Here is a 140,953-nt window from a genome sequence, read left to right as displayed (position 1 = left end):
GCCCTCTATCCCCCCTCACACTTTTCTTCTTTCTTTATTATGTTTCTGTCCTCTTTCAACCGTTTCCCCTCTTTCTTCCTCACGTTTCCTCCACCTCTCTCAGACCTGCGCGCACACACAAGCGTGACACACATTCGAGCAGTCTATTCTTCTTTTGAATAACACGTCTCTTATTAGATCGGGTCTTCTCTCCCTTGCCCGCTTTAAACCGAGAGGGGAGATGGGATTCTAAAGAGCTGCCAGGGGCTCAGTTTGCACAGCGCTTTGATGTCACTGAGATGCTGTGAGAGCAAACACACACACACACACACGCGCGCGCACACACACACTCGACACCTCTACATAAGCAGACAGCAAGCACACTCCCCGCTCACACTCACACACATACAAACATGCACACGGCGGAGATGCGCTCGTGGCTGCTGCACCACAGATGGAGGCTCGCACTTTTCCCTCCTTCTCTCTGCTGTTGTCTCCTTGTTTTTCCTCTTTCTGACCCACGACAACATCTCTTTTTGTTTTCCATAAAGAAGGTGTGCTGCTTGAAATAAGCGAAGGCCTCTGTTCCCCGGCGACTCCTGATAATGTTCTTTAAAAAAGACTCTGTCACAATTCTGGACGGTCTGGAGCGGAGTAAATTGGCATAACTTAGCTCAGATTCTCATCTGTTATCCTGATTGGTTGAGGAGCTTCTATTTATCTTTCCGCTGAGAGGTCAAGAGCCTTGGGAAATGGAGGGAATGATCAGAAGTAGGGCCACGTCTTCATTATGTCCAAATGAGGTTGGGAGAGATTGGACAAATACGACACGTGCGCATTCAGCGCTTCATATTCATGACCCTATTAAAGCAATCTGGAGTCATTTTAGGTGCAAATTTGATCAGATCTTCCCAAGGCAGTGATGCTGATAAGTACTATTTGAGCTCGGGACAAAATGGAAGGGACGGCGGGGATAAACAGGTGGAGTAGCGCTCTCAAAAGTGGCACGCACAGTGATTTTCATGTAAAGCGCAGTCGGTTCGGATGTGCTTGTTTTGCATGGCTCTGCCTCGTTCCTCTCCGAGTACCAGTGTGGGAAGCCAATTTGTGTGTGTGTGTGTGTGTGTGTGTGTGTGTGTGTGTGTGTGTGTGTGTGTGTGTGTGTGTGTGTGTGTGGCTTGCAGAGCCTCCAACCAACCAACCAACCAACCTTGACTAACAAGCATATGTTAATTATGGAGGAGATCACAGGCAGGTCATCCAGCACTCTGTCACTAAAAAAAAAGGGAGTAAGATGCATCACTGGAGGGCATATCCGGGGCTGGGGACGGGTGTAACACCAGCCTCCACCACCACCACCACCTCTCTCTCCTCCCAGCCTCCTCCTTCCCGCAACAGCCCCCTCATCAACCTCCTTTTTCATTAGTTGTTCCTCGAAGAACATCTTCCCCCGCCTCAGAAGTTTTTATTCCATTAATGATGTCCACTGCCCTCATCTTATATAAAACGTGCTCCAAATGTCCGCCCGGTAGGGAGCTTTATATTCATGTATGTTGGTGATTATTTTGTCTGCAAACGGTAATCATGTGAGTTTGACTGACCCGTTGGATGGTTTGCAGCATGTAACCGTGAAGGATCATATTTCGTTCTCCTTTGGACTGAGTTTAAGCCCGTTTACCTCACACCTTATAACCCTGTGAGTACAATGTTATAATTACTCTTAGAATGACGACCAAAACTTTGAAAGTAACACCCAAGTTTGGATAAACCAGAGTTGTACTTTGAACACGCCTCCAGCGAGCAGTAATCCTTAGTCACCCCAACGCCAACATTCCCCCCTTTTTTGATTGTAAACCCCCACCCCACGTTTCCCTACACCCCCCTCCTCCCTAGGCTTCTTCCTGACTCCCCCGCTGCTCTTCCCCCTTTCCCTCCCTCTCTCCCTCTTTCGCACACACACACACACTCCCCCATACCCCCTACCTCCTACCCCCACCCCCAGGCCTTGCCCCAGAGCACATTGATTCTGCTGTATACCTAATTACTGCTCATAATCTATTCATTTCACCGCCGCCAAAGAGGGCAGCAGCTGTCACACAACACACCACCAGGGGAGTGGAGGAGGGACACTGGGGCTGGAAACCGGGAGGAGGATTAAAACTTGAAGGAAAGACTGACAGCTTGGAGGGTGTCAGTCATAACAATCGCTCCTCAGAGGGCTTCACGCAAGTTTTTCTCAAATAAAAATGGTACATGAATATATATCTATATATAGATATATATATATATATATATATATATATATCTATATCTATATATCTATATATATATATGTATAATATAGGTTTTGAGATGTGGTGAAAAGGTTTTTTTGGTCACTCGGGTTGATCTTCAGTCCGCAGGCTGCCTGTAAAATCAGGCTGTTGTTTTTGCAGTTGGAAGCAAAGAGTTTTGTCTTGTTGAATGTGTTTGTCACCCTGAGAGTGTTGATAACTAATAACGCAGGGATGGCAGGGAGGCCCTGCGATAGGCTCCCCAATACTATTCAGCCCCCCACAACTGCACTACATGCTCAGTTTCATTGAGTCAGCACATATTACATTGATGAAGTGAAGAAAAAAAAAGTTGTCTAAATTCTTTTTCTAGGGGGGGGGGTTAGGTTTTGCTGTATGTGTCCAATAAAGGACCTTAATTTTATTTTGCTGTCCAATAATACTGTCAACAAGAAGGCAGACGACTTCACCCACATTTCAAACCCTTTTCTCTCTCTTTCTCTCTAACATTTTAAATGAATTCCCCCTCAGAAGGACTCTTAGTAGATTCGGTTATTATTTCTCCGCGTCGACGACGGCTGGGGACGGCAAAATTATACAGCCATCCCTACACACGTCCATATAATTCATTTGAAGACAGCCTAGAGGAAATTTCCTCATGTTTGGCACAAATGTCCACTTGGACTTTTTGGGGGGCGGGGGTCAAAGGTCAAGGTCACTGTGAACCCGCATCCGGACAATTCTTATGAATGCAATATCTCACGAGCGCCTTCATAAGGACAATAATTGTAGTTATTATATGAATTTGTGCAGCTTGCCCGCACCTAAACCGCATAGATCATACGTGTCCTAAAAGACCAGTACGTGGCGATCACACCATGAAAAGTGCCCCTCTCAGCCCGCCATGGGGTAATCAGCATCTGTTTGTTTAATCTGCTTAATCTTCTGGTGAGCTCCACTGGGCGTGCCTAATTAGCAAAATTAATTTGTTAAGACATTAGCGTGGTAAGAGATGGCCAAATGAAGCTGCACTGTTTCATGCAAATAGGGCTGTGCATTTGGCTGCCCGTGTTACCTCAATTAGACCCTTCTTTGATAGTTGCCTCTTTTTCTCACATTCTGTGTCCCTTCTCTTTCCTCCCCTTTCATCTTTCCTCTCTCCTCATTATCACTGTCAGATTCCGCTAATCATGAAATACCGCTATTGTGTGGCAGCCAGGAAGGGAGCATGGAAGCAAGAGGGGAGGCGGGATGCTCTGAAACTGCTCATCATAACACACACACACACACACACAAAAAACCCCAGCAGAACTGGGTTTTCAATTAGGGCGTGCACCGCGGAGCGACCGGACCACTAGCACGGTAGTGGTCCCCAGTACCCGCACTGTGTGTGTGTGTGTTTGTGTGTCTTCCAGTGTGTTGGTGGGGTAATTAGTCTCCCGTACGCAGCACCCCTCACAAGCCTGTTTAAGGGTTAATGAGGCCCCAGCAGCTTCTCAGCATGGGCTGGTGGGGGGGCCGGTGGGGGTAGGAGGGGGGGTTATAGGTCGGTACAGGCCTAGCTTCAATAAGAAACCACCCATAGGACCACCCTTTGAAGTGTCAGAGGGTCCCCCCCCCCCTCCACCCCCCTTGTTCCGGGTGGCTCTTGTTTCATTTGTCTGAGTGGCAGCATTAAATATAGATGAGCTGCCAGGCGACACAATCTATGCACCCCCCCCAAAATAAAAACCTCCCTCCCATTTCGCTGCAGCCTCACGCCCGACATTATTCGCAGATTAACCAACGCCTCCCTGTCACTTGATAATGACCATTCTCTCTCCTCTAATCCACCTTTAGATGGGCACAGTAAAATTAGACACACTGCGCTTTATTTGTATTTTTTTTCCTTTTTTAGCCTCTCCACAGCATTAACAAACCTATTACCACCAAGCACATAGACCAAGTGCATTCAAACATTAACAAAGATGACCGCAGACAAAAGTTTTTAGTGTGCATTTGCTAGTTTGCCCTGAGGTGGAGGTTTGTAATGGCTGGTAATGCAATAGAGGTTTGAGTGATACTGCAGCCTTGGGGATTTGTAGTTGTGGGCTCCATTGTGGCCTCACTGTATTTCATCTTTGCTGGTCCCAGCGGGGGGTCCAGTGGTCCATTTGAACACCATCTCTATTGAAGAGGGAGTGTTCGTCAGCTGCGTCCACGAGAGATGAGGGCCAAGTTGGTAAGTTGTAACTATGATAAACTGACAAAAGAATAGTTGAATTTACTAGCAAGTGTTTTGTGTACGTGGTCTGTATTCAAGACATGATGAATATTGATTTTGTATATTTCAGCATAAGTCACTCATCGATAAAAACACCAAACTTCTTATCAGACTGAAATATATCTCATAGGGGCCGATGACATCGCATACTCATAGTTATTTCCTAATACTTAACCTTCTATAGTCTATAGTACAGTGAAATATTCAAGATGATCACCGGATGTTCACCTTTACATAACAGACAATGGAACAGTTAAAATATCATAATTTACACATGGTGACAAAAAGCATGAATGCGCACATTAACCTTAAACAAAGCAATTAAAACGTGTATATTATTAAAAATCTCCATTAATTTACCTAAACGAAAGGTGCTTTTGTTCATTTATATGTCAGGCTTGTCATCCATCAACATATTTTATTTCATTTAAAAAACAGATGTATCTTTTGGGAGTCTTAATACTCTTTGTCCCTTTCACATTTATAACAAATAACAGATAAAGAAACTGTCATTTTCTGACAAGCTGATGACAACCCTGACCCTAAATCATGAATCCTTCCGTTCAAAAATGTAGTCAACAAGTCAACTAGTCTAAAGTTCAAAATAATGCAATTCAATATGTACCAGAGGCCATAAGAAAACATCTATAAATGTAATTGTAACTGTTCATATCATATTTCATGTCTTAAAAAAAAACTGAATTGTGCCTCAGTGTCCAGACGGAGCCCCTCGATGTTAATGTTTTAGCTTGTCTTTATTTCTGATGCCTGCATCAATCAAAAGAAAGTTGGAGAAGAGCATTAATACGTCCTCATGATGACAAAATGCATTAGGGAGGCACCGCATTTCATTACAGACTACAGGGACCTCTAATTTCATTCCATTCCACTTTGTGGAAACGACAAAATGTTATTACGTTCAGCGGGTGTATCCAACATGACATAGCCGCTATTTATTTTCACTTTATTCGCTTAAGTAACACGGGGGCATCTGCAGGTAATTGGTTTAAGCCTAAGAGAGTCTCTGTACATAAAAAAACAACATCTTCTTCTGGTCTGATCTCCCGGGAACCTTGACACTGGAAATGCTTTCCACCGGACCAACTTTCTCCAGTCACTTTGTAAACTTTTCCCATGCAAATGATTATTTAGTGTGTGTGTTGGGGCTGTTAGACGAGCGGGGAGATTGCTTTGCCCTCGCTCTTACTTCACAGGTTGCCTTCAGAAGTGGAAATAGATAACAGAATGGCCTGCCTGTCGACAAGGTCTGTTCTAATTACTGGATGCATTCTTCATGTGGGAAAGAAAAAAAGCTCACCACGTAAGATTAAAGACCGCGTATGAATATTAGAAATGTAAATACAGGCATCACTGAGAAACAGTGTTTTCTTTTTTCGATGTCATTTATTTATTTCAAGGCGTCAGGTACAACTTGTGAAGTCTGGCTCATATAATGTGATGCGGTGAAATTGAATAAAGAATAATTGGAAACCTTGTTGTTTGAGTGGTGTCTCTTCAGCAGATTGAAGAATAGAAATTGGTTTTGATTGTTCAGGAAATAGAGACCGCGGCTGCTCAGAAGCCAATTGAGCAGCAATTTTAAACAAGATAACAATTTTGCTTCCTTCCTTGAACTTGTCGGAGGCTGTCGCAGCTGACAGAACGGCTGGGGAGGAGAACGATAAGCAGGCGGAGGAAGGGTTGGGGGGGCATTTTTAATCTGGAAATTATTATATCTGGACTAGTGACTCTTCAAGCTTTATCCGATTGCTTTTCCTAATCATTGCACCCTGAGTGTGTTTGATCTCCATGATGAACAGATGATTAGTTTTTCATGAAACCATTCAAGCAAAACGCCCCGACATGAGCTGTGGCGAGACGCTGTTGATTTAGCTGTTTGAGCGGCAGCGGGCCCCCCCGTCCACCGGGCGTGAGCCCGAGCAGGAGCCCACATGGGAGCAGGGAGGGGTCGGGCGGGGTCAAGTCTATGGGTAATGATATATCACCTGCCATATATTTAAGGTTTTGCTAATTCTCTTCTCAATCATGACCATTCCCTTGACCTGCCGGCCTCTGAAGCGACGAGGCGACACAATTTGGGTAAGGGTATGTATGCAATTTTGGCAGGGAGATGACACCCTCCCGATGCTGCTCATCACAGGGGGGGGGGGGCTCAGATGGGCCTCGGAGTCGACTCGCATATGTGATAGTGTCGTTGTCGGACAGAGAAAAGGTGACATAGTAAAATATGGATATGTTTGTGTATTCATATAAAGATTGGATTATATATTATATTAGTATTTTTATAAATGTACACAGAACACGAAGCATTGGGTCATTTGTTGATGGAGAGACTTCTTTGCTCATCGAATCACTGTGAAAAAATTAAATGGGACTCCTTTTTAGTTCTGGAGTTATTTCTTTTGGTTTATCATGATGTCAAATTATACCCATCCTTAATAAATCCTTCTTAAAGTCGAGGTGTGGTGGAACATTTCCATCAAACACGTTCAAAAGAAGCTCAGCGTTTCTTTATCTGTTGTTTATTACTTGAACAACACAAAGCACAGTCTCTCCTCCGATACACCTCTGTAACATCTGCACGCAAAACGCCGGCACCCCACACCTCAGCATAATAGGATGACAGTGAGTGAGGGGGATGAAAAGAAGGGCGAAATGGATTATTTATCCAAGAGAGAGCGAGGAACTGCAGGGGCGTCCAGTTTTACATCGGTAACTGTTGTTCTGCTTGGATAAAGTAAACATCTCATAGGAAGCCCCCCAGGCCTCGGCTATTTGGCTTAGTTACAAGTTCTGTGTTTTCCCCCCATCATTTGAAATCTAATGGATCTTTACTGCGCACGCGTCAATCAATACTAATACTAATACAATACAATACTAATATTCAAAGACAGAGGATTATTTACTCATTCCTAAAGTGATTCAGCAATAACATGAGCTTTGACAGAGATATCAGAGAAGCGGAAAGTACATGACATACTTTTTGCCCCTTTGCTTTACGTGCTGATTTGAGCCCGTTATTTTCTTTTGTTAAACATGTTGCATCACTTCGGATCATTCCGTGTGGGGCTTTCCACAGTTCAGCTTTCCCCTCAGCCTAGTCCCGTATTTGAACACATTGGAGGACGATAATTGTTTTTTTTTGGGCACAGAACTCGAAAAATATCTTGTGATAGACACTGTTGAAAATAAGTCCACACGGTCTTCATTGTCAACAAGTTCACGGAAATAACCCGCCAGATTTTCCACCAAGGGGCTGTGCTTCGTTTGGGCTCTATATGTTGTTCTTGCTTTCAATCATGTTGCCACAATAACGTAAAGACTTTAACAAAGCAGCATGTCTGGATATTTGATACTACATCTTGTAGCAGACTTTTAAAGTTGCTTTTGTGAAATGTGGCTGTATTTCAACACTTGACATTGTCATGTTGCTCAGTGAGCCTCAGCTGAATCCTGTTGTCTTCAGTTCAGCGTACATTCTGAAAACATAACCGGCAGTACCTCGAAACGTTTCAGGAATGTCCTGCAGGATTTTACAACAGTGTTTTTCTCTACAAGTAGCACCTGTGGAGTTATTGATTCTGTCATTGCAGAAACTCCTGAACATACATTGTTTTTTTTCCTGTATTAGAAGTACACAAGAATCAGTATTGATACAATGACACTGATGTGGGTTTTATTTTAACTGTACACGCAGTTGTCTAACAGGTAGTTTTCTTTTAGTGATGATGAGCTTTATTTTCTGGACTCGTGTGCATCTTGTCACCTGCATATCGCTGCCACAGAAAATTACACAACCGTAAAAAACAGGCCTGTTTCATTTTGTATGGATTAAGGGCCTCACCGTGCACCTGCTTTTTATTCAATATAGCTTTTGATATTTCAAAAGCTATAGGAGTGATATTTCATCTCTCTACGAGAGTAGAGGCTCTTCGGCTCATTTTTTTTCATGCAAACGCTGGGAGGATGAGTGAAAAAAAACGAACAAGCACTTGTCAGTTCTCAGCCGTCACTATTGTGACAAGCCACTCTCGTGGACTCTTCTTATCTCCCCCTCTCTCTCTCTCTCTCTCTCTCTCTCTCCCTCCCTCTGACCTTGCAGTCATCGGAGACTGCACAATTCACTGCATTGTATGTTGTGCACATGTCGGAACGTGCACGTTTGTGCTCACGTGTGCCGGTGTGTGCTGGCTGGCCAGCATGCATGCGTGCGTGGTTGTGTGTGTGTGTGTATACGCGTGTGCTTACATGTGTCAGAAAGTCGACATGATCTTGTCTCCGGTGAAGGCCTTGGATCACCCGGCCCTGCTCACTCCAGACCTGACAGTGCAGCTCAACTAATCAATATCTCTCTGCAGTCAAAGGTGGGTTCTGCCACGAGGCCGCGGGGGTGCACTAATTGATGGAAACTCACCGCCGGCTCGCTCCATGCCCTGCGGCGCTGGAAGACGGAAAGCTGGGGCCTTCCACCGGAATAGAAGGGGAAATAGAGGACAGAAGAGGCCCCAGATCAGAATCAGGAGGGAGGAAGCTGTTTAGTTTTTGTCATTTTTGTCTGTTTACATGTGTGGCACAGTGTGATTTTTACATACATGTGACATGCTGCTTGTCGAGGGACATATTTTGCACCTTGGCTTTTTTTGAGGGGGGGGGGCGGTTTCTTATTCAATATGGCAAAAATGTTCAACATATCGATGGTGTTTTGGTATGCAAGTGCAAAACCTCTGGCGGATTTTTATTTTCATTCTTTCCAGGAATCAATCTGTCAAATCTATGAAAATGACATTACATTTGTCTGCTTTTAAATGTTCAGATTTAGTGTCGCAAGACGCATGGATTCTTTAATGATATCAATCGTGAAACATACAATTACTTCTCTTTTTACAAATCCTGTACATTTGAATTAAATAGAAGATAATGGTTTTACTTTGACAATGCATTTATTACTATTCTTTAAGACGAGAAGCTGATTCTACATTCACAATGCTAAGCAGAAAGCCAGTAGTTTTCACGTAACACCTGTATAAAACAGGTGTGCCATTTAGCAGGTAACTCTGTTCTGTTGTTAAAAACGTGTTATAATAAATATATCTATAAGATATATATATATAAATAAATAAGACTTTTTAGTCAAGAGGAGAAAAAACCCTGAGCGTGTGCCCTAACAAATGGAAGATCATTTGGGAGGATGCCCAGTGACTTGCTTCTTGTTAGGAATATATTGTTATGGTGCAGGCTAAGCACGCCATGATAATTACCATCAATAATTGAGTAAGGGGAAATGGTAGAAAGAGCTGCATTCAACGGCTGCTAAATGTGCCTGGGAGATGCTGAGATGGACAGTCTGGCTAGCTTGCTAATTTGGCTCCTTTTTATGTGGCATTGAAGATTATCTTTATGTCTCCACCTGCTTCGCTTTGGCTTTCACAAAACCTGGGAGGAGAGCATCCAGTATTTCCTGTCATTGCCGTTTGTCAATTGTTCGGTGGCGTGTATCGATCCCAAAGAGCATCAAAACAACATAAAGTAAAATGCCTGATATGCATATCTCATCCTGGTAGGCCTACTAAAGCCAGTCATGAATAAGAGCCCTTGACTTGCCTCCATGAAGGGCACCATTACACAGCGTTACCTGAAAGTCTAACAATGAGAAGTAAGTAAGTAACGACGTGCACATTGCAAATATAAAAAGAACATTTTCTCCTCCACATTCGTGGTACACCCTGCCTCTGGAAGAAAACCTTGTAGGATCAAGGGAAAGTTGCCTCTGTGTTTTTCTGTGCATGTTATGCTGACGATTACCTTTCTATGTATCTCGAGACTGAGGTAACCTCAATGCGGCGCTAGCTGCAGGGCCGTTGTTGGCAAACGCTGTTGCTCAAGCCTTCGAAGGGGGAGATCGCTTCTGAAATAGGCCAGAGATCTGTAGCCGTCCAGATATACCCATAAATAATATGATCAGCATAAAAATGCTCTTATTGAAGGGAAACTAACCTTGACGCTTATTGTGTTATCCAACTGAAGCAACCCAGCAGGCATGTTTTTATCCACGACGTGAAGACACTTGGATCAATCTGGGTATTGTACCATACATATATTTCTACACAGTCTGTATCATGCACAATATATCCATATGGATCCGAACATGGATTTCCAACACAAGCTGTAAAAGGAAGATAAAACGAAAAGGGAAGGGGCCATAAGGCAGCCATGAGTGTAAAGGACTTCCACAACAAAGAAAGTTCAGTCAGTATTGACTGAAAGCGATAGGCAAACCCACTGGGAGTAAGGTGCACTTTCCAAAATGTATATCAGGTCTTCCTTGAGACACACTCGAGCCTCTCCCTCCCCTGCTGCTCAGAAAGCGTTGCCATTCACCTTTAAACAGCAGAACCATAATCAATGGAGCATTATTAATGCTGAAATCATTCATGTGCACTGCGGGGTAACCCTGCTGAGCGTAAAGCCACTGAAGTCATGTAGCCGATACTCTGGATCGCATTATCTGTGTCACATGGCAGAGAAGCACACCGGTCATATAGCTGCACATCCACTGACACATCTAGATGCATCCAAAAACCACAACGGCAATTGCACTACCGTCAATTTAAATCTTGAAATGTCATTTTTAATGATCCAAGGCCTAATTGTTCATACTGATGAGCTATAACGGTAGATCAGACCCTCCTGAGGCCTTTGATCCCATCAACTCCCCTTCTGCGGTCTCTCTTTACATTTATCTTAATCCCTAAAGGTCTTTGGCCACCAGTATCAAGACTTTCAGCCATAGCCATATATGTATGCCTTAATCTCGAATCAGCCGTTTTCCCGCTGTGTTGAGCACAAGCTCCTCAGTCCCTCCCTCGAAGAGCCCGGTGTGAATTTTTCACAAGTCATGCCTGTGTTTCTTATCCATGAGCTTGTGTCAATACACGGAGGCCGCGTTCCCTCCGTGGAGCACAGCCCGGCATATTTATCGGACATTAGAGGAGCGAGAGGGGAGCGAGAGGGGTGCGAGAGGGGAGCGCCGTGGCTCGTCAAGAAGAAGAGGGGAAGGACTGAGCGCTCTCCTTCATTACGGTGGCAAGATATAAATCAAACTAATTACGGAGCCGCTGCAGTATCGAACCCATGGAGGGAAAATGAAATGATCAGGGGCAGGTTGCAGCTCAACACAGAGCGAGTTAATGAAAATATTAATTACCTGATGATATACTGCAACTCTGGCCACCTCTCTCCCGAGCCCCTCCCCACCCCTTCCCCTCTGAAACCCCCCACCACACATTTGTTTTAATTGAGTAATAATAAGACTGTTACATTTGTGTGAGTCACTTGATTTGAGCAGTTAATTGACCAATAAAGGCCAATGATAGCCAATTACAAATTCAATGTAGCTCTAATTAGTTGAAAACTCTTAAGTGTGTGACTGACGACCAGTGCGTTTGCACTGAAGTGCAGATGGTTGGTTTAAAACAGTCATAAAACAAAAGCCATGGTGAACTTACCCGAGTAAGTTTGATCCGCATGACAGAAACTGAATGAGTTGCCGCTGTAACTCTCTTTCACACAAACGCCACCTCCCATCCAACATCATGGTGCAATTGGCTGTTAATATCAGATATTGGCCTTGTAATCGATTTCCTCTGTGTTTTCATTCTGAATTATTCAGTGGTACACTTTATCTCCTCACCTTCCCCTCTCCACGGACCGCCGGCCGCCTCCCAGCCCTCGCCATTTTTCTCACTAGTGAATGGTGGACATTTGGATCCTGACGGTGTGGGACAGGATGACTTGTTGGGCGTATGGAGAGGGGCTCGGGGGGGGCGGCAGATAATATGGCGCAAACAGTCAATCAGGGTAATTAGAGGAGGTATCAACAGTAGTCTGGTCTGCAGAGGTCCTATAGGCTGCATAGAAGTCCATGCTATTCATAGGATCCCTTCATTTATTCATAATTAATGAAGGACCTCTTGTGCCGAGGCCTCTTAAGCATGTTAATCCTTTAAGGACTCATTACAAGCTGAAAACAACAAATCTTGTAGAAGGTCAACTCAATGTATTTGTAACAACAGTAACATCAAAACAGATGTTGAGACATGATGCCCCAAAAAACAATGTAAAATGTTGCCAAAACATTTTTGATCACGTTCCAGGGTGGATGTTCGGAGGATCAACAGATTAGCCATCCTGTTAATTATTCCTGCTAGTTACAATTCAATCGATTAATAACCAGGCAGGTCATTACACTAAAACCAAACACCTGCCCAGATGCATCAATGTGACCGTATGACTCAAACATAATTAGGCCTACTCATCTCAATTTGTGTAGCTGATATGCTATCCGGATCACCGCCAGTCGACCAATTGGATGTTACACAGTTCGCGGCTCTTCCGCGTTGGGAGTGACGGGGTAATCGGTGCTTTGTCAAAGTCCACCACTGCTCCGCCTGTCAAATACTGCCGGTCTTCTGTGGAGCCCATCGGGTCCCCTGTGTAATACAGCTGAGGGCTGCTTTCACACCGTGTGACCTGCGGATCAATGTCGGTATGCGGGGGTATTGATGAGAGGTGTCAGAAATGTCTGGAACTTACACGGGATCCTGCCGGCTAGAGGCGGTGTGTCTCTTGGGCGTGATCGTGATTAATACACAATGTTCTGCGTGGCGTAACAGCGACAGGAGGCAGCACGAAGGGGAAAATAGGAGCTACAGGATAAGGGCCAAAGTCACCTTGACGACATCATCTGACTTTTACCTGCTCGCTTTTAACCCTGCACGCATGTCGAAGCAAAGGCTTCTTCTATCGTCACAGCGCCCCGATGGTGCACCGCTCGCCGCCTTTGGTGTGTGTTGGCTGGTCGATGGGCGACGCGGGTTGAAGCGCTGATCTAACAAGCGTGTCATGAGGCGGATATTCCAGTAAGGAGATCCAGAGGGTGATATTCCAGTCTGAGTAACAAGAGGCTAATAAGATCACAGCGAGACGATCAATGGCCAGTAAGCTGAGCTCGCTTTTTGTCTCTCTCTCCCTCTCGCTCAGACACTTGTTTCCTCTTGCTGTCGACTGCCGTCGGACTTTAGCACAGGTCTCATAAACCCCTGCTTGATCTGCTTGATATTTGATTCTTTGAGACATTTTTCAAGAAAATTCTTGTTTGCATCTTTAATGTGATTATTTTATCTAATATCAGAGGAAGCCTAATATTTGTGGAGCTTGTTGGCAGTTGTCATCTGGACTTTAGTACCATTTATGCTGGCCATTTGATGACCTTTCAAAGACCAATGAAGAGAAATGCATAATAAATGGCTAATTCATAATAGAGATAAGATTAATTTTAACACGTTTAATAATACGTTTAATAACAGCTTTATATGGATTTGGGCTTTGCAATAAATGTATACCAGTTGTTAAGAGTTTACATTTTTTTTCAAAATGAAGAAGGTTGTTCTCTTTTTCATTGCAGTAGAGTTTATTTATTTCATGAAATGTAAACACATCCTCTGCCTAATGGAATCACAACTTGGTTGGGTTTGTCAAATCAAATAATAACTTAAAGGTTCCATTGGAAACCGATGCTTACAAAAGCATACAATCGATGCTTTGTATATTAAGTGCAACGGTTATGTGTTTGTATCTAAACGCGGGATCGAGGCAGGAAAATTGTGCACCTCCACCCCTACTCCCCCATCATGGGAGCAAAACATAAATTCGCCATCACTCATCCAATCAGACTTCTGTTGTCCTGATGAATGAGCCGCAGGACTTTGAAGTTGCTCAAAAGAGTTTGCATCTCAAGTCCTAAGAGGGATGGGGAGACCAATATGATCCTGATTGCATCGTCACTGACATTCAAGGAGATAACAATTCAGCCAAGTGTGTGTGGTTGTTTGCGGGATTGCACGAGCATTTGTCCCCCTGAATGCTTCTGAGCCCGAGCTCAGCAAATGAGTTGAACCAACCTTCCTGAGCACTCGTTCTCTCCACTCCAACAACTCATGAAATATTTAACGGGCCTCGCACTAACCCCTCTCTCTCTCTCTCTCTCTCTCTCTCTCTCTCTCTCTCTCTCTCTCTCTCTCTCTCTCTCAATAATTTCGGTGTGATGGCCCCGGGACGGAAATATTTAAACCTCCCTTGTTTTGTAGAGACCATGTGATGTGGCCCCTCCATCCCCACATGCCTATACGCGCGCACGCTTCTGGGGCACTTCCGCTCCTCCGCCTCTTCATCGTTTGGCGGATGATTTAAGTCGCGTCTCCATGCAGCCTGGCTGTGTTCAGAGGTAGCTGGATACAAATTTGACACCCGGACGATCGGCAGCTGCCGGCTGTTTAATCAACAGTGATGAATATTTGATTGCGTGGTGGCGGGAAAACGGTGGACATTCTCCTCATTATCGAAGTCCATGTGTACAGAGGAAGATAACCAATACCTACCAACGGGAAACGGGCCTTTCTCAGCCCCCCACAGTTCCTCATTGGGGATAAAAGTAATAATTTGATGGGGTTAGAAGAAGTAGCAGTGGGGAAGTCGCTTTTCACACCTCTTTGCGTCCTTGCGTGTGTCGAGCCATTCTTCTAGGCAAGCAACGCAAGCCTCCCGCAGCGCACCAGGCTGCGATTGGTCCGTTAACTACATCCTTTACGGAGTCTCACATTTCCGCTTTCATAGCCCGATACCGCCATTATTAAAACGAAGAATGTTTATGAGAGAACGGATCAGATTTAAGAACTTTTGTCTGAAGAAATGCGCAAATATGACCGCTTATACAAGCGTCATTGGCGGGTTGTAGGAGCGGGTTGGATTCACGGAGGGAGATCGCCGCAAACGCCGGTTTGCCGGTCGAGAGGTGCACAAAGTTGTGGAGGAAAATACGGGACAAATCTGTCCGCGATGAAAAGCAGCAGTGGCGATGCACGGGGCCATAACGTCTATGATAAATAAATAAACAAATAAATAAATAAATTGACGTGACTCTCTAGGTCGTCTTCAACAAAACACGTCACTCCGCCTGTTGTTCTGGCGGTGAATTGCTCTGCAGTACACGCAGAACCATGAATTGAAACGAGTGCGTCGACGCAACAACGCAGACGCAAACGCAGAAGTATGCGCCGGCTTTAACTTGCAGTTCAGCACCGGGAGGACTGCGCGGTGACTGCTGTTCAGCACCTCGGCCAGCGACCACGGCCGACACCAAGGTCTAAGTGAGCTTTGCCGAAAAAACTACTTCAGTCTGCCGTCGAACAGCTAAACGATTAATGAATGCATTTGATGCATCAAAAGCACATATTACCAGTTAAGAAACCAACCTCACCCCTATAGCTGTGCGTCCTTTTTGGAGCAGTAAAAAAAGACTAAAGAACAACACGTTTGTGCTATAAAATAAACAGTTGGCTGAATAAGGACATACATACACCGCTTTTTGTATTGTTTCAGAAATTATACTAATCAAATTAAGTGATGAAATTGCAGTTATATTTTCTCCACGATTTTTTAATTGTTCATGTTATATTTTGTTTCAACGTATACACCCGCGTCCATGCGGAATCCCCTTATATGGTGTTTTGCTTCCGGTTAGCGGCCCCCTCTCTTCTGTCTGCAGCACGCGCCTGAAATGGGTTCAATATCAGGGTTCAAAGAGCACTTCGCTCGGGGATATGACGGCTCTTAGGAGCCAAGACGTTGGAAATAAATGACATTTAGCTAGCGAGACAGATTTAGCATGAAGTGACATTTAGGTGGCACTTTTTTTGAATGAGGTGAAACACCTTGAAACGAACCAGTGCCGACAATGACGAGTGTTTTGATGTTTTAGTGCAGCACTTCATCAGCGTGGATGGCAAACGTTTGATCCACACAAACTGGGGCTTCAAACGTTTGAGGATGTCCCCCAGTTCCAACTGAAAGACAGATATGACAAATGAAGTGGCATTTTTACTCTCTGAGATGATTTGACGTTTGAGGAATAAAACTAGCCTATGCATCCCTTAGCAGTGGACAAATTCAGATGTTGCAAATCACCTACACGTCATATGACAAAGAGGTCATCAGGTCAAACTCAAACCACTGCTATTCGTAATATTAAGATTCAAGGCATGCAGTTTTTTCAATGTCAAAGGTAATTTCACTCCTTAGACATCCTCACTAGCGAAATTGGGTCATGCACTGGTGGTCAAAATAAAGCTGCAGAGTGGCAGCGTGATGGGTAGTTTCAGTGTTGTTCGGTGGACAAATGCACATGGAGCAGTAAAAAAGATTGCAGTTTAAGTTTTGTTACACGCTGGATTCCCATGTTAAGGATAAACGGTGAACTTTGAGGGTCGAAGTAGCAAAAAAGAACTTGGTGGAATTCTGTACAGTAAGAAAAATGTCACTTTGGTGTTTTACAGGCTTCAGCCGCTCAACTAATTGCAATGGAGTGATTCTCTCATTGAAGCATTGACCAAGCTGCTCGGAAAGAAGATTTCTGCCTCTTTCATTGCGTTTGATGATTTGTGATGCTGTGGGCATGATTTCTTTAACCATCTTGATTATAAAACAACCACATTATTCAAGTAAAATGAAGACACACAGGTAAAGCTGGTTACAACATTCTTCACACCTTTCTAGATACAGATTTATGTTACCTTAAAAAGAGAAACCGACGAATAAACTAATTATTTGGAGCATTAACGATATGCAGGCCACCTATATCCTTTTTTGTTGCTGGATGCCTTCACATATTTCCAAAGAATGATATATATTTTTAAATCTAAACAAAAATACGTTTTTTATGTGAAAATTAGTTCATCCTTCATTTCTCCTCTGGACTAGAGAAAACTTTTTGGTGTCTTCCAGGTGAAGCTTTCGGTGAACAAATGCTAAGAAGAGGATGTGTGCTGGCAAGCTTCGATCTGTTTGTTGGGTGTGTGCTCCATACAAATATGAATCTAAATTGGGATTTTCCAGGCTTCCTGCATATCCGTGAAGCATATACCCATTTTTTTATCCGTGGGTAGCTACATGACAAGAGGTCAGCCCCTCAAGATCAAATATTTTTCTTACTAAATGACGGATTTATTAGACAAATAAGTTGTTCGTCTGACTCTGAACCCTCTGTGATTGAAATATACCCCTGTGTCAACAGCATCGCCTCACAAACCGGGTCCCGGGCGAATCAGGGCTGCCACTGCGGATTACCGAGCAAATATAAGTGGGAAATGAGTGCAGATCTGGGAGATCTACGCCTCCACATCCACGGTTTGACATTTCCGTCCAAAGGCCACTCTTTCCTGCGCATTGTTAGATCAACGGAACCTCGCGCTGGGAACTCTTATTGTATTTTTTATTTTTGTGTTCCGAGATTCTGCAGTTATCTGTTGAACAATGTCAAAAACAAGGACACGGAGCCACGCGGTGCGTTTTCCATTTCTTTTTTTCTTTTATCTTGTAATTATAATGATCTAATCCATCTTGACCTGGGTGCCTAACAGCTGCGATTAGGGTATAGGCCCACTCCCCTCCGCTCACAGCTATAGTAAAAAGCCGCCCGCTCGTAAATCTAAGCGCCTGCGTGACCATAACGTGCGGTGAAATCATTATTTGGCGACGTGGTGTCAGAGACTCGCACACCTCGTCTGTCAGGAATCCAATTTCCCTTTATTTACATCCACAGTATAGATTAATTACTCCCCCGACTAGTAGCCTGAAGGAATTAAGTTATGAGATCCTGTGTTGGGCTCCATGATGAATCCATCGCGGCCTTTATGCAAGTATACGAGGGAGGAAGGAGAGGAGGTGATTAATGGGGTCGAGATAGGATGGAAAACATTGTTACATAATAGCATCGTAGTAATAATAATACAAATTACAACAATTAAACAGATCGTAATGCAAACAATAGCCATTAAAAGATTGTTTAGAGAAAGCGCACTTTTACGTGATATATTTGGCATGCAAAGTTTGTCAAAAGGCCCAAATGGAGCACCCAACGCATTATGGGATGGAGAAGGAGGAGGCGGGGAGGATGGGAGAGGGGTCACTTTATGATCCAGAAATGGATGTTTGGGGGGGGTCTTTCGGGCCCCAATAATAATACCTATATACGATCTGACGAGGCTGCGGCCCACTATTGATAGAGCCGTAAGGGTTATGATATCGGTGAAGTTACCGATGAAGTGTCCCGCTGATTAATAGAAGGCTCTGTCGTAAGGGGGCTGACATATGGTAGGCGAGCCAGCTGGGGACGGTACCCCGAGCATCCCCTCCGGCCATTAACATATTACCGGCTATTGTGCAGGCAGACAGTCCGACTTCATCCAGAGCCCTCGTGCACCCCAGAGCTGTTTGATAGAGGCTTTCAATAATGCATCACTCTTCTTTCCAGCCAGCGGAGCTGTTCGTGGTGCTGAAATCATCGCCATGTGGCGCGCGTGGTGCCGCGCGCGTGCGCTGAGTGCGTTCAGTGCCAACGGTGTTGTGTTCGATTGGGAAACTCAAGAGATAAAAACAAAAAAAAATAGATAAATCGATAGATGTCGAGGTTATGTGCGTATGTGTATTTTACAACCTGTTTACCAAACCCGTCTAATAATTGTCACAATACAATTGTACATGTTTGCATTATGTTATTTCTCAGAAATGTGAAGAATAAAAAACATTTTTGAAGTAGTGATATTAGGAGGAAGGAATGATAGTATTAACGAAAGCAAAGGGATTAACAAAGCAAATTTGACTCCAATATGTTTTACTCACGTTAAAACTGCTCGTCTGGCCAAAAGCTAAGGAAAGGCAATAGGGAGCCGCTTTCTCTGCTTTTAAGCAGCAGATTCCTTCTTACACCTGCTTCCCTTGAAACCCCGATAGCTGTCTGAAAATATTGCATTTTATATCGGCGAATCGCGATTAATATTGCATTGCCTGCATTTCAAAATGCATTGTTAGATGCAGCGCAGAGTGAAGCTCACAGTCCAAGGAGGAGGGTGAATATGAATATGTGTAGGGGGTTAGAGGTCTTTTTTTTATTTTAGATAAATAAATTTAGTTTCTTCTATTCTTAATCCCCTTCTCTCCATAGCTCCCTCTCTCTCTCTCTTACTTATTTTGAGTGCAGTGAAACTTCACCAATGTCGATTGTCAGGTCAGTTTCATCACAGAAAAATACAGTAACGTTGTCTTAAGAATTGCAGATATACAAATCAATGTTTCATTTAACAGCCTATTCTGCTGTATAACCAAAACCCAAAAACCTGTTCCAATCATTGCTTATATTTATACTTATAATATATATATCTCATTATTATTGTTGGTATTATTGTAGACGTGTTGTTTACACGATCTACGTTCATTTTAAAACTGGCACAAAAATTGTAATGAATGTAAAAGAAGAAAAAAAAATCTGTTTCGGTTTTAAAATGTGCCAATGGAGTATTTTTCCTGTGACAATGCTTAATTTGTATATGATTTGGCTTCCGAAACCATCTATAAGACATATATTTTTTAAAAGACCCAGTCATTATGTTGATTAATGAACACTTCGATTTAAAAAATGCGAGCAAATGTTTTTAAATGAAGTCATTTAATAACATATCAAAACGGGAAAAAATATTTTAAAAAACGTGGTCTCAATTTATAGTGAGTACGTGGCCACAATACTTCAAGCACGCCGCCAATATTTACCTCAAAACCTCCATAATAATGTTCAGCGTGGGCCCAATCACAACCAGTAAAGCATATTTTTTTTTCCTTCCTCAATTTATTAGAAGATTGCTAGAACACACTTCCCTGTTGAATTTGGCTTACAGGATGAATAGTACCAATGAAAGAAAGAGGACAACGGAAGGAGAAGTTGTGAGAGAGGGAAGGAGACAGTGGGACATTTTCCATCACGCACACTTCGCCGCAGTTTTTGTAAACATACTCGGGCACAAAGTAAAATATTACTTACACAACGTTTCCGTAACAGTTAACACGACAAACAACGTGGTGATCTCAACGTGAAAACAGGCATTTAACAGTGACCCACACCATCCACAGAATAAAGGTCTACCAGCAGACAGCTCTACTGTACGCAGTGATGGTTTCCCCAAATGCATAGTGTAGAGAGTTTGCACCGCAAACGAAAACACATGACGGAAAACTTCTTCTTCTTCTTCTTCTGCAGACGAGGCGTTCACGTGTCCTTTGGATCTGTTTGGAACACATCCTCGCGAGGCCAATGCGGTTCCCATGGACCCGAATAAATGTATCTCCAAAACGCAGGAGTTCCCCCGCTGATAAGTGACAAAGTGTCTGTACATACAAAACCATCTCAACACAACCGATCTATAAACCTAAAAGGGTCTTTTTCTGTGCAAATTCAAAATAAATATATCTCTAGATGTGACGGCCCGTGGAGGCCAGTTTACTGCCCGTGAAGGTTTCCATGCAGGCCTGAACATTTTGTTTTCGTTCGTCGTAAAAGTTTGCAAACTAAATTTGAGTTGATAGCAGCCTCCAAAAGAGAATAAATGAACACATGAATAAATGAACAGACTCATGAATTATTCTATAACAACAACGACGAAAAGAATCAAACCCCATAACACAGCTCAACAATCAATGAGGTAATTCGTAAATGGCTATACTTCAAATAAAAGTCCTATTAGGAGAAAATAACTCGCTGTAGTATCAAGCAAAATACCTCTTCCCGCGTGTGTTAAAAGGCAATGTCGACGTCGCTAAACTTCCCTCTCGTGACAACGGAGTGAAATTTGTGTAATCTGTTATTTGCATACTTCACATTCACCGATAACGTGAAAATAAACAAGACGAAGCCTGGTCAAACGGGGATCTAAAGCCCATTGCGCACCAACGTGTAAAATCGCTGTGGACACAAGACTGAAAATGGTGTCTTAAGTGTCCCTTGGTCCCCAAATTCAGTCACACAAGTTTTTGTTGTTTTTCCACCTTGTCGTTTTCTGTTTGCCCGTCAGTGAGCTGCGGAAAATTTCAACCGCTTCTGCTTCTGTCTTTGGTTGCAAAACCACACTCGCACCACATTTTTTTTCAGGTCCAACTTCTCAGCTATCGCCGCTATTTTCTCGGACGACGGCCGAGGCTGCACGGCGAAGTACGCCTCCAAAGACCTCTTCTCCGGGGCCGCTATCGAGGTCCTCTTACGTTTCTTTTCCCCTCCATTGAAAATGTCCGGTTTGCTCATTTTCTCCCTCTGGGCCCCCTCGGCCTCCTCCAGCCAGGCCTGCAGGATCGGTTTGAGCGCGATCATGTTGTTGTGGGAGAGAGTTAACGACTCGAATCGACAAATTGTACTTTGGCTCAGTGATCCCACGCCGGGGATTTTGAGATTAGCCAGCGCGCCACCCACGTCCGCCTGGGTCACCCCCAGCTTGATCCTCCGCTGCTTGAAGCGCTCCGCGAAAGCCTCCAGCTCCCTTGGGTCCGTGTCCGAGTCGTTGATGGAGGGGAGTCCGGCGTTAGGGAGTCCTTGGCCGCCGTGACCCCCTCCGTGGTGGCCCGGTAAGAGCCCGTGGTGGGTGAGAGGCGAGTTCATGCTCATGGCCTGGTGGGAGAGGTGGCTCAAGCCGTGCATGTGCGAGTGCGGATGGGCGGAGGAGGGCGAGATGAGCCCTCCGCCGCCACCCACGCCACCCCCGCCGCCACCTCCGCCGGAGCCGTCGTGCCCGCCGGACATCAGGGCGAGCGACGGCGAGGTGATGTGGTCCATGATGTCCTGGTGCTCCAGGTTCTGGTGGTGGTGGTGGTGATGGTGGTGGTGGTGGTGGGCCAGCGGCACGGTGGAGCCCGACGAGCACGGCACCGTGCTCATCGTGTGGTAGGTGGCATCGGGCTTGAACGGGTGCGTCTTGCCCTGGGACACGGCGATGTCCACGGCCGCCAAAGCTTCCGCGCGGGCCAGCAGGGTCTCATCCAGGCTGGCGAATATGTTATTCTGGAGCTGCGAGGGGTGGATACCGAAAAGGAGAGAACGAGGGGTAGAGAATGGGCAAGAAAGGGGAGAAAAGACACGGGGAGAGAGAGAGGAGACGCGGGAAAAGGGAAGATAAAAAACATAAATAAATATATCGGTCAGTCGAGACTTTGGGCCACACACAACAGGAGTATTCCTCGCGAGGCGACGGGACATCCACAATTATTACAAAAACATCAAAGACAGGCTTTGCGTCGACATGCTTCTGAAGAGAAGACTCCGGTGATCGCCGTGGGACACGCGGGTGTAAAAGCCAGCAAGTGCGCGTCCGGACGAACGCGCCTCGGAGCGTCGCTTGTTGTTGCGCACCGACCGCTTCCAGCGCTACATGCAGCAACAACAAAACAAAAACAAAAAACACAAAGTGGAAGTTTTTGCGGGTACAATTTACCTGTGGAGTTTGTAGACAGGCTCTCCTTATAGCTTCCGAGCTGGAATGCAAAGTGGTGTACTTGTGCTCCGGTAAAGAGGGATGCATCGCGAAGTGCGGCTGTTTGCTGTTCATGGACATCATCTTGGCGAGCTTCTCTAATTTAAGTGTGCGAGAAGAAAGGGTAGGAGGGTAAGGGGGTAGGGGGGCAGGGGGGTAGGTGGGTCGGGGACTGCTACAAGAGCAGGGAAATAGTCATAGATGCACAGCGGTCCTTTGCCTATCCAGCGGTGATGCGGTTGGGGTTCGCTGTGTAGTGTGAGCCGAGAGCAGCCGCGAGCCCGGAGATCACAGAGATGCCTGCAGCCTCTCAGACGCACTTATCCGTCTACTGTTTCCCACTGCTGGGGATGAGAGGGGCTCTTACACCTGAGCGCCTCGGATCTCGTCAAGCCCGTGCTCGGCTGATCTCGCGAGACATAAACGCTGCCAGAACAGCGCACAGGCTGGCGGATAAAAGGGGGGAGGAAGGGGGGGGGGGGGGGGGGGTGCTCACAGGCCAGGCTGGAACATCTGGAGACTAGACGCCTGCGCGTGTAAGTGTAAGGGCTCACTCCATCCATCCATCCATCCATCCATCCGCCGAGCTGCTTCGGTCCCGATGCCTTCAGGCCTCGTTCCTTGCTCGGAAGCACGCTGGAGACTGGTGCTCATCCATCTGATTTCAGGACGTTTTTTTTGTAAATATGTATTGGCTTAAAAATCCCTATAAATATACGGCATTTTTAATGTCTGTAATATTAATATGTTGAAAAGACTAGAGGGGTTGAGTTTACAACAATGGCACACGTTTAAATGTTGCAGTCTTCGTCCCTTCTGTCTCTCATCCGAACCCTTTGAAGTAATGAGGCCGCCGTCTTGTCATTAGAGCCCATCATCGCCAGATGAGCACTAAACAAATTGATTTAACACACCAGCGTAACCTTCCACACAGTCTTCACCTAAATTAATTAATCCCAATGAATTAACACTTCATTTATTCAAACCACAACGGTTAACCAATTAAAATTTCATGCAGCTATTAGAGGTATGTGAAATATACATGCTATCGTTAAATTTACATGATAAATAAGGCGCTTAGCGCTATAATGGAATTACTTTCCGTGTGAGGTCTCTAATGCGTGTCGTTACAGGCTCCCATACCGCACTAACAGGCTATGCATGTCTTTTAGAGAAGGGAATTAATAATTGCTATAATGCATGAAAACAGTAAAATGGCAATGTCTGACAAGTTAATTGGGTAATCAGATGACGTGAAGCAACAGCAAAAACAAAAGGCAAGTCATTCATTTATTCTCCTTGCGTTACTACTTTATTTTCTAACAAACTCTTGAACTGCAATATTCATTTCAAAATATCCATTTTCACATGATAGTTCCGTCTTCAGTATTGTGTACCATCATAACGAGATTACCACATGGACCATGTTTACTGAATAACATGAAAAGGACAAAGCACACACACACAAGTAGACTGAAAGTATGTTTGACAAATGTCTCAGCACCTAAACTGTTGCAGCCGTACAAAGAGTACAGAATCCCAGACTGCTGCCTTAAGGGCATTTAACTGCATCGGAGCACTACGAGTGGAATACACAAAAGGAAACGATCATATTTTGTCTCAATTTATACAAACGGACAATAACTTAGACGAATCCATCACATTCGCAGATTCGTTATGCAGAAAGGTGGAGTTAATGTTCGATCCACATGGGGTTTTGAAGCCTGATGGAGACAAGCGGCACACAGGCTAAAAACCTTCACATGAGCTTTGAAAGCTTCGTGGGACTGCTTGTGTTAAAGGGACTGTGAGACTTCCTCTTTGTCGGCTGGCTGGTGTTCAGCGCTTGTCTCTCTCTTGTTGCGTTGACGGGTTTACCGGTGCGGCCGGGGGACGAGAAGGACGAGTTCAAAGGGTCATGGTCTTGGCTTGCCGGGCTCAGAGAGCCGGAGGGGCCGGCCTGGTTCTCGTCCAGGGAATCAAACAGCAAATCGAAAGACAGTTCGTCGGCGTGAGGGGGCCCGCCGTAGGGGGCGTGGCCTCCACTCTTCCCATCCGGCACCAGCGCGCTTTCCTCTGCCGAGCCTTTTGGGGCCTCTTGATCCCTCGAGGTGCCTCCTGTGTTGTTTAGCGGCGAGTGCTTCTTCTGGTCGCACGGCGTCGCGTGTTCGCCGCCGCCCCTTGACGAGACACCCGAGCGCGTTTTGGCTTCTGGGACCAGAGTGTTTTCCAAGTTTACATGAGGGGAGGAGGCCAGCGAGAGCTGTGACCCCCGGCTACTGGAACTCTCTCCATCCAACATCATGGAGTCCAACTCGGAGATTTTGTCCAGGTATGCGGCATCCATGGACGCCTCGCTGGAAATATCAAAACCACCCGACTCATCGCCTTCCAGAGTGCTGGATGCGGCTTCTTCAATCGAGCCGTCTTCAGTTGGACCAGGACACGACTCGCCGTTAGATTTTGAACTCTGCCAATCGACCCAGAAGACGGACTTTGAGGGTTCCACGTCGGGATCTGCGGACGAGCCATTGGCGAATTTGTTAAGCCTGCCAAATTGGTTCTCCGTGGTGCTGCTGCTCTTGTCGGGGCTCGGAAATTCCTCAAAATCGAGTCTCCTCAGGTAAGACACTGGTTTAAATGCCACTTTCTTTTCACGGACGCGAGGGCTTCTTAGGGTCAGCGACCGGAAGGCCGAGGACGGAGTGCTGGGCAAAATGTCGGCCAAGGTGCTTTCCAAATCCCTGTTTTTCTGGTTTCCAGTCGGATGCTTATTAGTCTCTTTGTGCTCTGCAGATGGCATGAACATCAAACTGGGATTGCGAGAAAAGGTTTTACCTTCTACCACTGGATTGCTGCAGATCGACTCCCTCTCATTGTCACTCAAGCTTCTCATCATCATGTTGATTTTGTGTTGCTGGGAGAGCGTTTCGGACTCAGCCATGCCGTTTTTGCACGCTTCCTGTCTATCGGGACCCCTCTTCTCTGACTTCCTCACCCGAGACTCCAGGTCTTCGATGTACTGGTCGCTGCGCTCCAGAGCCCTCTTCAAGTGGTCCACATCTCGCTCATGCTGCTGGATTTTAGCTTCCAGTGCTGCGACTGTGCATCGACCAAACCTGAGGACAGATGACAGAAAAGCCTATTAACATTTAACTGACCTAGGATGTGTACCCACACACCAGAGAACATGTTTTAAAAAAGTAAGTCAAGTTGCAGTGTTTCCCCTACCATTATACCAGGGCTACTGGTTGTAGAGAAACATGCCATATAAGTGATGGTCTTTACGCGGAGATGTTGGGAGGAGATGCAAGTTTAAAGTTGTAGAGCCAGCATTAGCAGAATATATGTGCATCATTAATTAGTGTTGGCACCTCAATGCTAAGCTAGCTACTAAAGGTATTCTGAAAGTATACGCATGCTACTTTTGCCATTTAAGGACTGGAGCTGTAAATAAAAGGAACAGTGTTCCTTAATTTGTGGGATCACCAAAGGATCAGTGCGCGTCCCCTTCTAACTGAATGAGTAAAAACTGTAAAAGAAATAAAAATATGTATGTTTTAAAGAATGAAACATACTTACTTCTGGGGAGATCTGCTTGCCACCTCGCTTTTCAATCTCATATTCTCTTGCACAAGATCGATATTTTGAGATCTTAATGCCTTGTTTGCCTGAGGATGGTAAAGTGACACAAACAATGTTACAAATGATTCCATAACAGTAGCAACAAAAATCGGACAAGCATAGTATTTACACTAAAACATTATGGCCTGCGCATGTACATGCGGCTGCCAATAATTCACATTAATTTGACTGCATTTCTTATGTTTAACTACGGAAACACTTTGAGTAGGAGAGCTGTGATGGAAGCTAAGCTAACCCAGATAAGAGCTAACGCTATTCCACCAATGGGAGCGCAGTGACTGTTGAGACCACGCTGCACAAGAAGAGCTGGACTCTGGTTACATCAATGATGCTTTCTGCTCAAACTATAAATAAACATGGGGCAAATACAATAGTTTACATTGAATTATTATGTCATACCTCTTTTAGCTTATTCATGTCCTGCTTTACTTTCTCACAAACATCGGTAGCAGCTCGCAGCTTGTTTGTCCATTCTTCCAGGACATAGGGGTTGTCTTGTTTGTCGTCTGTGTGCAATCCGTTAATGCTGCAAGGGTCCAAAGCTGTCTTCAGCTGGGATTCCAGACTTTGATTTTTGATTTTCAGCTCCTCGTTTTCTCTGATGAGCCCTTCAATTTCCTCCTGTTAGAAACAGTATGAGATTGTAAATACATAAATACATTTTTGGAAAGTTGGACACTTTGTAACCTGAAATAATATTTAGGCTTAGGGTACAGCCTACGCCCCCTTTTTGTGGCGAAAAACCTTGATATATCTATTTGAGAGCATCAACCGGCTTGTCATTGCTGCAAAAACGCCTGACGAGATAAACCCATACCTCATACTCCCGCAAAAGAAGCTCTCCTCTGGTTTTTCTTAGACATTTCCTCATGGAGAGACTATCCTGGTGATCGCTCTCATTTGTGCCCCCTATAACAGGATTACACGAGCACAGATGAACAGACTGGACAACAAAATACATACAAAATACAGAGAATCACACAACGAATTGTGGTTGAATTTATGAAATATTCAAGCCCTGTCCTCGTAGCCTCCACGTATAAATTCCACGGTGGAAAATATACTTATACGGCCTTCATCAAGCACAGAGTTTGATTCAGGTCTTTATATCAATGTAATCTCTGTTCAGCACAAACTTTGTGCAGGACAGGTCTGCTTCAACACATAACAGGTAGCCTGGGTCCAAAGTAAAAAAAAAAGTGCCTTGAGAATAGTCAGCGAGATATAATATTTCAAAATAAGCACTGCTTGGGTTTTTATCGAATTGAAAAGGGTTCAAAGAGAGCAGGACTGTAGATGCTGTGTGCAGCTACTAGGCCATGCAATTTAATCCCAAATGACCTGGCCAGCAATACATGGAAGAAAGTCTGATCAATAACTAAAGCATCCTAAATCATAAAAAAACACTGCATGCAGGTGTGAAAAGTCAATATGTGTGTCTCTGCCATTGTGAATAACATTTCCTCCTCTACCGAAACTGGGTAACAAAAACAAAAAAAGATATTTGCTGAAAGTTTTCTCCCTTCGAATGCATTTCCAAAACAACAATGTGGCAAATCAAACCTTGTTTTATCCTGGCCCGCTCTCCTCCCAGCCAAAGTCTACCCTCTATAGACTAGTGGGACAAAAGCAAATCAGTAACCCTGGCCTTCCACGAATGAAGGGGACGCATCCCAAACAGAAACGACCCCTGTCCACGCGCCCTATCCGACATGACGAGGACTTGGCGGATAAGCTGCGGGCACAATGAGCATTACCGCTCCGCTCCTCACTGCCCCGAGTCCGCTTCCCCCGGTTCGCATCGAGCTACTCACCGATGATTTCCCTGCAGGGGTTCTCTGGTGTGATGGGGACTCTGCAGGTGGGACACTGGCTGGTTTTCTTCAACCACATTTCCATGCAGGACGAACAGAACACGTGGTGGTTGGCGCAGACGACCGGCTGCCTGACCTGCACGGGGAGACACGCGGACACACGGCTGCTTGACTGCTGCTACAAAGGCAGGGAACAGTTCTATCCGTTACGGTTAGCTAATGTTAGCTACACACAGGCACACGTATGCTAACGTCGAACTGCTCGCGCAGCAACGTCAACGTTCCCAAAACGTCAGTTTGCACCGTGAGCACACGTCATCTTCGTTTAACGATTTGAAAACATAACGGGGGTTTACCTTTCCGAGGCATATCTGGCACGAAATGGGCAGAGTCAGAGAAAGGGTGGATGTCTGGAAGTTGAGCGCCATGGGTTTTTTTGTTTTGTTGTTGTTGCGGAGAGACACTGCGCGGAAACACGCAACAAAACTTCCACCCACCGTGGAGGTACAAATCTCCCACCAGTCACCGCGGCAACGCGCGCCGGCTCCCGAAACTACGGGAAGCCAAAAAGGCCTAAAAGGATTCAGCGTTTCATTTGTCCGTAATTTAAACAATATTTAACAGTAGGCCTATATCACCTATGAAGCACATTTTTAGTAAACATATTCCACGAACGTTCTTTTACAGAGAAGGAAAAACGACTACCAGTAATTGTCTTATGCTAAATTATTCTTTTCCGCTTTTATGCCTGATGTTTTTCCAAATTATCATCTTTTTAAACACTCTTCCTTTAAATTCTGTTTTCGTCTCGATTAATCCCTAGTAAAGAAATTATCTTTTAGCGAGTAATTCAGTGAATTTACTTGAATTGAACTTAACTACTGTACATTTACAGGCTGTATAACCAAAACCATTCGCTGAAAAAGGTGAATTAATAACTAAAGTTATGTGCTTTTGGAAGCATATTTTTTAAAGCTGCCTATACAAAGGGAAATTAGTTGAATGATTTGTCTCCAGGACAGGATAATAATAAATGTTATTTAAAGTTAACTTTCTTTCCGTAATGGAAATATTATTTTATGAGAAGGAAAGTTGATGAGTGTATTTGAAGGCAAATAAAATAAACACCAAATCATATATTTCAATTTCAATTTTTAGGATCCATAGACTTTCTAGTTCTAACTTTTTCAAATGTGGCACCATAAACATTCTCTCTAGGCCTCTTTGTATTTCCTATTTTAGTGTTTATTTTTGCAGCAGCTGCAGGAGTAATCTTGGACCAGAGCCTCTGCCAAGACAGAAGGGCTATAAAACAGTATAGCAAGCAAGCATTGTCCCTGATAAAGTTAACACTTCTATGTTTTCAGTATTGTGGACAATAGACAAGTTTGAAGTTTATATTATTAACCCTACACATCTCATGTTTGAATTTGACTTTCAAATACCAAATATCATCAATTAAGTTGGCAACCTGAAGCGAAACTCATGGGTTTGATGGTGAGACAGTTGAAGTCTCCTTTAAGTAAACTCCCTTGCATTATTCACACAGTTCTGGCAAAATTAAAATCAGACATGGTTTTACTGAGTTGTAAAAACAAGAAATTACACTGGTCAATTTGCTCTAAATAACAAAGTTGTAGTAGTTTCTCGCTTTGGTTTCTCATATTTCTTTTCATTTTTTTTCATGATCAATCGCAGCAAAACCTTCAAAATATTAACATTACTAACAAAATGTGTTACTTGGATGACCACGTTCACTCATTTTAAGCATGCCTATAATGAAGATTGCAAGGTCATATTTAGCAAGCCTTCATCTCAGGTAAACGATCTAATTTCGTCTATAAATAATGATACAGAGCCATCTAATATTAGCATAATTTCCACTACAAATATTTCAAATTACATCTCCACCGCAGTTTAGCCCTCCAGAGCCATTACTCATATCCAAACTAACATCTACTGTGCTTTATTGTATCTCAGACCACGACATCTTCTCAGGATCTAATTTCATTAGAATTGACTGCCAGCAAAAAGGCCTGGACACTGATCCCGGTTTAAAAACATCCCCGGTACTTGTTTTGTTGTTTTCAACAGAATTGTAAATGCATCACAGGCCACCACTTCTTCTTACTCGTTTTTCAAAGCTCCATCGGGTTTATGAGAAGGTTTGGAGTCAATATACACGATTCAATCTATTAGTTAAATGTTTTGAGAGAAGTCGATTGGCAATTTGAATATCTTTGCTTGATGTTAATTCGTATTATCACTGCATACTAAGAATGTTTTATATAGACCTCTGAAACAACTCTACAAAGAAGGAAATAATCAAATATTTTTAGTAACCGATTCTGATTGAACTAAAAAAAAGGCGTGAATGCGTTTGCGGCACGAGCTCCCGTTCAAGCTCGTATTCCTCTCGATATCACAAATAACTTCAAAGAGCACCCTTCATGCAAGATGCACTTTCTAGTGTGCCATATAGACCTACAAATTGAGCATTGAAGTGGTTCATGCATTTGTTACTGGGGGAAACTCACTCTAGAATCACCAATAACAGGCTGAAATACACGAGAGAAAATGCATTTTCCACAGGTCCCCTTGTCCCTCTAAGATTGCAACAGGCCGGTCATTAATTGGTGACAGTCAATTAATCACAGCTGGTACAGACGGCTGCATCTATTGATCTTGTCCGAGCACTTATTTTTCATCCCTAAATGACACCGATTGCCAGATTTGACCAGCATGTGTAATGGACAGTGAAGAACCAATGACCCGAGTGTCAGTGATACCAGCGATCGGGCTCTCGGTCCCCCCTCCCTTCCCCCACCTCCCACTCCCACCCCCCACACCTCTGTCAAATAGCATCCTTACCATTTAGCTTGGAAAGGTTTAGACTGCCCTAAGAGCACAGCAGCGAAACACTGCGCTCTGGTGCTCAGATGACCTTTTCCGTTTAAGGCTTAATCTCTGACAAATGCTTGCTTTAATTAGCCTGATACCCCCCTGCTTAGACTGCCACCCCACCCAACTCCCCTCTCTCCCCCTCTCTCTACCTGACTCACCCACACAGTCACTCCCACCCTCTCCCCCTCTCACCGTCATCATCTCTCTATCGCTGCTTGTCTCTCTTCCCTAGTGTGCTTTTCAGAAATTCTCAAACACACATCAATGTGATTTACGGGGATGAGATGACAGTCAGGCAGCCAGAGGGGGGAAAAAATGTGAGAAATCAATTTGAAGCATTGCGTTTAAGGGAATGACAGGAAAAATACGTTGTCAAAAAAGTACAATATATTCAAATATTAGACAGAAAAAGTGAACACTTTTCAGTCTAACAGGATAACAATTTTCCTTAGCATTGGAATTGGAGTATATTACTCATAACGACAATATAAATAATCATTTTTGAGACAATAAATGGATCATGAATATCGAATAGTGTATTTCAAATCTAACAAATGGGAACAGAACACAAACAAAGAGGTCATATTGGGGTGCGACTATAAGAGTAGAAAGATTAGTCAGTGCACATTAGAATGTTTGAGATAACGTGCAAACTGCAACCTGCAGGCCTCATATTGATTAGCCACTATCACAGACAATGAAGTGTGTGTGTGTGTGTGTGTGTGTGTAAGAACGAATATACAGTTTATGCTTCAAACGTGTCCGTGAACTGGAAAGGATTCATGAATAATTTTGATTTGTTCATGTGATTCTGTCTGCCTGACTGTCATCTCATCAAGATAAGTGATTATATCACATAAAAATGTTATATTACATTAATTATGTAAATGTGAATTCCATAAGATGCTGATAAGAAAAAAACATCCTCAGAAGTTTGAAAGTCTTCAGCAAACGTTTTGGACCACTTTCCTTCAGTGCTGCAGCTTCATCCAGAGACCGAACATCCCTCCCGCCGCAGTAGCAAACACAAGTAAAATAGATGCGTGGCTACAAATCCTTGGTTTATTGGAAAGGGGCCTAATTATTAGGATGTAAGTCAGGCTGTGACTGGAGGGGCCGTCTCCTTGATGCGGACCTGGTTTATATTTATCCCCTCCTCTGCAGCTACAGCAGCAGCAGCAGTGCCGCCACCACTACCAGCAGTGTGTGGCTCTTTTATTACATTGCCCACAGGCAGATTCAGCCCTGTCACACACACACACACACACACACACACACACACACACACACACACACACACACACACACACACACACACACACACACAGCCTGCAGGACCGGCAGCGAGTTGAGTCCCCTCCACAACAGTTACCCCACATCCCCATGCAGCCCCACATGGGCCCTTGGGACGGCGGAGGGAGGGAGTGGGTATTATGGTAATACTATAGCCTGCTGCTCCCTTCCCCTCTCCTGCTGCAGCACAGCTGGGAAGGACCATCATTACAAGTATTGTAGCAATCTGTTTAAAAGAGGGACACATCGGAGAGCTTGGGTGACAGAGAGGGGATGAGTGCTGCATACATAGATCACATAAAATATGATTAAAACGTGCGTGAAGGGACCCGGAATAAAATGCAAAACTTGTTATGAACACCTTATATCAAGTCTACTGTCAAAATGGCCAGCTGTAAATCTCTATTTTCCCCTCTTTACTTTTTATTTTATTAAAGGTTTCTTGTGTTGAGCTGGTCATATCTCAAGACATGGGGCATGTGGCACATAAGGAATAAATAGGACATAAAGTACTTGAATCTCTAATGCCTCGTATAGCTTTACCAATCTATATTATACTGTGTCACAAGTTGGAAATCCATTAGGAAGTGGCAAAAATGAAATAGCCTTTTAGCAATTGTGTAGCCACGCTGCTCATATGGTCAAATTACCCTGATTTCATGGAAAAACTCATCTAACCAAATATTTTTAGACACAAATGACGTCTGGGAGATGTATCTACAAAGCATGTGTGGTAATTGATTCAAAAACTGACATTCAGTGAGAAACTCCCACCACACGTGTCTCAATGCTGCTTGAAACACCTGTTTTGCCAAGGATTAATGATTACACATCAGATACGTTTGATATAAAAACAGCATGCTCTATTATTTCCGTTTGCAGATTAGGCCTTTGACAGAAAGCTCAATCCCTCAACGTCCGATTAGGCTGCTTTAAGATCTCCCCGTCTTGTTTCGGGGCAAAAGAGGAGGCCGTGATTCAGAGCCTTCTTCAGACTCCATCATCCCCACAGTATTTTTAGGAAACAGCGATATCCATTACATCCTTTTTCTCCTCCGCCGTATCCTTGTTGTCATTCTATTTTCAGCTCAGTCGCGAAGAGAAAGTTTGATTGATAAAGCACAGAATCCATAACCACGTGCACAGAGGTGAAGGGTTATGGAATATTCTGCAGATTAACCATTAAAAATGCATCATCTCATTTTTCCTCCTGCCAAAGAAACTGGAAGCTAACAAGACATGGTTCTCGTCTTCTTTCTTCTCTTCAGCGGACAGAGGGTTCGGGAAGAGGAGGGAGGGGACAGAAGAGTGGTCTTGGAAACTGCTTCAGTGCACTAATGTCCCTGCAACCTGAGCCTTTATTGGATCCGAAGGGCATTACAAGACAGGCGCGCTCCACACCCTCTGGTTTAGAGACGGGGATTAAAGGTGACTGCACATGTATGACGGCAGCATGCCGTGTGTTTAACATCGCGTCTGTCAGAACGCAACAATGCTTTATAGTTGTGTCCTGCTTTTTTTCTTCTTTTGTAAAAACAACTACCAAAAGGGAGGTGGGAAGATGATGTTCAACAAAGACATTTGTTCGCCCTCCTTCCCCACCTCCCCAACCTTACCACACACACATGGACACCAGGAGGCCTTATTAATTATTTGTAGCCACTTGACTTCATATTGTGCTGCCAGTGGCTCGGTCAAAGATTATAATTACCACTTCCCTGTTTGTATCATTTTCCATCTCCTGTGCTTTTAGTGCTGTATTACTTCTCTTGTCCCTCTCTCTCTTTCTCTCTCTCTCCCTGTCCTCCTCTCTCTCCCCCGTATACACAAGACCAAAAGTGCAGGCACATCATTTATTGATAAGACAAAAAGAATGTAATGAAATTATCAATGTTCTTGAATTAATTATGAACATGATTAAGAAAGCTAAAATCTCAGGAGCCGGTCTCTCATTACCCATTCACTCTTAGGGATGGCTTTCATTCAGGAAAGGAGAAGCGAAAAAAGCCTCCAAGCAGATCCCACTCCGGCTCAGACCTTCTCCCCGCGTGCCGGTCCCCTCGTCTCTCGCTGCCGGGCCGATGGACCAGCCCCTCCGACGGAGCGGGCGCCTGGGCAGTTCCCCCCGGCAGCCATGCGTCTCAATGTGAGGGAGTCTGCCACTGCAAGCTGCCTCGCGGCCTCCGACGTTTGCGGGGGGGGAAAAGAGAGGATGTGATCAACTTTTCCTGTTCTACAGCCGGATCCCAGCTCCGGGGTCTCGACCCTCTGGAAAAAAAAAGAAGCACTCAAGGTAAGAGGGAGTTTTCAGACTTCTGATTAGGCGGAAGCTATACTTTTCTGTGGTTCACTATTTGTCATTTGCAATTGTATAGAAAAAAGACAAATGTTTTCACTCTCTACCCGCAAGTAAGATTTTCTCCAGCTTTTAATTTTACAGCACACAAATGCTACTTTTAGTCTTTGTTTATCACTGACTATCTTGTATTTAACTGACTATTTCTGTTGTGGAATTTGCATTTTGAGTGGATGTAGCTCACATGTTTGATGCAAGTTTGAGCCTCTTATTTCTTTAAGATTAGTTTTAGCAATTATGTGATTAAGACAAAAAAATTATGTTACCCTTTACCCCATTTTTAAAATTCAATTTTGACATAAAAAAAATTAAAATCTCACATTTAAATTGTATATATTTTTCAGCGGTGAGGCATATTGACATTTTAACATGTTTGATGAATGTCCACTGAAACTGTCGCCTCTAAACAAGATGTATAACTCCCATTTTGTTGCGTGTAACACCATTTTTATTTGAGTGTAGAAATGCACTAATTTCAATGTCTACCCATTTATATTCAGTGAGAGCCTGAGAAATGCTCTGAAAGAGCTCCATGTCTTTGCTTCAGTGTATCTTTCTTCTGCTCAGTCACATGGGACAATATATGGGACAATACTCCCTAAAGCATTGGGAGTTTCAAACAAAGTCTCAAACCGACTGTCTCTTTCCTCTTCCCACCATCTATCTTTATAACAGTCTTTCTAGCTTTCTTCACACGTACACACACTCAAGCACAAGCCAGCATGCATGCACACGAACACACACACACACACACACACACACACACACACACACACACACATTGTTAATCATACTGTAGATACAGAAAATACAAACCTATGCATCACACTAACATACATATTCACCTTTTCATGCTTCATGTTAAGACACTGAAATAGACATCTTAATACCAATTTATGCTGAGATTCAACACAAACCTACTGACCTACTACCAATATGGAAAATTGGAGAAATTTAAAGTGTTACAGAGTAATATGTACAAGCAGTTTTTTCCTTCTTGATTTTATGATGCTGTTGCTACATTAAAAGCGGGAAAGATTCACCAACAGACAGAGAAAACAAGAGAGACAGAAAGCGAGAGAGAGATCTCAGGGGTTAATGGCAATCATAGGATTGATCCGGGTATTGGATCGCACATAAAGCTGCAGTTACTGGATATTAGGCCTGCAGTGATGGCCTGGATAAGAAGTGCTTACCAAAGAGGATGCTCTTCGGGGCAGATACAGTTTCCCAGCCCTCTGGGAACAGCAACCACATGCATGCTGCTTGGTCAGGAACTTTCTAGCTCATCGAGTAAATCCAGGGGCCTTATCAAGTTACTGGTCTACTGAACTGCTTAAAAAATGTGTAGACCACCTCCGATTTTGAGCGGCAGGGCAGTAATTAAATAGCACCTGGTTTTCAAAGATAAGATGTTGATTGTTTGGTTTATTTGGCTTCTTTTTTTTATGTTGGAAAGAATGTGGTTATCGCAGATTCAATTCTGAGCAGAATGCAACGTCATAGATTTTACATGAGCTCAAATTTGCTGAGTGGTTTTTAGCAGAATCATAAAGTTTCAGATTTAGTTTTTACTTCAGCCAGATTTCACTGTCCCGGTCCTGACTAATTACTGTAATTGCTTCAAGAAAACCGCCCTCAAACCAGTACTGCCCGTATTCCCTCTTGTGTTTTTACTTCAGATTTGTATAGAGTTTAGCTGATTTCAGACCTGTGCCAAGGTGGGCAGCTCTACCCATGAGCATCTGCTGCATGTCTCTCTGTGGTATTACCCATAAAGCACCTGGCTCGTGCCACACGCCAGCAACCAGGGCCCAGATGGCAGCTAAACAGGCTAATTATTTCAACACAAAACTATGATGTCCCACACCAGCACTGGGGGGCCACTTTGGCATTCTCCATCCCTCTCTCTAGCTCTGCCGAAGAGGATGTCTGCCATGCTACTATAAAGATGTCAAGTGGGTAATCATGGTCATAGACAGGCCCCGGTACAGTGCTTGGTGTCCAGATGTAAGTGCGGTCTCCTTTAGAGGAGCAGAGGCATTTGGCGGTGCAGGATGGTGCATTGTCTTTGCCCTCGGTGCCCATTGATGCAGATGCATGCTCATTATATTCCAGAGTTGCCAATATCAGGGGTTTGTCAGTGCATTGTTTTCCATCCTTAAATGAACATAACCACCACAAAAATGCTGACTCAGAGTAAGGATAAAATGTCATAGCTTTAACTGTAAAGGCACAACTACGGTAAAATATGAAAGGCACCAAGTAGCATTCGGATGAGCGCTCGAGCATTCTTCTTCTCATGCGTTATTATAATCTGATTGACTTTTGGTGTAAGCTATTGGACTGCTTTTGGCGATGGGGGGGGGGGGGGTCAGTCATTATAAAACTCAATCCTGCATTCATTTAATCAATCGTAGTCAGCCTGGCTGTCCCCTGGTGGCAGCACAGCAGTATTTTGTCTCCAGATAACCGAACCAGGATAATTTGCTTGCCTCTTCAATATCACTGCAGTAGGATTCTTTTGAGGACACGGTGTGAAATACGGAGACACTCTGAGCTCATACAGTACATTTTGTATGTGCACGTCATACGGGCTCAGCATTGTTGAACGTCAGCTGACAGTTGGAAGCTCCTAACTACTACAGCGATGGTGCGCTGCGGGTTTAAACCAAATTATTCCCGGTGGTCCAGCAACGGAAGAGCATCAACATCTTTATCTGACATCAGAGGCTGCAGTTTCTCTGTACATCTTCCCTGAGGTTGATGAAGTGTTGCCATTAGGGCCCATCTACTGCATCCACAGACACATCGCAGTAAGAATTGGTTGTGCGTGATAAAGCTGGCACTTAGAACAAGGTGCTGCAGGTCCCACAGCGATAACCTACTGACTCCAGCATTAAAAACTCCACCAATGGGAGTGCGGCCTACATCTTGATCTATTGCTTCCAGTCAGGGGAAAGTATCGCTGGCTGCAGCCTGCGTATTTGGAATTGTTCTGGCTCTGGGTGCAGGCATGAAGAATACAGCTCTGTGGAATAACATGGAAAGTGAGTTGAAAAATATCCTGCAGTATGCTTTCTTGAACTTTTTTGTTCCCTTTTAAAGAATTTTACAAGTCAATAAATGGGCAATGAAATACTTACGAAAACGCATTTAGGAAAACAAATTCAAAAGCATTTTCAAAATGAATGTGAGGTAGACGTTCAATGCTGGCTGTTTAGAAAGTCAGAACCAGTCTAGCGTAAACGCACAGAGTAAGCTGAAACCCATTGTTGTGTGTTTGAAGACTCAAACTAAGACAAATTTGCTGAAATAAAGGTATAAAGACTCCAATTTGTGCCAGTGCAGTTCTACCTCATCCTCTCATCCCCCTCCTCTTCTTCCCTAAAGTGTATCCCATCTGCTTTGGGGACCATGCAGGAGCAGGATAAGCACACCATTTCCCTGTCAATACTTTGCTATTAGCCTGTGCAGATCTATATATCACTGAGCTGTAGGCTATGAGCTCGGTGTTCTTCTTATCTGAATGTCCGAGGCCGGGGTGCTCCTCTCTGGCCTGCACTTTGATTTATTCAACCAGTAGGTTAATGAGAGATGGAAGCTGCCTCTTTACTCGTAGCCTGAGGGGGTAAACGTGTGCAGGAAAAGGAGAGGAGGGGGGGGCAAGAAGGAGGCTGCAGGATCTACCCCCAAATGACACTAAAAGGACTCCTGTGTTTGAGAGTTATCAATAAATATAGATGATAAAGAGAAACTAATAGGTATAATCATCTGTATGTGGAACTATTACATTCATTTAGTGGGACTGCAGATGCTGAAAAGCTTCTTTGAGTACAGGCTGGAGATTCATTTTCTAACAGAATAGTTAGACATTTTGAAAAATACACATATTCAGTTCCTTTTAAGATCAATGCCATTTCCTTCACATTAGTTTGAAGCAAACACCCGGAGACATTTAGTCAATCTTCCCTAAAAACAAAATGTGTAGACAGCTAGCCTGATAACGAGTCCACCCACCGGTGTCACTAAGACTCACAAGTTGACACGCTATACCTTGTTTGTTTAATACAGAAAACATTGGAATAAGACTTCAGGCTGGTGGATATTTAGGGACTATGCGCTTAGTGCTTTGCCAAATATGTCCTGGTTGTAGCTCCACTGAGCACCAACAAGACACCGAAAACAAAATTGTTTACTAACAAATAACAAATTATTAACTAATGCCAGATGCAAGACCTTGCAGCGTTAGTTCAGTTTAAGTAAGTAAAGTAGTGGTGGGGAGCCGGCGAGCTATACAGTGTCACTGTAGTCGCACGGTACAGGCCGGGTGGAGAATTCCATTTCAGAACAGACAGAGAAAACCAACCAACATAACGCTGGTCTTATGCGCTGGCGATGCTTTCGCCGTGGCAGCCTAATGTCTTTACTGTAAGCTGTTTCTTTGTATTCAGCAGCTAAATGTGACGTGCTCAGGGTAAATGATAACACAAGCTGGTCATTTTTGAACCCTTTCCCAGATCAGTGACATACATCGCATGTTACATCAGTGGGTTTATGACCTGAAGATATTTGGCCTCCATCCAAAAAGAACCCGTCTAATGAGCACGCTGTGTCAGTGTCAGCAGCAGCTCCCTCTCAGCAGTCTGCCTATACAGTTTGCTTATCTGTGTGTGTGTGTGTGTGTGTGTGTGTGTGTGTGTGTTTGAAAGTGACAGAAATTCTGTTGAAGGCATTTAGTTGTGGGATGGAGAGGAAACTCAGCAACTCACACACAAGCACAACAAGGGAAGCAAAACCACTGATAAATGTCCTACTTAGCTGTTACACCGTGGTACGTTTCTACTATAATCCAGACCCCTCCCCCTGCTGGCTTTTTGCACACATACACAGGCAGAAAGGCGCACCTTCCCTGAAAATATCTGGCATATGGTTATATGCTTAAGGCCAGTTTCCCCAGCTGCTTCCCGGAGAGAACAGAGAGAAGGGGGAGAGAAACTGGGGGGAGAGAAAATAAAAGGAGATGCAGAGCGAGTGATGGAGAGAGAGAGAGAGAGAGATGTATTGTAGGTCCGGACTGCTAAGTACCTGATAATTAGTTTGCCTGTGAGGCATCTGTCATTATGGTTCTGTAGCGACTAACAAGCGCCTGTCGGGGACAACAGCTTTCCTCTGTGATCTTCACGGGGTCCAACGATGACGGTGCTACACCCAAACATTCATCTGTTTATTCTCTAGACAGCAGAACATCCTGCAGAAGTAACGTGTTTGAGGGGCGCTGGTCTCCCTTTTTCATTTAATGATCTCTGCTTGAAATCACCTTAGAAATGTAAAAAATGTGGGTCATGAAAGTGGTGGAAAGTACAGAAGCATGTCAACTAAGCAAATCAAATCTCTGGCTGTTGACTTGAATATTTCCAGTCAACAGCTCAAATAGTTCTTGTTTCAACACATCATATAAATATCTCTGTGTTTCTTTATTGATCGGTCCAAGAACTCGTGGATATTATCCGTCTCTCAAGGACGTCTTCGGTCGCTGTTTGTACGGACAAAGTAGAGAGTCATCATCACTCACATAGTGATTGGGGAAACAATTTTATATCAACCCGGGGAGAGAGAGCGTTTCCTTGTTCAGGGAGCTTCAAACACCACAAATGCATCAAGGTTTTTGAAAATGTTTGAACCTGTTTAACATAAAACAACTGAGACGATTGGTGGAGAATTCCATTATAGCAAAAGAAAATCTTGTTCTTTAGAGCCATCAAACGTCATTTTATACACTCATCTCTCCAATGACACTGCAACAGATTTCTGTGCAATGTCTTTTTTTTGCAGGTAACATTTTTTGTAAGAATAACAGAAGGATCTAATCAAGAATGTTTTCAATTTTGTTGTTGTTCTGAACCAATTAGCAGTGTGATAATTCTAAGATTGAGCTAATGTACTGTGCAATATTTAAAAGTGAAATTAAGATAAAAATAATACATCATTGTGCATGATTTATTTTTCCTGATGTAACAAGAGCTAGTATCGCCATGCAAAGAAAAATGATCTATACAATTATTGCTTATTAAATTAAATTAAAATTAGAAGTGGGGCATACAACACATAAAATCCTCAAGACAAGAACACTCTTTTTTCTTTACAACCTCTGAGAGTTACGTTAGATTAGAATCCGACACAGCTGGGAGCTGAACGACGCGGCTTTGCATACCGCTGCAAATAATCCAATTGCCCTGCAGACACCTTCATTATTGTGATTGCTGCTCTGCATTGTCTTTTAACAGTCAATAACGTGCAAAGCAAGCTTGCATTCTACCTTGAAAGGGTTAATATGACTCTCCTGTTCCACCTCCTCAACATCCATCATGTTTCTCTGTAACCAGATCATAGTTTCAATCACGGGGAAGATTAGATAGCAGTCTATTAATCTCCCATATTAAGCAGATCCATTTGTGAACACAAACGGCCCAGAGAGGCCATCCTTTCACTTGTTGTCTCTAAATCTGATTAGCAAGCATAACGACATGTTGCTGTGGGTCACGGGAGATATGGATTGGTCCTGCCTGCATCTCAACTCTCGGTGGCTGGGGTGTTGCAAGAATGAACAATTCTGTGTTCAAGGACTCATGGGAATTCCCTCTTGTAGTCACCCAGTTCATCGACGAGATAATGTGAAGGTGGGTTTATGTGGAGGTTATTTTTTTCCCTCTGCAAAACACTGCAGTACATTTTTTGTAAATGTTAAGCATAGGCTCCTCACTCTCAACATGTTAATGTAGAGGGGGACAATAAATCCGTCTAAAATAAAACTCTAAGTATAGATGGCACCCGCTTAAGTCTCAACACTTGTTATTTTTGAGTAGAGCAAGGAGCTGTTTCATTAATAAACAAACGGGACACTCTTGCATGATTGTTTGTGCAGCCTGGCTGGACAGACTGGCTCTCCAGATGGAGGTGTAAATAAAATAGAAGAAGTCCGTTCTGCTGCGGTGATCAACATGTCTGTGCTTTCCTAGAGGCCTGCTACGGTGCCAGCTGTGCTGTGCGATTGTCGTGTGTCAAGAACAGTTTGTTAAAGCATTTCAGATCCGTTGATTGCAGTGAAACACGAAAGGTCAGTCAGCTAAAAACCAAGTGGGCTTCTTAATATTGAAAAAGTTGAGAATATTGTTACTGTTTCCAGAACAGTGCTACAATGTGTTACATTTTTATACGGAACCGCTGTATGTTTCATCCCTGATCCATTCAGAGGTCATGATGTCAGTTGTGAGGATGATGATGAAGAATATGCAGATGATGTCATCGGTCTTTATTTAGCCTTCTTACCTCGACACACACTGGCAGAGGGGTTTCGGGTTCCTCTCTCTGATTTGGCTGGGACGAAGAGGAGAGGCAGCAGGAGGAGGAGGAGGAGGAGGAGGAGTATCTGGTTACAGGAGGGAGCAGCGAGCGTGGGGACGGATCTGTTTACTTGGGGAAGTTAATTGATTGGGAGGAAAGGTGGTGAGGGGAGAAAGGAAGAACGGTGGTGGCAGGGGCAAGGAGAGGAGGGTCGAGAGGGCATTGATCATGTGACTGCTCCTGCCATAACCTTCGATGTGCCTCTGTGCTTTTATTGCACTGCAATGCCAAAAAAAGATTGTTTCTTGTAACAACAGCAGAGAAAAACAAGAAGTGCTCAATGAGAGGCCACGTCGAGGCAACAAATCGTTATGATTTGGTTCACTCATTAGGATCAATTTTTACCCCTTTCATTACCGACCTTGGCCTCAACAAAGGTCGTTTCACTGAATATGTTCTCCTCTACTAAGTGGGCCTGTCAATTTTTTCAATGATAATTTTGATCCCCAAAAAATTATATTATTGTATTTATTTGAAGAAATGCTTTTAAATTTAAGAAAGAAAACATTATTGAGATATTTTCCTCTCAAATTTGATAGCAACCTTGTGAAGAAGTCATATGTGAATATGTGAAAAAGGTTAATTTAACATTTAATTATAGCAGTGCAGCAAAGTTGATTTGAAAAAAGAAGCGCGATAGTCCGATTGGATGTGAGCATCTGGCCTCTGTTGGTGGTTTGAGTTATAGTCTCGTTACGGCCAGTTTTCATCAAATTGTTATTGTCTTGTCGGGCACTTTGTTACCTCCGTTTTTGAGGGATGTATTAATATATAATATCCTTACTGCTTCGTCGATGTGAGCATGTAGTAAAGGCCGATTATTACAAACAAACATAAATAGGCCCAGTCATGCGCGGCGTGTCTATCGGGGGAGCGAGAGAGAATGAGATGGAGAGCAGGGGAGTGCCGTCTGCACGCCGTCCACTTTGTATTGGATGGACAGCATTAATTATTTAACGCCAGGGCTGCTAGCTATTATTACAGAAAAACAGTGGACTGCATGTGGACGCTTTCCTCATGTTTGTATGTCAATACACGCGTTGCCCTCGTGGGCTTACTGCGCCTCTGTGGAGCTCCCATCTTAAAACAAGGCCACGCAGAAGAGGTCACGTTCACGAGGCGTGCTGCCAAACTCGCTCCCTGTGTGTTTAAAAGACCAGCAAACAGGTTAAACCGATGAGACACCGCTTGTATTCATTAGTGGAAGTGACACAAAGCTCTTTGTGGTTCATCCCGCTATCATACGTGCGTGCGTTGCGCTGGACATGGCGTTTATGTGTAGGTGAGAGAGAAAGTACTTGCAGACAGATATAGTACAAGAGCATAAGCCTACCGAAGGAACAGAACAGGGAGGACTGGTGGGGGGGGGGGGGGGGGGGCAGTGGTTGCTCAGATTTGTTTGCCGTGTCGTTTTTAGTTCTCCTCTCCTCGGTGTCGCTCCTAGGCGGCGGACATTTCTCTGTAATTCACTTCGAGGTTATGGTTTTAGATTGAGGGCAAAGCCAGGAGCCTGCCGTTTGTTTTGAAGGAATATACCGTCAATACAGACGCAGCAGTGCAAGGATTGTTTGCAGAGTTAATAGTAGTTTGATGATGTCATTCTCAGTGACCTGAAGAGAAATTGACCCCTGTTGTGTGAGTATTTCTAAAATGCCACCTGCACAATTATGGTTGGCGTGTCCCTGGGTTTGTTTTATCTGTCGCACACATGCACACTCACATATACAGGGAATGTGTACTGCCACAGTTTAATTTACTAACCTATACCTCGGCTTCCTCTGGAAACACGTCCGTTGAATGTCAGTAGAAATCAGGTTTCCCCACAGTGATGGAAAATGATTCATTCATCATAAGGGACTTAGAGAATTCTCTCTCTATATATATATATATTAGTATCTATACTCTAAAATAAGAGATTTTAAACAGAATTGTTCTTACCTGAATGACATAAAACAGGTATTGATTTAATTTACTCGAGCAGACAGAAAAGAAACTGTATTTCGGGGCATCGAGGTAACCATGACAGCATAACACTGCATTCATCACACATCTGCTGTAACTCCTCCTCAAATGTCTTTAATGCAGATCAGTTAAAACCTTTTATGCTGACGTATATTCGTATAATATAATATATAATAATATGATGATGTTGATTTTACAAGAATATAATATACAATTGCTAAAAAAAGAGGGTATGAGGCAGAAAGCCAAAGAGAAAATCCTCTAGAGGGATGTATAATTCATGCTCATGGCATTCCAAGCCTCTCTCTCGTTGTGTGTGTGTGTGTGTGTCTCTCTTAATAATAATTACTGTGTATTTGCTGAATCCATGTTTTTAGGGTTCAAGTAACCAGCAAATTGGACAAAGCCGGCCGAGACGCGCATTCCTGCACTTGGGACGTTATTTATTTCACAGGTGAGCTATGATTTCATACATTGTATTTGCATTACCAGTATACGTAAATCCTACAATCTATTTTTTTTTCTAAGAACATTTTACAATTGAAAATAAAATACTACTAAGTGTTCACGTACTCCTTGTACATTTCTGTAGTGTTGACCCAATTTACTGCCCTGCAATAAGACAATAAGTGGTCTGTCTCCCACTCATTTATCTTGTCCCAGGTGTCAAGAAAAGACATCAGTAAACTCCAGATAGTGACCAACTTCATTGCCTCCTTCCGTAGTGACGTACTACATGTTGATGTAGACATAAATTAAGTAGCGTTTTCTGGACAGCGACTTGTTTTCACATTGCTTTGTGAGAACGCCGTCTGCTCTAATGATAACTTGTATAAACATACATACTTCTATCTAACTGAGTTTCATGATTATGTGCCACTGTTTGGGGAAGAATGTCATAATGAGCTTTAAAGTTTCAACTTTTCCAAGACAATCAATTCACTAGTTAGCCGCTCGATGTCACATGGAAGCAGACACGAGACCCTCGGGCTAAAGGCTGGTTATTATTAATGAGTTGATACAAATTCATACAAGTTTGAATCATCACAATTGACAGGTCAAACACATGTTCATTTTAGCACTGTTAACACATTTACACAGCTGAATGTTTCTTAACAGCCGCTGTATAGTGTTGAGAGCAAACTGCTGGCCGTCGTTTCAATCGTCACTCCATCATGAATTATATAGACAGGATTCCTGTGCGTGCGAAATGGCATTGTTCACAGTTTGTGTCACATCAGTGCATGTTTAACTAGGCAAAACAAAAGCTTTTCAATATTCTAGTGCTCAGGGACTGACAGCGTCAGGAGACGCGGCTGCACTGCCGTTCTGCCTCCTCCTGTCTCCTCCTCTCCTATCTGGCGTCCTGTCCTGTCCCGTCGACTCAAGCGCTCTCTTCTCCCCTTAGACCCCCCCCCCCACCATTAAACACTGCCTCAGAAACCCATTTTCTCACTCGGCATGTCCGTGTTGGACCAATTTCTGCACAATGAAGCCAACAAGAATTGAGTGATAACCATCCCTCCTCCCCATTTATCACCTCTCCATCTGTCCCGTACCACAGGCTTCAGCAAACAACCCCTCTAAGCTTCCTCCGCCGGGTCTGAATGGTGTGTGTGTGCTAAAATGCAGTGTTAATCAAGCTCCAAACAGGTACACCAGGGTTTGGGTCTCCCAGGTCCAGTAAAAAGGCAACACTACAGAAATGATTAACAGGGGGACTGTTAAACAGATGTGGAAACAGAGACAGGAACACAGGAATTTAGAAAGAGGAGATTATTTAAATAGTAAGGAGAAGCTTGCTCCTTCAAATTAGTCGTTTGAAGTCGTGTTTGTAGTAAAATAAGCTCACGTGCCGTTGGCCCATCGGTTCATATTGCCCAGAAGTTTGTGCAGCGACGTGACCGCAGCGCAGACCGAGTCGTCATCTGCTTTTAAGTCTTTGTCTTCCTCTGCTGAGTCAACCACAGGGAAGGTCTCTACTGCTCCCCACAAGCCACTTTGTGCCCTCGCGCCGGGGACTTGTCTGATTAGACGTTGGCTTATTAGGTCTGACTCGCAGGCTTTTAAGTCACACGCCGTCATGCATGAGGCCCCGTTAAAAGGCGACGGACGGGTGAGACATAAACTGTCGAGAAGATTAAAAACACGACTGGAAGCGCTACCGTTCACTTGAGTGGACACCGTCCAGGGCAGCGGTTCCAAACTGGCGGGTCGAGACCCAACGAAGGGGTTGCAGAAGAAGCATGAGCTGCCCTGAGGCGGTTAGTGGGACAGCACAGAGGCCAAAACATAATCTCCTACCCACAATTGTATTTGTTTGTTCAGAGAAGCTTCTAGTCATTACTATTTTGAGACAGATTCCTCCCTTTGAAAGACGGAAATCCGAACTACATCCCACATTAAAGGATTTAAAAGTAGAGGACGCTTTGGCTTAAGGGGATACAAGTCATTGTACACATTATCCTGGTGACGCAAAATTCATGTTGAGGTCTTGATGTCAGTGCACGGTTCCAACTTATCACACATCTCTGGTCTTTGAAACATGACATTATATATCATTTCAAAAATCTTTGTAACTTAATGCACAAATACTTTTGAATCAAACCACCAGAGAAGGAACCTTCAGTTTATTCTGGATCAAATATCACCGCTGGTTAAAACCTTTCAACCAACTAAGTGGATTTATCCTGCAGAAATCAAAAGATACGATAAGCAGTTACAGCCGGGGCAGAATAGTGACAAAAAAGAGCAATAGACATTAATGGAGGCATTTTACCTTTGTCGTGAGAACATTTGGCAGCTGCAAGGCGCTCTGCTGATGTCAAGCCTGAGGGTGTGACAGACAGGAAGGGATGTTACGCCATTGCAGCGTTTGATCACCGGCGTCACGGGAGCACAGGTCTCAGAGAGACACCCGATCGCTTGCATCTGTTCAAACTCTTGTTTAGATACAGGTGTAAATGGGGTGACGAGTATTTGACTCTGAAGAAGTCAGCTGTCTTTCTTTCAAATCCCCCTTCAAAGGGCAGGTGATGTGTCTCTGGAACGCGGATTAGACATATGAACACGTGTGAGTCAACAAGCTAAACACTGTTCTCCAGAGCTGTGTAATTGTGTGTTAATAGGCATCGCAGTACAATTACTTGGCCTAGCCATAATAGAAGTCTAATCAATGTATGGATCCTCTACTGTCAGTGATGAAAATGACATCTATAATCAATTAGTGTGTGCTCAGCGTGGAGGCGCTGCCCGCTGACGACCATCAACCAAAAGGTTTTTTCCTCATTTAGATCCTGCTTTGTGGGTCCAATTTGGCTGTCAGGGCAACAAATCGACGACAACACTGGCTCAGATATTACTACACATTTTGTTCCACAGTTCTGACTTTATTATTGTACTCGTGTTTTCTTTTGATGTGTTCAGTGTCTGTTTTGTTTAAATGTATTCTGTTGACGGAGTAAAATGAGGGAGTCGACTTTCAATGGATCTTTAATTTAATATAAAGTATTTGGTTGATTCTCTCTCTCTCTTCTTGGGGGTGTGACAGGCCCATCCACCTCTCATTGTATGCAGGGAACACAGCAACCTCTCCTGGACAAACGGGAAAGTGGCAGACAAGTTGCCATGAAGCCAGCATAATGGAAGTGAGCAACACCCATCAGCAATATGAATCTCAAAAATCTAGGTTATGGATATTAAATAGGCATTTTACTGCTGTTACTGTATTCCTGTTATGGAATTTAAAATTGAGCCATTGACTTATACTGACATCTTACAGGAAAATCCCAAATAGCATCACACCTGCACAGATAACTAACCAGTAATTTGACTTTCAAAAAATGGTATTATTGCCCGGGGAAGCATTAAAACGTATTCCATGATCAATGTATCTGATTAGTTTGCTTTGACGGTACACTGGTGAGCTAATCAGGCCAAAGGGATCAATGGAGCGGTTGTCACACCGCCTCGCAATCCTTCCGTCTTCAGATAACTACAATGTAAATGACTGGGTACTAAAGGAAACCCTACTGGGACGCATACTAAACTCTGCCCGAGCTGCATTGTGCACATGGGAATCTCTACAGACACTTAGCCGGTTCTTAATCAGTAGTGTGCGAAAAATAGGAGCCTATTACACAGTCCTCTCTGAGTCTCTTATCATCATATTTGTCAGAGCTGCTTTATTCATTTCCACATTAGTTTCCTCTGACTGCAAACTTTACAGCCCCTTGTAGCGAATCCTTGTGGTACGACACTCATTGTTGCCGAATGGCTCAGAAGCTCTTTCTCCTCCTCCTCTGCCTCTCTTCTCCTCTCTCTCCCTCTCAGGCAGTAGGAAGATGCAACCAGACGCTCTGCCAGCCTATTTGTCTTGTCCCTCGCAGACAAACTAATTGCTAAACAAAAGGTGCTGGCGTGTGTCCTGTCGAGGAGCCTTGTAAATGCTTTACAGCCACAGTTCCATTCTGCCGGATAGTTAAGTGGCTAATTATAAAAGCCTCACAAAAGAGTCTGATTAGGGATAAAAGAGACGAGTGGGGCGACACAGAGAGCTCCCACTAGAGAAACTTCTAAAAGGCGCGTGAAGAGCACTGCCGCGCTCTGTTGTTGTTGACATAGAGTTCTACTGTAAGCTAAAATGACACTATAAAGCCTATAAAACGCTACCTGGTCCCTGCCTGTGTTGAAACGAGTGGACGCACCTGGATAAAGCATGAAGGTGATCAGACCTCATTGGGTTTTACAACACATTAATGTAGTTCTAAGACTGCAACTAATGATTAGATCCATTAGCAATTCATCTGCTGTTAATTTGCTTAATTAATCTTGCGGTTTGGAGAATGTCAAAAAATAATGTGAAATGCCAATCACAGTTTCCCAGAGTGCTAAGAAGCCTCAAATATAAAGATATTATAAATGACTTTCATGGTGAAAGAACTTGTCAAACAGAAAAGGGAACAATTCATTTATGAATAAATGCATTCATTAATATTTACTTTATACTCTTGTATAAAATATAATTTCATAACTGGATGATACGTTTTCCATGAAGAAATCTGAATAAAACCAAAAGTTATTAAACATAATGTATCTCAAACTAAATTGTTGCAGTATGAAGAAAGAAAGTTTATATTCATCTCAATTCTGTACCTGAGAAGTTTGGTACGTTCCACCACTGAAGAAAACAAAAAGAAAACAGCAATTAGTTCACTTTGAGACATTACAACCAATGAATTCTGCCCATTTTTGCAGTCGGGTTTTTCTTTTTCAATCAATTATCAAAATTGCTTTTAATTTGTTTCCTGTCAATCAATTATGTAATTTATTGACCATATTTTTCTGTCCCACCGTAGACACAATCACGCGTAGGGAAGGTCGGAATCTGTGCAATGTAATCCAATTTAATCCAGTACAACTCACAATCTATGATTCACAAAATGACAATAGAGTTGAATGAAAGCTTCTTTGACAGCTTTTACAAAAGCTGAACTGATCATTTTCAAGGGTTGTATCGGTGTTACTGTTGTTGAATGTAAACCCTTTACTTTTTGTAAAAGAGCGTGTGTGTGTGTGTGTGTGTGTGTGTACCTTCCCCTGACACCGCTTCCATAAAAATGTTTCCCATCATCTGCCGATGTGTTCAAGTATCAGTGTGCACTTGTGAGCTCGTCTGCGGGCCGAGCTCCTGACTCCCTATCTTGACAAAGTTGGGTAATTAACGACGGAGCCTATTAAAGGCAGAATATTCAGCCAGTGATGAATGGCTTTAATAACAGGGCCGTGTTCCCTCTAACAGAGACAGATCCTCCCGCCACCGTCTCCCTGCCCACCAGATAAAACCACCCGACTCTCATCTCACCGCCCGCTTCATCTTTCCTTTTCCCATCGGCAGTCTCACTGCTTCCATATTAACTGTCTTTGTGTTTCACTATCTTCCAAAAGTCATACACTTCTCTCCCAAAGATTGTGTCAGATTGTTTTGCAATTTCTGTTTTAGTATTCAAGATGAAGTCCCATCAGCCGGGGTTAAATCGGATTGATGCACACACAAAGACATACTGTCGTGTGCTTAAGAACATGTGTAATAAGTAAAGCGCCTCCTTTTCGTCTTCCCGCATGAATATTTGCGGTTTGTGAATGTTTGTCTTGTAAAACATCGTTAGCCTCTTTGTGCAGGGGCAATGCAAATTGGACAGTTAAGAAGCGCCAGCACCGATTTATTTCCGCATGCAGTCCTTTAACAGGGGCTGTGCTACTGCTTTATGTGTCCTGGTGGGGTTGGGGGCAAGGGCTCACCACAGGGGTCACATGCATCACAGCCCCGCATTGGGAGATTGGTCCAGATGTGTGTCCTCATTAAAACACCAGCGTGGGTGTCCTCGTGTGAGTGTTTAAGACACATATACCAACAACAGTCCCAGTTCATCTGTTACGTGCATCTCTTTGTCTCTTCTGACAGCTGTTCTTCTCTTTGAAGAGACAAGTTCCCATTGGCCTGATACACTTACACGTGAACAGTTTATATTATAGATAGATTCTACTACCCGTAGAATTAGAATCAATTAAGAATTATTGACAGAACCTTTTATAAATTTTTTGTTTAGAGTTAAGAAATCGGATATAATTTGGCTTTTGTCCTTGACTCACTGTGTTATTAAGACTTAAAAAATAGTTTCAGAAGTCTGCTGGAAAAAATGAACACTTACAATGAATTTTTGTTATGGCCTTGCCCTGCTCATACATTCCAAATAAGTCCATTTATAAGTCGATTTCTCTTTTGGGAGTTAAAATGAAACTCTTTTAAAGACTTATAGAGAGTTTGACATTGCAGGGGCCAAACAAGACACCGGCCATAGCACTATTCAGAACCTCCCTTTTAAAGAATTGTTGATTTTAGTATTTCTTTTTATGTTGATTATAATATGTATACAGGTGTGTAGGTTCCCCACAAAATTGGAAGTAAAGCCAGTCCAAAGAATAAAGACATACATGTCCAGGTGACTGTGTAAACATTTTTCTGCTGCAGGTCGCTTCAGCTTTGTGTCCTGTTGAGTGCATGTACACACACACACACACACGCATGCACAAAAACACGTTACACATGTTATGCACAAGTTCCTCTGCGAGGTGACTCGTGTGTGTGGTGGGAGCTCCCTTCAGTGGTTGCAGCATCGGGCGCTCTCTCTTCTAGGATAAAAGGAATTAAGTCCATTAAATACACATGAGAATCTAATTAGGGCCCCCCAAGTGCAGCGTACTTGCAGGTACGGAGTCACTGGGGAGCGACACCGCCGAGACCCCGAGAACACACTGTGAAAATGAATGGAGAATGACCGAGAAGTGCCTCTGTGAATGACTGAGACCTTGGAGGTAAAAGTGTTCGGTGCTGATTGGTCTCATTAAATGTGTTATAGTGATCTAATTATGAGAATGTGTCTGGAGAATGGGCAGGCTCTTAGTGTGTGCTTTAGTTTGCATACGATTGTAAATTTGCTATGAATGTTTAATATTTATATGGTTCGTGTGACCTTTAGATGGGACCAGGGAGAAGGTGTTGTTGAGTATGTGTTTTAGTTTGTGGCCTCATTTTACCGAATGTCTCTGCTAATTCTGCACCATTAAACATTTCTGTTGTAGTCTTTAAATGAATGATAGTCAACCTTTCAGAACAAAATTAACATAACTGATTATGTTGCACATTTGTTCTGAATCTAAGCAGGGAAAGTGACTATATTCCTCACTATAATTAGGATGATAATAACGTTGGGTGAATCATTGCATTTTTGTTATTCAGGCTTTCCTTTGCTGCGTGTCAGTTGAGATATTAGTCCGGACATAATTCTTATTCTGGCAGCAGCACAGTGACTGATATTATTTAAATTACACCTCCTTGGGCAAAGTATTCAGAAATACTTTGCAGATGGGAATTCATCACAAAATAGTGTGGAGAAAATGAGGAGCATCCGGGTTTGATTATACTGGCAAATATGTCTTTTTTTGCAGAGGGAAATGACAAATGTTGTTAACAACAGATTGATGTGTACTAAAGTTCATCGCAGCCTCTTTATTTAGTGCATTTGTGAATTTCATTTTATGTGATATAGATAGATAGATAGTTATACATGGATACAGTAGATAGAGAGGTATTTAGTCTGATGACTAAACAGGTGCATTTTGGTAACATCAAACCGCAGAACTTTCTTCCAAATGGCCACTTCCATAGTTCGATGCACAGCATGCAGTAGCTTGTAACTCCTTTGGCGTTGTCGTGAGTCTTGATACCGGTGATTATTTAGGTGAGTTTTGCTGAAGGCTGTAATTACTTATGCAAACATGAATTTGTTTTTTTTATATTTGGTTCACGTTTTACAAATGTGTTCTCACATTGACATTAGGAATCCTGTGTTGGCTATATGCCACATTAAATCCACTTGGAGCTGAAAAAGCAATACGAGAGCGAGACCCGTGTAACATGGCACTTCTGTGGGGGTGTTGTGTATCTGTGAACTCCAGCAGCCTCCTCCAGCACGCCGCTCCACCCTGCCTTCTCTCCTCCGCTGTGACAGCTTTGGCCTTTAAGCTCAGCGCTGTTATCACATTTTAACAAGGCCGTCATTACTGTCGCCGTGCCAAGCGTTCTGTCGCAGTGACTGACAGCTGTTTTGACACACTCTACCTCATAGGCAACACACATGCATTGGCTGACTAACAATATTACAATACTAAAATGTCAGCGGCTCCATTTAACTGTATTGGTTTTAGAGCCAGAGGCTAAGGCATTTTTTTATGGCCCACTTTCTTAAATGTCTCACAGTGACACCGTGCTGTCTAAATTGTGTTATACATTATAAACTTCTACAAATATGTGGCAACAGCTACACAGTAGATGTGAAGCCAGCGCGTTATGAAACACAGCTCTTCATCTAGTTCACCTTTAAAATGCCAGTCTGACACATCTCACTGTGTGCTGCACATTCACTGAACTCCAGCCCCACTTCCGTTTCTGCCCAGCAGGTCAAACCATTCCACACCTTTTGGTTTCTAGTACTGTTCTAATATTTTGTATTATTTTACCGTGTGTCAAATTACATGTAATGTGATGCCGTTATTTTTTTAAACATAAATACGTCATTCTTAGAAGATATTAACAACTTCTGAGGAAAGTTTATATCTCAAGGAGCATGACATCTTTTGTAATAACTGTTTTTTATCTGGTCTCTGTGCCCATTCATGTACAATATTCTTAGTCCGTCTGACAATAACCGACAACGTATCACCTGTCTGGCTGCAGTAACTCGATACTAAAGATAAGTAAGTTTGACTTACATAATTCCCTAAACAATGATACATAAAGGCTTCATCCCATATTTCAACAAGTTAACATTGTACTGTAAAGATACCTAAAAATCCCGAAGTACCCAAAATGAATTAGAGTGTGGATTATCATGTAATTATGGATCTTTCCAAAGTCTGATAGAGCAGGAAAATTGAGTTTTGAATATTTCATAATGTGCAGCACCATCTTTGTTGAGGAAATTATTTAGGGATAGCATGCTCGTTTGCAGAATGGATAAAGGTTCATTGCGGGGCACCAGAGTGCAGTAATTGGATATCTGCAGTAATTCAAAGATGAGCACATCTCCTCGATGCATTCAGTACAGCATTAATCTTCCCTCAGACAACAAAAAACTATTAACCGCCCGCCCGGACCTATCAAGCTGTTGCTATTTAGTTTATATGTGTTTCATGTGAATCATACCGATACAGAAAATGTGACAAATATGCACTTTGTGTGTTTTTTTCCTGCAGATGAATCCTGCATTCCACGTGTCTCGGCCCCCATCAACGCAGCTGAGAAATGGGAACTCATGCACAAACCTGCCCTTCATTTTCAACAGAAAATTGCAGCATTATTAAAACATGCATATAATTTAGAACATGTGAGCGTGACAAGATGATGTTCATGCAGGAAAAATTGTCATACACTGATATGAGACAATGACAGCGATGTTAGTGCATCATGAAATAAAATCAATATGACAAAGTAAAGCCAAACAACCAAACAACTTAGGGTTGCACAAATAACACACTTGAACACTGGGATGTAAAAGAATAATTTTGTCTCCTCTAGAAAACATATGAAGAAATGCCAGTTATGAAAAATGTCATCTTTAAAAGGCAAATCTAAATGTCAGAGAGACGGATACTTTACACATAGAAAGTGCTGCCTTCTGGGTGTTAGGAAAGAAAGGCGTTAGAATGATATTTTTTTTCCCAGTTGAAATTGACTGCAATTACCCGGCATCAAGCACACAAAGCAGTTGTACACTCACATAGCCTGGAGAGGAGTGGAGTCACTGTTCTCAATATTACTCAGGAATTCAGAGGGGCATAGAATAATGAAAGCTACGGATGTGTTTTAATGTATGTTGGGAAAATAGAGTCTTTTTGTAATATGCATTTGATTAAATATGAGGAACTAAGTCTCAGACACAAAGGTGAGACAATTAGTTTATTATTTGACTTAATCAACAGAAAATAAACTACTATTTTTATAATTGATAAATTAATAGTTCCATTACACGGTGTAATAAATTAAAAGAAAAGAAATATGAATTTATGTCAGTGTAGTGACCTGTGAACATTCCTTTGAATAAAAAAAAACATGTTAACACTTTACTTTAAAGAACTTTACATTTAAGATGTTCCACTGAGCATGAAGTTTGCTGTGTGTGTTTATATGTGGACCATCTTTATGTTACTACGCATGATATTTTTGTGAACTTCTCAATTTAATTGTGCATGGGTAAGAGATGGGAAACCCCCAGAAAAACCGAGGTAAAGCAACGAGGAGCATCAAGCCCCGTTAAGGTCTAAGTTTCGTGTGCTGGCAAATGTCAGACTCATGTCAAAGCCCAGCAAGAATAAAGCCTTCCTGGGTCCTCAGTTTGTTTTGAAGTTCGTGACAAAATCATCTCAGTGGGGGATATGAGAAGAGGTGAAAGTGGGTGGTTCAATCCCATTTCAAGTCCCAGGAAGGAGACAAGTGGAGAAAATGTAGGTTCTAGGAGAGATGAAGCTAGGACGAGAAGAGGTAAAGACGAGGGAAAGGGAGGTAAAAGTGACTTGACCCTTCTAATCCGGTGAAGGTCATGAGTCAGATTAGGGATGGCTACTCTGAACTCCATGGCTGGAAGGCACCTTCGACCCACGGAGTATTTAGGTATCTCTTAAACCCAACGGAGAACCACCGGGCTCTTCTCTTAGCATGCAAATGAGACAGGAACAAATGTCCCGTCACTTCTGGGTCACCATGTGCCAAAGTGCTTAACACTCTTCCTGTCAGCCCCCCTCTCCAGCTGCTTCAAAAACCTCCTGCACCTCCCTCACGCTTATTTCCTCCCTCTTATGTTCTTTAAATGAGCTTTCCAACTCCACTTCTTTCTCGCAATTCAATTTTACAAGGCCATTATCCCGGGTGTAATGTGGAGGTTAAATATATCAGGGCAGACGTTATGTGGAAATAATTAGTGCTAATGAATAATGCACTCATTCAGTAGATGACGGATGGTTGCCAAGGTAATGGAGTGCAAGGGAGGGGCCCCTCTGACAATGAAATTAAAATATTTAAGCACTGTTTTACGGTATTACCGGGCCCTCACACTTTCTCCCTGTCACAAAATCACTACATGCTGCCGTCCGGCCTCCATGTGACATGATAGCTGTGCCGTTACTCATGCACGAGATTTGTCTTACTAAAGATAGAGCTCAGATAAAAGGAGGAACATACTTCTACCGTACGCCACGGCTCATCCTCCCTGCCACCAATAATTCCTCTGAGGGCATCACAGACGACACTCCATATAGACAGCCTGTCTTTCCGCCAGGTTGTATTTCGTTCACTTTATTTATTGCCACTTCACACATCCGTTCTCTTACGATCTCATTCGGCCCCCTTCATGGAATAATGAAGGATGTAGGTTTTAAATTGCCCATCTTACAGCCCCCTTCCAACCAATTGGCCCTTCCGGAATCGATAATGGTGAACCAAAGGGCTGTGTGACTGATAGATGGTAAAGCGTCAACACCATTAGACACAACGGTTAGAGGACGGGGAGGAAAGTAATGGCTTGGGACAGAATGCTCATGAGCTAATAATGCTCAGTCGTTCATTCACCAAACTTTCTATACAGGTAAATGACACCTTTTTCTCTAAAAACCATTGACTTTCCCTGACTTTCATTGTACATCAGTGCTTTTGATCTTTTGCCCAGGCGTTGGGATAATTAGGATTTCTGCCACCAGTCCAATGCAATAGAAGTCAATGGTGTTTTAATTGTCCTTCTCACAGCGCTAAAGATTGTCTTTGAACAAGACTAAAAGTCTTGAGACACACTTGCTCTGTGGGCCTGTAGCTTGAGCTCAATGCTAATGCTAACTCACGTGCTCCCCGACGCTAAAGCAAGATCTAACTGTTGCAGGTATTGATGAAGCTCTTAAGGATCACCAAACATGTGACTATTGATCTTGGGAAAAATATGGATCAAACGTGATGGTGATCCGCCCAATGGTTGCTATTGATATTAAAGTATGGGCCCAAGTGGTGGACCAGCCAACAGGCCAACATGCCCTTACTTCTAGCATGGATGTAAACTGTGTATTATTCAAAGTATCTTTGTAATGAAATTACATTTTTCCAACGTCACAGGTGAAGGAAGCAGGGAGAAAGCTCAATACCTGTGCAACAGAAACCCAAATGATAAACACTGGTAGATTCCCCTAAAAAATGTTTTTGTTAACTGGCGCTTAAAAAGAAATTAACCGTGAGAAAAAGGACAGCGTGGTCAATATGATCCTGTTGAATCTAAAAGGGAGAAGTAACAATTCTTAATGACAAAATGGCAACTTCCATTGCAGATTGTTATAAATCGTGCCGGTCTTTAAATCAGGGCCGGGTGTTCAATGGACAATGGGTAGCTGTGATGAAAAAAAGGGCTGTAAATATGCAGAATAGTGTGCTGCTCTCTCCCTGGGGCTAAGCCAACGCACCATAGCAAGCCACATCTGACAACTTTCCTTTATTAATATCATATTTTTTAGATGTTTCTGGCCCCATACACATTTGACTTGTAAAACAGACCTAATTACAAAGGCTGTAGCATGCAAGCCTCACATCAAACAGTAAGTTAGAGTAAAAGCCTGTGATCTGTCTTATTTTCTCCCTTTTCTCCCTCCGCACACCAGAAACACTGATTATAACAAGAACATTAAAAGGGAATTACAGCGAAAACAATTTACACTTAATGTAGCAGTCATATGAACAGGCAAGAAGGATGGACAAAGATATAGCAGCATTAATAATACATGATTTAATTTAGCAGCTGGGAATGCATGGAGCGGAATCAAGGCGGAGGGAAAGACGGACAATGAAGAAAAAGTGTCAGAGAAGGACAAAGTAGTGAGAGAAAAAAAGCAGAAGGAGAAGAAGTCAGATGAGAGCTCCAATGAGAGAGAAAGTTTATAACAGAGTCGAGGTTAAAGGTTGCAGAGGAGGTGAGATCAAAATATGTTGCTATGGGTTTTCTACGCACAGTGATTAATTGGCAGTAAATATGCAAAGCCTGATAGCCATGAGGCAATCAGAGGAGCGCCACTCGCCTACATGTTGCACAGTGGGCCATAATCCATCGGAGGGGCGAGGAATAATGACAGCAGCAAGCTAGAATAAGAGCAGGATCTGTTCATTACCTCAGACGGATGCATAATGCATGAAAGGTACGCGCCAGCCCGTGGCCACAGAACCTGGAAAGTACAGATAGTAATATTGTTTTTAGTGTAATGAAAGACAATGAGATTTAAGCATCTATTCAGGCTTATAAGTCTACTGTCAGATAAAGTTTAAAGGTAGGTGCAAAAGCCATAACTGACCTGAGAATGACACGAGTCCTCAAAGGCAACAGAAAGGTCAACACATGCATATTGCGATATATGTATTATAATGTATTTTTGCATAGTGTAAAGTGAATCATAATGTTAAAATTTGGTCTCAATATACACAAGAAAACCACTGACTAACATTACCTATAAACCTGTATAGATAAAACCTGCCACTGGCTATACAACTGTAATTCCACTTCTTGGTGCAATGTTGTTATTTTCCGAGGCACACATAAACATATGAACACTAATAAACACAAATACCTGGCTTTCTTTCTCCTCCATGAGGACATTAACACCAGGATCTTTGTAGTGCTAGAGTAAGTATAAATTGTGTTGAACATTGATAAACTAATGCAATTACCTGCAGGGCAAGCAAGTCAGCTAATTTAAAGATACCAGGTTTGTTCATGTGGTGGGAGACTCCCAATAGGCCCCAAGGGTGAAGGATGGCACCTTTATTACATCTGAGAGGTCAGCCTGGTAGCACTGTATTAGGATTGATCTTTTGATCCCCTGCCTGGAACCCCCCCATACTGTACCGACCCCATCTGGCTGTGAAAAAACAGCTTATCTGGCGCAAAGGGTTAACCCTGCTAGCCAGGCAGCCTAATTGAGCACCACACATCTCAGCTACACAGCAGAAACAGGAACCTAGAGGGTCGTAACAAGCCGGCCATGACTTATTCACATAATAAACCAAGCAGATATCTAAATGAGCCATTGAGCTAGCCAGAGGGAGGGGGCCCATTAGACCTTGTGGACTACGGGTACATATTTGTATATCTACAATTGCCCCATCATTTGCATATGCGGCTCACAATAGAAATGTTAGTCTGTGTTTGTGCCCAGGGGCCTAATGACACAACAGAACAACTTTGCACTCATTCATGGTGGCATAAACAAGTCAGAGCCGTATTCCTTTAATCCAAAACACAAAAAAGCTTATATTGCGGGTTATATTGAAAAGCAAGCAGGCTGACATTTATTCACTTGAGGGAAAACCTTTTAGATACAGTACGATCAGTAAATGTGAGCAAAATAGTTTAACATTTTGGGAAATATACTTTATTTCTTGCAATAGTGTTGGGTCTGACCTATTCACCAAACTACATTTTCTTTTAGTTCTTCTAATGATGCAGATTGTGCTGTAGAATGCCAAATGCTTTTGGGCGTAACAAAGCTCTGCTATTGCCCTGGGAATGATGACATTTTGACCTATTAATACATAATAAATGCATAGAAATAAAGAAAAAAATATATATGTATATATTGTTAAAAAATACATAATGGATAAAGGTGCATGTTGTAAATACATATGTTCTTATATTGACACACAAATGTATCAATAAATATCCAAAATTAAAGGGACAATATAAAACCCCTGAGCTGTGCAAAACCAGAATATAAACCAACAGAAGCTTGGTATTATAGGATGCTTTGGATGCTGGAAATTCCCTTGCAGGGAAAAAAATAGAATCACTCATCCAGCTATTGTGCGCCTGTATTTGTCTGTTATGTTGCAAAAAACATAACACAAGGTTGTCACTAATCAAAACAGTCTTGTGGCAATTGGTCACAGGTCAGCCTTTAATGTGACCTCTGACCCATAACTAAATTGCCATCTTTAACCTCTGTTACAACCTGTCACAGAGCATTGGATTACATGCTGCAAATCACCACCAATCAATGCCGGGGGAAGAGCCGGCTGTGTCCAGCAGGGTGTGCAGATTATCTTTAGTGGAGTTGAACTGTACGGGGATCAAGTTAGTGTAAATCCTGATTAGATTCTGAATGGTTTCCTGCTATTGCTCGACACACTCAACTAAAAAGAGTAAAGGAGACTGCAGATAAGAGTCACATGCCTCGTTCCACTTTAGCAATTAGTTGTGTGAATGTAAATATAATTGTTGCAAGGACACCTTTGATGATGATGGCCATACAAATAAATGCATACAGTAAGCGCTCTGAACTCGTCGTCTTCTTCAACTGTATGTCCACTGACATTACGACAGCAGAAGGTTAAAACATCTCCTGTTGCAGACTAAAACTATTCTAACTGCACTCTGGCTAATTTATTTTTAAAAATGTAGTGAATGATGAATTTAGTGTATTGAATGATTTATCTTGGGGTTTTATATATATATATATTAATGGAAGTAATCTTGGATATGAATGTCAGCTGTTAATTTAATGTTATAGTACTTGATTTCTTAAAAATATGCTTGAGAGATTTTGGGTTATGGTTGGGTTACATCACAAATTCTGCCCAACAATTCCAATAAATACATTGTCCTGTCTTTATTGTCCTTATTTTCTCTTCAAAAGAAATATTCATTGAAGAAAAGTTACACAAATACAGACATTAAAATAGAACGTAATGTGATAAAACATTTAGTTTGATTAAATAAGCAATTGATTACAGAGTAATACAGCCAGACATTTAAGAAACTGCTGCACTCACTGAAGGAAAGTACGTTGTTTTTTTATTGCAGGGAGAATTCTATTGAAAAATGTTGTCAAGACATTTTAATTACTTGGATGAACATACAATTCTTCAATTAAAATTTAACAACCATTTGATGTTCTTCATTTAAAGGTCGGGAACATCACAGAAACTTGTCCTATGATTTAGTTCCATGTTTACTTCAGTAAATAAAGTGTTTCATTTTTAAAAAAAGGTAACTGTAAGAGTGAATTGCCCTGCAGCTTGAAATACATTTTATTCAGGTTGGAAGGGATCTTCTTTTATATACTTCTCACCTTCTAAAAAGAAGTAAGATCTGTGACTCCTTTCAGCATCTTCCCCACGTTTAGTATAGTTAGTCAAAATAAAGAGTCATAAAAAGAGTGATTGTGTATGCAGTGCGTCACCAACAGGCCTAAATAGTCAGCAGACGACGAGCAGACAGTAAATCTGTGAAGAAGAGTCGGATTTCACACCGTCCTTTTAATTGAATCAGTGGCATTTCCCTGCCAGCAGAGTTACGTGGGCTCCCGGTCAGCAGACCAGGTTAAAGCGCCTTGCTGTGTGAGGAGGACTGAAACGCGTGGGTTTTTCTTTGTTTTGCAGCTGAGCAATAACAAAATATTTGCTCCATGCAACATTACATTTTACTGGTGAAGTTTTAAAACTGGAGTTGCTTTACTTACACAGACACTAAAACAGCAGCTGCATTTATGGAAAAGAATGTGTCCCCGAACTCAAATGATCCTGAACGACTATGCTGATTATGATTTAGGGGCTGCTTGTTTTGTTTCAAACTGTGCCTTGCTTCGTGGCTGGGGGCCTAGTGTTGTTTAAAGGGTTGTCGGGGCATAAATACTAAATTAATCATGCTATGGCTGAACTTGCCGGGGACTGAAATTTGCTTATGGAGGCCCATGATCACATGAAATATTAATGTTTTTTACAGGGAAGCTTCATTGTAGCAATGGGGGGGCAAGACGTGTGAAAGCGTAGAGCAGACACACCTTCCTCACACGTTCACTTTATATGGATAAGAAACATACAGCCAAGTGACCAAAACACAGGACATAATCCATCCATTAGGAAGCATTTTGCACGTACTATTCTACAAAAGTGGTAATTGGTATTAACTGACATGCAGCAATGTTTGTGTTTTGTCAAAGTTCACGGCTAATATTCAAATGAACATGAATGAATAAATTTAGAATTAATTTAATACATTCTCATAGCTGTCTCATATCCATTTGACCGACTTCTTGAATCCCAGAGGGCTTCTAATAGAAACTACAATCGTTTTTCACAATCTCCAAAACAAAACAAAAGTGAGACTTTGAACAAACAGATCCTCTCTTTCCCAGTGAGTCATACATTCCATCGCGTCCTCTTTCTACTCCATGCACGACAGCAAGGGGGGGAAAAATCAACACTATCCCAGCTCTCTCCAAGATGTCACGCCATTTGTCTCCTTGACACAAATCAGAAGGTAAGATTTCTGTAATGGATGACGACGATGCTGTAAATCCGTTTTACACATCTCTTCTGAGCTCACGCAGGGCATGAAACCCTCCTCCGCCCGCCGAGACACAAAGGGAGGCCTCTCAGACATCACTGCGCGCCACTCACATCAGCACCGACGTGGACACGAGACGACGTGGGGCTGAATCTTCCCTCGACACATGTGTTCGTGTAGCCGTTCCACAAAGTGCTGCTGAACCAGTGTGGGTATTTGGGTAAACCCAACCGGTTTACAAGACAAATAAAAGCCCCGGGTCCGCGACTCAACTGCAGAGAGGTGCAGCTGCATGAAGCTCGTTTGATGGCAAATGATGCTTTGGTGGCTCCACAGCAGGTCAATGAGGTGGCAGAAGGGGGCCTTTAATACGCGCCTGCTGCGAGACAGAGGGACGAGGGGAAGTTTTCTGATGGTGGCGCGAGTGGGGGGAAGCGGCCACATTCTGAAAGAACAAATCTGATTTTTCACAATTATCTCTGCAAGCCCGACAGGCACCAGAGGTGGCAATGGAACAAAGAACGGGTGCAGGCTGATTGGGTTATTTGTCCTCTTTTATTCGAGGCTGAAGGATTGTGGGAGCTGTTTTGGGGAGGGTCTCTCTGCAGGTGTAAACGAAGTCCTCACAAAAGGCAAACGCTTAATAAAAAAAACACTCATATTCGTGTTCGGTCTGAAGAAAGCAGAAGTTGACAGGGGACACGTTGACATGTCACGGTAGAAAAAGTACTGCATATTGTGCATTACGTCTCATCACTTCACGTCTTCTTTTGACACGTGGACAGAAGAGTCATTGTAAATGTTTTCACTGACATCAGTTCCTTTCTTTCGACACGTCAAAATGTCTGCAGTAGAAGAAAAAGGTCTATTGGAAGGTTGACTGAGCTTTTTATTGCTTCATTAAAAATATTGTAACACAGGATCCCTTTTGCAACAGAGATATGGCCGCTCAGGTCAAATACAGGTCACATCAAATGGAACACAGATGGCTGGTCTGGGAAAGACTGTTATTGTAACTTACAGGCGGCTCGATTCTGGTGATTGTCAGCTGATCACGTGAGCACATGTGATCACACGGCACACAAAGTGGCTGACTCACTCTATGTGACGATAGTGCTCAATGGGCTCCAGGTTCACCTTCTCTGCATCAACATTTAGATGAGATGCTTTATTAGTCCCTCAGCGGGGAATTTTCCACATATATATGTATATAAAATAAATAAGGATTTAGTCATATCAAAGACTGTTGTCACTAACAGCAGAGCCCCATATGGCTCGCTGAGGCTAAACGCTTTAAAGTAAACAGAAGTCCCCCTCAAGGACCCTTCATGAGCATGTTGGCCAGACGCAGCATGCAGCTGTTGGATTGTTGTGTAAGATGTGGGTTATTAAGCACGCCAGTGCGCTAAATATCGGACTTATTAATGCAAAAGTAGCCTTTTTATGAATCAAGCATAGGCCCAATAATGAAACCCTATTTTAAGTGATTTCTCTGCAATAGCTGACTTGCAATTGGAAAGCAGAATACTTTAAAAATCCAAATGATGTTATACATTTAGGTAAGGTTTTTGAGTAGACATTTTCAAACTGTTTTTGTTGCATTTCCTTCAGCCATGGAAGCAAGATGTCCTGGCTCATAAATGGTGGAACGAGCTCTCTGAAGACACCAGGACCACAGAGAGCCTTCGCATCTTCCGCCACAAACTAGAGACACAGCTCTTCAGACTCTACCTCGACTAAAAGACTTACAAATTGTAGCACTTAAATTATACTTATAACGCCACTTATCTATAGCAAATTGTAAATTTGAGGAAATTGCACTTTCTTGTTCTTCTGAGTTTGTACCCCTATGGTTGAAATGCACTGGTTGTAAGTCGCTTTGGATAAAAGAGTCAGCTAAATTACATGTAATGTCAACAGGTATCCATCACACACAATTAACAATGAAAGAAATGTATTAGTCTCCTGAGGAATGAAGATTGTAGCTGGATACTGTAAACACCTGTAACAAAAAGAACACAAAGGATTTTAGTTTAGTTAATTTGTATTGAGATCAGCTATTTTTCAAAAGATGTATACATTTGGTTCATACTAGGCAATAAGAAATGTATTCAAAATGTACATTTAGCAAAACAAACCATCACACTATACTCATGTTCTTACCGTGGCATGGAAATCAGTGCAAAGGCTTATGTTACCGTACTGGTCCTCAGCAATAAATAAAAAGAAAAAGGAAAGATAAAATTGATGTGTGTAGGAATTTTGCTCTTTAGAGAAGAGGACGTTTTTTTTGTTTTTTGAAATGGTCTTTTTCAGCTCTTTTCAGAGTGTTATTTTTTCACCGCCATTGCATTTTTTTTTTTTCCTTTTTGTTTTTGGCAGAATGTTTTCAGACCATTTCAATTCTTTATTTTTTGTACAATCCAAAGTTAAGCCAAGAACTGAGAAGCCAAGCTTTCATACAGGTCATTTGAATTCAAACATAAAATATTTACACATGAGAATTTAAACCAGTCAAACTAACACTATTCTGCAAAAAGCTAAAGTCTGTCATTCCATTAAATTACAACACAATTTTTCTTAAACTAAGGGTTCAACAAATATGGGATTAGCTGTCACATGTCCGCACTAATTATTTGTGTGTTGTGAACTAAAACAATGGAGAAAAAAAAAAATAAAGAAAAGATTTCTACATTAAGAGCATTAAAAAAATTCACCATTGTTGCATCTGGTATACAATTAAAAAGAATCAAACTCGTACACGGTTCTCCAGCTAGTTACACATTTGAGTGTGGAAGAAGGTTCTAGCCAAAGTAAAATGTGCCGTGTTGGTTTATGACCAGGCATTGAAATATTTCATATTTGTTGGATTGTTGCTCGTCTTCCAAACCGGGGGAATCAGGAAGGAGCATCTAACAAATCTTCATCTACGCCAAGAGCGAGGCTCGTTGTCATCTTCCTCCTCATCGTCGTCCTGAAGCAAAGCGTCGTCACTCAGCGACTCCTCCGGGTACTGACGAGATCAAATTAAAAGAATGAGACGAATGCCAAGTGAAGGAAAGGCAAGTTGAAATACATTTAATGTGAGCATCATCAGCACTGAGCTACTACCATGTTTTTCATCTTAAACTATCACGTGGCAGACAGACCAAGTGTTTAAGTATGAGTGGCATTGAAAAAGTCCCACGAAGACAACGCTTGCTGTCATACTCAACGGCTCCCTCTTGTGTTCTGGAAATGTAACATGAGGTTTCTGATAGTTTCACCATACATGTGAGCAGAGAACACCCACACAGCTCCTCTATGGTAGATTTTACCCCCTCGGTTTTCATCCAATGAGCAATGTTTGCATTTGAAGAGGAATGACTCATCCTGCCTGATTTTATTTCAAGAAGGCTTGAAGTTCATCATCTATACATTAAACCGTACGCCGAATCAACAGACCCGATTGGGTCAGGTGGGATGAAGACAATCTCGAACAGATGCTAAATGAGAAGGTCCACAAACCTCATCCTCCTCTGGTCCTGCATCATCAACATCTGCAGTACTCGGAGTCTTGACAACTTTATGCCAGGCCAGACGCAAGTGCTGGTTGTTGAACCGCACTCCATGGAGAGCCGCCTACGGGTGGTGAAAAACGCAGACGTGGTTAAAGGTTTAGAGTTGGGTCTTCAACAACTGTTGAGATAATGGGCCGAATCCAAAAGGCAAACAGACTTTGAAGCTCCAGCTGGAGAAACACTGGAAAATAACTTGCTCTGTTTCAAGGGATTCTGTTAGAAAAGGGATTAAAGAATATTCTAGTGTTTGCACGGACGCCAGTCGACTCACCTGTTCTGCCTCGGCTCTTGTCTTGTAGGTTATGACTGCAGACAGGTTGTGTTCATCAATCCGGCAATCTTCAATCTCCCCAAATTGCTTAAAATCATAAACAGACAAAATTTGTCACTTTACAACCCAACTCCTTCCCGTGTTCACTATTGAAAACCTTCTGCATGCTCTTTCTCAATTACCAAACAAATGTCGTAAGCTTTTCCTACACGGTTTTATTATCTTAGATTATCTGATTCCTGCTGTTACTCCGAATCGTATGTACACAAGTGAGTCTGAGACTAATCATATCGTAAATATCGTAAAAAATTTCTCTGGTAGTTGACGAGTTAATAAGTTTTAACTCGTGTGTTTACACACAATGGACTTCAACAGTGTGTGTTGTGTCATCAGCGGTCAGCTGCACTGTGCAGTTGTAACCACCTGACGTCACCGCAGATTCATTTTGCCAAACTGAGAAAAGTTATAATTCAAAACATATCGTATTTTTTTTATTCAACAGTGAATATTAAAACTACAAAATAAAAAGGTAGGTCAATGGAATATACAAACAACTTATTTCTAAGTTGTTTATTTTTGCTGAAATGCTTATTAACCGTATCAATGTAGTTAATTGATACCATTACATTAATAGCAAGAAATGTGACGTCATTACTGGACTATGTTGAGACTTAATAACTGTTTTACTGCACAGCCTTAATCCGTGAGAACTGCTGAAAGCTTCATGTGTCGTGCGCTGAATGTCTACACCATAGCAGTGCCCTTTAACCTCGTTATCTCCCCCCCAACCACATCGTCAACAAACGTATTGGTTAACTGTGGATACCAAAATCTCCTCTCGGTGATGTAGCTAGAGGCTGACTTACAGCAAAGTGTGGCAGCAGGTCCACATGGTCTGCTTCAGGGAATCCAAAAATCTCCAGCGCTCGCGGCCGATGGTCCACGACGGCGTGCAGTGAAGCGCCTCTTCCCCGGCCTCTGGAGCCTCTTCCGCGGGCCCTCAGAGCGCCGCGGCCCCGAGCGTGGCCCCCGCGCCCTCTTGCTGCGGACAGGATTCCCCTTCTGGCCGCCTGGGTAAAACCAAAATGGGCGGGACGGAAAGAACTCAAATAGAGCGCAAATAGTTGATGTCCTGAAACACATCACGTGACTTGTGGAGATGAAACGCTAGAGTTTGAGGGAGAGTCAATGCCTCGATTTGCAGCTGCGTGTACTTGACCCTCAACGAAGCCGTGTCCTCTCCGGCCTGCGTCTTGGTGTACAGGTCCAGCTCCGCGTCGAGCAGCTCCTTCTGTGCCTGGAAACATTTTAATCAACATCAGGAAAGGCAACTCGGTGAGTCGGCCTTAAATAAGTGCAAGGCGGGGGGGTGGGGAGGGGGCTACCTGGGCTTTGCTCTTGGCTGTGCGAGGCTGGTTGTTGCTGCCCGAGACTCCCTTTATCTCCTCTTGAAGTTTGGTGATGCTCTTGGTTAACGTGCCTAAAGTTTCCATGATCTTGGCTTTGTCCTCTGCCTTCATTGTTTTGTTCTTCTCAAGTTTGGATATCAGGAGCTAGAGGCGTTGGGACCAGGAAAAACTCAATTGCAAGATTGAACCTTTTTCACACGTCACATATTTGAAGCCATTAAAAGCACTTTGCAATGACAACGAATTGGTAAAAACATGAATTGATCTTAAATTGTGATAGAAGATTTAAGCCATAAATTAAAAAATGATTAACACTGCTGGTAATCACAAACAAACCAAAGCAACGGTCACCAAATTGGGTACTAATGTTGCTTCAGATGTCTTTTTACGACTTACTCAAGCATTTGTTTTGCATAGCGAAGTTGCAGAATTTAAAAGCAAACATTTGATATGGACACTGTAAAGCCAAAGACCTCCAGTTCATCTTACCTTCTGTGTCTCGATGTGCTTCTCCAATATTTCCTGCTTCTTTTTCCTTACATCTTGCTGTAGTCTCAGTGCTTCCTGTGAAAGGAATTACAGGAATGCTTAAGTACTGCCTTCCGTTTCAGTGGATGATTCCACGGTGGTTGTGGCTTTAACGTTTTCCCATCATCCCTTTTCTCACCCGTTTCTTCTTCAGAGCCTCCTCTGTGGTTTTCTGGGCCGCCCTCAGGGCATCCGGATTGTATACAGTCTTTGTGAGGCCCGAGGATGTCGAAAACACCTACAGAGGGAGGGGGGTGGAACAACAGCACATAAGATTCAGGCAATTTGGAAGAGACGATTTCAGAACACAACCAGGCATTCTAAACAGGGAGGACAATTACTTTTTCAACTGGAGCTGCTGGTTTGGCAGAGAAACCCAAACGGTCCTTCACTGACATCTTAGAGGGGGTCTGCTGCAAATCAGATTAAACATCCAGAATGTTTATACACACACACACACACACACACACACACACACACACACACACACACACACACCTTTTACAGATTTTTGTATCAACATGTGGAAACAAACCCAGCCCGGTGTTTCCCGGGGGGATATAATGAACACACACTCACACACCTGAGAGGCTACACTGGTAGCGTGTGAGAACTCAGAGTTGGCATTGAGCAGAGGTCCGAGGCGATCTTTGACCGACTGCTTCAGAGTGTCGGAGGCCTGCCGAATGAGAACGGAGATGTTAATCACATTGTGTCTGGGTTGGTGCATGAGCGACGGCGTCAGACAACAATTCAGATGTTGACACGTTAAAGGTCTCTTCTCCTGCATCATCAACTGCTCTCCTATGAAACTCTGTGAAAGACGTTCTCAGTAAAAAGTGTCTTAGAGAGCCAAAAGAGAACAATGCTCTGCTGTCACATGCCGGTTTAAAACAGATCAAAATTCCTGGAGAAGATCCCGTAAGTCCCCAAGATGCTTCTCACGATCTTAACACGGAAACAGTTTTATTGTTACTTTATAAAACAGCACTGCTGCTGTCAGGGAACAACCAGCTCCAGCAGCCAAAGAAATTTGAATTTCTGGAACTCAAAATCTGATTTGCATGTGTGTTATTCAAACCGGTCAAAGGCTCATCCAAATGAGGTTTGTTGTGGGAACTAGAAATATTAAATATGGTATGATGTGCAATCACCCAGCAAACTAGAAAATCGTCCCAGCTTCATTGCAGAGCCTCTTTAAGCAACACTATGGCATAAAGAAGTAATTTAGTGTCTTAAATGGATATTTTACTCAAACCTCAAAAACCATCTCAAATGCAATTTAACTTATTTAAAGAAATCAGAAGGAATTAACGGTTTAATTCTTTAACTTATTTCAAGGTGTTTACTCGTAATACAACAATAAAACTAGCATTTGTGGTGGTGTGAGGACAGAACATTGTATGATAAACACATGGCGTGAGTGACAAATGCAAAATGAACTTTTCACCATGTCTGGCTGTGGCTGAGGGTGCTGCTGTGAGATGGACTGGCCCTGCCCGTCACTGCCATCATCACGAAACCAGTGCACCTTAATGAAGCGGTTGTTGAGAACCGCCTCTGTGCTTTGCATAGCCCGCTTAGCCTCGTGTGGGGAGGCAAACTGGATCAGTGCCCCCTCTGGGTCGTTTTGGAAGGCCACCTGTCAAAACGACAACAGAAAAACAGTAGTGTGAGACACATGGTGTAGATCAGTGGTGCCCAACCACAGGCCACTTGTTAGCAGGCCATTTGTGGGGGGTTCTGAAAAGCTGCTGCTGTAGATGTGATTTTAGCTAAATCATCCCAACAGTGTATACTATTCTACAAAATGGGAGGTCAATGTTGCTGCAAACCACAGCCTCTGATTCAACAACTATCCAATGCAGGTCTTCACACAAGAGAGCTAACGGCAGGAAGTGTGAAATCTCTAGAGCGATTGACAGAAGGGAAAAGAGGAAGTGAAACGACAGACACCTGACAAATAAGTGTTAGTCTAGTACAAGAATATATCAAACACTGACCTGTAGGTTGACGATGGTCCCAAACTTGCTGAAATGTTCATTAAGTTTGCTGATGTTGTTGAGCTCATGAGGAATTTGACGGACCAGCAGCTTGGTGTTGGTGGAGAAAGGGACTCTTTTCTGGTAGCCCTGGTGGTTGGGAGAGTTAAAGTTGGGTCTGCGTAGAGAATGAGGGCGGTAATGAACAAGCCTCTGGTTAGCCACATGGTTTAAAGTCAGCACATGACTTTTATTTTAATATTCCGAAAGAGCGTTGTCTTACTTTTCAAACCACGGTTTCTTCATAGGAAGGCCTCCATCAAGAAGGCCAGGTGGTCTCTTCCTCAAGTCAGATTCCATTACGATCCTCATGCTGTTGTTCGGGATCTTGTCTGGTTGAAAACAAATCACCAACAAGTCAAGTTTTCGGACTACAATACAAATCTCACAAAGAGATCAAAACTCTAAGCGAGACGCTTAAACAAAAATATAGTTCTATGAACTATTCCATGCAATTGGTTGGATGGAAAGAAAAGGCACACTTTAAAAACCATCTATTCAAACTGTAAAGTTCACTTGAAGAACACCTCTTGGGGGCTGGTCCACATCCCCCATGGTGAGCCCGATCAGGTTGGGTCTCTGGGCATTGACCCGATGGCGGTAGATTGGCCTTGAGGTATTGGTGATGCTGGGAGCCTCAGGATTATACACGTCTGTCTCATAGTTGTCTGGGTAGGAGAGAGAGAGGAAACTAACTCATAAAAAGACAAAGACAGCAAAAGCTATCCAAGAATTAAACAAATGTAAATTCGAAAACACACAATTACCAGAGGTGAAGCGCACAGGGGCCGAGGGAAGTGAGGAGCGCATCCCAGAGGTGACAATGGTGGGAACCGAGCTGGTCATGGAATTGGGAGGAGCATCCATGCCCGAGGGTTGCAGAGGAGGCAGCGGAGGAGGAGGACCTGTGTTAAGAGTTAAACAAAATGCCATAGAATGAAAGGCTCAAGCTCAACAACAACCTGACACACCAAATACCGGCCGGTTCTGCTGTTCCTCAAATGGCAGGAAACCATATATTATTTCATCTATTTTATGTGTTTTTAGAATGGAGTTCAGTTGAATAAACAGTTAAATAGTAAGCATTCAATGTGGGTTTATTTCCTCTGCACTAATGGTAATAGGACATGACCCAAGTTGTTGCCCAACTGCAATTATTCAAGGTATCCTGCACAAGAATGATTCACTTCTCCTCTATATATTTACCATTAACTGACATCAACGGGAAAAATCTACCAGCTGTAATTGGTTGTCAGTTAGAGATCTGATCCCCAAGAATTGTCTTGGAGATCAGCCGCTGCACCCTGAAAAAAAGCACTTGGGAACACTTGTGCACCGCAACAGAGTAGATCTCGCCTTTGAAAATGTACTTGTTGATCAATCAAACTACGACTTATCGATCGTACCCCTCTTGTGCTTTTACAGAACACAAACATCTCCTTAATTTTGGAGAGAAACACCAGATCTTTAGAAGAGGCCCAACCTGTCAAAGCAGTGTCATCAGCGAGGGTGAGAAATGCAATCATTAGTGTACGGTGAATGAAGCAGTGCCCACAGAACAATATGCAAAAATAATTATTCAATTACATTATGAAATATACCAGTGTATGTGAACACTGAATTGTTATTGTCGGCAGTTGGTCTATTAGTTCCCAATAACGGACGTCTATGATCCCTCGAAATTTATTAATCTCAATTACCGGCGATGAATGAATGTTGTTGTTGTTGTAAATGAATGTTTGTTTTGCTTCTAAAGACTAAATCTTCAATGAGTAATCACTTTAGAAAGAGTGTATTTTAGTTTAATTATTAATGTCATTTTAAAACACAAACTACTCATCTTGGAGATAGAATTGTTGAATCTAGCGACTCTCCCTGCTGTCCTCGTGCACTTTGCTCTCAACTATCAACTAATTTAACGGTTGAAGTGCCAACAATCTCCCCACATTTAGCCAGAAGGTTTTCAAACCACGGCCTTTTACGGACACAGTGGTGATCCTCTGCAGACTGTGTGTCGCGCAGGGTAACGTTAGATGTTGATGGAAGTAGCATAGCAGCTAGCTTAGCATAGCGGTGCCTTAAGTGGTCCGTTGGCTACTCATCCCCCTTCTGTTTGACACGTGGAGTAATTCCTCTGCACTGTTCCTATTTGTTTTACTTACAAAAAGCTCTGTCCATCTCGATGTATCTGACTGCAGCCAGCGGCCGTTTCGTTTCCACTGTCAACTTCCGTTAAACAACGTTACGTTAACTACGTTAAAATATTTTGCTGCATTAATCTCGGCTACATTGATCCCATAGATTAAAGCGGTTATGTTGACGGCCCTACTACTATAAAACCATTTATTGAGAAGCGTGATAGTTCAACATGCTAGAATTCACTGCAAACGTGTTTACTGATCGGGCATTGAACAACTCAGAACAAAATGTATGAACTCCTACCTGCAACAGGTGGAAGGCTGGGTGGGAGGGAACCTGGTGGGGGCACGGGGGGCCGCAGGTTCACGGGCGGGGGGTTCATGAGAGGTGGTGGTGGTGGGAGGCCTGGCGGTGGTGTTTGGTCTGGGATTGGTGGCGGTTGGAAGGGCAGCATGTTGGGCAAATTGACATCCTCCACTACAACTGGGTCACTTCCATGGTCGAAAGGACACATGTCCCCTCTCATGCAGAAACCTTTTTCTGGAAGAGATAACAGACTGATGTAGAAAACCGAGCACATAGAATGACGCAAGCAGACACAGAAAAGGTAGTGGTGCCTTTTTTCACAGTTTTTTATTTTACAAAAATCAGTTTCTGTACCACCCAAATATATTTTGAATTTTTTTATAATACTTGACGCTCCAATAGCTAATAGACACACTTCGATATTTGTCTGTTTGTAGAGGTTATATAGTCAATGCAATAGTGAACAATGTTTTTCAAACGTCACTTATTTTCCTGATATTGTACAGGGCCCACTTACCGTCATAGTCACGGCATCGCTTCCTCGGTTGAGGGGGAGGTCCTCTATTAAAAAGGCCACGATCCACAGGGTTCCCGGGGCGGAAGTCGGACCAACTCTCAGTGGTATTGTTGCTGTGATGATGTGTGGGGGCAATGACTGTGATGGTGCTGCTCAGCGTTGGCACAGGGAAGTGGGAAGTGGTTGCAGCGGGGAGTACGACTGCTGGGGGAAAACAATCGCCAGTCTCTGGCCTTTCCACTCGATCATGTTCAAACTTCAACTTCCCAGAATCTCTTTCTGCAAATAGACAAAAAAAAAAAAAAAAAGCAACGTCTCTCAGTAGAATAACTTGCTATGGTGTGCATACCATTGCAAAACTCATACGTAACAACGTGTTGTCATGTTGTTTTCCCTGACTAATTTCCTAACATCCAGTTATTGTTTGTCCACGTTATCCACACATGATCATCTCTGTGCTGCTATGCCTTCTGGAATTTGTAGGTCAGTAGTGTTATGTCATTGTATACAGTGAGTAAATCCTATAACGCTTTGAAAGGTCAGCAACAAACATGGAGTTCAAATGGGTTGAACTTTGAGCAAGATTCCAAAGAATGTTGTTTTAAATTCCAGGTATTGGCGTCATTGCTCTCTCCATTGAAAAGCAACGGTTCAAATAAGGACAGAGTGATCCGGTTCATGTGTCTTAGGTCATTTTAGTTCAGGTTCTTACCTCTACTCCTGCTTCCAGACCGGGTTCTGCTGTGCGACCGGCTCCTGCTGCGATCCCGGTTCCTGTCCCGCTCTCTGTCTCTGTCCCTGTCCCTGTCCCGGTCCCGGATGTGATCCTTGCTCCAACTGCGGCTGCGGCTACGACTGTAACTGCGGCCTCTCCTGCGATTGTATCGATCGCGGTATGAATCCCTACGCGGAGGGATGCGGTCATACTCCCTCTTCCTGGAGCGGTCGTCTCTCTTACGCTCATCTCCTCTTCTGAAAGTTTGGATTAAATAAAAAACATGACGATTACTGAAAATTAAATGTGTGTTGAAAGACACCATTGACAAAGGGAGTTGCACACACCGAACATCTCTGTTGTAGCGAGAACTTGATTGGGGTGGGCTGTGATTCACCCTCCGAGGGAACTTCTTCTCCCGTTCGTCATCGCGGTTCGGCTGAAAACATTTTTAAAAAGTAATTGCATATGAATATGTAGATAAGATGGCTGCTGACATAAATGGTGCTCCATCTATCGTACCTCTTCTTTCTTCGGCTCATCCTTCTCAACCTTGATCAGAGACGGTGGCTGATCGGGCTGCGGGAGGTAGTTTTTGTTGTTAATGGCTTCAAACAGCTTGTCCACAAATGGCTGGGTCTCTGGAAGAAGATTCATTCAGCCATGAATACATAGCTACACACGTGTCATATCAAAAAGATGCATGGCAACTACAACTTTCCATGGAGCAGAGGAATTGAATACCTTTCTGGAGGAATACATCCAGCTGGTCTATGCACAGGGCTTTGAGTTCCTTTTCACTTTTGTCTTTCTTCACCAAAGCAACAACATACTTAGCAAGGGCCGAGGGGTCTGCATCGCATCTGGAAGGGTTCAGAGTGAAAGCCACGAGAAAACAAAAATGACCACGTCAAGACGGCCAAGACATGTAACGTTAGACCTAAATAAAAGTATGACACCTTTGCGTTCAGGTGTACGTTTCGGACGTTAGCTCTCATGTGGCTCAGGCTGAGCTAGCGAGGCTAAAGCCGAGTTGCTAATAGCGACCATTACTTACATGGGCTCGAGGGCTTCAGACAGCCATGTTTTCAAGGCATCAAGGTTTTCAATGATCATTTTAGATTCGGCCGAGCTTTCCATCCAGAGTTAACGCTTGCCGGGCGGCCGCTGCTTATGTGTTTGATAAGAAACCCGGCATCAGCTGGTGAAAAGAGCCACTTCAGTGGTCTCCGGCCAGGCTGCCGTGCTACACACGGCGTTAGCTGAGCGGCCTTGTTAACGTCGGCTAGCTTAGCTGCGCTAGCATGCGTCTTTCCAGGCCTTCGGACGTGCCAAACGATTATTCAACTCTCGTAATGTGGTTTTAATTGAGATGCAAACATTGTGTGTCTTTTGTTTCTCAACAGCCAACCAACTAACCCCGATGCTGTAAATGTTATTTATCCGTTAAACGTAGTGGAGGACCCACGCTGAACTTGCTACTTTATCCCCGCTCACTAGCTAACATGCCTTGGCGACTATTTACTTCCGCTCGTGTTCTCCCGTGCGAAGCCTCGCGAGAGAAATGTGCAGCGGCAGTTCCGTAAAAAGACGGATCCTGTGATGTTTAAAAGCTCGCATTGTTGCATTACCGCCATCCAGCGGTTATATTCCGCGCTGCTCGCAAACGTTTGGTAAACCACCTCATCCCAGATTACAAGAGGCCCGTTTCAGTGTATGGGTCGCCTGGTTCATCTGCTCGTCCTCTTTTCTGAATACAGGTGCTGATAACACGTTGCACTGGTTGTGTGTTTCTCCACCCTGTGTAGTGCACATGTTGTGGTGTTTCTTTCTTAATCTTGCCGTAGCAACATTCTTACTTGACACCTTTATAAAATAATTAAATAGGTTAAATAATTGTAGAAAAAAAAGTAGGAGACAGAATTGACACACATACAAGTCATGCATCAAAGATACTCAACGGTTTCTTCCCTGGTACTGGATATAAAGCTGGAAGAACACCAAGTGCTGGTAATCATCCTTGGATGCAGCCCATCATCTTCTACACCTCCAGCACCACAACATTATTTGGACATTGATGTACAAACATCTTTATCATCAGCTGACCCGAACACAATGTTTGTGTTGAGGAAGAGTTGAGACTCGATATTGTAACCTATACTAAACCTACTAAAAACCTTATCTGTATTTTCCACTACACAAATATTTTTCGATTGAACGTGGGTCCCTCGGCCCTCTCCTGCTTTTTTTCTTTGAGGTCAGCAGGTATCCATACAAATTCAAAGTTCAGTTCCCTGTTCTGTTGCTCTAGTGAGCTGACATTATGAACAGATCCGGTCGAATGTTGAACACACCGGACTTCACTGCCTGTCTGTGTGTAGTTTAAAAAAATTAAATTACATTAAGTCCTTGCTTTATAAACCTCAAGCTTTGATACAATTTTAGACATTTTGAAAATATTGTGGACCTAAATAGCTTTAAAAATAATAACACAGCACGTTTCAAATACAATTTTGATCTTTATTTGTTTCTTAGTTTCACTTGATCAACTATAAAAACAGCACAGTGAAAGATAGAAGAGCACATAACTATAAAAGATAAGCTTTAATTCTTTCATATAAACCAGTGTGATCCTGCAGGATAGGACAAACTGGTCCCCTCTTGCAAAATCTATTCAACAACCCTCTCAATAAGATCAAGATATCAGCTAAAGTGGAAAAATGAAAGCTGATTATATACACAATGTCCCGCTTATAAAAAACCTCAGTACATTCATACCCACCAATATTCTTAGTGACTTTCTCAAAAACAGAAAGAAAACTGCTTATCTATGCATCAACATAATACAGTTTGTGTTTTTCACTGACTATTTTTAATAAAATACAGGAAGGAGCAACACGGCAAACTGCAATGGTTCGCAGTACGAGAAATAATAAAACGTCAAACAGCCAATAATGATCATTGCTTTGAAATAAAACCTACAGTACAGTAGACGTTAGAGTTGCAGGCTAGTTTTCGCGGTCGATGAACTGCAGGTTGATGGGGGCGGCGGGGCACAGCAGCCCGTGGGTTCTGGGCTTGACATCAGCGGTGAGAGGAGACGCGCAGATGTGGAATTTTTGAATTAGCTGCACAGAGAGCAAAGACACAGAAGTCAGTCAGAGTACACAAGTCTTTGATTACAGTCATATTGAAGCCAAACATTTAGTAGCACAGAGAACCTGTCAGATTAAAAAAAAGTATATAGTATTCAGGGGGCTGCTGAAAAAAAAATTTATTTTGTACTACACTATAATAATTAAAGAACGTCGATTTTCCATGGCATGATTTAACAACATTTATTAAAACACTTTAATGTTTAAGCTGGCAAGCGTTGTTTTAAAAGCCTATTATAGAAGGAAAAATAGATCTTTGATTAGTATTATCTAGGATTTCCTCAGTATTAGGAATTAAAATGAGTTAGTAATATGTGTTAGACAAGGACTGGGCACTGCTGTATGCATAAAACAAAATAGGAACTTCATTCATACAAGTGGATACTGTTAGATGTGTTAGACACATGTGTGTGGCAAGTTTTTTTTTCCCGCCCTACCCTTGTGAGAGCCAGATGCATCTCTAACTCTGCCACTCTCTTGCCAATGCAGCTCCGAATGCCGTAGCCGAAGGGAATTGAGCCGAAGTTGTCGACGCGATCTGTGGAATCTTTCCTTATCCAGCGATCCGGTCGGAAGTCTAAAGCACTGGCAAAGTTCTCCTCCTCAAAAGACGTGGAGTAGTGACAAAGGGCCAGCTGAGTCTAAGAAAGTGAGAAAAAAACAAGAGGGTTATGACAACAGCTGAACTATTATACAAAGGGAAGGGAAGGGTGTGCGAGTAATGCAACATCACGTTACGTCTGGGCCCTCGGATGTTTTTTTGTATCTCTTATGGTCATGCTTTCTCTTCATTAACATGCAGGCATCTAGTGGAATGGGCCTCAAGTATTTTCCCACCGGTGGCCTTACCCCTTTGGGAATGAAGTATCCGCCAACCACCAAGTCATCCTGGGTAATGCGTCCGTTGCCAGGGAGAACTGGAAAGAGCCTGGGGGGGGACACACAAAGACTGCTATTAAACAGCCCTAAACATTCATCTTCCGCCAAAGTTGGAGTGCAAAATAATTGGGGGAAAAAAACAACTATCCTTCAGTCTGTACCTTAGGGTCTCTTTGACCAGACCCCTGATGAGAGGCAGACGAGTGACATCATCGGCTGTGGCTACTGCTCCTGGTCCCAGAGTCCTCTTCACTTCCGTAAAGATTTGCTGCTGAATGTGAGGGTGCCGTGCTAATAGGTAGCTGGCCCAGGACAGGGTGAAGGAGGTCTTGACGAATAGAAAACAAACAAACAAACATATTATACGCAGTACTCACAATAATTGTCCACACATGGATTTTAGGAGACAAATACTGGTAGAGATTCAGCCTTGTTTTGCTCGAAATGACACCAAAGACCCTCCAGGAGGTCAGTAGCTCTTTTAACTGACAATCACAAGACGCTGCACAAGCCCAACCATTCTATCTTACTACTCCATCCCCCACCTCCTTCATTTTCAGACTCTCCCTCCCACTTTGTCACCCCCCTCCTAACATGCAACAGCTCACCAAAGTACAGACAAACACCCAGCTGGTCTTTTCTCCCGCGCTTATGACGCCAGCCTCCTAACATTTGGCTCTCCCTCTGGCTAACCCTCTTCTCACCTCAGCCCAGTCTGGGATGTCTGGTCTAATGTGTCTTGAATAAAAGGGAAATACAGCACAGGGTCAGATAATGGCTGAGCGAAGCCCACCCCCCACCAGGACTTGGCCGTTAACGCAAGTTTGATAAAAATACACACATCCTTTACACATCCTCTCGCCGTCTGGGTCAGAACAAAACTTTCCACACTGATAATTATCATTATTCTGACAGTACCCCAAACAAATTAACGGTGTACACACACACACACACGCTGGTGCAGATGAAAACTGCTGCTGCTATCTCATTAAGTTCCAATGTTGAACACACAACACAGATGTCTGGCTAAAGGGGGGGAAAAAAAGACAAAAGCTCTCCCTGTGTGGAAGAAACTAAATCTGAGTGAGAACGTGTTTGTCAGAGGGATATTGCGTAACCTCCTGATTCTCTGCTCTGAAACCCAACCCTTGAAACTAAAGACTGAAATATGCAGACACACACACACACACACACACACACACACACACACACACACACACACACTCCCTCGGCGAAATAATCTCTACACTCCTCAAACCCCTCTCCGCACATACAATTAAAACACACACACACACACACACACACACACACCGTGTCAACCCCGGCCAGCAGCATCTCCGTTAAATTGGCGTAGATCTCCTCCATGGTCATCTCCTTGGTAACGAGCAGGTGTGTGAGCAGCCCCCCCTTCACGTCCTCCCCCCGCTCCAGCTGTGCCTTGATCTCCGCAAGCCTCTTGTTCACGTGAAAGCGGCCTGGGATCACAAAAACGTGTTGGGATACACGGAAGGGAGAGGAGTGGTGGGGAGGGGGGGAGAGAAGGAAATAGAGAAGGAAAAAAAAAGGAACACAACTGTAGAGACGCCCTTTACTCCCACAATAGAGCAGCATAGATTTATATGCAAATCTACATTCCTTTTCACTGAAGTCCAGGCTTTTTTTTTAGAAAAAAAGAGAAAGAAAAAAGTTGCTGATGCTTAACCAGACCAAAGTTGTACCATTTAATACAGAGAAAGCCTCGTCTTGCATGTTTACACTCACTTGGGGAAGCAACTCTATAAACATGTCAAGATGTACAGGTCACGGATCGCTCACTCTCAATTGTGTTTAGGGTGATGTACCAATATTACTGATTGCACTGATTTGAAGTGCTTTGGCCTCCCTGGTAAGGGACTATAAAGTACTTGAAAGTACTTTATAGTCTCTTACCAGAGATTCTTTGTGCCCTTTGATCGCAATATGACGACACTTACTGAATTTGAAAAGGCCGTCCCAAGAGAGACAGAACTCCTCCCACGGTTTGGGGATGATAGGACGGAGCCACTTGGGGATGGCACCTGCATACATGGTTGTCTTGAAGGAGCTGAACATGAGGTGCAGCGCGCCAATGTAGTCTTGGGTTTCCTGGGGAATGTCGTTTTCCAGACATCCTAATCGGGACTCGTACAAAATCACTGCCACGCCTGTAACGGCAAGAAAAAGGGAGACGGTTACCTAACCTGCACCTTCTGTTTCAATTTCACCTTTTCCAACATCAAGTTCATTCCCAACCTCTCTCCGCGGGCTCTTTACGAACCTTCCATGGCATATTTGAAGAATAGGTCATTGACATTGAGGACAGTGGCTCCATCGGGCTCCTGGGTGCGCAGAATGCAAACTCTCTTGATGAGGTCATCCACCACTTTGTTCACGTCATCGGAGAAGACCGCCACGTCCCGGGGACGCATGATGAGCTGCCTGAGCACACTCCGCATCTTCAGCCAATCTTCTCCCTCCCTGAAAACGTAGCCGTGACTCAACGCTTTGCATTATATCCGCGTGTACACACACAGAAATCCCACATTCAAATTTCAGGAGGTCCTTAGCGTTCAGAGTTTAAGATGCGCGGTTGAAGGGGGGACTCACGCGGAGATGAGGCCAGTGGAGCTGCCGATCATGTCTCTGTACTCCTTCCAGGACTCCATGTTTGCTCTCTGAGGGGCCACCCCCTCAGCCCTCAGCACCTCGGCCACCAGGTCCCGGTCAGCAACGGACACCACCAGCTGGGGCCCAAAACGGGATTTGAAGATTTTGCCAAACTTCTTCCTGTGCTCCATCTATGTAGCCGTGGAGACACACACACACACACACACACAAACAAAACAGTTGTCACATGTGTTGAAATCTGTTTTTGGAAATCTCCTCCGGTTTTATAACTGTTCATTCTGTGCACATGACATCCATTGTGGTCTGTCGAGGACGCCCCTTCCCCTCCATTTGTTGCCCATCGGATGGTCTTTTGTTGGAGAGTTTTTCCTGCTGATGGGAGGGTTTTGGGACAGAGGATGTCGTACGTGTACAGACTGTAACCCCCTGAGGCAAATTTGTCATTTGCGATTTTTTTGGCTAAAGAAATTAAAATGACGTATACTTTTGGCCGCCTTTGTCCTAATGCGGGATTAGTTCGGGGTGATGAATGAATCAAACATAACCGGAGTGTTTTGGGCTCTTATGTGACACAGTGATCAACACTGAGGGTTGTTACAGTGGCGATTTCCTTTTGCAGCTTTTTAAAGATGTTCCCCGCAGACTGATCCCAAAGAGCACCACAGTATTTGCCATGCACTGTTATGGAACAATGGCTGTAGCATTAAACTCCCTCTGAGAGTGCAGTGAAACTCGTACCCGGGAGAGGAAATCTGGCAGCGACTAAACTTCTGGCACTTTTACGCGACTATCTGTGCCATTTTACGCATAGGTGGCAAAAACTGGCTGACGCTGAGAATACGTCGGCTCGCTTCCATGGGTGGGAGACTCACGGACACGACTTCATCCATCATACTGAGCGAGACAAAGCACAAAGAAAGTCGACGTTAAACAAGCACCTGGATTTCATGGATTCGGCTGAAACCGTCTCTCCACAGGAACTCGACCAAATTGGAGATGGTGCTGGGTCCGGGCATTTCTTTCAGCGTCATGATTCGGGCTTTCTCGCCGACCTCGGACGGTGCGATCAGTCTGTCTGGCATGGCCTCTTCTCCAGCCACAGAGAGCCCAGAAGCGTCGCTGGCCGCGGACTTATGCAAGGCGCGTAAGATGAAGAACAGCTGCTTCTTCGTCCGCTCTCCTTGGAGATTCTTCCAGCACGTTGTCGCGAACGAGTTCAGGATGGCCATAGTTTCGTCCCCGGCTCACGCCAATGCACCCCTCTCTATACGAAGAAGTGATGGTGGCCCGTAATGCATCGTGAGGGGTTTTTAAAGGGTCTCTTATTCAACCGCAGCAATGGCAGAGGATTGGATGTTCGCTGAAAAGGAGGGAGGGATGCCTCTGTATTCGGGTGTGGGCGTTTACCCCGGAGGGCGGCTGGGAAGTTGGGAAGGTTTGCGACACAATGACACTTAACATACTTACATCAGCGCGACCAATTAGCCCCTGTGCCAAACGCACGGGGAATAACAAGAGGGATTAACGAAAGGATGTTTGCATAATCTAATTATAATCCCCGTACAGCCTGGCTCATTTAGCCTCGATCCACATCGAGATTGAGACGGATTACGAAGAAACGTTAATTTTTTGCTCAACTTTTTTTGAACTAAAATGAAAGGTGCAAGCAGCGATGAATGGCCCTTGTTACAGACCTCTGCTTTTATCAAGTGGATCATTTCTATCCAGTGAGGATGATATGATATGTGCTGGGAAGCACAAGGTTGGTGGTTCGAGTCCAGGCTGCCCCATGTTCCATGTCGAAGTGTCCCTGAGCAAGACACCTAACCCCTAATTGCTCCCTGGGAAAAAATGTGAAAAAGCCATGGGTTTAAAGTGTAATGTAAGTCGCTTTGGATAAAAGCGTCTGCTAAAATGACCTGTAATGTAATGTAATATGAGGGATCGAAGCTGTGGCCTCCAGATGAGCATTTTCTGGGGGCTGCTTTATGAACACGTGTAAGGGGGCGCTATTGAGCAAAAATGCCATTAGGAAGAATTGAAATCATACGAAGTAACTACATCTTTAACTTTAAATTTGTGTGCCATGTTTAGTCCCTCAAAAGCACCTCCGTTTGGATTGTTTTGTCCAAATTTGAAGTGGCTCTGACCAGGTGCCAGGGAGGGGTTCGTCAAAGCATGGCGTCTACAAAGTGAAATACATAGAGGAAATATTCACACAAAAAGAATGGTTATGACTGACTCCCTGTTCATTTTTAGACCAGTGGTTCTCAAGTGGTCTGGCTCCGGGACCCACCATCACCTCTTAATAACAAGCCGCGAGGAACATTCTCTACTTCTCAAATGTATTCAATGAAAATATGGTGCAGTTTGAACCTGAGACAGTATGGAGACAGAATATGTATGCCAACACAAAAACAAGTTTAATGAAAGAACTAAACAGCCAGCTGTTAATTCCAATTTTTATTTTCCCAGGAAAAGGCCCGCGACCCATTAAAAACAGGTCAGCGACCCAATAGTGGGTCGCTCACCCACCAGTTGAGAATCACTGTTTTAGACAATAGTCTATGGGCTGCTTCATTGAATGCGTGAAGGTGGCGCTATCGAGGAGGAGGGGGGACAAGAAAGGGGACAAAAAAGTAGAGTGGATGTGGGATTCCAACCTAAGTCTATGGCTCCGTGAACAGAATACCCTAACACTGGGCTACTGGCCTTGCTGTATTAAAATATTCAAAACGTTGGGAAAATATGTAGGATCACCTACATTCAGTCAAGACAAAGACTGGGAGCTAATCACACAACCTTGCTAAACAGAGATGTATTAACTTTTTGGTACACATCTTTCTGAGCGGTCTGGCAGATATATTTTTTGCGAACTGAACCCACTGAATGTATCTCTGCAGAACAGTCGCCATTATTTAAACCTGAACCCTGAAATGATCCACATTATCAAGTGGATCATTTCTCTCCAGTGAGGATGTGGACAACTCCAGTCATGTCAGTCACAGTGGGACATTTGACCAACATGATTCATTGTTTTCAAGCCTCCTCTGCTGATATGAGGGAGAAATCTGCAGAGCTGGATCGAAGCTGTGGCCTCCAAATGAGTGCACCTGGATCATGCTCGAAAGCACCTCCGTTTTGATCTTCAAAAACAAAAAGGTTTTAATAACGTTTAATACCTTTGGGATTGCTCTGTCCAAATTTAAAGTGGCTCTGACAAAGTGCCAGGGAGGAGTTCGTCAAAGTATAGCGTCTAGAAATAGAGGAAATATTCACACAAAAGGAATTATGACTGACTCCCTGTTCATTTTAGACCATAGTCTATGGGCTGCTTCATTGAATACTGAAGGGGAGGCCTATTGAGCCAAAACGCTATTTGTGTTTTTCAAGTTTAGTAAAGATTGGAGCATATTTAGTCCCTCAAAAGCACCTTTGTTTTGACTGTGAATAACGGGTTATCATGGCAACCGTATCGTAACAAAAAGTTAACTTTTAATCACAAAGGCCTTGTGATTGTGAAAATTTGAAGTCCACGGGAGGAGTTCGTCAAAGTATAGCGACCACAAGGTGCAAAAAAAGCATGGTCCCAAGAGACTTTATTCTAAGTCTCCCTGTTATACATATGTCCAACAATCGTCATACATGTACAGTTGTGGTCAAAAGTTTACATAGACTTGTAACATAATGTCATGGTTTCCAGTTATATAAAAGTCAGATTTTTCTCTGATAGAGTGATTGGAACAGATAGTTCTTTGTCATAAAAAAACATTCATGAAGTTTGGTTCTTTTATGACTTTATTATGGGTTAACAGAAAAAGGGACAAAATCTGCTGGGTCAAAAGTATACATACAGCAGTGCTAATATTTGGTTACATGTCCCTTGGCCATTTTCACTTCAATTAGGCGCTTTTGGTAGCCATCCAGAAGCTTCTGGCAAGCTTCTCGTTGAATCTTTGACCACTCCTCTTGACAGAATTGGTGCAGTTCAGTTACATTTGATGGCTTTCTGACATGGACTTCAGCATTGTCCACATGTTCTCAATGGGATTTAAGTCAGGACATTGGGAAGGCCATTCTAAAACCATAATTCTATCCTGATTTAGCCATTCTATCATCACTTTTGATGTGTGTTTGGGGTCATTGTCCTGTTGGAACACCCAACTGCACCCAAGACCAAACCTTCGGACGGACTATTTTAAGTTATCTTTAAGAATTTGAAGGTAATCCTCATTCTTCATTATCCCAGCAGCTTCTAATTCTTGACAGATCTGCTTTTTGGTTGTTCTCTGTTGACTCTTCACCCTCCGGAACAATTTTCTCTCAGCAGCAGGTGATAGCTTGTGTTTTCTTCCTGATCGTGGCAGTGACTAAACAGTGCCATTCACTTTATACTTACAAACAATTGTTTGCACTGTTGCTCTTAGGACCTGCAGCTGCTTTGAAATGGCTCCAAGTGACTTTCCTGACTTGTTCAAGTCAATGCTTCACTTTTCAGATCCATGCTGAGCTCCTTTGACTTTCCCATTGTGGCGTTTGTATCCAATGAGCCCTATTTTAATGGCCTCAGAGTCACCAGCTGTAGTCACTCATGATCACTCACAAGAAGTTAAGAGGCCATGAAGCTCATTTCATTGACACAACTTTCTAAGGCACCAAAACTGCTAATTCATGTCATGCTGTATGTATATTTTTGACCCAGCAGATTTTGTCCCTTTTTCTGTTAACCCATAATAAAGTCATAAAAGAACCAAACTTCATGAATGTTTTTTATGACAAAGAAGTATCTGTTCTAATCACTCTATCAGAGAAAAAATCTGACTTGTAGAAATAACTGGAAACTCAAGAGAGTGTATGTAGAGTAGCTCATCGAAGTGTATAACTACGTATAACTTGCCAATATGCCAATAATTGGCACTATAATCTTTTGAAAATCACTGCACGGGAATACTTTAAGGCCTACGCTAGCATCATGAATAAGACATTTTGGCCAGAAATAAAAATGTTCCTTGGAGTTAACATTTTACGTCTTCAAGAAAATCGACCGAAACCGACCAAATTGGATGCCAGGCCACGCCCAGGTAGTTGCACGAAAACTCTTGAACTTTTTCCCACACAGGTGTCAACATCAATTTCCCGAATTTGAAATGAATCGGACGAAATACGAAAAAAGCAAAAATTCAGAGAATGACTGCACCGCCCCCTAATGTTCAAATATTCTGGAAGAATTAGGGTATGCTCAAGGACTCAACATGAACATATCCTAGAGATTTGGTAAGGACAGGTAAAACTTTGAAGTTATAGGTATTTAACGATGAGGCCACACCCCTTGCAAACTTAATTTGTCCATAACTTTGATGAATAATGAGATATCAACAAGCTGTTTCGGGGGTCGGAGGGTAAGTTTATGGTGTGCAGTGGATGGAAATGTGGTCTGATATATGTTTTTTACAGTAAATGAGACACGGCCAATGTCTGAGTTTGAAAAAATACGGGTTCTTGGAACCCAAACCCCAGACAAGGGTTTAGCGATTAACATTCATTTCAACTTCTTACAAAAGCATTCAGAGAAATAGCTTTAATTCTCTTCACATAAGGTATACATCAGGAACAGATTATAGTAATCGGCTTATGCCAGCTTTATTTTGCCACATTTTATTGTGTGAAAAGTAGCCATCAAAAGAATTTATAAAAGGGTTATTCCACACAGGGCTAGCGTTCTCCGGTCCATGTGCATTATTATTGTGCTCACACTTTGTCCTGTTCCCTTGTTGGAACGGAGTAAGTGCCGGCGTGTGAGGCAGTGCTTCTACTTTCTGAAGCGCTTGAACAGTGGATGAATGCCTTTGCCCAATGCAGAGGCTTTGCTGCCTCGACTCTGATATTCCATGTAGACTGTGTCATCTGCACCTGACATGGAGCTCATGGTTCCTGTCCGTCTTGAGAACTGATTAGGAAGAGGGAGGTTTGGAGACAAGTGAGAGTATTGTTATTATATAATAGCACAACGTAAAGGAAGTAAAGAGTGTGTGCTTTCTGAGTCCAGATCCAGCAATGTTCCTCACCTGAGGTCGTCCACCCACTTCCCCGGCCACTACTTCCTCCTCAGCGTCCAGGTCTGAAGCAGCTAGAACCTTCTGAAGCAGCTGCTGTTGCTCCTCTCTCGAGGAGAACATTAAGTCCTCTTCCTCCATACCTGCCAACTTTGTGATCACCTGCGAAAAAAGAGGAACACAACATCATAGAGAGGGTATTTGTTATTGGTACAGGGATGAGGGGTCACATAAATGACGACCAACAATCATGCGGTAACTTTTTACGCATATTTTTGAATACGTTAAAGACATAGATTGAGGCATTTTGTCATTTTATACGGACTCTAGTCCTCTCAATCAAATGTGTAGATGATGTGAAACCGATTGTGTGCAGTCCCCTATCCCTTAACTATCTCTGTGAACGGAATATTAATTTTCTTCCTCATTCTGTTTTGGCCCTCAACTCCCAATGTAGATGTGGATGTGTCCAATGTGAAGTCCAGCCAGAATGTGAAATAAACCTCTAGCCCCTTTAGATTCTGAAAGAGGGCCAAAGAGGGAGAGCAAACGTATCTGAGCGGTGGCAGAACTGTACAATCCGGTGTGTGAACAGGGTAAAATGTGTGGTGCAAGTCGAAGGGCCGGAGACAAAAATAAGGTGAAATTGTGTGAAGCTGGCAAGTGGCTGCAATGCTGGACAAACCTTAAAGCTGTAACCTTGGTCCACCAGGAACCTCTGTCTCTTGGTGGAGTAAGCCATCTCCTGGGTGTCCTGGGACACCAGTGAGTAGAAGTAGGCGTTGTACTCCTCTGCTACCATTCCTAAACAAGCAGACGGGCGGAGGTAGACAAAACAGCTACATCAGCATATCTCACGCATGGGCCAAGAATACAGGTGTTTTTTTGCTGACAGACTGACCTTTTTTGGCTCTCAACACTCTGCCAAGCCTCTGGGCCTCCTGTCTGCGTGATCCACCGTGGGAGGAGATCTGGATCAGAACATTGGCTTCTGGCAGGTCAAATGAGGTGTCTCCGACCTGTTTATGGGAGTTTTTTTATAGAATAGGGTAAATGTCTGTAAAACGAAGCCAGTAGAATCAAATTATATTTGACAAAATTACAACTGGAATATCTTTTGCATCTTATTCAATCGTTAGCGTCCATATGAACACAGAGCGAGGCACAAACCACCGAGGTGAATGAGTGACGCTGAACCGGTTGTCTTCTACAGTGGTGTTACGTCTACTGTCCAGAAGGGGGCACTGCTCTGAATGAGTACGGTCACGACTCCATAGAGGAAATCCTACTGCATCGGTCTACCTTGGAGATAAAGATGGTGTTGATCTTGGGGTTGTGTTTGAAGTTCTGTAAGATCTGCATTCGCTCCCCTTGAGAGGTCGGACCATAGATGTAGGGTCTGGACAGGACAGGAAGATCAAAACCGAATTAAATACCTCAAGAAATGGGATCTGAATAAGCAGTTCACTGAAATATTGAAAAGTCTGCTTGTGTTGAAAACAACTGACTTGTTGAGGCGAATGGCGTATTCCTTCAATGCAAACACGTTGTCAGCAAAGACCATAATCTTGTCGTTGCGCTGCTCGTGGAAGTGGATGAGAAACTGGCAAGCGCGGAATTTATTCGGGTTCATTGTATAAAACAGCATGCGCTTCTTGGTCTTGATGGCCACATACTCTCTGTAGAACTCCGGCGACATCGGGCACCACACCTGAAGCACAGACATGGGTGCAATGTTCAGATAGCTCCATCAGTTCAGGAACACAATGTCCCTGATCTGTTAAATCTTGACTGCATCTTCATCAAAGAGCCGTCGTCAAATATTATCGAATCCTGGGACAGTAAGGGTCATAAAACCTCCACGTAACCTCCCCATCTTTGTTCCTAAAAAAACGTTACTTATTATTCAGACACATCTACATGTCAGACTTTAGTACAACACATTATTACATTTGTTGCACCTTGCCCAGACAGGCAATCACTTAGGATAGCTGAATGTTTATCAAGTTACAAAGTCCATATAGAGACAACGACTCAATTGACACAGAGTAGTTATAAACATTATATGTTTTCCCATTTATCTAAATTTGTTGTACTCTACTCACCTCGGCACACTGGACTTTGGCAATGTAGCCATTGTTCTGTAGCTCCATCCAATTGGCCTCAAATAGTTTAGGTCCAATTAGGAAGTTCAGGTCTACAATCTTGTCGTCTTCCCTGACCAGTGTGGCAGTGAGACCCATTTTGCAATGTGCCTGGACGATGGTCAGAACCCGACGAAACATCTTGGCTACAGAGAAAGCAAACACTTAAGTTAACATTTGGATTAATGCCACCATGTTAGGCACCGATATCCCATTGTATCCCAGGCTATTACTTTGAAATGCTCTTTGCACAACGGCATTACGCTGGAACGCATGTGGAGTTTTTTTTTTGGAAACTGATGTGCAATCACGGCTCACCAGGGATCGTGTGCACCTCATCCAGGATAATGAGTCCCCACTCCTGGCTCCGCATCCACTCCATGACTCTCTCCGCCTCCCAGGAGCGCTTGGTGGTGTGACCCAGCATGGAGTAGGTGCTGATGGCCACCGAGCAGCCGATGGGCTTGTCCTTGGCGTCCGAGGTGAAGCGGCAGATCTGAGAGTCGTCGATAGTGGACCACATCTTGAACTGAGCCTTCCACTGCTCCACTGACACCGAGGAGTTCCCCAGCACCAGGCAGCGCTTACGCACCGTGCACGCTGCCGTCACGCCCACCAGCGATTTGCCCGCTCCTGGAAAACAAAAGGGGAGATGAAATATTCAGACACACAAGCTTTTCACATACTTTGAGTTGAAGGCGTACGATGAAGGGAAGTCCACCAGGGATCAGCAGTCTATCCCGTGTTTATTATGGGCTAAATGCTAAATGTTCACATGTTATTATTTCATATTCAAGTCAGGAATGTATTAATATTGCATCGAAATGCTGTGGCCGTGTCCTTTTTGTTCTGTCACTCGTTGTCTCGCTGTCCCCCATCGGCTGCAGCGGGGCAGGCGTCTCACCGCAGGGCAGCACGATGACCCCGGAGCGAGCGCGTCCATTCCCGAACATCTTGCGCAAACTCTTTTCCTGGTAGGGCCGCAGCACAGCGGTGGGCTTCAGGTCGATGTTGATGTCGGGGTTGACCGTGTCGTTGCGAAAGTCGTACTCGGCCAGGAGGGGGTACTCCAGCTGAATGCAGCGCTTCTGCAGGTCTTCGATCATCTCCTACACCCGATCGGGGAAGAGCCGTTCGGGGATTAGGGCACAGAAATACGATCGTAAAAACACGGTGCTTCATTCTGAAATGAAGCCACAAAATATATCGACGTGGTAGCGTAACATGATTAAGTAGTGAACCAGGAAAAGAAGAATAACTGAAATGTAAAGTCCACCTGGCGAATCTCACAAGACACAGTTTGAGTCTCCTCCTCCTCCTCTTCTTCTTTATCCATCTGCTCATAGTAGCTGAAGATGTCGTCAGGGACCTGCTGGGTGGAGGGTTGTCCATCGCCGGGCTGCTGTGAGGTGGAAGCAGCCCCCTTTTCTTCGATGGACTTGGAAATCTTTTAGGAGACACAAAGGGAGAATTTAAGTGTACGACCAGGACGGGAGTTTCAACTTCTTTTGGCGTCTACAGTCAGTCACACACTATGTCGTTCTAATGTCAGCACATCCCAAGACACTATATGGCAACATTACATCACACTTTTCAAAATGTTTCAATAATTGTCATGGTAAATGTCACTTTTGAGATTTGGTATAAACTTTTTCATCTTTGCATCTTCACCTGTTATTGAATATTAAACATAAACATGTATGTATTTGAATTCATGAACCCCAAATTAAAGCAGAAATAAATGACTTTACATGTTTTTGTGCGAGCATTAAAAGGTTTTGGAGGGCATACCGCCGACTTGCTCTGGATGACTTCAGTGATGAGCTCCGCGTCGGCTCCGTCCGCAGTGCGGAGACGACATTCGCGGATCACCGAGTCCTGGAGAAGCCGCTGGATCACGTCGGGGAAGGCACTCTCAACAAAGTACCTGCATGTGGACAGGGAGCCCAGTTTAAGAAGAGCACCGACGGGATGAAAAGGAATGTCCAGACAGAGGCAGAGGTTGCTGGACTGATTTTACCTGTTGTGCTTAAGCACCAGCTTGACTTTGCCGTAGCTCATCGTGCAGAGCTGAGAGGAGGAAAGGAGGCAAATTCAGCGACCAAATAACCAAATTTGCACACGTGGCATTGATAATAATACTTTTGGAAATCTCCCTGTACAGAGACTCTCTCATTCAGACCTTAATGAACTGCACGATTCCATCCGGCACAGACGTCTTGCTGAGTTTCTGCAGGTATTCTACAATATCAGAGGTTTGCAGTCCCACACTGACAGCTGCATACAGCGAATAGGCTGTCAGTTTGTACTCGTGCACGTGGTTAGGCCTGCACACCGGCTCGGCAATGGCCACCATGAAATCCTGGGCGTACTTGTACACGGGTGAGAAGGCTTCCAGGAAGATGTGTCCATCTGGAGCCTGGAGGAAAAGATGAGGAGAGGAAAAGGGAAAAACAAAGAGAATCCTTTAAACCTGTAAAAATAGTGAACCGTCTCAAGTGAGGAAATCAAACATGTGAGCACATCTTACCACCCAGAGGGGCCGTGAAGAGTGGTCATTCTTTAACAGCATCTGAACCCGGTAGTCTTTGGCGCCATATTCATCCAGTTTGGTACTGGACTCGTCCACTTGTTTCCCCGCAGCAGCAGGTATGGCCTCCTGAGACTCGCCTCCCACAACATCTTCGTCCTCGTCCTCCTCCTCATAGAAACGCTTTTTCGACTTCTTCTCTGTGAGACCACACGCATGAGTTTGAAATAAATGTCAGTATAGGTGCACAAATATCAGAGAACAGAAATGTATCGATGTTATTTATCTGGTTCAAGGATTTTATAAAACTCGTGGCAACGTATTTAACGTAAGTACTCTTTTTTTAAACCCAGACATGACAACTTATTTTTTGCAGGAATGTATTTTGCTGGTATGTAAGACGTTTTAACACACAGGTCACTGCGTAAACAAACCACGTGAGCTCAAATACTACACACGTATTTCAGCCATTACTGTGTTTTGATATAGAAATTCAGCCTGTTTTACACTTTCGCTACAACTGCTCATTTAACAAGGCAAAACCAAAGGAGGCATTCGACAACACTTGCACATGAGGATCGCATGTGTTTCAATACACGATAACGCTCAGCTCGCCATAGATAGCTAATAACAGCTCAATGTGTTCTCACCCCGGTCTCCTTTATCTCTTTTACCCATTTTACAAATTCTTAAATAGACAATTTCTTTGAAAACATGACTTCATGATCTGTCTGATGTCTTCCTGAGTGTCCACAAAGATGGGCAGTTGCTGTGTCGCTACGACACAATACTGGTGTCAAGTATCCTAAAATAACGGAGGAGGTTATTCCTCCGCCTTCAAAATAAAGTCTGAGGACGCTGAGAAAAATGTACTCCTTTTTTTCCAGATTCTAAATACATAGAAGTCTTCTGAAATAATAGTTAATGATAATTAACATGTATGCTTACGCATGCATATCAAATAAAGCTAATCACCTTTCTGTTTGTGATACAACTTACAGAGGTATTGATTCAGTATTCAGTATAATTTAAAAAAAAACCCTAACATTAACCAAACATGTTTTATTACTCAAACCGTAATCATTAACGATACTGTCTGAATTGTAGTGTGCCAAAGTAACACTCACGATAAGGTACAATAGTGTATCAAATAAAGTACATTGTATGGCTTGTGCTTTTATTCTGGCAGTGCAACAACAGTGTGTTATGCTGCTAACTTGACTTCACTTAAATACTGTTTAACTTCCGGGGTAAAAGGTCAAATTCGCGCTTCGAGGTTTCTCTGGTCCACGGGGCAGCCTTTTCTTATTTTAAAAACGTCTAATAGAAATCGACTACGTTAAACTACGCGAGTGAGTGTAAGCAACGTGAACTCGAGTCATCCGTGTCAATTATGTCGTCTGATAGAGCGATCGGCCCCGCTGTGCCCCGGATGTTTAAAAAGGAAGAGAGCGACGAAGACTCTGATTATGAGGATGGATGTAAGTAACGTCATAGGGTCCTATCCCACAGTTGCTTTGGATCACATGTACGGTCGGCATCTCGGTGCTCTTTCCATGGTAGTGCGTGTTATTTGCCTGGTTCTGTTTTAGTCTCTGGCCCTGCTTTGCCTCCCGGGTATAAACGCGCAGGATCTTCGAGCTCCTCGGATGACAGTGAACACGAAGTGTCCCCCAAAAGAGCCAGAACGAAACACACCGCTGCAGAAAGATCTGCAGAAAAGTAGGTTTATTGGTGGACCACAAGTTATAAAAATGAATGCCCCGACAAACAAAACGCTAGAATGTTTTGTTTTTTGTTGTTGTTATCAGGGTGGAGAACATAAAGGTTAAAGAAACAGGAGATGATGGTTTTTTTGGACCAGCATTACCACCAGGATTCAGGAAACAACAAAGTTCACCAGAAAGGTAAGCAAGGTGATTATTTGTGTTGCGGATAAAGGTGTGTGAGCCGTAACCGCATTGCGTTGCCTCAGGCCCCCCGTGCTGGGACCAGCGTTGCCTCCTGGGTTTCGCAGGGCAGCTCATGAAGACGACGATGATAACGACGATGAAGATGGAGAGGATTTCCCAGGGCCCGCCCTGCCCCCCGGGTACCAGGCGGAGTCCTCCAGCAGCGGGGACGAGGACGTGATTGGGCCCATGCCGCCCACAGGCCCCATCGAGGACTCTGTGGCCCTGGACTTTGAGCGCAGAGCGCGCCGGATGAAAGACAAGCTGACCGGAGATGTGAGTCCTCATCTTATCATTTAGTTAAATGCAGACCGAAGGGTTTTTAAAGAGGGAGTAGTCAAACGGCACAGAAAATCTTTCATGTCTTTCAAAGTTTTCCTCCTCCCGCTATAGGCATTTTTCCCTGCATGTATTTCCGTGTGAACAGAACACTCCCGAGGTGGTGGCCAGAGAAACGTGGATGACGGAGCTTCCACCAGAACTGCAGCACATCGGCCTGGGGGCTCGGACCTTCAAGAAGAAGTCCGGTCCGAAGAACAAGGATCGCTCTATTTGGACGGATACGCCAGCAGACCGGGAGCGCAAGCTCGAGGTATTGAATGCGAAATAATTCCTCCTTTTGTGGCTTGAATATTTTCTCGCTGCATTTCATTGGTTTATTCTTGACCGATAGGAACGCCTTGAGAAAAAGAAGAAGGGTGAGGAGGAGGCAGACGACGTCCCGCTAATCTCCCAAAAGGATGTGGAAATGGCCAAAAAAGTGTCGAAGTATAACGTAAGTGGTATTGTCCACGTGTTGAATGAATGCCAGATGCAATGATCCCATTAGATCCCATTAAACCGGACTAAAGTTATTCCATCCGCCCCACCTTATCAGGAGTCTAAACGTGCTGAGTCTCTGGTCAGTATGCACACAAAGAAGATAAAGGAAAAAGCAAAGGAGAAGGCCGACAAACCAGTGGAGAGGAGAGCATTCGATCGGGAGGAAGACCTGCAGGTGAATCGCTTCGATGAAGCGCAGAAGCAGCGGCTGTTGAAGAAATCTCAGGAACTGAACACGCGATTCTCCCACAGCAGCGACCGAATGTTCCTGTGACATTGTCAATATGTTTGCGTTTTTTCTTTTCAATGGCGAACTGCCATTGACTAGACGTCGATTTTTCCATAGAGGTTTTGTAAAAATATGGACTGTTTGTACGGATTCTTTTGTTACAAAAAAGGGGAAAGTAGAATTCAGCTTAACTTAACCAAAAAGTATATTAAAGAAATGGCAATTTGTAGGAAATTACACCGACGTGGTGGAAAGCTTGTGTTTTAAGCTGTAATAAAGCAGCAGCCAGTGGAGCTTGTATTTTTTCAGCAGACAGGTGGAAATATTGGGGAAATAAATTACATATTTTACTTGAATTCATATAGTGATTTGTTTTTTTTCAAAATGTCGTACTGTATAGATTTGCGTAAAATGTATCACGTTGAATACTCTCATATATTCTGTATGTGTCCAATAGACATATTTGCATTTTTTAGGTTCATTAAATGTGTTCAAACCATTTATGTTTCGTGTGTGTGTGTGTGTGTGCGCGTGTGTCTTTTGGGGGAAAAATTGAAGAAGGCGCACACTGATATGAAGCTTCTGGCTCGCCGTACTTTCATAATTTCTTTTGCGCATGCGTGTGGTGTGCGTCGTTAACTACAGTCTAATGCAACCCAGCACGTTTTAAACTGCCAGAAGCATCATTTTAAAGCATGTCAGACAAAGGAGAAGTGGATTTAACTGGTGCCAAGCAGAACACGGGTGTGTGGCTTGTAAAGGTGCGTAACGTTACATAACAGAAAGCGACCCAATGCTAGCACGACGTAGCTTAGCATCGATCGAATGAAGCTAAATTCAATACGTGTTGGTTAGCTAACTTACATGAAACTGGTCTCGGCTACCCATCGTAGTAACATGTGTTGACCACGTGTGAAAGGGTTAGCTCTTCCATCAATACTGAAAGGTTGAAAGCACCCCCGTAAGGTCGTAAGGGTCACGTCTCTTTGTGCAGGTACCCAAATATCTCTCTCAGCAATGGGCCAAAGCGACCGGCAGAGGAGACGTCGGCAAACTGCGAATATCCAAGTAGGTGAAACAACTGAACATCACTGGAAGAGCAGTTAACCTCAGTTTACATCATGTGATGGTTATTATAGTTTGGAAGGTGAACCGATTGTGTTAACTAGAGTGTAATACAAGTAATGCTTGTGTTATTCTACTACTACTACTACTACTAATAATAACTATTCCTGCTAATGAATTCATTCTAATGTTCTCATTCTGTGGATCTCCAAGGAAAGGAAACCAAGGAAAAGCAGAGGTAAGTGATGTTGGAAACGTGTTATGACACAATCATTCATAAGTACTTATCTACCTGAGATGTTCTACACTACGTAGTTTTAGACAAAATGTGAATTTCTTTATAAAGGCTGAAGACAGTAAATGTGCAATCCACCATCAGATTCTCACATTTCTCCTGTGACATTTAGCTGATGGATGATTTACGCTGAGCGTGTTAACTGAAGGACGCTGCTCTTCACAGGTGTCTTTCACTCTGAACGAAGAGCTGACCGTGATCGAGGGCATCGAGGACAAGTCTGTGTCGGCGCCTCGCGAGCACCCGTTCACCATGCAGACGGTGGGAGGTCAGACGCTGGCGGTCTTCACCGAGAATTCATCGGGTGAGTTTCCGGTTTTTAATCCTGAGCCCCGTCGGAGGACGCCGAGGTTTTTTTTTTTTCTCTTGGGAAACGAGTCACGCATCGCAGACCTTAAGTGAAATGTCCTGTAATGTGAATGATCCGTGCGTCCCGGAGCCCGGAGGTGAGTTCCGTGTGGCCAGGTGTCAAAGGCGCCCGTCCTGCTAAGTCTTCCTCTGGCCCGCCCTGCTTGTCTCTCTGTGTGTGTCGAACGATCAACGCATTTTGCCCAGAGTGTGAGGTTGTCCACAGTGCTAACCGAGTATGCATAAGAGACTGTGCTGAAGTGTCCCGTGCTGTTCATAGCGAATAAGTGAAAACCCTGCGGAAAACAAAAGAGGCGTGTTTGTCTTCATCCAGTGTGATCTGTGTGTCCGTCATCCCAGCAGACCAGATTTGAGATCAGGCACCGTGGCCCCATATACAGATCATCAATATCAACACACTTCGTCGCCGGGAGGGAGGGGGGCTCGCTGCGTACACGTTCTTGTATGCGCCCACATGTCTGTGTGGCCGCGGGTGTTGCGAAGCGAAGAGGGGACAATTGTAGACGTGAAAAATGGATTACAGACTCTAGGAAGGGCGGCTCGCCTCCCCTTACTCGGTGTTCAAGGAAACACAGCTGAGCTCACGTCGATAAAGCCCCTAATGTGCTTATTTACTTTGTGCGTCAGAGATTTACTTTGTGCGTCAGAGATTTACTTTGTGCGTGACAGATTTACTTTGTGCGTGTGAGATTTACTTTGTGCGTGTGAGATTTACTTTGTGCGTCAGAGATTTACTTTGTGCGTGTGAGTTTTTCTCAAGTAAGTGATATTGTAAGACATCATATCTAATAAAATTCACTATATTGACAGAAAACACTGAGAGGGATCATTGTCACGATAACAAAATAATGACTTCGATACTATACCTGCCAAAATATCACGGTACCCGATACTTACGATACAATACCACAAATACAAAACTGGAGGATATTTATCTACGATAGTACTAAATAAAACATCTGTACGGTTCCCTTTTTTACCTGGCATCTGCTTGACTGTTGGATAAACAATGCTTCATTTACTTGCATATAGAGTTTGATGTTCTCACATTCATATTAACTAAAAATAAAAATAATTAGGTGAGGATCCACCCTCAGGCTCCACCAACATCAAGTGTGTATTATTTGGTACGATTGCGTGTGCATTCTGACCTAATGATTATATAGGCCCACATGCAAAAGTTGGCAGCTCTGTAGCTCACAACAACATTGCAAAGAAGCCGACGCGAGAGCACTTAATACTAGCATGAATGTCCGAGCGTGTTATAACAAGCGTGCTAACATCGCTAACGAGATGTCTTGCAAGCGGCCAAACGCTCTGATTGCGTACCGGTACTAAAAATAAATTCCAAACCGTATTGTGTTCAACGTAAGGGTACCGCGGTACCTTTCTAGTACCGGTACACCGCAGCCTTGTCCAAATGGCAATTTCTTACCTCTTATTTGGTAACATACAACGTTCTCATGAGCAAAGGCAATCTGCTTGGGGGTCAGGATTTGTCATGGATGTGTGTTTGTGGTGGCACAGAGTGTCCGTGCTTGCTTTTCTTGAGAGGGCATGCTCGCTTCGCTCATCCACGCGCGTGGGATTCAACGTTTTGGTGTGCAACTAAACCTTGGTTGTGGTTCTTGTTGTTCGATCTCCTTCTCCCTCCGTCTTCCATCCCCTGTACTTCCATGTTTACCAACCCTCCCTCCCTTCCTGTAGGCCAGTCAGAAGAAAGATCTGATGGCAGCAGCTCAGTTTCGGGGGCGGGGGCAGGTCCAGGTGAGTCCTACGTTTCGCCAGCGAGTGACCTAGTTGCAACACTGGGACTCAGACACAAAGAGCGTCTGTTCATTTTTGTTAATAGGTGGCGTGTCACAATAGCAACCCATTTGGACGGTGCATGTGTTGCTACCATTGTCCTCGTGTGGAGCACAGTTTTGCCCCCGGAACACACAAGCAGCCTCTGTTTCTGAGCATAAATTGCACAATTCGTATGAAGCTTCTGCACTTTGTTTGCACCGTCCTGAATGGAGGGTGGAAAAGCGGCTGCTACCTGCTCGTGGTGCTGCCAGTCCAGTTGTGGCATTGTGTTGGCGAAGAGAATTGATTTCTTGATTGTTTCTAAATGTTAGTTGTGATCCATTCTGTACATGAGTCACCTTCCTTTAGAAATACAAGAAAATAAGCCATTTGGGACCTTAATATGTGTAGATTATGGTGAGGTGTCGTTAATGGCTTCAGGAACATTCTCTTTCAAATTCCTCACCTCCTTAATGTTTAAGTAGATTAGGACCAGTAATACTTCTAAAGCTGTAGGCCAAAGTGACTTCAGATTACCTTTTGTTACATAGTATAAGACGTTATTGTCATTAATACTGATTAATACGTAATACAGCATAGAACAATGGTACTTGACCCAAACGTTTCTCATTCAGTAAGTAAGTCTGCACACAGTGTGACCACCTTTCTGAGCCGCGAGTCAGCATATTTAACCCACTGGAGCCTCGGGGGAAACGTGAAAGACAAAGAGGTTATGTTATTTGATATATGGATGATTGACAGTGAGGGGTGGCACCCAGCAAGAAAGTCCTGGCCTTTCTGTGTGGAGTCTGCATGTTGCCCCCGTGTCTCCGGGCACTCCTGCTCCCTCCCACAGTCCAAAGACGTGCGCCACGGAGGAGGTTAGTTGGTGACTCCACAGAGAGATGTCAGCCCTGCGATTGAATGAGGACCAGTCCAGACTGTAAGGAGTGTAGAGGATGAATGAACAGATTCAGGGCCCATTGTACGGACATTGGTGGCTTTTTGCTGAAGCAAAGACAACAAATGGACTGAATTAGAGTCCACCGTGGACTGAATAATAGTAACAGCAGAGTGAGAGGTCAGATGTGCATGTTGGGCGGTTTGTAACCTTCACATTATGGTGAGTGGAGTTTTGGTATCTTGGTGATAAAAGCAAAATTACGCAGTTTGTAAAACCCCTGGACTGAATGACATTCACGTACATATCGTGTACAACATGTAATGTAACACATTATCCAGTCAATCATCCAGCGTCCGCTTTCATCACCTCTCCTCTAGCAACATGGAACCGATGACCCTTCCTTACTGGAGACATGCACTTAAAATGCAAGTGTTGGTTTGCTGTTAACCACCATTAACAACCTGCCGTCTCTTTCAGATAAAATCGCCCTGGAGGGAGTGGTCGTGCAGAGGGCCGAGTGCAGACCTGCTGTCAGCGAGAGCTACATGAGGCTTAAGAGGTCTGCATTCTGTGCCAAATTGTTTGCACACTCCAGTTAGTGTGTTAAATATTAGTCTGCTATAACCATTTGAAGAAATGTATAATTCATGTTTAAAAAGGTCCATTTGATCTTTATTATTTATAACCACACAAGTGAGTTAAATAACATGCACTTGGTAACACACTGCGTTGTATCACACGGGTGGTTGTGGTTTTTTCAAGTCTACTCAGTGTGTGTCGTGTGTAGGTAATTGTCACTGTCCCAACAGGTTGCAAATTGAAGAGTTGGCTAAGCCGGTCAGGCTGTCACAACAGCTGAAGACGGCTGTCACCACCAACTACAAACCAGTATCCAACCATCCAAACAATGTAAGACATGTTCCGTTCTCCACGTAGCCGCACATACAAACGTTTCCTGATGCTGCACCATAAAGTTGAAAGCACATGGGGTTAATGTTGATGGTTACTGAAGAGGGGGAAAAGCCTTTAGTATTGTTGACATGGCTGCGTACGATGAATGTGTTTCCTGACCTCCGGCTCTTCTACTTTTGGCCACAGCTGGAGTACGAGCGGAGAAAGAAGGAGGAGGGCAAGAGAGCAAGAGGAGAAAAACCGCAGGTGTTGGACATGCTGTTCTCTGCTTTTGAAAAGCATCAGTACTACAACATCAAAGATCTGGTGGATATCACCAAACAGCCTGTGGTAAGATGTGTTTCTACATCCAACAGCCTGTCAATGTGGACCCAGTCCAGCACTCTGTGATCACTGAAAACATCAAGACGCAAGCTTTTTTCTTGTGCAAATTGTTGACTAAATCACTGATTCATGGAGAATAATATTCATCTTCTGCCCATTTTTCTTTTTTCAGACATACCTAAAGGAAATCCTGCGTGGCATTGGCCTCTACAACGTGAAGGGAACACACAAGAACACCTGGGAGCTCAAACCAGAATACAGACATTACCAAGGGGAGGAAAAGACTGACGAATAGAGGATGTGCCGCCATCTTATTTTGATAGAGGCGCTGACCCTCCCAGTATGTGTTGGTGTCTGGATTCTTTTTCTTCCAGCCAAAGCAACAATGGATGAGCTCCTCTGCAGGTTGTGATTCAGTGAGGTTGCATCTGGTTATTTTGTAGGAGACAAGGGCACCAATTCAAGTTACTCCTTGAGGCCTCTGTAAGATGGTGGTTCTGTGCCAGAGGCTCAGGACATACGTAGCATTTTGCATATAGGAATGCAGTTTTACCATTATTTTTTAAATGATAGGTAGTTCCCACTGCCCACCTGACATGTGCCGAGGAAGTTCAGTGTTACTAATTTTACCTGAAGACAGGCATTATTGCTGCAAGTCTTGCTACATGTGCTTAAGGCGGCCTGTGTCTCATCTGCAGTTTAGACGAATTGTGCAATAAATGTTTTTCTACATTTTGTTTCAGTCGATAACAAATTAGCGGCATTACACATACAAGTGGAAAATGTTTGACCATGCCAACCATTCACTGCAGGTTCAGCAGACAACTGAGCCATTTTCAATTGCTTTAAATGTCTTAAAGCTTTACTACTGCAAGTTACTTTGCACTTCAACGGGTCACTTTTCAGCAAAGTAATAAATGCGCGGGCACACACACACAAATCTCTTCCAGCTGAGGCTCAAGAATCAATTATATCAAAATGTTCAAACACAGGTTTAGTAATGATATCAGCACAGACTGCTTAAGTCTTTAATCTTGTTTTTATAAACAGACAAAATGTAGTTCAATTTTCACATTGCAGCGACTCATACGGTGTGGAATCATTATGCCAATGGCACATTTCAGAAAAATGAAGCCAGCAGTTCCACCGGTCTGCTTTCATCCAGGCGTTTGCCGCTTTGACCTGCAAGACAAATTAGAAAATTATAAGATGCATCACTGAAAGTTAAAATTTGCTGTGCCTCCAGCTATTGACTAAGTAAAGACTTCCGCTAGCCCGCCGCGGGTGCATCAGCAAAGGCAAAGTCTCCCAACCGAACAATGGCTCACCTGCAAAGTATCAGCTGAGAAGAAAATCTCTTCTGATGGGTCGACTCTTTAAGCCTCTGGAAGCCTTGAAGAAGTCTGGAACAGGGGAAAAACACCATTACATCCAGCTCACTCACAGTATTTTACAAACGTGTAATATTTAGTTTATCCTCCCACATTCAATCCGAGACGCCATGGAAAAGAGGCGAGCAGAAAGCGCAGGGACATTTAATATTGCATCTGAATTAATAAAACCCGGGGTCTCTCACATCAGAGAGCCCAGGCTGTCAAAGATGCAGCTTTGTCTGCGAGCGACACGGTTTAACCCCAGCACGAGTCGCTGCAGAGAGAAACGGGTAACATACTTCTCGCACAAGCAGATGGCAGCCGTCCTCTTGTCCGGGCTCCTCTCTGGGACTTATTTCCTTTAGTTATCATACTGCCATGGCAGATTGTGGTGTCACAACAGCAGCGTAATGACCGGCAGAGCCCTCAGCCTCCATCCGGCTCCGACAGGTGTCCAAACAGCATTTGATACGCTTGGAAAACAAGGAAGAAGTCATTTTCTAGTCCTGCTTTTATAAAGCAGCGTCTGATTGTGGTAAATTCAATCTGTCCACTTCGTGCAACATGTTAAAATATTGGGATGCTACAGCAAGAACACATTGGCATCCGACATGCAGGGCAGACTGATGCATTTGCATCATTTAACTCCAAATAGGGAAATCGGTCGTTAATATAATAAGCACTAGTTGGTAGGACAGTCCTAACTGGGAAAGATTAAAGTGGAACAATTCAGTCATCCATGACGTCAGCTCGACAGGGCTCGCACAAAGAAAGACTAACACTAACGTCAATGCGACCACGGGACATTTAATAGTTAGATGTTGCATGAACAAGCATCACATTCTCCCTGAAACCACGTTGGGACACATTTTATTAGTGTTAAATAAAGATGGCTAATTAGCATTAACAGCATGGTAGCAATGAGGCTATCCCAGTACAATGCTAAACCTTGCTACACACGCGGTTAAAACGTTTCGAAAAGCCAATTATTAATGTAAATACGGGTTTATTGATTGGAATGAATACGTTTAACGTCCTGGAAGATTAACCTCAACTTCCTTGTTCCTTCATTAGTTTGGAGAGTTTGACGTTGCGACACTGGGACAGCCGCCTAGCCCAGCTAGCTTAACGTTAGCCATCTCAACGTTACTCATGTGAAGCGGATACAAAATGGCCCACGTGAACACACACGTGTCCACACCGGCGACGAGAAAACTGAACCATCAAACGGCCGTTTATCGGTTCCCTGAACAATGCGAGAACAAGCTACCATACTTACAGCAGCCCGTGATGACGATCAAGCGATGCAACGTTGGGTTACTTTTCATCATGAGGAACATCTCGGGCCTCCCTCGTGACTTCTCCTCTGCGCAGCAACGGCGGGGAAAGAGAGCGAGGCGATCCGCTGCCAGCTTAAATATGTTCGGGTCCGGCTCGTTGTCGCCCCCTTGAGGACCACGAGGGAGGTGCTGTTCACACTGTGGCCCCCAGGTGTCCGTACATGGGGCTATTTTTCATTACTGTAAGGCGCAGATAAGCGCACAGGATCATTCTTTTTATTTTGGTCCGTAGATTATTTTTTCACATGAAGCCTTTAAGAAAATGTCACTTGAAAATAATTCAAAGAAAAATGCTTTATGGGTGAAAGATGTTTCCGGATTTCTCTTTTGAATGTTTGAATAAAACCAAATATATTTTATTTTATCCGATGTTGGAAAGTATTGGAGTCAATGTTGTTTTATTATCATTATTGTTATTACTATTATTATCATTTCGGGTGTTATAGCAGCAGCGGTGTGCTATAAATAAAACGTTTAGATGAAAAAATAAAAAGCCCATCGCAGAAGAGGAACAAGCGCGTGAATTTCGCGCGCACGGATCTTCTTCCAGCACACTGTGAGATGACTGACGAGGTGCAGCACTTCTGAACTGGACTCCGCCACTTTAAACGCTCTGCCATCCGCTCTGCGTGCATTTACGAGAAGACACGCGGGCATCAGAGAACACCTAAGAGCAGGTACGTTGAGTTAATCATTTCTAATTTGTACTAATGATAAAAATGTGAAGAAATGACTCATTGTCTTTGACACGAATTAAAGCAGCTTGTTTGTACTGTACTAACCTTATCGTGGGGAGTGTTGCTTGAATGACGTGTTCCTCATTGTAATAAACATTTTGCCTTATCTTTCACATGGCAGGAGACAGTGAAGCAACAGATCATGTTCAGAGCAGTGTTTGGAAACAAGAGGGATGCAGGAGGAAAACGAGGAGAAAAAAACAGAAAGGGTCAGGCAGGTAAGGGCCGAATCCCTGAAACTGCAGTGTATCTTTATTTTATTTTATATTGCAGTTTAAATCGTATCAAGACTGCATTTCTGTCCCTTTACACGTTAGACATTGCATCATTTAATGGCGTTATTCAGGTTCTCATCTCTCGGGTGATTTAAGTGGAGCCTTTTCAATTAACCTAATTCATCAGTGTGTTCTGTCCTTCACGCAGTGTCCCCATGCATGAAATTTAAGTGTGTCAGGAGAAGTTGGAGTGGGTGAAGCAAACATCCTGACCTACTAAAAACATACTGCATATCACAAGAATTTGCAAGTGGGCTCCGAGGGCATGAGACCAATCTGCGCTCCTGTTATGAAAGAGTCGTACTTGCCGAACGTTTCGTAGTAACGTCAGTGAAATAACAGGAGCTGCGATGTTGGTGCTTTTCACAGGGAGAACTTGCTGCAGTTCCGAGGAGGTTTCGGACTGCACAGTGGAGATAGATGAACAGTATTAGAGCAACCATGCTGCCCATTAATATTTGATAATATGCTGCTCTGGAAGGCGAGAGCAGAGAGGAATAGAGAGAACTGTGTCAGTCTCATTAAAAATGATATAGTGTGTTTACAGACTCTGATCCTTTGCAGAGCGATCCCACTTCTTGTCAAAGCGGGATCATGAACGGTTTCGAGGCTGTGATCCTTAAATCTTTGAGGAATTATGCAACAGCAAATCATGTGGACCTATGAGTCCTTGTTTGGCTCACGGTAAGAGCTGCTAAAAACTCACTCATTCAAAGCGAGAGAAAGTGAAAGACTCAATTATTCCACTGGGAAAAGTAGTGCAATCTGTTAGAACCCATCTAAGTGGCAATGCAGGCTCTGTAATCACCTGGCTTTATGACTTCTCATGCGTAATGGTTATTAAAATACACAGGACGAGGCCCAATGGCTCTGCAGCACGAGTGGAGATGAAAACGGTTTGAATATTGAATTGAAATATAACAAGTCTGCCTTTTTATATTGAGTGTGATCCCATTACTTTAAATAGATGTTCTGGCATTGCCCACTTTCCATTACCTCATTCAGCAATATGCCTCCAAGACAAGACACGTTGGCTCCGTCGCAGCCTCATGGCAGACGTGTTTTAAACTAATCTGTCTGCAATGTGTTAAATCTGCTGCGCAGTCACAGTTCTGTTGAATCAACTTCGCCTTTTCAACTCCTCCAAATGATGCCCCTGAGAGCGTTTCTTTCTCTCCTTCCATCGCTGTGTTTCCTCTACACACATCTCGTCCACGTAGGTAGTGAGGTGTGCGCTCACAGCACTCTGCAGAGGGGCAGTGGCGGTCGTGCCACGCACCGCCAGGACCACGGGAGCCAAGGGAAGCCGAGGAGACTGACCAAAGTGGCGTCCATTTCGCTGCCCTCCTCCCCTCTTCTCCCTCGCCAGGCCGACATAGTCGCCTCCCGGTCGTGCATCAAGTTCACAGGTGGGTTGAATTGAAATAGCGTGGATAGGAAGAACAAAGCAGAGGCTGAGTGCGAACAACTGAGGATGACAAGAGGCCGCGCATCAGGGAATAGCTGCAGAAATAGCAGAATGCTTTCATGGGTTTGCCTTGGTTGGCTGAGAGCTTCTGTGCGTTCAGCTGTTCCATACATGTGACAGCGAATGCAAGAGCATACAGGCTGAGCCCCCAGGGCTCCAAAACATGTGACAGATTGTCAGAGTAAATGATTAAATAACATAACTTCAGGCCAGAAACCCAATTAGGTAGATTTTAGACACAATGCTAGTTTGGATCTATACTAAATCTCAATTAAATACAACTCTTTGAATAGCAGAATAGATGAAATCTTAACCAAAGGTCAATAGCTTTGCAAATATGCCAGCATACGCTTACCGACACAAATGGAGTAGGCCTACCACTCGTTCGATTCATGCAAATAAACCACTGCAGTCGTGTTTCAAGTCAATCCCTGCACGTCCGTGCGTACGTCATTAGTAAAGGCCGGGAGGAGAGGACTTAAAAAAAATAGAGAAAGGTCAAATATGATTTTCTACAATGCACATACTGCCTCACGGACTTTTCATTATTTTATTGACATTTTTAAAACATCCATGGGCACATTACTGTTTTGCATTCATCAAGTCACCACAGTAAAAATCACAAAGACATTATTGGCAGTTTAAACACGCTTTGTTTAATCCGTACATAACGCCACATTGTTTTGTGCTCATTCAAACTCTCGTCGCCGTCGGCTGAAGCCTCTTGCAGCACCAGGTGGCAGTGTCCTACAACCAAGCAGGCGCCGCTGCCTCTCGTCGCACGCCGCCCTGCCTCGCTTCCCCCGGTACAGCGAACGCACATGACGAGGAGCATCAAGTCATGGCGCACGCTGTCACGGCCTCCGTGTCATCGGTGATCGAACAGTATACCGAATGTTAACCGGTGTGGGAATCCGGCAGTATTTCCTCACTGTGGGAACGGAACACGGAATAACCTTGAGTGTGGCGGCTCGAGTGCATCTCTGTGTTCCCATCACATCTCATCCTCCTGAAAGATCTCCAGTCCTGAAGAATCTGCGCTTCCAAGAGCCCTCAGATGTGTTGTTGCATAAATTTGAGACACACCCACACACATCAATATGAGCGCACCGCTGTCCCTGCCATCTCCCCCCCCCCCACACACACACACAAACACACACACACACACACACACACACACACACACACACACACACACACACACACACACACACACACATTAGCAGTGTTAATATATTATAGATAAACGCCCACGGTACAGTGAACATGGTACTGTTTGCATGCATTGCTCTCACTCTGTACATACTGCTTCATCCTCCTGGGACACAATTCAAATTCTGCACCACAGATCTCATCTGGGGTGGCTTAATCTCTCTCTCTCCCTCTCTCTCTCTCTCTCACTTTCTTTCATATCCCTCCTTATCTCCACCCTCAATCCCTCCCTCTCTCCCACCCTGCCTGCTCTCCCTCCCTCTCCTCTCCTGTCTCCCTCTCCGCTGTGGCCGAAGGACGGGTAAGGAAGCTGGAGGATGTGGACGGCTTTCCCGGCGCTAGAGAGCCTCTCGTCTTTGCCTCGTGCCGTGGCAGGACAGACCGCAGAGGTGAGAACAGCTGCGTGTGGGAGTGTGTTTAGCGTCATTTCTGCTTTTTTTCCAGGTATTGATCACGGAGGCTGAGTGACAACGAATGGGGTGGAGGGGAGTGAGTGATGAGGTAAAGGAGAAAGTGAGCGCGTGGTTGTGCTTTTAATGACATCCGAAAGGCTTTGCATTAAGTTTTCTATTTCAGATGAACGTAGGGACAGCGATGGTTTGATCCTCAGTGCAATTGATTGTGGTTTTGTTTGAATTCAGTTTCTCCGTGAGAGAGTCCGTGCCCTCTTCTCTTCTCTGCATGCTGCTTGTGCAGTCAGGTTAAATGAATAATGCTGTAAATAGCCACGTCTCACACAGCTTCCTCTGTGTGTTTGACCAGAGGGTTATCGTTAGGCTAAACCGATTTTATGAGGCATCTTCCATCCCGGTTGCCAGGCACCTCTGAGCTTCCCGTTTCCAATGGCAACTGCTCGGTGATTTGATGAATAGTATTGGACATTCAGTGTGTCCTCATGTTACTCCAGATTGTAACTCAGTGCACTGCTGACTATATGCAAAGTTTTCTCTCCTCCCGCTCTCTGAAATACACACCCATCCTCCCTACAAGCCTTTCAGGCTACGAAGTGAAGAGAGGACCCACGGCGATTAGAACTGGGGCGCTTCGTGGAACAAAACTGACCACGTTGCCTCTCGAGTTTGACCTTGACCCTCTGAAGGCCGTGACTCCCGTTTCAACTCACGCTGAATGTTGAACGTAAGAGCGATGGGATGCAGTGGCTTTTGAAAGGAGAGAGTGAGCCGGCAGGACAGGATGAGAAAGAATCAGCGGAGGGAGTGCGAAATGAATGTCTAAAGCGCAAAGATGTTTGTGAGGAGGAGTGATCTGTTCCTGCAATCCGTGATGTCCCGTCATCCTGTTTGTAGGCCTACTCAATATGCATGTTACTCAGAGTAAGAGGTGAGGCGTGAGAACTGTAATCACTCAGCTGTGTGGAGCCCAGAGACGCGCAAACGGATTTGAAAGCCTCGCTGTGCGGAAGGCGAGCGCGGACCTGAGGCAGCCGGGGTTGGAGGTCAAAGCAATGGTGGGGTGGGGGGGGGGGGGGGGGGGGGGTCCTAAACCGTGATAAATGAATGCAGCACATGGTCTGTGTCAGCCGATCTCTCCTGCAGCGACGGAGACGGCATGAGCCAAGGCACTCCTTCTCTCCGCTCTGCTCTCATTGAAATTCACAACCCGTCTCTCAACCGAGAGCACCTGGCAGGCGTGTGCACGGGCAAACTCGCCACCTCGCGCAGCCCCTCGCCGCCGCCTCAACCCGGGGGAGACCGGAAAGCCACAGTCTTTGCATTGATAATCAGGGCAGCTGGGGGCTGTGCTGACCTGTGGACGCGAACATCTCTCGCAGTTCACCAGCGATGCTGCTGGGCCGGAACCTCGGCAGCGAGCCGCGCTGAAACCAGGCCGTGGGTTGGATGCCGGTCTCATCTGGCCTCTCAACGTGTTGCATTCGGCTCGTTAATGCGCGTGTCCTGAATGTGTACTTTTCTCCAGACCTCCACGTGGAGCCTCAGCTGGGCTCCTCCCTTTCTACCCAGGAACTGATGACCAGACTATGCTTATTATTGGGAGAAGCAACGCCTGGCACTGCTAGCTCCCCAATGGAGGACAGGAGGGAACGGAAGGTAGGGCATCGCATCGATTCACCGGCCCCTCACTGTCACAGAGGATGGATGGTGTGTGAAACTACCCGCTTTATTTAGCCCTCACATTGTCAGGATCTCAGTTTTCCGTTTTAACATTACAAATAATTACTTGGTTATTTTAAATTGAGTGCAAGGAGTACTGTGTGTGATTTGTTGCGTTGCCATGCCTCCACGCGGCTCCATTTCTGCACCCGGAGCCCTGTTTGGTTGAACTCGCTGTATGTGTGTGTGTTATTGCATATGCTCGTGCCTCTCCATCTCTGTGCCGTTGCGTTGCTCAGCCGCGGCCCATTTTCTCAGCTTCCTTCCACCACCTGAGCTCCAGATTCATTCAGTGTCACCGCGATAGCGAGGCTCATATGAGCAATGTGGGTTGTCCCAGGCTAAGATGGATGAGGCTTTGGTAATAACAGTGAGTCGTTTCTACTCTCCCGACAGTGTCCGTGTTGCAAAAATGTGGCCTTAAATTCATGTGACATCTAAAAATTAAACAAATAAAAACTACACCATCGGTTGACTTAAATGTCTTTGGAGTCCTTGAGAGTGTTTTATAAGCTCTTCTCAACATTTCAAATGGCTCATTTGACGCCGGGAAAAGGTCACGTACATTGATCAATGTCAGCAGGTATTCAAAAGTGAAACATGGTGTGAAAAATGCCTCCACGAGAGACAATAGTAAATACTTAACTAACAATATAACTGACACATGTGTGCAAAATATGTTTTCGTTCTCTAAAAACAGACCATATCATTTATTGGAGGTTAGATTACAGTATGTTGTGAAGATGTACCTGTTATCATGTATACATCATGTATTTATACTCTTTATCAATACGTGATATGTAGAGACGGAGCCGCAATACGACTTGAAAAATAATCTCTCACTGTCTCTTTTTTCAACCCGGCCTCTTGTTTATGTTTCTTTTCACTCTGAAGCTTCAACACACATTTTCTCCAGGAATTTATCATAAAATCATGCAGCTAACACCAAACCCACTGAAGCACATCCTTTAAACACAGTAACACACTCTGTGATGCGACCTTAACCCAAAGTAGTTTCCCGTTTACTGAAACGTCCATATAATATGCAATTATTTTGTACTAGTACTCTCATTGAGGCCGTCTGATGGTGTGTTCATTGGATTTCCCTTAAAATACATCACCTGTGAAAAGTTCCCACATTGTCTTTGTGAAATCGGCCCCATGTGGAGCAGCAGAATGTGTGTACAATGACTTAGACAGTGAGTTATAAATGTCTCCAGCACGTGAAGTGGTTTTGAACGCAGCTGGCGGTTGTCGTGAAATACTGGGAACATGACAGCCGGGATGCAAATAACTGGAATTATCCTTTAATTTCCCATCTGCGTGCACCACAAACATGCTCGGCCACACAAAACAGTGCATGAGGGCCAACACTTTCATGCAGTTTTAAAAATGGTGCCAACTGACAGTCACGACTTAGTCTTGGTCTTTCTCCCTGCGCTGATCCGCCTTCCCTGTGATTCTCTACACATCCAAACTTTGTGTACCAACATATTTATGCTCTTTGTTCCCCTCTCAGTTTGATACCTCTGCTCAGGGGGGGAGTCCTAGCCCCACCCTCACCTGCAGCACTGCCTCCCCCTGTTCAGAGAGCCCCTGCTCCACCCTGAGCGCCAGTGTTGGAGGCCCGCCTTCCACCCAGCTCTTACCCTCGTCCCACTGCGGCTCCAGCACCAGCCCCGGTGGAACCCTCTCCAGCACGGGGCCCAGCTCCGCCCCTGGTCCTGCTGCTGCACCGCTCAGCCCCGGGCCTCCTCCTCAAAGCCCGACCGCCACCTTGGGGGGAAAAGATAGTGGAACCAAAGGTGAGGGAGTTGCTCACGTGTATCTATTGGAAAACAATGTGTGTTTCATGGGGAGAGTTGATCATGCATAGATGTTTAAAAAAAAACTGTGTGCTCAAACTGGCTTTACTTTAACGCATCGTCACCGTATTAAAAGTGCCACACCTTCCTAAATGGTGACAGGACGTTAGATACAGCATCAGTCACTTTTAGGTCCTTGTCACACGTGTACCCCGACCCCACAGATAGCTCCTCTACGTCGCCTGTGCCACTTCAGCCTCAAGGTCTCTGCTCCATCCTGTCAAATCTGGGACACTGCTGTCTTTGTTGCTTATGGGTCTGATTCTCTTAAAATAGGACACTTTTTCTCCCTAAATAGAGTTTGTATTTATAGATGCAAAAGTTCAAAAAAGTGCATCATGTACAATACAACTGTGAGTGTACAGTTGAAACAACAGTGAGGTGCAAAGGGAAAAATAATTTAATTCAATTTTATGTCTCTAGTCACTTTTTAGTGATAAGACAATGCAATTGAGCAAGTGAAGGCCTGGAAGTGTGATGTGTTTCTCCCCCGCTGCCTTGCATCGCCTAACCTATATCTTCCTGTGGCTCAGCCACCACCACTGGCCCTCCTGAGAATGGGGAGCGCAGCGCCTCCCGTGAGGTGCTGACCACGGATGACGGCCCAGGGGGCGGGGCCTGTGCAATGGGTTATGCAGGCGAGAACCGCCATCCCGGGCCGACCAGGGACGCTGTGATCATCCTACCAGATGAGGCCTTACCCAGCACTGACATCATGGCGCCCAGGACTCCCCCGGCACCGAAAAGACCCCTCCCACAGCACCACATTCACAGCACTTCCTCCCTTGTGTTGCCCCGTCCGAATTCAGTGGCAGGTACGTTTACCTTTTCTTGTATGGTCGTGACTCTTTTTTTTCTTTTTCCGCCTGTTAGCTGAGCTCGGCATAAAGACTGAAGGGAAACAGCTTGCCTGGCTCTGTACAAAAGGAATAAAAATCCTCAATAGCTCACTAATTAACAGGATATTTCCTCCTGCCGTAACATCAAGGATGCCATTCCACCAGCGGACAAGAGAGGCAAGGAAGTCACTGCTCCGAGCCAAGAAATAGACCCACACAGAAACTCCTTTAAAACTAAAACAGATTGTTTTTACACTTCTACTTTGGTGCAGATGCCTCAAGCCGCAATCATTTTGTAGATGAAGTAGGTGAATGAGAGTATGAATGTGACAGCTGTGACCCGGGTGATTAATTAATGGGCTGATAAATATTGACTGAATGGCAGATTGATTGAATTTATATTTGAGAGCGGCTGATTTTCTGGGATGCGTAAAGCTAAACTTTGAAGCCCTGAAGTCGGGGCTCTAGTGGCCGAACACAGTGAGCAGGACCGGCTAAATGTCTCGGGAGGCCTCTAGTTGTCATCAAAATACCCCCCCACCCCTCCCTCGCCAGTCACGATCTCTGCTTTGTGCACGGGGCTCTTTTTCTTCCCTTAGATGTCAGTTCATTTGTGTTGGGAGCAAAGGAAGAGATTCCCTGAGGAGTGGATTCACAGTAACGCCTGCCAGTTTCTTCTGTCAGCTGGTGCTTTCAGTCAGGCAACCGTGATGAAATTCAGAGTAGAGAGAAATCGAGCCGCGCAGCTCTGTAGCCGCTAACATTTTACCCCACATCGAAATTTGATAGAAAAGCAACGTATGAATTATGATATTCATTAAGAGACTTGTGACATTTGTATTATTCCCTGAAGAATGAATGAATGGCTTTGCAAACACATATTACCCAGTACTTTAAATGTTATGTCTTAGAAAATTAATGACGCAGTTTGTATAAAGAACTCGTCGCAACATTAGCAGCCGCTGAACATCAAGATATATTTTAATTAAAATTGTAGATGATCAGGTTTAATTTTCCAATTATTCAATGAATAATTTAAAGTCTAGAATAAATGGTAGTTCAATCACCTTTATCTCCTTGCTGTCTGTTCCCATTAACTGCCTCGCAACTTTTTTAATGGATGGAAGTAGCTTTTCTCAAAGTTTCCTGGGATAAATTAGAACGTTTTGAAGCGCAGGAATACAAAAGGAAAGTTTGCAGAGTCGATAGAGGTTACACACCTCACCCGCTCCGCAGTGGGCTGAGACTGGGGTGGTTTTGGCCGTCAGCGTCATGCAGCATGATGTCTGTCGGCAGATCGAGTGGTAAAAGCACTCTTGTATTTATTTTTTCGTGAACCAGTCAGAGACAGACAGTGCATCAACTGCAGACATGATGTGTAATGAGATGTTTTCCTGGTATCCTCTTAAAGGTCGTTATAATGTGACGGGTCACGGCCACTGGCCTACATCCTGTTTTTAGATTATGGGACGATGCAGCAGACTCCTCCACATATTCACGTTCATCCAATACTTTAGGCAATACAGTATCATTGACCTGGAAAAAAATAGTATATAGAAATATATAGTTATTTACTAGTCCTAGCTGAGTTTTTGCACTGTTTTTTTGTACCTTACTAATGTATTTATAATTAAACAAACTATATATTATATATTCACTAGTGGCCATTAAAGGTGCTGCTAGTTGCACCGTTGCAGTCTTTGTGCTTAGCCAAGCTAAGTTACGGACACAAGAGCCATGTTGATCTTCTCGTCAAACTCTTTGCCAAAAAGGGAACAAGGGCATTTCCCAAAATGTCGCACACTTCCCTTAAGATTGAAACGGTTGAGTAGAGTCATTGCATTAGTTGCTCATGACGGACCGGCGGTGGCGGGCATGCTTGGGGCTTTGACCGGGGCTGCGGAGGTGACCTTTGAAGTGTCGAGTGATCGACGATCCGCTGCAGGTCAGGCAGTGAGTGTGGTGCACTGGGTCCCGTCGGGCTGGATTGGGGTGGAGGGGGGAGCGCATCCCCCTCCACACCTCCTTCACTGGATGTTCTTTTGATTCTCCACTACAGCTCAGGACAATAAGGAGCGATTTCTCCACCTTCCTGTTTCCGGTGAGCCAGGGTTCATTACTTGCTTGGCACCAATTTTTTTTTTCTTTTCTATCAGCATAATCGTTCTATTCACGGAGTAATTGATTCGTCTTGCATCAAGGAGCCCGTCATTGTCCACTAATACTCCACAGAGCAGGTTCCTTGTGCTCTCAAAAGCCCTGCAAATTATGATACGGCCTCAGTGGCTCAACACCACTCTCACACTTTGCTGCTGCAGAATGCTGGACGCACGCAGGGAGGCTACATGCATCACAATGTGATACGAGCTGCCAAAGTGTTGACTGGGGGGGCGGAACCGCAGATGCACGTGTCTTTCCTCTTGTTCAAAAATACAAATAAGGAGAATCTGTGCTGTGTCACACTGTGTAGTGAGCATTAAATGTCAGTCGAGAGAACATGAACAGATTTCCTGTTATGTTGCTCACGTCTGAGTGTTTGGTGATTTGTTATGACGAAGGAGGCTTAAGGACGTTGCCGGCCAGCATCTTCGGGCCGAGACCATAATTGCTGTTTTAAAACTTTAAGCTGGTAACAGCTCAGCGATGTGTGGCGATGTCTCCCTCGGATGCTCTGAGATCAACAAATGCATTTAACATGTACAGTACACGATTATGGTAAATGTAAGGTCATCATCTGTCCAGTTGCCGCACTTTCCTGTCTACTTCTGCTTCGTCGGTCTATCTACAGGATTTCATAGGCGAGTGCAGCGCTGCTTTTTTTTCACTTCCTACGGGATTAGAGATTGAGGTAATGCCAGATTTTCAGTTTACAGAGGATTCTTTTTAGAAATATTACACTAATTAATGAATTAAATAGTCGGCGGGGAGGGCTGGCCATTGAAAACATGCAGTGTAATTCTTATTCGGTAGTCATTTTATATACTTTAATATGAATGCCGTTTGATATTAACTAATCAACTAAATAATGCTGGATGAATCCTTCCTTACGCTTCGCGTAAACCAATATTAGAACATGTTTTCCCTTTTTACTGGTGCACTGCTCCAAAGAGTGATGAGCAGTTGACTAAGACCCAAATGTTTCTGCAGGAGCCTGAACCTGACAATGCTTGAACATTGTTAGGAAAATGCAATCTGTTTTTTCATCAACACCCTTATATGTTAGTTAGTCTCTTGAGTTTGAATCATGGCTATTTTGTTGCATTCTATTTCTATTTGTGTATCGTCTCCCAGGTAAATCCTGGCAACATTTAAATAAAGGCAAAACCTGCCAAAGCAACAACAAAATGGTAAGAAAAAAGAGGATGTAACAAAACTAGATTGCACTGAAAAATGTTCTTGCTACTTCAAATGTTCAGTTTTGTTGCGACTACGATACTTCACTTTTATTAATTGTTAGTTGTAATCAACTACATCTTATATTTTGATGCACAATGGTAAACTGTGATAGGTGCAATGAATTATCGTTTTTGGCAGGTCACACATATTAAATATCCAGCCGATTACACAAAGAACACGTCTTGAATCTTCGCTGAAGCCTGGACTGAAACCTCTGCTAAATGTCTTGACAACTGCAGAGCGTCAGCCTGGCTGACCTGTAAACCGTAGTGTGAGTAGGAGGCTGGAGAGGGGAATGTGGGAGAGAACTCGGTCCGTTTCTTACTCTTCTGTACAGCATTTGTTTTCTGTGTGTCTTACTTGGTCGCCAGCAGAATGCCTGTAATCCTGCGATTGAAACGCGTTTGCGTCACAGCAGAAAACGCGTGAGCCCCTCAAATTCTGGGCCCTAAAGTGTGAGACCGGACGAAACATTTGGTCCTTTCAATCCTGTGTGAGTTTGAGGTTTAGAGAACGTGAGATGACTCTTTTCTTTGCTTTTCCTCTCTCTTGTCATTTCAAGGTCACCGAGCAATGAGAGCACATCCATGGAGACTGTTTATGTCTCCATGGATACAGTTATTGACTCCGGCACTGAATATGACACTTGTGCGTTATGCATGTGTATGTTTGCACATTTCCTGCATCTCTCTCACACTCTCAGTCCGTTACCTCTATTTTCGCAGCAACCAGCTCCACGCGATTGGAAGACTTGAGTTATCTGGACAACCAAAGGGCCGCTGGACACCGGAGCTCCGTCCGCAAACACAATACAGCGGGACGCACAAGTGATGACGCCAAAGGTATTTTGGGGCTTAGCCTGAGGGTGAAATCGCTGTGTAAACACATAAACATGGTGCAGAAACTTCTGCATCTCCAATGTCTCCGCCTAAATGACCCATTTTCAAACAGCTTTGACTGTGTCCTCCCTCTCCGTCCAGGGAGATTAGTGCCATTCAAGCAAGCCGACATCATGCTCAAACCGCTGCTGTTCGAAGTCCCCGGCATCACCGCAGAGACACCTTTTGTCGGCCGGGATTGGCTCTTCACGCGCCTGGAGGAGGTCCTCGGAAAAACAAGCAGCTGCGAGGGTCGCGGCGCTGTCATTGTGGGTAACGCAGGATCCGGCAAGACCGCTATCATCTGGCGGCTGGTGACACTCAGCTGCCATGGCACGCGCACGCCGCAGGGAGGTCCCAGCATCCCTCACAGCCCCAGCTCCTCCCCTAGATGTGAGACTCCTTCCTTTATTCGGAGCAGTAATTTGTTTTTGTTCGAGTCCCAAAGCATTAGTGTAAGAAAACATTAAGAACGCTCAAAGTTGAGGTCGTACTTTCTCCGGTATGCGCCGAATTCCTGTAAAGTTTTAAGGGAAAATGTCTCTTTTCTGGAAGGTGGGGGGGGGGGGGGGGGGGTTGGTAACTGGGTCACACACTCTTCTTTCAAGTCCTCCCCTGTGGTTTTTCTGCTGATTGCAGTTGTGTGAGGAGACTGAGATTGTTGCTTTTTTCATTCCCTCTGCGAAAAAGCAAAACAAGCCAGACAACAATAAGGTTTGACATGACTTGCCATGTTTTGCGCATAGCACAATAGATACATGTTGTATGCTGTCACATGCTGGGAATGTCTGTTGTAGCATACAACTAAACACACCTGGAGATAAGAAAGAAAGTAAGGACAGATTTCATATTTCACCGGCCTTTTCCTCCAGTGCAATGAGAAGTATTTGTAGGACTATGAACGCATGGGAAACTATTACTGAAATGGTAAAACTAAAAGAATATGGCACCGTTCTTTTTTTATGTTGCATCATTGCAATGTTGATATGACTGATATCTGTACTTTATGTTTTCACTTTCATCAATTGAACAGAGGGGAAATAGCAGGAGGTGTGCAGCCATAGTTGCCAGTCTTGCTTACAGGTGCACTAATTGATTGCAGCAATTTAATCGTCTCTCTACTTCACTCCTGGCGTTCTTGTGCTCACATCGGAGACTCCATCCAACGAGTATAAATGGCAGCTTTGCGTTTGTTGTTCAGGTGGGGATAAGCAGGGAAAAGCAGCTTCCAAACAGACTGCTGACTCCCAGCAGAGCGCTGCTGCGGGTACAAGCGACAGTGCGGCGCAGAGGAAGGAGGCTGTGAGGTGCCTGGCAGCCAAGGTATCGCAAAACACACACACACACACACACACACACACACACACACACAGATTTGTTTGTCTTTGAGGACCATCGTTTTACATCTCTAACCTTAAAGTGTTGGTTCGGTGTAAAATGAGAAGTTCATTACTCATGTGCTATTTCTTGGCCAGGAGTAGTTGCTAGGCAACCCGTATACACTCAAGGAAATGAACGCTCACAAGGATAAAAATGGCGTTGTTATAGTTGGTTGTTGTATAAATGATACAGATCCCAAAAGATCATGTGAGTGAGCCATTGTGGTGTTCAGAGGTGGTGGTGAATTATTCCCTTTGGACAGAGTCAGGCTGGCTGTTTCCCCTCTGGGGAAGTCTGGTATTCATACTAAGCTCTGGTATTTATGCTAAGCTAACCAGGTGCTAGCAGTGCCTGCACATTTAATGAAAAGATACGCGACTGAGATCGATGTTCTCCTCTTACTTTCGATCAGGCAATCAGAACTACAAGCCAATCCCAGAGTCTTAACTCCACTTAAACACACTCTCACACTCAGCATCATAAACAGCACTGCTGTAAGGAGCAATGGCTGTTACAGAGGGATCGGTTCAGAGAGAGAAACACTGTTTTAAAGACCTATGATTCTGATCGTTGGAACAACATTGGAATATCATCGATTTCTCCTGTCTTTGGTGGTACATGTAGAACACGCTGCTGATTGCATCACATGGATGACATGGAAGCTGCTAAATTTACTAACTTGGCCTCAATGAGAGTTTCCATGGGAACTAGTCAGACTACTTGTGATGGTGAGGATGTTCACTCACGGTCAAGGCTGGGACCCATCTCAGCCCTATGAGCAAATACCATCGATGGGTTTTTCTGCAAAGACGTATTACTTATTATGTTAATCTACCGGACAAGCAGTTGCCATTCATCTTAATGTATTTTTGTTTCATGCTTTTGTTCTGTTTGGCTCTCCTTTATTTGTAGCGATGTGTTTCATGCGTCAGGCAGCTGTTTACGCTGCAGTTTGTCGCTCCAATAAACCAACTCTTTACTGAATGAGTTAAATAGATATTGGGCAGTAATATTAAATGAAGCTCTCGTTGTCGAGTTCCATGAGACTATATGTTATGACTTTGTTATCTCAATGATTGCTACAAACAGGATTTCTGTGCTTATATCTGGGTATTATTTTATGGTGGCCCTGATTGTTTAATATTCTGCAATACTACAATCTTAGGGATTGTTTTTCTCCTTTCATTCTTAGAATATGAACAGAAAATAAGCCCTGTCCCTCCTCCCCCTTCATATTCATCACATAAGAGCTTTTCAAGTAATTCAGGAGATTGTTCTCTGTATTATGCAAACAGTAGCTGCTTGAGCCAAAGCACAAAGACTTCAGATGATTCAGATTTGCCAATACAAATAAAATCTGCCAACAAACGAATATGCTGTGGACTGAAAGCACAAAGGTGTAAATAGTTTTAAATTCAATATTCAGACATGCCGCACGGTATAATATTAAAAGTTGTTGGGTAAACGCTATTCATACAGCCCAGTTAAACTGATCACATGGACCAACTTCATATTCAGCGGGAGCTCCTCCCATTAGATGCATGATTAAAACTTGACATGGTCCAATGCAATCATGAATTCTCCCACTGTTGAAACCTCCTGATGTATTTATTTCATTTAGACCCAAATACAGATAATTCTTTGTAACACCCTGATGAAGATAGCAACTCTGTGATGTCAGTGTTTTACCTGTCTTGTTTTTCTGTCAGGTGGTAGCGTACCATTTCTGTCAGGCTGACAATACCTACACCTGCCTGGTGCCAGAGTTTGTGCACAGCGTCGCTGCCCTGTTGGCCAGAGCGCCGCAGCTCGGCCCGTACAGGGACCTGCTGGTACAAGAGCCTCAGCTACAAAACACACTCAGCCTGCGATCCTGCGTCCAAGACCCCATCGCTGCCTTCCGCAAGGGCATCCTGGAGCCCATAGCCAGCCTGCGCAAGGGTAAGGAGGTCTACGCAAACACACACACACACACACACACACACACACACACACACACACACACACACACACAGACACGTACAAGGACAGTTTAAGACAAATGTGAGATTCAAAATTTCATAATAACATCTGTTGTACGGTGTAAAACCGCGTTCACCACGTAATTTAGGAGCCCAGCGCCATCTCCGGTCGAAAATTGATGACTCTGTGATTGTCCCTTGTCTTATTTTCTAGCTTGAGTCAATGATTTGAAACAGGGTTGAGTGTGAAACAGATGTCAGGTCATTTACATAGAGAAAAGATCAGCGTAATTTCTGCATCCCACAGAAAATCAAGGTCACAAAATGCTTGTGAATGGCGGTAATCATCAGGGCCATATTAGTCACCTTACTTCCCCACAATATAGTCAGTCAGCGAGATTGTGTTGTTACGAGCGGGTCCTCCACAGTCGCAGCCGAGGAGTGTTTTGTCTACTCCATCACTATTAAGCAGGTTTGAAAAAAAATAAATTGAGAGCCCTTCTGCCTGAGTGTGTGAGTCGTGCTCACAGAGAAGCATTGGCAGTTTAAATTATGTGAAACATGATGGATATGTCCTGTTTCAAGCTAATAAACAACAACGACCTGCGGCCCCTTTTAGCAGAATTTGATCAATATCAGCAGTTGGTGCTTTTCTCAACATATCCTGTTGTGGAAAACAATTTTAGTCTTATTAGGAATTAGATAAAGCTTGTCAAACCATCTGTCATTGTTTCCTCATGATGTGCCCCTGGGCTCTAATGCTAATCCAATGTATCTGGCTTTTTTAATGTGCTTCAACCCATTGTTTTGTTCATTTTTTGTTCTGTTCAGAACGCAGGCTACCTGAGGAGGACTACATCATATTGGTTGACAGTCTTAATGAGGCAGAATTCCATAAACCCGACTATGGGGACACCATCGCCACTTTCATCCCCAAAATAATCTCCAAATTTCCTCTCTGGCTGAAGTTGGTGGTCACAGTCAGGACGGGCCTGGTGGTGAGTGACATCAGAACTATTATTACACCTGTCTCAAAGGGTTCGGTCACCCAAATGACAATTAACACATGTTCTTACTGCACACATCTGGCTCCCACATTGAAACAATGGAAGACACTAGAGTGTGGTTCTCACTTCATTGAAATAGCTTGATAAACAGCATAGTTCGCCCAGCGCCTGGTTTCCTTCAGGTGCTCTGGTTAAAAAAAGGAAAAATCTAAAACGAACAGGGATTTTTGCCAACATTTGAAACTAGCTGTAGATGTGTGAAGTGTTGCGTATGTTTCTTAGTCAACCTGACCGAGCTGTTCTTGATTTAACAACTTCGTATTAGACTCCATGATTGTGCAATTGCTCATCAAATATTTTTGCCACTGTTCAACTTAACAACACAAAGACACGTTTTTGTACACGTTTCAGTTTGCAGTCTCAGGTTTCATGCAAACCAGAGAACTGTTGTCGTCTCCGGGTAAACATTGTCTTTCGGGGCGTGAGGGATTTTTCTGTTGCAGCACTGTGAGTGGCCTAGCTTTTTTCATTTCAGGCCGTCCAAGGCTAAATAAAATGTAAAACTAAATAATTCACAATAAGTAGAAAATACGAACTCCATTATTTTACTGCAATAGTAAAAGGCAATAATAATATCCCTAACCAGCTAAAAAACAGAAGAAGCAAAATAGACAGCAGAGAAACGTCCTTCAAATGAAAACAGTTTTATGCACTAATGTCAGCAGTATCAAGGACAGCAGCGACAAACGTCTCACTCGACAAGAGGACATGAAAATAAAGAGCCTAACGGATTGTTGAATTGGATTCGAAAGCAAATCGTAGTTAGTATATTTGTCTAATTACTAATAATTGAAGTGAAAAACTCTTTTGAGCATTGCTCTCTTGCTGTGTCACATAACGCTTCCTGGTGAACACTGATGAAATACAGCTTATAGGTTATAGAGTTTGACCTGCTAATTTCAAAAGGTCCATTTATCTTTAAAGCCCTAAATATTCCATTTCAATAAACCTTACCAAGCAAATTTTGACGTGTTTCATTAGCAGATTTTTATTTGATTTATTATTCAAAAACCTCTTACTCATGGCCAATTTTTCTAGTGCAGCATCATTCCGACGTGCCGCCTTCTTTCGTCTAAGCGCACTGGGTAGATTGTTGTGCTTTTACCGCCGGGGCGTAGACATCGCAGCTTTTGGCATCGTCAATCTCTTTAGTCTGACGTACTGTATTTTCTCACTCCGGTTGGTAATCCCACCAAACAGCAGACGCATCTGTGCAATGCCAAAGCCAGGCCTCCAAATGCTGCATGGATTACGCCCTGAATAGATGGTAATGCTACTCGTAACCTGCCGGGAGTCTGGAGCTCGACACCCGGTTACATCATTTGATTAGAGTTGACTACACAAAACACAAAACACATTTGGGGTCATTTCTTTATGATACACTTGAAGTCAGCAACCATTACATACAGCAATGTAAAGCTGGAGAGTGCAGTTATTATTCCAAACTCCAAAACATTTGCCAGAGCTGAATATTATTACACATGTTTATAGTGATTGTGTTGGGGCCAGTAAAGCTTCCAGGATCCCTGATTCCTGATCGGATCGTCATCCTCTCTCCCTTTTCTTGGCAGCTATTTCACAGGACCTCTTGTATAACAACAACATGGATATTTCACAAGCAGACGGGAAAGGTCTGAGTGCAGACCGAGACAACGGGTCAATTACTTGTCGTCGAACCAAAATGTCATTCTTCGTTAATGAGGAACTGCGCCGCAATAACATGGATCTGCATAGCTGGTTTTGGCCGGTGTTGAGCAGCTCAGGACGGCATGAGAGGAGATGAAATGTGACTCTGAGAGATGCCTGTGAGCAATGAGGGAGCTTGAGTCATTGTCACACTATTTACTGTACTGTATCCCATGGCTCTGCATGAGTCAGAGTCAACAGCATCTGAGGATTGGCTCCCTGTTTTAGTGCTTTTTAATTTCTCCCTAACTAATGCTCCAAAGACATGCAGGCGAATATTCCATTAATTTTAACGTGTTTCTGACGGCGGGTGTTATCCGTTTTAATAAAAATCACCCATAATCACTCCATTCTCTTCTCCTGCAGGACATCACGACGCTCCTTCCCTTCTCCGGCATCTCTCTGGACATCCTGCCGGACAGCAGCGATCTTGGAGCTGACCTGAGTGACTACATCCATCGCCGGGTCAACAGCAGCACTCAGGTCGCCGCCAACGTCACCACGCCAACGGGCTCGGCCCCCGACCAGCTGCTTCTCAGCAAGTTCAGCAGCCACTTGTCGACCCGCAGCCACGGCTCCATCCTGTACCTTCAGCTGACCCTGGATCTGTTCCATAAGGGCCAACTGGCTCTGAAAGGAGGAAACTACCTGGTGGTGCCTGTGTCCCTTTCAGAGGTCAGATATGAAGAGCGTTGACTACACACATTCAAGGCGTATTTGTACCCAACGGGCAGTAGTTCATGTTGGCTGAAAGGTCACTCAATATGTACAGTGTTGAGTTAAAACAACACATTTGACCGTAGGTGCGTGTTCGGACCCCCTTCTCCTCTTTCTCACTTGGTCAAGTTCACAGTCTTGCACTTAGCACCTGTCAGTCGTCCCGGTGAGCTGGCTGCCGTGAAATGGCATTTCGCCTGAAGGCCAGAACAATCAAAGCCCATGAAATCCCCAGACAAGGTACACAGGTGACAGCCGTTGGTCAGACATGTTTTCCTCAAGAAACAAAGAAAATGTGTACTGTACTCACGCGCTTAAGAAAGGAAAGAAAATGACAGGATCCAAGACTTAATCAAAGGGCCAAAAATAGCCCACAATGACTACAGCAAATGAAAGGTGCATTTTAATATTACATAATAATCAGCGCAACAGATGAGCAATTGTTATTATATACACACTAGAAATGTCATGATTTAATGATTACATAATCAATGTGAAAAAAATGATGTGGGATATTGTGAGGTTATACCAGGCAGCCATGAGCGCCCGCGTACATCAATAACCTCATGGCTTTCCTTTAGGTGTACCTGCTGATGTGTCGCGTGAGCTTTCCGGATAAAGACGCCTTTGAACGTGTACTTCCGGTGCTGAACGTGGCGCTGGCGTCTCTGCACCCACTGACGGATGAACAAATGTTCAGGGCGCTGAATGCAGGCAGTGTGAGAGGGGAGCTGGACTGGAAGGACTTCCAGCTGAGATTAGACAGCCTTAATAGATTCATGGTAAGACTTGACAGGGCTGCACATACAGGCAGATAATGATTTATACACACAAACATTTTAAGGAGTTTTCTGTATCATTTGTGTCACTAGGTGAGACGCAGGGACGGCACACGCATGCTGTGTCATCCTTCCTTCAGAGAATGGCTGGTTTGGAGAGCCGATGGAGAGAGCAGTGACTTTCTCTGTGACCCAAGGTGAGACTTGCAAGCAAAAGTCATTAGACAGCAGAAGAGTTTTTAAATATATTTGCTCTTGGTCAGTAGTGAATTGATCCCCCCCTCAATTGTTGTCAAATAAATACAATATGTCTGCAGGAGTGGCCACGCTCTCCTGGCCTTTATGTTCTCCAGACAGGAGGGCAAGTTGAACCGGCAGCAAACTATGGAACTGGGACACCACATCCTCAAGGCTCACATATTCAAGGTAACAGGAACCGTGATGCTGAGCATATAACCACTCATGGAGCTTAGAACTGAACCCATTGATTTCCAAACAAGTTTTATTGCACCAAACACTAAAACACGGGAGTGGAACCCTGTCCCCTACCACCACCCACACACATTAGCACTGCTCCGATTCATATAACCCCCGATGACACTGTGAGTATTGTTCTCTTTGAATGCATGGCCTGCATAGTGCTTTACTCCTGGGACACAATTCAAATTCTGCACCACGGATCTCATCTGAGCAAGCTTAACTCTCCCTCTCTCTCCCTCACTACCTCTGCGTCTCCTTCACACACTTGCAGGGTCTGAGTAAGAAGACAGGTGTGTCCTCCAGCGTTCTTCAGGCAATGTGGGTGAACTGCAGCACAGACAGTCTGTCTGCAGCACTGGCCTCCCTGAGGAACCTCTACACACCCAACATCAAGGTGACATACGTGTGCGCTGAATAAAAAGAAAAACACTTATCCACTCAAAAATACCTCACATATCGAGATGGGCCGATCTTTTCTTTTTTTTTTTCGTCCTGCAGGTAAGTCGTCTGTTGATGTTGGGAGGAGCGAGCTCGACCTGGTGTACAGAAGTGGTAGGACATGCCCCAATTCTGGGCGTCCACGCGCACCTGGGCCACGGGGAGATGGTGGCCCTGCTGCTGGAGATGGGTGCTCCTGTAGAGGCGGCCGCTGACAGCGGCCTGACGCCCCTCTGTCTGGCCGCCGCCGCGGGACACGTCGACATCGTCAGCCTGCTTTGCAAGAAAGGCGCCATGGTCAGTGTCACAGGCCAGGAGGAGGAGACCCAAATGTGGTTTTGGAGGGCGTTACCGTGGATTAATAGGATTTCAGTCTCTTAGCCCCATTGCGCCAGTGATAAAGTGAGCGGTCCCGGTTTTATAGCGGCCGCACTCTCAGGTTCTATTCAGGGACAGATGACACAAACAGGCCTGATCTAGGCCAGCGTAGCGGCCAGTGTTGTCCTAAGTCCTTCTGTGTTCCCCTTTATATGCCAGGTGGGCCACGCTGATAAGAGCAGCCAGTGTGCGCTGGTCCATGCTGCTCTGAAGGGCCATGCTGAAATCATCACCATCTTGCTGGGCCAAGATTGGGGAGCTGAGATTCCCACCGACCCACAGCAGCACCACAGCGATGAGACGGTCACCGGGAAAGCACAGGCAGCGCAGCAGGCGCTTACAGCCGCGGCCAGTGTGGGACACACACAGGTACGTGTGAGATCAAGGTCCCGATGACCAAACGCTCGGCCGAGATTCGGCTTTTTTTTTTACGAAGAGCGTGGTGCCCGTCCTTGCTAGGCGGGGTGGAGGATTTATCAGATGCGTTTTACTGTAGTCAAGGTCTGTCAGTGTTTTGGTTTTCTTTCCAGACAGCAAGCCAGCAACACAAAGGACTGTTAAATTGTGTTTTTCTGCAGGTGGTGAAGAGCTTGCTGGACTTGCAAGATGAACAGCTGGCATTGCAGATGGACGCACACGACTCTCTCTGGGGAGAAACGGGTGAATTTCAGATAAATTTAGCTTTCTCGCCTCTTTCTACTCATCAGTGTGGATCTGGAGTCATGCTCAAAGATGCTTCACGGTTGCATTTTGGGCACAGTTTAGAATATGAAAAACTTACCTTGAAAGCGTTGCACAGTAAGCTCTCGGAATGGAGCTGCGGGACCCCCGCTAACTGTTTTCACCATTGTGAACAAAAAATGATTGAATCGTAAACACTTTGGCTATAAATGAGCACCCGATTTATCACCATCCATCCATCTGCACAGCGCTTATCCTGCACACAGGGTCGCGAGGGAGCTGGAGTCTATCCCAGCCAACTTCAGGCGATAGACGGGGTCCACCCTGGATTGGTCGCCAGCCAATCGCAGGGCTAACAAACGACCATTCACACTCACATCCACACGCCTATGGGCAATTTAGAGTTACCAATCAATCTAATGCCCATTTATTTATCACACAAAATAATGTTTCCCAGCCATTTTTAGCTTCTAAAAAGCTGCTTGTATTCAATTGTAAGACTTTTACCTCTATCTCAGATGGGAATTGTGTTAGGTTCATTTCCTGAAAGCTTGTCCGGTGAAGCCTGCGTCTCTGGCTGCAGCACCATTAGAGTATAATGTTATTACACAGTCCCCTCCAGTGCAGGAGTAGAAAAATTGAGGGCATGGTATACTCTCTGAAACATTCCCGCTTGCATGTATTAGGCCGTTGTTTTAGGTTTCTCTTTGGCGTTAGTATCCTTTTGATTTCAGTCCATGAGCACTGATAAATTACAGCATCAGTCGAGGATACAGGTCTGATTACTGAGCCCAGGATTTGGAGTTCTTCAGGGATTACAATCACCCAACACAGTGGTGCATACAGTGTATTTCATGTTTGCAATATGATTTTTAATCATGTTCACTGGTTTAGTTTGCATATTTAAAGCAGCAGCTTCACCATCCCTGTTACTGTTTGTGCAGCTGCACAAAGTCACCTTAAACAAAGATGACCGGGCATGTCTCTTTTTCACTTTGTCTCAGATATGACAATAATTTATCTTTACAGGCGGTATTATAGAATCGACTGGTTCACTGAGGCATGTGGTCACGTGAAACATGGTGTCATTTATCAAGGGTAATTGTAGGTTAGAGAATAGCATCAATACCTTGTTTCTATCTCCAGCTGCTCAATTAGCTGAAGGACGCGGCCACTGTTTGTCAAAGTGGCGCTGGCTGGATAAGGAGGGTCCCAAATCATTTAGTGTGTAGGGTTATGGTCGGATACGAGAAAGGATGCGCAGCTTTCTGAGCAATTCAGATCCTTTACTGTAGATTTGTACTAGAACAGAAAATACAACACGTGTGTTCGAATCAAACATCTTATTGGAAATGTCTCTCTTTCTCCGTCTTTCACCCCCTGCTTCCACCTCCTTGCAAAATGTCAATTACACATTCATCTCCGCCTCGTCGTCTCACCCATATGCCGACCTCCTGTCAGTGCTGAGCGCGGCAGCAGGAAGGGGGAGGACGGAGGTGTGCGCCTTCCTTCTGGAGCGGGGGGCAGGGCTGGAGATACCCAACCGCAGGGGGATGGCGCCGCTGCTCAGTGCCACCAAACACGGCCACACGCAGGTTAGACGCAGTCTGCTCATTAACGCCCCCCCCACCCGGATGTTCATCATTTAACCGCTCCTGTCCTCTTCGTTTGTCGTCCTGCTCCAGGTTGTGGAGTTGCTGCTGAAGCAAGACGCAGACATCGAGGTCCATGAGAAGCAGGGTCGCACCGCGCTGATGCTGGCAGCCTCCGAGGGCCACACGAGCACCGTCGAACTGCTGCTGACAAAGGGTGGGGGTCCCCACCGTCCCAACTAAGGCCTTCTGACATATACATGCTGACTGTATTTGTTCCGTCTGTGGTTGCAGGCGCATCTGTGTCCGCCGCTGACCAGGAGGGGCTCACCGCACTCGGCTGGGCTTGTGTGAAGGGCCAGAAAGCCGTGGTGCAACTGCTGGCGGAGGCCGGCGCCGACCTGAACCAACCGGACAGACAGGGAAGGACTCCTCTCGACCTCGCTGCCCTCACCGGGGATGCAGATACAGTGGGTTTCATGCGGTTGTTCGTCATACATCATGTTGATGATGGTGAAAAAAAAACCTACAAAAAATGCCCTTTTCTGTTTCTCCCTGGTAGAGAGCAAAATTTCAGACCTTGGTGGAGAAGTGTGGAGCTGAAAACCCGTTGCCGAGCATAAAATGCGTCAAAGATGATTAGCAATTCATAACAGTCCACAATGAAAATAACTCTTTTTTAAACAAAGGAGTAAATCATAATCTAAAGTTAGGATGATAATAATAACGTCCTCAGGACGTCCATTTGCAATCACAGTTCATGTGGAGTTTAAACCAAATGTTAATGAAATAAATGTAATGTAATCTATTGATCAGCAGGAGAGTAATCAAAACTATCTGATAATCAAATGTTTTTTTTTCAAAACCATCAGGGTAGAGAGTTGCAGACCGATACATAATGAGTGTAATGAACCGAATTATTGAATTGCTAGAATCTCTCGTTTGAATGGAATAATGCCATGTTGTTATTGTTTGCCAGGTGCATTGCCTGGTGGAAAACGGGGCGGTGCTGGAGAGAGGCGACAACAACGGCGCCAGAGGTTCGGACCGGACGGCCGGCTGCCAGAACCCGGCTTTGGTGGCCGCGCTCCTTAAGAAGGGATCCAAGATGGGTATGAACGCCACGCTTACCTTAACGGCCCTACAGTACATCGCAGAGGAGTTCTATAGTCAGAACAAAGAAACCATTTAATCTTTAACTGCCCCGCGGCCTCTAAAGTCAACTCCTCTCCGGCTAAACGGTGTTTTCATATTTCTCTTTGACCTCATCCGATCAATGCAGACTACGATAGATTTGTGTGATGTGCTGTATTATAGCTCATATTTATCTATTTCACTGTTTTGTTCCTCTCTGACAACCAATACTCAAAGCCTTTTTTGCCCCTGTCTTTTGTCCGCCCCCGGTCCCTCTCCTTCATCCACCGAAAGGCTACAAAACGGCTCCACACGATCGATCAGGTACAAGATTGATGCGAGGCACAGAGTCAAAGAGACCAGACGAGACAGATATTAGGAAGATAAATATTTGTACCCGTTCATCAGGTCACGCTACGTGGGCTATGGCTTCCTCCAAACCAGACATTCTCCTCATCCTGCTGCAGAAGCTGATGGAGGAGGGGAACATGCTTTACAAGGTATATCAGAGGAAATGTCGCCGGACGGTGTGTTGGTCAAAACGTAGTGGACCCTGCGGGCACCTTTGTTTAAATAGACTTCAAGCGAGGTGTGTGGCGGATGGGTCGTCACAAATGGTCTTCTCTTCTCTTCCTGGGTGTTTCTCAGAAGGGCCGAATGAAGGAGGCAGGCCAGCGTTATCAGTATGCCCTGAGGAAGCTGCCGCGGGACGGGCAAGGAGAGGAGCTGAAAGGGCTCAAAGACCTGCGGGTCTCCCTCTATCTAAACCTTTCCCGCTGCCGCAGGAAAACCAACGTAAGGCTCACAGCTGTAACAAACCGCTCACGCTCACTTTTTAACGCCGGCAGGTTTATTAGACGCCGAGGGGACGGCAAGGCGAGCTAGATGGTTCCTCAAGATGTGTCATTTATTCCCATCAACATTAAAAGATAATGGCAGTAACTATCTATGCTTTTCATCTTTACTTCCAAAGTCTCTCCGGCAAACCGAATGTACGTGGAAGACCTGGAACCAGGCGCTGACGTAATGAATAACCGCGTGCCGTTAGTGTGGAGATAGATGTGTGGGGCCTGCAGCCAGGTCGGGGACCCACCCTGGTGATGACAGACGTCCTAACAGACTGTGTAAAAATGCCGTCCTTAAGGGTCACTGTGGCCGATGAATAATGGAGCAGATAATGTGATGTGATAAGGTCATTCTCCCCGGCAGACCGGCGAGCGCACTCTCTTTCTCTGTTGTTTACAGTGGATAGTGGACCGGCTAAATCCTCATATTACAGCAGAATGCAGCCAGCAAGGGGCCGGCAGAGAGAGACTACATGATACCGTCATTAAACATTCAGCGGAGAAGTTCGCGATCCCACGTTCAAGGCTGCCAGTTTGACCTCACTCTCAAGGACAGAATCACAATGTGCTCGTGGTCATTAAATATTCACCTGAGAGTGATGATGAGAGCAGTAACGAGGTGGCAAAAAAACTCTCTGTGCGTTTTTCTTTCTGCTCCCGGTCAATATAAATGATTACAGCAAAGCTTCTGTTTCATTTGAACTTTAGAAACATTATTATGAAGAAGTCAACACAAACACTATTTTTATTGGAATGGCTTTCGGTTACTTCTGCAAAACAGACACTTTCCATGGCTTTTGGTTGAATGAATTGAGATCGAAGCACTAAATGCACTTTTTTTTTCCTGAAAACACAGGATTTTGGGATAGCTGAAGAGTTTGCAACAAGAGCCCTGGAACTCAAACCCAGGTCTTATGAGGCGTATTATGCCAGAGCACGTGCCAAGAGGAGCAGCAGGTACGAGCACGTTCAACATGATTCTTTCATCTCGCTCAATGGAAAGCATGGGAGGCTACGTCTCTGGAGATGAAGTCTTTTCTTTAAAGTTCACTTTCTTCGTCCTCCACAGGCAGTTTGCGGCGGCGCTGGCGGACCTCCACGAGGCGGCGCGAGTCTCCCCGTCCAACCGGGAGATCCGCCGCCTGCTGATTCGGGTGGAGGAGGAATGCAAACATCATCAGAAGGCATCCGGCAACAACATGGCACAGGGTTACAGCAGGGACCCGCACACCCACCACCACCACCAGGCCCCAGAGGAGGAGGCAGACGTCTATTCCCAGGGAAGCCTGGAGAGGCCGGGCCCCGCCGAGCGGACCGATGCAGAGCGGGAGGAGGAGAGAGAGGAAGGAGACGAGGGCAGCCTGCACTGTGGGAAAAGTCCAGAATTCTGGCCCATGAATCCGTACGCTCCAAAAAGGATCTTTGGTTTAGCCGACCAGTTGCCATGTTTCCCTCAAGAGGAATATGTGCAGAACCAACTTTTTGTGGACTTGCCCGAGCCTGTGACAGGCAACAGGCAGACCCAGAACCAGGGACTCGGCAGGACTCAGCACCACTGCCACTCCCTCCAGTCAGGGGGCCGAGTTGGGGGTAGGCCTCTCTCGCTGTGCGGCCCGTCCAGCCCGCTGCCCGGCAGACGTATGTCCACCTCCCTGAGGCCCGCGCCGCTGCTCGGTGTGGACATGGGCCACGGGTTAGCCAACGAACACTGTGGACTCAGTCCCACTGAGCTCTTTCACCCCATGTCCCCCAACAGCTCCTCCCCACCTGGGCCTCTCCAGATGTACCAACCGCGCTCCTCCAGCTTCTCCAGGGGCTCTGACAGACTCTCCACCCACTCGGCGGCTCTGGATGGCCTGTCTCTTGCTCTGGGCTCCGGTATGGAGGTCAGGAGGGATTGTGGTGGTGGTGGAGGAGGAGGGACAGCAGGCTCAAGGGGCTCCAGCTCCAGTCAGGCCTCCAGCGGGAACCTGTCGGACGGCGGCAGGCAGCAGGTGTCGGACGCCCCGTGCCCCATCAAGAGCAGCGGCAGCTTCAAGACGAAGCCGGAGCCGAAGGCCCGGCCTTTCATGGGAGTGATGGACAAGTCGGTGCGAGTGCAAGGCCAGCAGACCGCCGGCCTGAGCCGACAGGGGCAAGGAGGAGGGCCGGAGACTTTCAGTATGTCAGTGATGGAGTTTCAGGGGTCGAACAGTGAGTACAAGCGCACTCCCTTCCAGGAGCAGCCGTCTGGAAGCCAGGCCGCCAGCCAGCAGCACGGTCGGGAGTTTGGAGAGAGGCTCCACCAGCGAGAGGCCAGAGGCACAGCGTCCTCCCAGCTACGCTTCCCCGACGGGAGGCACCGGCAGGCGAGCCTAACCAGGGACAACCCGGCTCTGCATATGGCTCCCATCAAACCCAAGCGCTCGTTTATAGAGTCCAACGTCTGATTAAGGAAGCTCAGACACAGGCCGGGTCCAACAAACAGGGTCCCAATAAGGTAGCAAGGGGGACGGCTTTGACAACAGCTCCCTTCCCCGAGCCGGTTTTGTAGAGTCATGCTGCTGCACTGCATTTACAATCTAGAACCAGTGTTCAACTCAGGCTCCTCTGCTTTCGCTTACTTGTCTAGAGCTACACTAGTATATTCAACAAAACCAGACATGCATTAAGTAGGGATTAAAAAAAAAAAAAGTATGTTGTCTTTTAATTTATTATAACAAATATAAAAGTCAGAGAAAGCTTTGTGCACAAATATATATATATATATATATATATATTTAAAAAATCATGCTTTTAGTTGCTGGCTAGGACCATTTATATCGTCAAGTGTCTTTTAAGAAACATTTATATTTGTACGGTCTACACTATTTGCAGATTATATATTTCCCTGTAAGTAGTTATCTGTCAGCATTACAGGCTTCAAAAGAAATGACTGCGTGCTTCAGAGTCTTTTTCTTGGTACATTTGATAAAAAAAGGAGCTGTACAGTTAGAGTTTTTGTCATAATCTAATATTGAATTGATTGCTTCAAGATTCACTGTATGTTATTTATTTTTGCACAGCAGAGAGCATATTCATATAGTGTTTATTGGTTTATTTGGATACAGAGAGAGAGGGAGAGCGCATTTACGCGAGCAACAGTCGAGGATGGAAAATCGAGACTTTGTACACAGCTTTATGTCCACAGCTTTCATATACTCGTCTCAGATCATCTATGATTACAAAATGTTACCACATCATCATTGTGGTAAAATAAAATGTCAATGGAGTATTACATTTCCACATCTACTTCTTTCACAGTATAATCCATAAAATGTTTTGTAAGATTCAGTTGTGTATGCATGGATAAAAGGTACAACCTAATTTATCTAAACATACCACCATCAACAAAAAGTGCTTGTATGAAATTGACGTTGCAAATTCTCAGTGTTGCAGAAATATCTTCATTAATGACATTTATTTCATTAAATGCTGAATCATAATGTATAGTTCTTGCACAGAGAACTAAACGTGAAGCACCTTTCCAACGGTGTTGTAACAAGCGAGATCCTGCAACAATCGTAGCAGCCATATGTTTAAAGATTACCTTGCAATTAGTGCAAATAGTGGTTTTCAGTAAGGTAACCAACATTAACTCATGTTTAATCGCCATTCCTGATCCAATTATTGTTTTCTGGTAATTAGATCAGAACGCTATCAATTCATATAAAATACAATTAAGGCTTCCCAATCACATTTTCTTCATTTTAAAGCTGTTAAAGCTTTAAAGTATCTTTATATCCAACAAGCTTTTAAAATAAACTGTTTTTACGGTAAAGCTAATCAAAAGATTGATTTATTTTCAGAAACCTGGAGCCTACAGTGTTGTTTACATTTTAGTATCATGTGGTTTTTAAACGGAACTTGCCATAATAGCTGATGTCCAGGCCACTGGGACGGCTTTACTTATCAACACATCCAGCAGAGCATGAAGCCACCTGATGAAGCTAACATTTACTCTCTTTTATCTCTGATTTTGGTCTCCACCATCTCCTGGGGGAAATATCTGGCTCTTACCAGTAGATCTATAGACCACAAAGCCAAAACCACATTAAAACTTGGTCAAAGCTTTGTTATTATAATCATTTTGATTATAGCTGCTTTAAAGTTGCATTCTTGATCTGGCCAAAGGGTTGCTCCCATGGTATCGGCCTGTATCTACTTAACGAAATGTTACAGTCAATAAACTCAATAAACTGAAAGTAGATACTCTCCAGTGGTTTAAGACAACATTTTTCCAAATTAACGCAAAACACAGAAACGACCACAGTGGGCAGAGGCCTCATTTACAACTAAATAATTTGGACCCATACTTGAAATGATGGGACCTCTGTCTACTACAGGGAAATCTTTGGGTCACTGTGAGCCTTTCAGATGCTAGTGATTGGTTTTCCATCGGCCGATAGCCATCTTCAGGGTGTGATTAGGGGTGAGCAGAGTCGTCATTAAGGGGAGGTTGGTCATGGGGCTGGAGCGGTTCTTCGTGCCGATCCAGCTATCGATGGCCTCTCTCTCATACGAGTATCCATCTGTTGGCAAATGTCCGGTTTGTTCAAATCCCAAAAGCAAAATGAAGAAAAAAGTGACGTTCCGAGTCTCATGAGTCGACTCTGTGGGTGTCGTTGTGTCTGAATTGTGTCGAGTGGAGACGGTCTGATCTCCGCTTACCGGCAGCAATGACTGGTTCCCTCATCAGCTCTCTGGTGATTGGACACAAGAACTCATCAGGAATCCCCGAACACACCGAATCGCTCTTCAGCTCCTCCACCTTCCTCAGGAGTTTACCGCGGAGGCCTACAGACTCTGTGCACACACACACACACACACAAGGAAGAGAAAAGGGACCAATCAAGACTGTGTGTGCGCTCATTAACGAGCCCCACTGACCCAAACACTGACATAAACTATCATAACGAATATCACGGTTTTGAGCATTTGTGATTCTTCTTTTCACTGGCGGATGGGGAATGTGAGCGTGGGTGAGAGCGAACATGGTGGGAGCGGATCATGTGTTACGGCTGTCTAATTCATAGTCGAACACTTACGCAGGCACAGTTTGAATAGTGTTGCTTCGGCAAAACACTCTGATACGAGACCGGACTGCTGAAAACGGAAAGATTTGAGTTTAAGATTTGTTTTGACTACAGATGAACACAAAGCACTTTGTCGGCTCCCTGATGATTTTCCTGTTTTATTTTGTTATGCTGGCTCTTTAGATGAAAAGCACACTCATTGATTTCCCTCCCACCGTTGCGGTCTTTCATTGCAGCAGCAACAAATGTTGCCTCTGTTCTCCAAGTTAGGAGGGATTCTCACAACGCTCCTGAGAAGTGAACAATGCGAACGCCAGCTGTCACCGCGGCGGAGCTGTGTAAACTGAGGAGTGATTGACAGTCGCTGTGGGATGGAAATGACGGCAGGGAAATAAAACAAACATTTGCCGATTACTTCTTGACGGATATTGGCCGAGCTGCTAGACTGACATCAACGGCACAGCACTCCTACTTTAGGCTTGGGTGTTCAAAAATAAAGTCCAATAAAGCTAAAGATTTTTCTCATTAAGGACAAAGAAAACAAGAAGCTCTATTGATAATATGATGTAAATCCACCTCACACCTTACGGGAAATACGGCTTCGCTGATGCGATTATGCAACTGTCGAAGTGCTCTATATTACACTCAATACCCCCAAGAGTGGGCTTATATTCTTAACACAGGGGGGCAAAGGCGAGCTTTGGGACTACGACAGGCCGAGAGGCCGCTGAAGTGTCATCGCGCCCGCTGAGCTGCGTGCGTCCTCCTCACCTATGTGCAGCTCAGACGTCAGCGTCTCCTTGGTGAGGCTGAGCAGCTCTGTCCCGTCGATGTTGTTGGCCCTGAATTTGTCCACCAATCCCTGAAGGCCTTCCTCCACCAGCCACGCAGACACATCCCCCTCCGACCAATCGCTGACCAGCAGCTTGGACCGACTCGCCGGGGTCCTCTCTGCGAGGGGGAGTGAAAGCGAGACACTCAGTTCGTTGTGCCGCTGCGGCGCCCTTTGAAAAATGGCCAAATACTCTCCATGCAACACTCCCGCCGACTAGTTCCTGACTAAGGGGGGGGGGCAGTGCCCGGCAAAGCGTGAGTACAGAGAGGTGGAAAGAAATGTCCGAAGAGGTTCATTGATATTTTCATCGTTCACGCAAGATAAAACCAAAAGCTTGAAGGAGCGATTTTATTTGCGGACAGAAATGCCAGAGCAAACATGAACAACACACACGAGCAATCACAGTCACGACAACATTATTTGATGGGTTTCTGCACACATTGTATGATGGCGGATGTCTCATTTAGTGATTTATACTGATTACAGAAAGGAATATTTTCCTGCTTCCTACCTTCACTTGATGTCCGATCAGAACTTTCTGGAACACACACAAAGGAGCAGGCGACTGTGAACACAAGCAATGCCATGCAATGTTTCTGCAAACAGACTGAAGAGTGATAAGAGGGAAAGAAAACCCTCTCAGTGCAACACCGGTTTGTCTTTGAAGGCAAGATGAAACCAGTTTATTACACAACATCCAAACACCAGCTACGTGCAAATCTGCTTAAGATTCGACAACAGACGCACAGTTGGCATTTTAAAACCAGCTCCTGTGCTTTAAGGCTAAAGACTTATTGACTTAAATTAAAACTAAACTAACCCGGCGACGACCTCCCGCCTTTCCATTGGACACACGGTTCAGTAAAGGGGACGGACAAAAAAGGAGATCGCAAAACAAATGCAATCCATCAACCAAATAGAAATGTTACTCTACTGGAGTGTGTGTGTGTGTGTGTGTGTGTGTGTGTGTGTGTGTGTGTGTGTGTGTGTGTGTGTGTGTGTGTGTGTGTGTGTGTGTGTGTGTGTGTGTGTGTGTGTGTTTTCCCACCATGGTCAGTGCACCCATCCTCCAGCCTCCAGATGTTTACGGTCTTATCCATCGATCCTGTAGCGATAAGTGGTGAAGTTGGAGAGAAGCAGCAGGCCGTCACATACCTGCAACAGAGGACACCCTCAATCCCTGCGTGTTGTGTTCTGTGCAATAACAGGAAGAGTAACAGAAAGGACCAGCGTTGTTTCCGACCGTCGACGTGTTTCGATCCAAAGGACATTTGAAAGTTGAGTGGAAACTGAAGCTGGAAATGTAAAACTTGGGAGAGATATTTTTGAAAGCACATAAGTTGTTAAAGCAACTTCAAAGATAATAGTGATTCTGTGAGCATCCGATCCTCGAGCAGGTCGATTCAAAGCATTCAGAAACTGAAGCCAAAAAAATCCCCAAATCTCAGACCCGAGTCTCGCAGCAGCTGCAAAGCCCCCGCCTGAGGATCTGAGGCCGCAGTTGGGCTTTTACAGGTTTAGAGGGCGGGCACTAAGGCTCAATAAATATGTGCAATATATGCAAATGCCCTCAATCAGAGGGCCAATTCAGCGACGCTTACCACATCAAAGGCTGCACTGAGGAAATAAAGAGGTAAAAGGACATTTTCAGAAGATTCAAGGAAGTCAAAGCCCCGTTAATGAGGACATTCTAAGCTGGATTGCTGGTGTTGATCCACAAAAGTCAGTTGACTTTAATCAATGTTTCTAAAAAACCTCCAATGAGAACTTGGAGAAAGTAATGCAAAGTAATGCATGTAATGTTATATTATCACTTGGAGTTTCCTGGAGGCTTTTTCTCAAGTGTTGTGGTACTTCTTTTTTTTTGCCGTTTATCCACTTTCTCACTACTTGCCTCGTCTACTTCCACTTCAGAGTGGTTTTCCAAAATGACTTTCATTTGCCTCTGTGAGGGGAAGTGAGCTTTTTGCCTTTCATTCACAGGTGGTAGGATGGACTTAAATAGCTTGTGAGTGTGATCATTCAGCCGGGGCTTATGAGTACATGTATGTGCCGGGGAAGAGAGAAAGCAGACCTTCCGTTTTCTAAAAATAATAAACGCATGTAGTTTATACTCACTAATCCATCAACCGGTGCTGCTTTTCCTTAAGGTGGGATATTGTTGTTAACAAAAAGGTCAAATGTCAAAACCTGACTTTCACTTGTTTTATACAAGCGATTAATTTATGAAATCAATTACTAATGAAACCAGCTTTAGAAATATCTCTATGTGACGTCTCATATTTGTCCTTTTAAATAATTCCAGGAATCCTTATCTGTTTGGTTTGTTACCAAAGAAACAGTGTGAAAGGCCTCTTTCAGGAATTCACACAAACTACAATATGCCAATATAAGATTTTGAAGACACAAATACATATAACAATTAGTCATTCAAAACTAATGAAAACCACTGACAAGATATCCCGTCTTGCGAGATGAGAGAGAGAAAATGAACGTATTTATCAGTTTATGGTCATTCCTGCTTATCTTCAATAAGAAAATACAGTCAACAAAGCTTGACCACGTAAACATAAGTGAGTATTTACCTCTTGTGTTGGTTCAATGTGTAAAGCAAAACTGCATTCACCTGCAAACACACAAAACAATGGGTAAATATGTTGTGGTGAATGGAGTTGTTTATAACATAACCTGTTACTAGCGAGGACATTTAAAAAAATAAGAGGAACTTACAGCATCATAGACTGTGACAGTTTTGTCCACAGATCTGAATGGAAAAAAAGAAAAAACTATGTAAGCAATATTTTAGATAATAATAATGACTCTCCGGTTCATAATGTCAGCATTCATACATTGAGTATTACAGCAATCTATGTCTCCATCTAGTGGCTACGATTTGGTATCGCACTCTTATACTCCCCTGATCCCAAATATATCAAGAACAACTGATTAGAGATCAGTAAAGCTTAACAAGTTGACATTTTGAAAAAGGTTTGAAACCTTCAAAATGTGTCTTTGTGGCCTTTGTATATAATCTACCCAACTGCCGACGGTCTCTCAAAGCGCGCTAATCATATCACAGGTATCCATTGGTTTAAAAAACATTTTAAGCTCCCTTGAAGCAGAAATAATCACACAAACAATTGTGTTTGCAACATCCAAAGTCCTGCATCTGCCTTGTTAAGCCTATTAAAGATCCTACCCGGAGACAAGCAGCTGCCCGTCTGAGGAGTAAGCACAGGAGAGGACCGGGGCCGCCTGGCCAGTCAGCGTGTGCAGGAGCTGCATCTTATAGCCTACACGAGAGCGAGAGAGGGGGTGAGAGAGAGACAACAGCAATAAACACACCATCACAGATCAAACTGACTGGCAGGTCACTGATAACAGAAGGCAAAGAGAAGGGGTGCAGTTTAATGCAGAATATTGAGAAAATATCAGGGCTGTAATCGCAGTTAATAAAGAAACTACACGCATCGATATGCAGCTGGTGGGAGGTTGAAGCCATGACTGAGAAGACACCAGCTAGAAAGAAAACTTTCGGTATGCAAACGAGCAAAGACACGGCGTGTCCGTCTACCTCCAGAGACAAACTTGTCAACGGCCCAGATCTTCAGGAGACTGTCTTGTCCACAGGACGCCAGGCGGAACTGCACGACTTGACTACCTTAAAGGGCAACAAACAAACAAACAAATGATACTGTGTGACCAAAGACCATATTCAATCTTTCCCACGTAGCAACCAGCCTGTGGAAGCGGTTTCCCCTCACACTGAAATTAGAATAAGGCCAAAAGAGCTTTGCGTGCGCCTGACGTCACTTTGACCAACCTGAGAAGATGCTGGATGTTAATATGACAGTAGTGTCCCCTCCTTTACTCCAATCGTTATTTTCTATGTAGGAATTGGTTGCAGAATGCAACGGTAGTTATTGTAACTAGGCATGCATTATTATCTGCCAAAATGAGTGATGCTGACAGAAAAATGAAAAAGGAAATTGCAGAATTGTATAGGCCACTTTCTTAAATGATAGTTTTATATTTGCATATCTATTTATAGATTAATTTTAATCCCAAATAAAATGTCATGGTATCTCATATTTACTGCTCATATTTGATAAAAGGTGTCGTCGTTCGGCTCAATAACATGCCTCTGTACACATCTCTGGCAAACATTTTCACGATAAGACTTGAGGAATTCTTTAAAAAAAAAAAAAACATTGACTAAAGAACATTTTACTTAATCATTTCTCTACTCCCAAATGCTGCCAGAGACACTCGACTCGCAGAGTAGAAGACAAACACGCAGCAATGGTTGTCACCACTGAGGATGCTGGGAGCGAAGGTGCAGCATGTGACCCCCAGGTCGTGGGCGTTTTTCTCGGCGTGCAGCTGGTTCATGTCCAGGTCCCACAGACGCATGTCTCCGTAGGTGGAGCCGCTCACGAACACCTGACTGCAGGGGCTGAAGGAGCAGGCTACCATTGTGGTGTCATTCACGGCTCCGGTCCTTCACAAACACAACCGACAGAGCAGCTGCATCAGCGGGCAAATCTCGTATCGCCATTGTTCAAGTATAGTATCACGGTGGGGGGGGGGACTGGTCGCTGGTAGCTGGAAAGGGCAAATATTATGTCACGCTACTGCAAACAGTGGTGCGAGGAGAGCTGTTAGCACTAAGGTCTCCGCTCCATTTGTCAGGATATCAAAGAGACTTGTACTGTGTTCATGAATGGCCCTGCGATTAACAGTTTATCTTCATTATCAGTCAATATGCTGAATGCTTTATGGATTTGGAAAATCAGGGACAGAACCCACGCGAATGAATTGGCTGTTGGTGTCAAATGTACCTGCGCAGCTTTTTGGAGGGGAAATCCCAAAGGGCCAACGTGCCATCCGATGCTCCGGATACCAGGTGTGCCGAGTCGGGGGAGAGCGCACAGATCCTCACCGGACTACGGCCAGGATGCTCCAGCACGGCCTCGATCTCGCCCGTGGCGGTGGACCAAACCATTGTGGTTGCATCGGTCGAGCACGAGGCCAAGAACTGTCCGCAGGTGCTGAAGCAACAGCAGTGGACGCCGTATCCGTGTCCTGACAGCGGGGAGAAGGGCAGCTCCGAGAAGTCGCGGCTGCTGTAAATCCGGAGGGTTTTGTCGCCGGAGCACGTGGCGAAGAGTTTGCCGGAGAAGGCGCACCAGTTGACGTCATCTCGATGGTCTTGTAAAGTGCAGATCAGAGATGTCATTTGTAGAGCCGGTCCTTGGGGGAGCGTTCGAGGGAATGGGAAGAGCAAAAGGATCCAGTTTAATCATAATTAATGATGCACTAATGTTTATCACTCATATGTCGTATTAGCATCACATATAGCATATACATATACAAGGAAATATTATGACGTATCATGTACATATTATATAATCCTGTATTATTATGGTAAAGGGCAAGTTTCAACTACAATTAACACTATTGCTTGTGAATTTATTTCAAGCTAAAAAGAAAACATACATTATTATTTTTTATGTCAGATAAAAGTTGTGGCGTAAAAGGCATAGTTCCCTTTCTGGTAAAAGTCTGAGCACGAGGACGAGAAACGCTCAGGTTCAACACGATTTCCTCAGGACGGCACGTAGATGCAGTACTTTAGTAAATGTGACCATGTGACCACAGCAAACGGCCATTTCCGACCTGTGCTTCTTTCCACCGGGAGCAGGAACCTTCTGCAGAGCTCACGGCCGAGCTCATTCAAAGAAACACACCAGCAACATACAACTCAGTCGTTGTTGTCTGAAATGAACATTTCATTTGCCGTCCAACCGCTAACAGGCGCGGGACGACGGAACCCCGCGGGGACGCTGTTGCTGTGGTGACTGTGGCTAACATTGAGCTAACGCTCGAGCTAACGGCTTTCTACGTCATGTTATGAAGCCAAGAAGCGGGGAAACGAGCCGCGGCAGTAAACAGCCCGACGAGCAAACTCGGTTAATGAATCTGACTGAAACGTAAGCTGACGTTACGTCTGACCGCGGCAGCGTACTTTACCTTTCTCCTGACGTTTTGTCCCTTCAATTCGGCGTTGTTTACTTCCTCCTCCAACAGCTGACCGTGACCGTGACGCGCGTGACGTCACGCTGAAGTTGGGACTAAGTTAAAAGCTTGAGCTCAGTACTAGTAAATGATCCTTTACAGCATACATTATTCTAAAATATGCCACACCGCATAACGGGATGCCATTAACCCTAATATTTGGTAGTTAAAGGATAGGAAAAGTAAATTAGTAAAAGGACTAAACTACATTAGTGACTAGTTGTTATTAGTTACAGAGTACTCCACTGATGTATAAAATAGCTGGACTTTAAGTGGTTGATGATGGTGATTTGTAATTTTGTAAACTGTATTATGTGTATATTGTAACAGTTGAACAATTCAGCAAGTTACACGTCTGCATTTACATAATTAATGTCTCTTATTTTACTTAATTCTTCAACTACATTTCAAAAGGATTTTTTTTAATTTCATTTTTTAAATCCATTTGACATCCTGGTTACTTCTTTCAGTTTAAGACAGGCCGACATGTCTATAGGTATGTAAAGTAGTTAGTTGGCTCCACCTTTACAAGGTAAACATGATAAT

The 140,953-nt window shown here is 44.2% G+C and overlaps 9 protein-coding genes and 2 long non-coding RNA genes across 15 annotated transcripts in view; 4 read left to right on the top strand and 7 right to left on the bottom strand.

The window, feature by feature from the left end:
• LOC120809822 (uncharacterized) overlaps nt 1–54,995 on the top strand; it is a 59,117-nt gene extending 4,122 nt beyond the window's left edge. Inside the window, exons 2-5 of the long non-coding RNA XR_005710144.2 lie at nt 33,859–34,018; nt 34,561–34,883; nt 44,690–44,766; nt 54,126–54,995. This is a non-coding gene — a long non-coding RNA (uncharacterized LOC120809822). The remainder of the gene's footprint in view (nt 1–33,858; nt 34,019–34,560; nt 34,884–44,689; nt 44,767–54,125) is intronic.
• On the bottom strand, nt 20,250–23,292 carry pou4f1 (POU class 4 homeobox 1). Its single transcript, XM_040163915.2, has 2 exons — nt 22,896–23,292; nt 20,250–22,471 (listed from the first exon to the last, which is right to left on the bottom strand). Exons 1-2 carry the CDS (start codon nt 23,016–23,018, stop codon nt 21,485–21,487), a joined length of 1,110 nt encoding a protein of 369 aa, XP_040019849.1. The 5' UTR covers nt 23,019–23,292; the 3' UTR covers nt 20,250–21,484.
• Nucleotides 24,224–28,976, bottom strand: obi1 (ORC ubiquitin ligase 1). Its single transcript, XM_040163902.2, has 6 exons — nt 28,750–28,976; nt 28,394–28,529; nt 27,397–27,488; nt 26,979–27,200; nt 26,517–26,605; nt 24,224–26,053 (listed from the first exon to the last, which is right to left on the bottom strand). Exons 1-6 carry the CDS (start codon nt 28,819–28,821, stop codon nt 24,694–24,696), a joined length of 1,971 nt encoding a protein of 656 aa, XP_040019836.2. The 5' UTR covers nt 28,822–28,976; the 3' UTR covers nt 24,224–24,693.
• A 9,264-nt stretch (nt 54,996–64,259) lies between the features above and the next one.
• Nucleotides 64,260–75,277, bottom strand: rbm26 (RNA binding motif protein 26). 2 transcript variants are annotated; one of them, XM_040202729.2, is made up of 22 exons: nt 74,778–75,277; nt 74,465–74,583; nt 74,243–74,361; nt 74,068–74,159; nt 73,718–73,977; nt 73,006–73,284; nt 72,486–72,722; nt 70,811–70,948; nt 70,571–70,711; nt 70,267–70,375; nt 70,005–70,161; nt 69,452–69,643; nt 68,585–68,680; nt 68,343–68,414; nt 68,141–68,239; nt 67,963–68,037; nt 67,450–67,617; nt 67,257–67,361; nt 66,931–67,134; nt 66,065–66,151; nt 65,741–65,854; nt 64,260–65,246 (listed from the first exon to the last, which is right to left on the bottom strand). In XM_040202729.2, exons 1-22 carry the CDS (start codon nt 74,858–74,860, stop codon nt 65,157–65,159), a joined length of 3,036 nt encoding a protein of 1,011 aa, XP_040058663.2. In that variant the 5' UTR covers nt 74,861–75,277; the 3' UTR covers nt 64,260–65,156. The 2 variants fall into 2 exon arrangements, with proteins under 2 accessions (XP_040058663.2, XP_040058679.2); XM_040202745.2 differs by having other exon boundaries at nt 68,343–68,411.
• A 942-nt stretch (nt 75,278–76,219) lies between these two features.
• On the bottom strand, nt 76,220–81,832 carry cyp27c1 (cytochrome P450, family 27, subfamily C, polypeptide 1). The gene is made up of 9 exons (XM_040202708.2): nt 81,339–81,832; nt 80,380–80,570; nt 80,051–80,250; nt 79,728–79,937; nt 79,066–79,229; nt 77,916–78,082; nt 77,725–77,803; nt 77,313–77,516; nt 76,220–76,848 (listed from the first exon to the last, which is right to left on the bottom strand). Exons 1-9 carry the CDS (start codon nt 81,627–81,629, stop codon nt 76,729–76,731), a joined length of 1,626 nt encoding a protein of 541 aa, XP_040058642.2. The 5' UTR covers nt 81,630–81,832; the 3' UTR covers nt 76,220–76,728.
• A 4,131-nt stretch (nt 81,833–85,963) lies between these two features.
• Nucleotides 85,964–91,954, bottom strand: ercc3 (excision repair cross-complementation group 3). The gene is made up of 15 exons (XM_040199542.2): nt 91,778–91,954; nt 91,128–91,327; nt 90,780–91,016; nt 90,618–90,667; nt 90,389–90,524; nt 89,874–90,044; nt 89,502–89,706; nt 88,916–89,230; nt 88,559–88,743; nt 87,962–88,164; nt 87,756–87,852; nt 87,355–87,472; nt 87,139–87,257; nt 86,466–86,615; nt 85,964–86,347 (listed from the first exon to the last, which is right to left on the bottom strand). Exons 1-15 carry the CDS (start codon nt 91,803–91,805, stop codon nt 86,210–86,212), a joined length of 2,352 nt encoding a protein of 783 aa, XP_040055476.2. The 5' UTR covers nt 91,806–91,954; the 3' UTR covers nt 85,964–86,209.
• A 363-nt stretch (nt 91,955–92,317) lies between these two features.
• gpalpp1 (GPALPP motifs containing 1) lies at nt 92,318–94,631 on the top strand. Its single transcript, XM_040199500.2, has 7 exons — nt 92,318–92,608; nt 92,720–92,849; nt 92,939–93,034; nt 93,103–93,355; nt 93,507–93,671; nt 93,753–93,854; nt 93,957–94,631. Exons 1-7 carry the CDS (start codon nt 92,521–92,523, stop codon nt 94,173–94,175), a joined length of 1,053 nt encoding a protein of 350 aa, XP_040055434.2. The 5' UTR covers nt 92,318–92,520; the 3' UTR covers nt 94,176–94,631.
• Nucleotides 94,596–100,519, top strand: LOC120832865 (general transcription factor IIF subunit 2). 2 transcript variants are annotated; one of them, XM_040199513.2, is made up of 9 exons: nt 94,596–94,891; nt 95,125–95,198; nt 95,409–95,433; nt 95,656–95,794; nt 97,567–97,626; nt 99,029–99,110; nt 99,361–99,460; nt 99,650–99,793; nt 99,960–100,519. In XM_040199513.2, the coding sequence occupies exons 1-9, from the start codon at nt 94,826–94,828 to the stop codon at nt 100,080–100,082; spliced, it is 813 nt and encodes a 270-aa protein (XP_040055447.1). In that variant the 5' UTR covers nt 94,596–94,825; the 3' UTR covers nt 100,083–100,519. The 2 variants fall into 2 exon arrangements, with proteins under 2 accessions (XP_040055447.1, XP_040055455.1); XM_040199521.2 differs by lacking the exon at nt 97,567–97,626 and having other exon boundaries at nt 94,673–94,891.
• A 288-nt stretch (nt 100,520–100,807) lies between these two features.
• Nucleotides 100,808–102,730, bottom strand: LOC120832878 (uncharacterized). Its single transcript, XR_013451502.1, has 4 exons — nt 102,440–102,730; nt 101,460–101,633; nt 101,116–101,190; nt 100,808–100,969 (listed from the first exon to the last, which is right to left on the bottom strand). It is a non-coding gene; the product is annotated as an uncharacterized LOC120832878 (long non-coding RNA).
• Nucleotides 102,731–103,057: 327 nt separating this feature from the next.
• LOC120808255 (protein TANC1) lies at nt 103,058–131,691 on the top strand. Its single transcript, XM_040161018.2, has 29 exons — nt 103,058–103,177; nt 103,359–103,455; nt 104,733–104,921; nt 106,489–106,581; nt 108,131–108,261; nt 109,844–110,129; nt 110,723–111,004; nt 115,150–115,266; nt 115,405–115,695; nt 116,504–116,625; nt 118,392–118,623; nt 119,475–119,641; nt 121,763–122,071; nt 122,695–122,895; nt 122,986–123,089; nt 123,210–123,318; nt 123,644–123,766; nt 123,871–124,107; nt 124,348–124,557; nt 124,767–124,848; nt 126,331–126,464; nt 126,555–126,678; nt 126,756–126,931; nt 127,441–127,573; nt 127,890–127,919; nt 128,004–128,095; nt 128,244–128,390; nt 129,297–129,397; nt 129,510–131,691. The coding sequence occupies exons 2-29, from the start codon at nt 103,380–103,382 to the stop codon at nt 130,867–130,869; spliced, it is 5,658 nt and encodes a 1,885-aa protein (XP_040016952.2). The 5' UTR covers nt 103,058–103,177; nt 103,359–103,379; the 3' UTR covers nt 130,870–131,691.
• Nucleotides 131,456–140,488, bottom strand: wdsub1 (WD repeat, sterile alpha motif and U-box domain containing 1). 3 transcript variants are annotated; one of them, XM_040161030.2, is made up of 12 exons: nt 140,363–140,488; nt 139,171–139,582; nt 138,643–138,830; nt 137,904–137,990; nt 137,529–137,622; nt 137,060–137,093; nt 136,915–136,955; nt 135,378–135,484; nt 134,841–134,894; nt 134,266–134,445; nt 133,130–133,264; nt 131,456–132,990 (listed from the first exon to the last, which is right to left on the bottom strand). In XM_040161030.2, the coding sequence occupies exons 2-12, from the start codon at nt 139,566–139,568 to the stop codon at nt 132,839–132,841; spliced, it is 1,470 nt and encodes a 489-aa protein (XP_040016964.2). In that variant the 5' UTR covers nt 139,569–139,582; nt 140,363–140,488; the 3' UTR covers nt 131,456–132,838. The 3 variants fall into 3 exon arrangements, with proteins under 3 accessions (XP_040016964.2, XP_040016985.2, XP_040016997.1); XM_040161051.2 differs by having other exon boundaries at nt 134,841–134,867; nt 140,363–140,447; XM_040161063.2 differs by lacking the exon at nt 134,841–134,894 and having other exon boundaries at nt 140,363–140,447.
• Between the last annotated feature and the right edge of the window lie 465 nt (nt 140,489–140,953).

Source organism: Gasterosteus aculeatus, chromosome 12 (assembly GCF_964276395.1).
Source record: "Gasterosteus aculeatus chromosome 12, fGasAcu3.hap1.1, whole genome shotgun sequence".
Classification (NCBI taxonomy): domain Eukaryota; kingdom Metazoa; phylum Chordata; class Actinopteri; order Perciformes; family Gasterosteidae; genus Gasterosteus; species Gasterosteus aculeatus.
This window is presented reverse-complemented; position numbering and strand designations above follow the sequence as displayed.

Excerpts from the sequence above, each read along its gene's own strand:
- pou4f1 (XM_040163915.2), bottom strand. The coding sequence starts at position 23,018 with ATGATGTCCATGAACAGCAAACAGCCGCACTTCGCGATGCATCCCTCT. Across the intron at positions 22,472-22,895 it reads CCTGTCTACAAACTCCACAG|CTCCAGAATAACATATTCGC; the intron begins GTAAATTGTACC and ends CACCCCTCGCAG.
- obi1 (XM_040163902.2), bottom strand. The coding sequence starts at position 28,821 with ATGGCGCTCAACTTCCAGACATCCACCCTTTCTCTGACTCTGCCCATT. Across the intron at positions 28,530-28,749 it reads GCCAGATATGCCTCGGAAAG|GTCAGGCAGCCGGTCGTCTG; the intron begins GTAAACCCCCGT and ends CTCCCCGTGCAG. Across the intron at positions 26,606-26,978 it reads ACATGAATAAGCTAAAAGAG|GCAAACAAGGCATTAAGATC; the intron begins GTATGACATAAT and ends TACCATCCTCAG.
- rbm26 (XM_040202729.2), bottom strand. The coding sequence starts at position 74,860 with ATGGAAAGCTCGGCCGAATCTAAAATGATCATTGAAAACCTTGATGCC. Across the intron at positions 70,162-70,266 it reads AAGAAACCGTGGTTTGAAAA|ACCCAACTTTAACTCTCCCA; the intron begins GTAAGACAACGC and ends TTCTCTACGCAG. Across the intron at positions 69,644-70,004 it reads GGACCATCGTCAACCTACAG|GTGGCCTTCCAAAACGACCC; the intron begins GTCAGTGTTTGA and ends TCGTTTTGACAG.
- cyp27c1 (XM_040202708.2), bottom strand. The coding sequence starts at position 81,629 with ATGGCCATCCTGAACTCGTTCGCGACAACGTGCTGGAAGAATCTCCAA. Across the intron at positions 77,804-77,915 it reads CTGGTCAAAGAGACCCTAAG|GCTCTTTCCAGTTCTCCCTG; the intron begins GTACAGACTGAA and ends GTCCCCCCCCAG. Across the intron at positions 76,849-77,312 it reads TGCATCTGGCTCTCACAAGG|CTAATTCAAAAATTCCACAT; the intron begins GTAGGGCGGGAA and ends CTCTCTGTGCAG.
- ercc3 (XM_040199542.2), bottom strand. The coding sequence starts at position 91,805 with ATGGGTAAAAGAGATAAAGGAGACCGGG. Across the intron at positions 89,707-89,873 it reads TGTCTTGTGAGATTCGCCAG|GAGATGATCGAAGACCTGCA; the intron begins GTGGACTTTACA and ends GATCGGGTGTAG. Across the intron at positions 86,348-86,465 it reads AAGTGGGTGGACGACCTCAG|TTCTCAAGACGGACAGGAAC; the intron begins GTGAGGAACATT and ends CTTCCTAATCAG.
- gpalpp1 (XM_040199500.2), top strand. The coding sequence starts at position 92,521 with ATGTCGTCTGATAGAGCGATCGGCCCCGCTGTGCCCCGGATGTTTAAA. Across the intron at positions 93,035-93,102 it reads CAACAAAGTTCACCAGAAAG|GCCCCCCGTGCTGGGACCAG; the intron begins GTAAGCAAGGTG and ends GCGTTGCCTCAG. Across the intron at positions 93,855-93,956 it reads AAAAAGTGTCGAAGTATAAC|GAGTCTAAACGTGCTGAGTC; the intron begins GTAAGTGGTATT and ends CCACCTTATCAG.
- LOC120832865 (XM_040199513.2), top strand. The coding sequence starts at position 94,826 with ATGTCAGACAAAGGAGAAGTGGATTTAACTGGTGCCAAGCAGAACACG. Across the intron at positions 95,434-95,655 it reads GAAACCAAGGAAAAGCAGAG|GTGTCTTTCACTCTGAACGA; the intron begins GTAAGTGATGTT and ends TGCTCTTCACAG. Across the intron at positions 97,627-99,028 it reads GGGGGCGGGGGCAGGTCCAG|ATAAAATCGCCCTGGAGGGA; the intron begins GTGAGTCCTACG and ends CGTCTCTTTCAG.
- LOC120808255 (XM_040161018.2), top strand. The coding sequence starts at position 103,380 with ATGTTCAGAGCAGTGTTTGGAAACAAGAGGGATGCAGGAGGAAAACGA. Across the intron at positions 124,558-124,766 it reads CCAGTGTGGGACACACACAG|GTGGTGAAGAGCTTGCTGGA; the intron begins GTACGTGTGAGA and ends GTTTTTCTGCAG. Across the intron at positions 126,465-126,554 it reads CCAAACACGGCCACACGCAG|GTTGTGGAGTTGCTGCTGAA; the intron begins GTTAGACGCAGT and ends GTCCTGCTCCAG.
- wdsub1 (XM_040161030.2), bottom strand. The coding sequence starts at position 139,568 with ATGACATCTCTGATCTGCACTTTACAAGACCATCGAGATGACGTCAAC. Across the intron at positions 138,831-139,170 it reads CCCTCCAAAAAGCTGCGCAG|GACCGGAGCCGTGAATGACA; the intron begins GTACATTTGACA and ends GTGTTTGTGAAG. Across the intron at positions 132,991-133,129 it reads GGAACCAGTCATTGCTGCCG|ATGGATACTCGTATGAGAGA; the intron begins GTAAGCGGAGAT and ends ATTTGCCAACAG.